General features: G+C 36.7%; 3 protein-coding genes across 3 annotated transcripts; 1 reads left to right on the forward strand and 2 right to left on the reverse strand.

Annotated features, from left to right (window-relative positions):
• Positions 1-16,673: 16,673 nt before the first annotated feature.
• LOC121374774 (histidine-rich glycoprotein-like) lies at positions 16,674-17,726 on the reverse strand. The gene has a single exon (XM_041501882.1). The coding sequence runs from the start codon at positions 17,724-17,726 to the stop codon at positions 16,674-16,676; it is 1,053 nt and encodes a 350-aa protein (XP_041357816.1).
• A 16,648-nt stretch (positions 17,727-34,374) lies between these two features.
• LOC121375272 (39S ribosomal protein L28, mitochondrial-like) lies at positions 34,375-121,681 on the forward strand. Its single transcript, XM_041502645.1, has 8 exons — positions 34,375-34,507; positions 35,064-35,223; positions 36,673-36,789; positions 37,124-37,265; positions 37,842-37,985; positions 119,155-119,287; positions 119,741-119,768; positions 121,016-121,681. Exons 1-8 carry the CDS (start codon positions 34,483-34,485, stop codon positions 121,095-121,097), a joined length of 831 nt encoding a protein of 276 aa, XP_041358579.1. The 5' UTR covers positions 34,375-34,482; the 3' UTR covers positions 121,098-121,681.
• LOC121375271 (flocculation protein FLO11-like) lies at positions 67,885-97,263 on the reverse strand. The gene is made up of 3 exons (XM_041502644.1): positions 96,234-97,263; positions 77,912-78,000; positions 67,885-70,462 (listed from the first exon to the last, which is right to left on the reverse strand). Exons 1-3 carry the CDS (start codon positions 96,271-96,273, stop codon positions 68,480-68,482), a joined length of 2,112 nt encoding a protein of 703 aa, XP_041358578.1. The 5' UTR covers positions 96,274-97,263; the 3' UTR covers positions 67,885-68,479.
• Positions 121,682-121,896: the final 215 nt, after the last annotated feature.

Here is a 121,896-nt window from a genome sequence, read left to right on the forward strand (position 1 = left end):
GTCGATGAATCTGGCACCACTGCAGTCGGAGTCGACGGTGTTGTGGTGTTAAGATGACACCTCGAACTGGACATCTAGCACGAATTCCTACCTCACGTAGGCGGTTCCGTACGGTCTGGTCGGATATCCTGCGCAAACCTGGTATTGCTGTGGCTGTGGAGGTGGCAGTAGTCAATCGTTCCCGAAGGTGGCGTACCCGGATGTAGCGGTCCTGCCCGGGGGTAGTGACCCGTGGTCGACCGGATCTAGGGAGGTCACGTGTTGATCCATGTTGCTGGTAACGGTCCCACAGTCTGGAGATGGTGCTTGGGGACACATGGAATGCCCTGGCAACGGCCGTTCTGGATTCGCCTGCGTCTAGTCGGCCGATGGCATTGTTTCTCTGCGGTTCACTGAGACGTGGCATGCCCTGGATTGTCAACTGTCGGCCGGATACAGAGGCCAGGCAAGCGAACACCCTGCACTTTTATACTGTCGGTGTTCATGTTGCACGTGCAGACAACGCACGTGCAGTGGTGACATGGTTTGCACGTGGCTGCGTTTTTGCGAATATTCACATTTTGGAACTTTATTGTACAGTAGCTGCGTTTTATCAAATGTAAACGTGGGAATGTGTTTGGGACATGCAATGACCTTATATTCACAAAGCATGAACCGGTAGGAAACATAAAATCGGAGTTATAACCCATTTGTACCCTTTTGCGTTTCTTTTTTTGAAGAGTATATAATCTAAGTAATGTCTAATAGTGAAACATATGCAGTAGTGTTTAAAACTAGCGTCTGTCACTTTAAAGAAATACAGCCTATTGAATGATCAGTTCAGAACACTTGAACTAATCAGGAACATAACATTGTTGTCGTCTCCAGATAAGATTTCAACTTTGACCGTAGTGAAATACTGACAGAATTTGTAGGGACTATACCCTTAAAAAGTAAATTTTGTATGACTAGATATAAAAATGTTACTATATCCAGTACGAATATATATCTTTAACCAGAAATATCACAAACTATTATTAGAGGACAATGTATTTTAACAAATATTTCATGTCTACAGATAAAAGTTAAAACGTGAAACTACTTGAACAATGACGTGTTCAAGGGGCCGAGTTGCTCGCGGACAATTTGACTGGTACCAGCGTCTTCTATCGCATCTGAACATGCTTCAGTTGTGTCTCATCGAAAAGTCTAGCCGGAGATCTCTGTCGTTCGAGAGCTTGGCGGACATTTTAACGATTATTATAGCGATCATAACCGTCCATATGTCCACCTAAATGTTCAACGGCAGAGAATTTGGTCTACGAAAAGTCGTGAAACCATTTTCTCAATTTAGGCACTAGATAGAGATTCACTATTTTGCCAAATACTCATAGGCGTTCGGGTTCGCATTTATGGGGGGGGGGACGTAGCTCAGTGGTACAGCGTTTGCTTGATGCGTGGTCGGTCTGGGGTCGATCCCCGTCGGTGGACCCATTGGGCTATTTCTTGTTCCAGCCGGTACTCCACAACTGGTGTAACAAAGGCTGTGGTATGTACTATCCTGTCTGTGGGATGATGCATATAAAAGATCCCTTGCTGCTAATCGAAAAGAGTAGCCCATGAAGTGGCAACAGCGGGTTTCCTCTCTTAGTATCTGTGTGGTCCTTAACCATATGTCTGACGCCATATAACCGTAAATAAAATGTGTTGAATGCGTCGTTAAATAAAACATTTCCTTCCTTATGTCGGGGTGGGGGGAGCAGGTTGGTTTATGCCCGAATTAAATGAAAATGCCCGAATCTGGATAACAACGAGTTTTCCTATTAGCATTACTGGCAAACAGCTGTATAGGGTCGCAAACGAATCACTGCGCATTTTTACGTTAATTACAACTAATTTTGCGGGTAGTTTAGCACATTTTTTCCGAATATCTCTATCGTTTTGGCCTTAATTTGAGGATTTCATCAATCACTGGGGGGGGGGGGGGGGCAGTTTCGCCCCCTGCCCCCCCCCCCCCCACACACACACACACACACACCCATCCCGTACGCTTATGCAAATACCCATTGGATTCTGCATTGTGAAAAGATACGATCTTGGTCACGGATAACGGTTTTGTCGTTCAGATTTAGTGAATTACACGAGATATTGCACTCTCGCTTACTACCTTCTACACACCTACATACATTAGCGGACAATCATTTCATGAAAAATGCGATAAATATGTAAATTAGTGTCAAAGTAATAGGTCATTGCAAAATGTCGTGTCGGGGATCTTTTGTGACACTAAAAGTCGTACACACTGGACACTAATTGTGTTTGTTTTGAATGCCAAGTTACCACATCAACAATCCACTGACATGGTAGTTTGGCCATACATTACGAACAAGGGTTTTGTCGTGGCTATGAGGGGTATGGGAGTCATTCAGTACAACCTGTTTTTATTTTATTATTATTCTACATTTGCATTTTGATTATGTGGTAACGATTGCTACACGTCCTTACGTACGAGTTCCATTGACCCTTGCTCCAATGTGTAGGTAAAGTCTTATAAAGGTGCTATTTATCACAGTTAAAGTGTCATATTTCGCTATTTCATATTTATTTGTAATAAATAACTACAAATTAAACGATCTCACATATAATATTTGCATAAAGAACTCGGGGATATAGAAACTGTAATGTACTTGTATGACGTGTAGACAGATTCGAGTTCAATACGATTAGATTCCTATGTGAATAAATCTTATGAAATTGGCAAATCCACAAAATGAAGCAAGTTGACTGGATAGGGTCGTCTGAGACAGACATAGGCGTACGGGCTCCCATTATTGTTGGGGAGAGGCTTTGGCCCAAATTAAACGAAAATGCCAGAATCTGCATAATAACGTTTATTCGTATTAGCATTAATTCCAGACAGCTATATAGGGTTGCAATTGAATCACTAAGCATTTTTACATGGATTAAAAAACAAAAATTGAGGATAGAATGATAGAAATACATGGTAAAAAGGTCTCAGGTTAGAACATTTTGCTCGAATATCTCTCATAATTTTTTCCCTAATTTAAGATTTTTTTCCAGCACTGTTTCGTACGCTTATGAAGACAGATGAGTTGTACGAAGACAGCAAACTTGTCAACAAAATCCTCCTGACATAACGTAACAGTGAACGCATCCATTTCCGTCAGTCGTCCACTAAACATTTGCAAATATTTGTCCTCTGCTAAACAATTAAATAATATAATTGTAATTTCTTATGGGTATGTAGTTCTATGTATAATGTTTATATTTTACAGCAAAAGTTAACAAATATTTTTGGCGGGAAGTCGCCGTAATGCAACTTTGATATTGCAGCTTTAAATGGGAACACGAGCCTTATAGTATGACTGATAAAAAAACTAAACAATCCCACACGTTTTGTTGAATAATTGAAATAGTGTGCCACACAGAACAATAAAAGTTTTAACAAAACCAGTCAAAATTTCACTTTGATATATGTTTCATGTTTAAAATGGTGCACGATACAACACGTAATGTTAAAAAATGCTATAGCTATGAAGCTACTAAAAGTCTACTGTGCATAATACTACGACGGTCGACTGGAGCACATTCGTTTTCTGACACAGTCTGTAGCCATTTTTATTATGATTAACTGAACTTCCTTACTTTTTCGAGAGCATTCGATATTGGACTTTCTGAGAAAGTCGATAGCGGTGATTCGTAGTAGATCTTAAATCAACCCTATGGACTATTCGACAATGGACTCTCTGAGAAAGTCGACAGCGGTTGTTCGTAGTAAAAGTTAAAACAACCCTATGGACTATTCGATATTGGACTCTCTGAGAAAGTCGACAGCGGTTGTTCGTAGTAAAAGTTAAAACAACCCTATTGACTATTCGATATAGGTCTCTCTGAGAAAGTCGACAGCGGCTGTTAGTGGTGAAACTTGAAACAGACAAATCCAGTGTCGTAGCGTGGATTGGTGGACCTGAGGGGTGTTCGAATATCAACCTAACGGACCCTTTTGTTTACATTTTCCCTGAACAGCCTAATATTGCATAGCAAAAAAAAATGTTTTAGCCTCTGCAGGAGAGGGGAGTTCGTTCGAACACCGAACCTTCCAGCCTTTGCCCTTGAAATCTCGATGTGTTCGGCGGGAAAACAACTCTCAAGGAAGTAACTACGTGTATTTTGTCCAAAAAAAAGAACAACAACAAAAAGCTCTGGGCTGTGGTAGAAGACCATGGTGCACCAGTCGACCATTGTTTTCAGTACGGACAGCAGATCTGCGTTGAATACCTTCTCAGCGGTACAGCATTGTGTGACATAACGCTTTGTACCATGGCGGTACAAATCAACATCTTTTTGGTGAAAATGTGAGTGCTTGCCATCACGTATATATATCCTTCAGATAGTGCAAAATGTTATAAATCCTCCTACAGATTCAATGAAGCAATCACGATTTTGCCAAAATACTTTTCGACTCTGCCATGTGCAGAGATACCTTTATAGTTACGGGAAATAATTTTGTGGTTCATTACGGGAAGAGGGTAGCAAATGAAAGTTATGTTACCATAACAGCCAGACAGCTGAGGTGTGTGTGTGTGTGTGTGTGTGTGTGTGTGGTGTGTGTGTGTATGTGCGTGTGTCTGTGTGTGTGTCTGTGTGTGCGTGTGTGTGTGTGCAGGACATCGTACTTGAACCTTTATGTTGTTTGACTATTAGCACGAAAATCAATTAAAATGAATACCAGCCTTCTTAAAGGGACATTCTTGAGTTTGTTGCATTGTAAGATGCTTCCGATATTTGTAAGATATTTGTACGATTAAACTTACATATTAAATATATTTTCTTGTTTAGAATATCAGTGTCTGTATATTCAATGTGTTTCTGGTCGTCTTAATATTTGTAAGAATCCCAAACTGGATTTTGTCTTGAAATAATTTCGTACGTACGAAAACATAATATTTTATGAAATAAAATGAAATTTATTAGAACTATCAGAAACACGTTTAATATGCAGCCACTAATATTTTATGCAGGAAAATGTATTTGATATGTAATTACAATCGTTAAAAAGTTTCTGTTAGTCGATAACATCTGAAAAATTTCCGCAAACTCAGGAATGTCCCTTTAAGCCATCTAAAGCCAGGTCTGGCAGGTGTTAGGTTCGCATCACAGCACTGGACCGGGGAGGTGTAAAACTACTCCACCGATTTGGCCCACCAACCACTAACAATTAGCCAATTCCAGGACTGCATGCTTGAACTAGTAAGTATAAGCACGGAGATAAATTGAAATCAATATGAATGATAAAGAGGAAAAAAATCGTAGTGGCTTAAAACATGAAAGAAGCTCTTTTTTAACATTCGTTAATAATACTGTTGATGTATGGAAATAGCCCAAAAAAATCTATCATGTTTTTCAGTATTAATATTGAAACAAGTTACCGTATCTGTATTTGGCACTTATGTTAATAGCGTTCTTAGTTACGGCTCGGAAGTGTGAGGATTTCACCCTGCTCAAGACATTAAACAGATTCTTTAACAATTTTGTAAAATAATTACTGGCACTACGGAAAGAAACTTGTAACGATTTTGTTTATAGTGAATTGGGACGATTTCCATTGTGTATTAAAAGAAAACTGAGGATCTTCAAATACTGGATAAAACTACATAATACAAATAATTGTATTTTAAAAGCTACACGTGAGGAAATGAATCGGTATGGAATGAATGAATGAATGAATGAATGAATGAATGTTTAATGACACCCCAGCACAAATATAAAGATCGGCTAATGGGTGTCATAAAAGGTAATCACATTAAGGATCAGTGTGGAGATAACTAGTTAATGAACGCGGAACAGGAATTTAATGCGATTGGCCTAACTTATATACGGAGCTTAACTCATATAGATAACAGTATCTACAATGTAATTAAAGAAAGGCTATGCGATGTGATCAAGCAGAAATGTTATAACAGAATAATGACAACGTCAAAGATAAATTGTTATCAATATTTGTTAAATGAATTTAGCTTTCAGACTTATCTTTAAAAATCTATGGCCTTTTGTCATTTAAAAGAAATAGCTAAACTTAGAATGTGCGCTCATAAGTTACATATATAATTTGTTAGATACAGAAACATTGAAAGATCTAAACAAAAAATATGCACATTTTGTAATAAAAATGACATAGAAGACGAGTATCATTTTATTCTCCAATATTCAAGATTCAAGAACTAAATTTATAAAACAGTATTATCAAAGACTTCCTGGTGCTTTCATGCTTAATCAGCTTCCAAGTACTGGTAAGATTAAAGAACTGAATAACCATGGGAAATGCTTAGTGTGAGCAAATACGATATACATTATACAATGTCAGAATACCTCTTGTTATACTAAAAATGGCATATATCTAATTAAGATATATCAGTAAAACTGTGATATGTCGTACTAATTATATATATTTTATTTTATTTTATAAAGTAAATCACTACCCACCTTTACTCTATACAGAATTTATTTGTTATATACTGTTCAGAATAAATAGTGAATATTTCATTTCAAATATGAATAATTATTGAATGAATCAAGGTAAAAAAAATCAAAATAAGTGCACGATGTATGGTAATGTTCCTAATAAACGCAACTTAAAAACGAAAGTTTTGTTTAAAGCTTGTTTTGTTTAATGACACCATTCGGTGTTTCTGCCAGAAAGACATTTTTGGGTATGGCGCTATGGAAATGAATGTAACCACAGTAAACAGGGGGTATGGGAGGCTTCCCCCAGAAAGAAAATGGGTTAGGTTTAGGGTTAGGATTGAGAAAATCATAGAGTAATAATAAGAGTCATTAATTTTGTCAAAAGGTTAACTTTAAAACAATAAAATCTGCAATCAATTTTGACATATAGTCTTAGGGAAAGAAAGAAAGAAATGTTTTATTTAACGACGCATTCAACACATTTTATTTACGGTTATATGGCGTCAGACATATGATTAAGGACCACACAGATTTTGAGAGGAAACTCGCTGTCGCCACTACATGGGCTACTCTTTCCGATTAGCCACAGGCAGGATAGCACAAACCATGGCCTTTGTTGAACCAGTCATGGATCACTGGTCGGTGCAAGTGGTTTACACCTACCCATTGAGCCTTGCGGAGCACTCACTCAGGGTTTGGAGTCGGTATCTGGATTAAAAATCCCATGCCTCGATTGGGATCCGAACCCAGTACCTACCAGACTGTAGACCGGTGGCCTAACCACGACGCCACCGAGGCCGGTATATAGTCTTAGGGAGACAACCCGCTACAGTTTTCCATTAGTAGCAAGGGGTATTTTATATGCACCATCCCATATATTTGCAACAATGTGACGTCTTCGACGTCAGGAACATCACAGGGCTGTCTACATGCTGCAAGCTGGCACCAGTCAGCAAGATGTGATCAGTGTACTTAATGTGTCACAGTCAGTCATTAGCCGATTGAGGGCCCGATATCAGCAAACGTTAAAAATGGATGACGGCTCGCGTTCAGTAAAACCAAGAGCCACGACTTCGGATCGCCTTAAAAGGACAGTTTAAAAAACATTAAAGTTTGTTTTGTTTAACGACATCATTAGAGCACATTGATTAATTAATTGTCGGCTACTGAACAGAACAGAACAGGATTTTATTCACTGAGAACACCATCATTGTTACATATTGGATGTCAAACATTTGGTAATTCTGACATATTTATATTAAATTAAATCATATGACTGTAATTTTTATGGCTATGTATATATGAACGTGTAGGGTGGAATTTACGAAGCCTGTGTATGTTTTACATATATTTATAATACTTAAAGACCTGCGTCTAAGAAAAACAGGCTTCGTAAATTCGATCCATAATGTTCGCATTTCAAAGCAAAAGTGAATAGATAACTATGGCGGGAAGTCGCCATTATGCAACGCTTATGTTACACCTTTAAGTGGGAAGTTGGAACATGAGATACAGAGGTGTAACCATACGGCGATACAGTATTGTTTTGTGTTTTTTGTTTATACATGTATTTATTTTCGTGCTTATATCCACTTACGGTTGAAGCACGCCTCAGCTATCTGGGATATCTGTCCATGACAGTGGGTTAGTCAGTGGTTAGTGAGAGAATGAAAGAATGAATGTTTAACGACACCCCAGCACAAAAATACACATCGGCTATTGGGTGTCACAAATGGTAAGTATATGAAAATATTATTAATATATATTTATGTAGAACCACAATGTAAGGATAGTGAGAGAGACGTCGTTTTAATACACGAGGTACGTACGTTTTCTGTTTCACATAAAATGAATATTAAGCTAGTATAAACATCAGGACGACCAGAAACAGTTTGTTTTATTTAACGACACTACTAGAGCACATTGATTAATTAATCAACGGCTATTGGATGTCAAACATTTGGTAATTATGACACGTAGTCGTCAGAGGAAACCCGCTACATTTTTTTCCTAATGCAACAAGGGATCTTTAATATGCACTTTTACACAGACAGGAAAGCACATACCACAGCCTTTTGACCAGTTGTGGTGCACTGATTGAAACGAGAGAAAAAAATCACAATCAGTTGAATAGATCCTGCGACGCAAGCACCTCAAGCGAGCACTCAACCGACTGAGCTAAATCGCGCCTCTCAAATTAATAAAGAGCGAGACATTGTATGTGATATGTAATTTGATGGGTAAAGACGTGGAATTGCCCAAATTAGTTTATCCTTTCTAATAGCCAGACTCCGTGTCATTAAGTATGGCGGTTTGTATCATATCGCTACCCAAGTGTTGAGACAAGTATCGTATCACTACCCATGTATCGCGACCTACCCGTATTTACCTACCTAAAAATATATCTGGTGATACATAAAAACGTCCTATTTTTGAAGGTGAATACGACTGATGTACAATAACAGAAAAATTTAATTTTGCATAAAACCAGTTTGTAATATTGTCAAATTATGGTAAAAAATTTACTTTGCTATTTTACTGTTTAAAATGGTTCACAATAAAAAAAAATCCTCAGTGTGACAAATTAACAGAGCATTGAGAAGCTACTCAAAATGTACTGTGCCTACTAAAATAATGATCAGTTGGCTCACCACCTCTTTTTGCCGTCGTTATCTGTTGACCGTAATGTTATCATAAATAGTACTGCCTTAAGGCTCATATGCGGCGCGTGCGAGCGGTCAAGCTAAACAAAATCGACATACATTAACTTCACTGAGAGCGTCTAGACTGGATGCTTGCGATGCGTGCTAGGCGCAATTAAATGTTCGTATATGGTGTACATGCCCAAAACGCAAGCCTCAGACGCATAACACGCAACAGTCGGACCGCACGAATGCGTCGCATCCAGACTATATGAGCCTTTACTTCTTCGGGGGTTATCTTTTCTGTAACATTTTGAGATGTCTTTTTCAAAGTAGCCCGGTGGTAAAGAGTTCTCCTGATGCGCGGTCGGGCTTGATTCGATCCCCGTCATTGGGCCCATTCGGCTATTTCTCGTCCAAGCCAGTGCATGACGACTGGTATATCAAATGCCGATAAATCTGCTGTCATGTCTGTGTGAAAGTGCATATAACAGATCCCTTGCTGATAATGAAAAAATGTAGCGGGGTTTTCTCTTTAAGATTATGTCAAAATGACCGAATGTTTGACATCCAATAGCTGATGATTCATAAATCAATGTGCTCTAGTGATGTTCTTAAACAAAACAAACTTTAACTTTAAAAAGAAACCCGGCCTCGGCGGGGTAGTTCTTAGTTCATCGACTTTAGGGCTGTAGGTGTTAGATTCGCACCCCAGTACCTACCCAGGCTGAGTTTCATGAGCTCATGTCATGTCATGTCATAGGTCTTTACGTGCACATTCAGAGCAAGCTGTTGTAGCGCACGCCTGTCCTGGGCACAAGAGCCGGCCTTGGCCGGCTCCTCCGTCCAGGACAGGAAAGGTGAGGGAGAGGGAGTGGAGGGAACGCCTGCACTGACAGGTACAAGGGAGCACTGTAGGGTCCGCTAGTGTTCACCTGTCCACTAGTGTAACAATGAACACTAGCGGTTGCAATGTTGACCGCTAGCGTAACAATATGAACACTAACGGCCGACAATGCAACCGTTAGTGTTCACAAAATTGACGTTAACACTAGCGGTTGCAATGTTGACCGCTAGTGTAACAACGTGAACATTAACGGTTAACTATGTACAATGTCGACCGTTAGTGTTCACATAACTGGTTTTGATGTTGGACATTATTTTGATTTAGTCAATTTATATCAATGAAATGCGAAAGAAACATCACATCGTATTCAATATCGTACTGCAACAAATAATAAAAAAATAAATTTCATTATCAAAACCTATTGTTGTACAAGAGAGAATTTAAAGGTGTTTTAGTCAATAGCCGATGATAAGATAAAAATCAATGTGCTCTAGTGGCGTCATTAAATAAAACAAACTTTACTTTTTCAAGGGTGTTTAGTAGTCCTCTACCAGCCTAACCGGAGGGGACTATAGGTTTTGTCTCCAACATCTGTCAGTCTGTCCGTCAGCCTTTTTCTAGACTTTTCTTTGCAATGCGTCAAAATATTGAGCTGGAAGTTTGTATATATCATGTGGAGTTACAGACACAGTTTGAGTTTTATGACAGAATTATGGTCCTTGAAGATAGAAGATATTAGAATATTGGAATATTTGTGAAAAGGACACCCCAGCGTACTGTTTTTCCAGAGGCTGTTATGTGTCAAACATATAAGGCAAATCCCCAAAAATTCTGTACGAAAGTAATAATATAGACACAGTGCAAGTATCTACTGGTTTTGAATCCAGTTATCTATCCAATACACGGACAAGAATATTCAATAATTAAATTAATTAATTGCTGTTCTAATCGTTGGCGTTGTTACACTAACGGTCGATGTAGTAAAATTAGTCGACTGTGTTGACTGTTACTTAACATTTTAAATTATTACACTAGCGGTCAACATTGCAACCGCTAGTGTTCATTGTTACACTAGTGGACAGGTGAACACTAGCGGACCCTACAGAGCACCAGCAGCCCGACCGTGGTCGGTAGTAGGCGGAGGCGGGGGGGGGGGGGGGGGGGGTGATGGTGCTATTGAATTTGGAATGGAGCAAAGTATTACGCCAAAGAAAAAAGGTGAGCAATTTGGGTTGAGGAAATTGGGCGCAATTTTGAACGGTCGGCCAAAAAGAAAGTTCCAGAGCTGATATAGGTTTTGACATTATCATGAGCTCACTTGGGAGGTTTTTAAGTACGTAACACCGATTCGCTCCACTAACCATGAACAATTAATGTTTCAAGGACGGCATTCCTGAACTAGTAAATATAAGCACGGAAATAAGTAAACTGAAATCAATATGAATGATAAAGCAAACCCATATCCGTACTGGCTTAGAACATAAAAGGAGCTTTAACATTTTTTTACATTCGTGAATAATACTGTTCATGTATGGAAATTGCAAAAAAAAAATTGTATTCTATCACGCTTTTCAAGTTGCAAATTAATGTTTAACTAAAGAAAATAGCATTAACCTCTAAAAACAATTACAGTTAAGTGGATCTTGGTACACAGATAGCACTGCAGGGAATGGACGGGGTAAACTGGCCTTTGAAAGTGTTGTGTACGTGACCATAACATCAGTAAGAATAACAGTCACTCCACGGATCACAATACAAGCACTTGTCGACATTACGGCCCGCTGTTGGTGTGACGTGTTGTATGTGTACTCTGTTATAACGGGGTGGGTGGGGGAGTGGGGAGGAAAGGAGGGAAGAGCTTAACTTTGATCAAAGAAGTGTTAAAGAGACTGTCCTGACTTTTGTAAAACGTTTCCAGACCGACAGAGTATTTTTAATTACTAAAATTTGATATCAAAAACTTTGTTTTGTTTAACGACACCACTAAAGCACATTAAAAATTACATATGAAATTCATTTTCTTGTTTAGAATATCAGTGTTTGTATACAAGGGGGTTTGTTTTACGACACCACTAGAGCACATTACAAATTACATATGAAAATAATTTTCTTGTTTAGAATATCAGTGTTTGTATATATATATATATATATATATATATATATGTATATGTGTGTGTGTGTGTGTGTGTGTGTGTGTGTGTGTGTGTTTGTCTGTGTGTTTTGTCTGTGTGTATATATATATATATATATATATATATATATATATATATATATATATATATATATATATATAATTTCGTATGTTAAAAACTAATATATATTCGGAAGTGAAATGGCATTTTAGCTTCTACAAACATTAGGACGGTCAGAAACACATTGGATATACAAACAATGATATTCTAACGAAGAAAATATGTTTAACGTGTAATTTTCGTTGTTAAAAAAGGCTTTTTTGGTCAGAAACATTTTTACAAATACGGCAAACTCGGAATAGTTACTTTAAAGAGTATTCAGAGAATTTATATATACATGTACGTTCAGTTTGATTTACACAATTCTGCCTCCTTATATACATTTCTCCTCTGGGTTGTTTCACGAAACCTACCATTAAAACCGATCAATACTTGGTGATCATCTATATATTTGCCAAGATGGTTGGAATAGTTGTATTCATTGGCCTTAAGACTAGTAGGTACTGAGTTCGCATCCCGGTACTCACTCACTCCTACCCAAAATGAGTTTTAACGGCTCAGCTGGGAAGACCACTACATCGAATTCTCTCTTGCTGACCATTAATCACTAATCCGCAGCCCTGGACAGCCAGCCCAGATAGCTGAAATGTGTGCCCAATGAAACGTGCTTGAACCTTAATTGAACGTAAGCACGAAAATCAAGTTGACATGAAAATTAATTGAGAAGAAACTTATTTGTGATTGATCAGCGATCTACCTTAAAAAGCCATATTTTAATAATGCTTTGGGTATAAAGATGTGTTACAATAGTGAAAGTTTGTTTTGTTTAACGACACCACTAGAGCACATTAATTTGTTACTCATCTGCTATTGGATGTCAAACAGTTGGTAATTTTGACATATAGTCTTAGAGAGGAAACCCGCTACATTTTTCTATTAGTAGCAAGGGATCTTTTATATGTACCACCCCACAGACATGATAGCACATACCACGGCCTTTGATATACCAGTCGTGGTGCACTGGCTGGAACGAGAAATAGCCTAATGGGCCCATCGACGGGGATCGATCCCAGACCGACAGCGCATCAAGCGAGCGCTTTACCACTGGGCTATGTCTCGCCCCGTGTTACAATAGAACACTGTTATTTTCTGGTTGAAAATTACTTAAATGTGGTTACTTTGTGGAAATTGGCAAGTAAACATACAATACTAGTATCTAAAACGTACTTAAACCTACAGGGGAAATGTGCTTAATCTATGATGATGATTATTGTGTAGAATTTCCGGGCGGATCACATATAAACACAAAATTTACAGCTCATATTACAGAGATAACTGTTGTGTTCTTGGAAAAATGTCACTTCTTATCTATAAAGAAGTAGCTAAAGAATGCATTATGTTAAGAAAAGGGCGGAATTAATAGCAAAATTCGAGTAAATTTATACTTTGGCGTAAACAAGTGCCTGTTTTCCTGACATATAAATTATGGTTAGCAGAAAGTAGGGGTGTAACGGTACAGTCGAAATAAAACTGTAAATATTGCGCTACAGATACAGCAAATCCATTTTGAAATACGTACCGCAACATAGTTGGTATTATTTAATATTTATGTCTTTTAAATAAAAGCAGAATGAATACATATTTAAATGAATTCTATTTATTAGTTAGAGTTAACATGTTAAACCATTACGTCTAGGTGTCCTCCCATTTTGCCTACAACCCACTTTGCCTACACTCAGTTTGCCTACACTCAGTTTGCCTACACTCAGTATGAAAAGATGGCATCCCAGTTAAAAGTGGAACATGCCATGTATGGTCCCTACGTATAAAAATAACATAATTAAACTAATTAAACTAATTAAATTAAACTATTAAAATGGGATCATTGGACTAATACTAATCACCATAAAGAGCATGAAATCACATGTGCGCAACTAAGCCCCAATTACAGAACAGAACAGAACTTTATTACGCTCGGGCCGTTTCACAACGGCATATGAGGAACATAATATATAAACTGTAGTGACGAGATGGGGTTTACACGAGACAATAGTTACATTACTTATGTTCATTGTAATCTTAATTGTTTATATAATATAATGTTTTTATATTGGTTTGAGACACAAAATAATAGGGATTGTCCCACTATTAACTGGGGATGTAACTTTTTCATACAGTAGGCAAACTGAATGTAGGCATACTGGGTTGTAGGCAAAATGGGTGTAGGCAAAGTGGGCTGTAGGCAGAATGGGAGGGAACCTAAGTCTATATAGCTCTCTTCAAGAACTAGTGCATGTCTTCTGCTTGAGGGTCAATGCCGCCCTCTGTGGTGTTACTATGTCTCCGATTGTAGAGCCTGTTGTAAATACTGTGTCCACGCATTATCCGTGTATAATAATCATTTATTTGATAAGGTTGTGGGGGTGCTTAATTACAAATAAGGGTGTATATTGCTTAAATTCCTTGAAAATGGACGGGTGTAAAAATCGAGATATGCAAATCTGTATCGCGGTTTGTATCAAGTTGATGAAACATTGCGTTGTACTTCTTTTTCTTTTTTAAAAACTTTTCTTCTTATGTTTTTTCTTTTAAAAAAAACCCAACAGTTTGTTGTTGCAGCACTGTCAGAAAGAATAAGATATGTGAAATACGATTTTGTGCCAGCTTCGATTTCATTTACAGTTTTGTTATTTTTGATTACTAGTATCTGCTTGTCATAATTTCTATTACGAAGTCAAAGAGGAAAACAGCAAAAATACCATCAAAAACGAAAATGTGTGTGTGTGTGTGTGTGTGTGTGTGTGTGTGTGTGTGTGTGTGTGTGTGTGTGTGTGTATATATGTATGTGTGTGTGTATGTATGTGTGTGTGTGTGTGTGTATGTATGTATATGTGTGTGTGTGTGTATGTGTGTATATATGTATATGTGTGTGTGTGTGTGTGTGTGTGTGTGTGTGTGTGTATATGTATATGTGTGTCTATATATTTCTCAATAAACATCCACGTATGTTAAATATTTTAAAAGAAACAGGCTTGTTGCCATTTATCTCGGGTTCTTCGCCTACAAGTTACGTCATCTGTAACGGGAGAAATGTTTGAATGGGGTTAATTTTTCGTAATAAACTAATAAATGTTATGTCTAAGTTTAATGTTTACAAAGCAAAAAAACAACACCTGCAAACAAATGACAAGCAAACAATTACTGAAAGGGATGATGCTCCTGTTTATTGGTTAGCAGAAAATTAATGAGGGGTTTTAATTATTTCTTTAACCATATAGCAGACTGTAAATATTCCAAACCCACAGCTTCCCTTGCTTATACAACATTTAAACTGTTTTGTTTTCATTTCGTTTGTAATTCGCGTGTAGTACTGTTAATTAAACGAACAGTTTTCGGTTTTTACTGATATGTTACGCGGCAATAACAGTAATCGACTTAACGTTGACGTAAAAAAACGAATTAGACTGGTTTCGAACGTTCGGCTCATCGTAAGTACCGCGTGCACTAAAACGGGTGAATCGGTGCGGCGGTCCGCAATTAGATATATATATATAAAAAGATCTCTACCTCGTTGAAAAGAAAGATCAGAAAATAGCTCCGAGCCGGCTGTGTCATGATCTCAATGTTACCCCCAGCCTGGTGTTCATATTTCAAAGATAGAACGCCAAACTCCACAACCGAATCTCTGCATCTCATTAAGTCCGGGACGACTCGGTACAAAATCATTGAACAGGGCAGGGATTATGACATTAAAACCATTTCGAGGGGCCACACTGTACAATGACCACAGTGAATGGAAAGCGTCAATAAGAGAACCACGAAAACCCCATTGCCGTACATAAACAACCGTTCAGACGGCCTCGTGTGAACTCGGGCATTTTCGACAGTTTCGGAGCCAGGCGGTGCAGAACATTTGGAATGTTGTCAAAAAGTGATTTTTTGATTTGTGATAATGCACGAAGGTTGCGGTTATTGCGGTTAGCTTGGTGTGTGCCAAGTTTTATTATGGCAATCCGAGTCGAATATATGGCTCCCCTGCCACTAGCCGCCATCTCAAACATCTTTAACTATTTAGTTTCACCAGCGGTGCATTTAGTACAGCAGGGGTGTTTTTTTTCTTTCTTTTTATCAGAATGTGATTTCTTCATCAACCTGTTTTAATTTGTACACAAACACCTGTTAGCACTGTACTGAATAAACATGGTTACCGATATTGGGGAATTAGAGAGGAATGCAAGGTTTGTTTTAAGACATCCCAGCACACTGGTTAATTAGTGGGTTATTTGGTACCATATATACGGTAATTGTGATCTATGTCCCACACGATTAGAGAAGAATTCAACCCCACTACAACTATACAGGTCACTGTTGCACAACAATGGTATTTCTCGACAGTCTGTTATTTTGTAAATTATTATAATAATAATATTACTATCATCATCATTATTATTATTATTATTATTATTATTATTATTAAAGGATAGCGATTCTCGCAAAGCATGCATTTTACATTGAAAACGTAGTGCCCTATATCGCATTGTTAAACTGACGCTTCACGCATATCATGCTGGGAGGACTGCTCGTCTTATACTGGGACAGAAGAAGGTGGTCCTCACTTATTATGAAGGACGAATGGTGACTATGTCCCATCATGATAGAAGAATAATGACTATGTCCCATCATGATAGAAGAATAATGACTATGTCCCATCATGATAGAAGAATAATGACTATGTTCCATCATGATAGAAGAATAATGACTATGTCTCATCATGATAGAAGAATAATGACTATGTCCCATCATGATAGAAGAATAATGACTATGTCCCATCATGATGGACGAACGGTGACTATGTTCCATCGTGATAGAAGAATAATGACTATGTCTCATCATGAAAGAAGAATAATGACTATGTCCCATCATGATGGAAGAATAATGACTATGTCCCATCATGATGGACGAACGGTGACTATGTTCCATCATGATGGACGAACGGTGACTATGTCCCATCATGATGGACGAACGGTGACTATGTTCCATCGTGATAGAAGAATAATGACTATGTCTCATCATGAAAGAAGAATAATGACTATGTCCCATCATGATGGAAGAATAATGACTATGTCCCATCATGATGGACGAACGGTGACTATGTTCCATCATGATGGACGAACGGTGACTATGTCCCATCATGATGGACGAACGGTGACTATGTTCCATCATGATGGACGAACGGTGACTATGTCCCATCATGATGGACGAATGGTGACTATGTTCCATCATGAAAGAAGAATAATGACTATGTCTCATCATGAAAGAAGAATAATGACTATGTCCCATCATGATGGACGAACGGTGACTATGTCCCATCATGATGGACGAACGGTGACTATGTTCCATCATGATAGAAGAATAATGACTATGTCTCATCATGAAAGAAGAATAATGACTATGTCCCATCATGATAGAAGAATAATGACTATGTCCCATCATGATGGACGAACGGTGACTATGTTCCATCGTGATAGAAGAATAATGGCTATGTCCCATCATGATGGACGAACGGTGACTATGTCCCATCGTGATAGAAGAATAATGACTATGTCTCATCGTGAAAGAAGAATAATGACTATGTCTCATCGTGATAGAAGAATAATGACTATGTCTCATCATGATAGAAGAATAATGACTATGTCTCATCGTGATAGAAGAATAATGGCTATGGCCCATCATGATAGAAGAATAATGACTATGTCTCATCGTGATAGAAGAATAATGGCTATGGCCCATCATGATGGTAGAATAGTGATCATGGCCCATCATGGTGGAAGAATGGTGACGATGGAAGAATGGTGATCTTCACCTATCATGATCGACGAATTGTGACTATGGCCTGTTACAACGGATGAATGGTGACACTCACCTAACTTGATGAAAGAATGGTGACGATGGCCCATCATGATGGAAGAATGGTGATCATGGCCCATCATGATAGAAGAATAGCGATCCTCACCTATCATGATAGAAGAATTGCGATCCTCACCTAGTAACCACGGTCTATCATGATAGAAGAATGGTAACCACGGTCTATTATGCTGGAAGAATGGTAACCACGGTCTATCATGCTGGAAGAATGGTAACCACGATCTGTCATGATGGAAAAATGGTAACCACGGTTTATTATGCTGGAAGAATGGTAACCACGGTCTATCATGATGGAAGAATGGTAACCACGGTCTATCATGATGGAAGAATGGTAACCACGGTCTATCATGATGGAATAATGGTAACCACGGTCTATCATGATGGAAGAATGGTAACATGGTCTATCATGATGGAATAATGGTAACCACGATCTATCATGATGGAAGAATTTTGACCATGGCTCATCATGATGGAAGAATGGTAACCACGGTCTATTATGATGAAATAATGGTAACCACGCTCTATTATGATGGAAGAATTGTGACCATGGCCCATCATGACGGAAGAATGGTAACCACGATCTATTATGATGAAAGAACGGTAACCACGGTCTATTATGATGGAAGAATGGTAACCACGGTCTATTATGATGGAAGAATGGTAACCACGGTCTATTATAATGGAAGAATGGTAACAACGGTCTATCATGATAGAAGAATGGTAACCACGGTCTATTATGATAGAAGAATGGTGACTATGGCCTATTATGCTGGAAGAATGGTGACAATGGCTTATTATGATGGACGAACGGTGATCCTCGCCTATCATGATGAAATAATGGTGACAATTGTCTATAAATAATGGACGAATGGTGATGGAAGAATGGTGATCATGGCCCATCATGATGGAAAAATGGTGATCCTCACCTAGTATGATGAAAGAATGGTGGTCCCCACCTATTATGATGGACGAATGGTGATTATGGCCTATTATGATGGAAGAATGGTGACTATGACCCATCATGGTGGACGAATGTTAACCATTGTCTGTTATGATGGAAGAATAGTGACTGGCCTATCATGATGGACGAATGGTGATCCTCACCCATCATGATGAAATAATGGTGACAATGGCCCATCATAATAGACGAATGGTGATCCTCACCCATCATGATGGAAGAATGGTGATCCTCACTAATTATGATGGAAGATGGTGGTCCCCCACCTAGTATGATGGACGAATGGTGACTATGACCCATCATGTTGGACTAATGGTGATCCTCGCCTATCATGATGAAATAATGGTGACATTGGCCTATCATGATGGAAGAATGGTTATTCCCAAGCTAATACAACCTAACGTTGTGTAGATCAGTTCTGTTTGATGACGATTTGTATTTGTCAGTCTTTAAAATCTGACAAATTGGCGCTATTTGAAAATCGATAAATGGAAAAGCTAAAAGCAAATCAATTTAGTTACATTTAGAAACCTGAATAGCAGAAATTAGTTTTAAAATAAAACACATTTCGCAACATTAAACATACTTTATACAAACGTATAAATATAGTGCGACCATTGCCGAATATTGATTGCACTTGTTGATCGATCGCTTTCTGTTGGTCAGACGTCAGAAAGGCAACTCTAGTTAAGAACTCGGGGTCACTCCGTCCTCGCACATTAATATTAAGATGCGAGCGAGGCGAGATAGTACCTGGCATGTGTAGATTGATCAACACCCGGGAAGCGGAGGAGCACGTGAGACAGCAGTCAGCACCTGACATCGCCGGTCAAGCACTAGGTCTCGCGTATTCAAGTACCGCGAGAGTCATTGGGGTGAACTACAACACGTACAACATAAACTTTACAGATATCTCTCTTATCGCTATATATCTTTCATTTGATAGTTTGTACGCATTGACATAGATGGGGAGTTTTCCTTCAGTTATATTTGTTTTGTTAATTCGGATTTTTTTTAGCTAAATTTGACATAAACTGATTCTTGCCTTTAGAAGAAAAATAATAATAATTCGTCAAAAAGATTAAGATCAGAAATATTATTTTGAAACCAGAAACACATTTTTATTGTTTTAATTAATGGCTTTACTTAGAAGAAGAATAATGATTTTAATATAGTTAATACATTATTGAAAATGACAGAGAGAAAAATTAATTATTGTTTTATTTATATTATAAACAAGTTAGCATTTCCTTTTGAGATATTAAACAAATGCATGACTTTTATGGAATTACTTTTGTGTAGGATAAATGTTTTAAAAATCATTCTGTATTAGGTTTGGGTTTTTTCCAAACAAAAGATTTCATTTTCTTTCAAAACACACCTTTTTGGAAGTCTGTCATTTAGTAACTTTTTGACCCGTGGTATGTGCTGTCCTGTCTGTGGGATGATGCATATAAAAGATACTTTACTACTAATAGGAAATTGTAGCGGGTTTCCATTCAAAGACTATATGTCAAAATTACCAACTGTTCCACATCCATTAGCCGATGATTAATAAATCAAAGTGCTCTAGTGGTGTCGTTAAGCAATTTTTATTTTTTTTAACTTTTCACCCTTTGATGAACGCTCACTCTCCCGTCGACCTTTTAACCGTGTTAAATATGATAATTATTGTGTGTTCTTGGCGCCCTTGCTCGGTGAATGTGTATTGATTATCAGAACAGCAACACACACGAATCAGTATTAACGTGTTTACCTCTCAACGATATCACTTGAACACATTGGTGAACTTGTGCTACGGAGTAACTGTTATTTCTCACAGTTTGGATAAAAATAGTTCTTTAGAAATGAAAATAACGATGTGTCATTCACACATTTTTTTTTTTCTTTACGTTTTTATTTTATTACCAATACCAGGAAATAGTGTGTTTGTGTATATATGTAGTTGCCCCCCTGCCCCCCCCCCCACCCCGAAAAAATCCCGAAACAAATTATAGAAACTTAAATAAAATTCTCTTCTCAACCGTTTAAGGAGTTTTAGACTATTAACTACTCAGTTGCCCCAAGCCCCCACCCCCCACCCCCCACCCAACAAAAAATTCTAGCTTCGGCCCTGTATAAATATATATATATATATATATATATATATATATATATATACACACACACACACACACACACACACACACACACACACATTAAACAAGTGCATCGCCGTAAACCGATACATTAAATATTTGATATATGATCTCACACTTATATTAAATCTTCTCTTTTTTTGTTGTTGTCAAAACAATTTCATTGCCGTAAATCAATACATTAAAATTGTTTTATATACAATGTACTTATATTAAATCTTTTTTGCCAAAACAAGTTTCCTGTTGCATGTATTTTTAATGCTTCCCATAACGTTAGAGCGAAGTTTATACACAGGCAGAGACATTTCTCGTGAAATACATCCATTTTTAATTCGGCCAGCAAGAAGCGCACTCGGTGCCCTCTCCCGGGTTACTCGGTGCGTCAGACGTTCTGTCACGTGACTCTACTGTCCCTAGGAATAGATCGTTGACTATACATTCTTCTCAGAAACACTACTCTGTACCAAAACAGAACCCTGTCATCCACGTTGTATTATAAAGCGGCTATTTGATTTTAATCTGAACAAATATAACCATGCTTGGTTTGTACCCAAACAGGATATTGGTAATGAAAGACTTGGCGAATAGACCTCTAGTTTTTGTTAGTTTTCACGGAGGACATTTAGTACACACTGGCTTTAGTTGGGCTCAAAGAAAGTATCGACGGCAGATACAAACAGTTACCTGTACACGGCGTTAAGTACTGTGCTTTTGGTGATTGTGTTTATAAAGAATCTTGGGTGGATATACAGGAAAGTTTTTATTTCCTAACAATAATGGCAATAATTAGGTCATGTTTGAAATAAAATAAAAGTGAAGTTTGTTTTATTTAACGACGCCACTAGAGCACATTGATTTTTTTTATCTTATCATCGGCTATTGGACGTCAAACATATGGTCATTCTGACACTGTTCTTTTTTAGAGGAAACCCGCTGTTGCCACATAGGCTACTCTTTTATCTTTTATTTGCGCTTCCCACAGGCAGGATAGCACAAACCATGGCCTTTGTTGAACCAGTTATGGATCACTGGTCGGTGCAAGTGGTTTACACCTACCCATTGAGCCTTGCGAAGTACTCACTCAGGGTTTGGAGTCGGTATCTGGATTAAAAATCCCATGCCTCGACTGGGATCCGAACCCAATACCTACCACCCTGTTGTTTGAAATCAAGACGCAAAACTGACTCAACACAGAAAACAAGTTCAAAGGGAGTATACTACCAAATTAAATCCCATAGACGACATACTTAGTAGTCTAACATGCGGCTACAACTGCCACTAGCAACTTTTTAAAGTTAAATTTGTTTTATGTAACGACACCACTGGAGCACGTTGGTTAATTAATCATTGACTATTGGATGTCTAACATTTGGTAATTCTGACTCGTAGTCATCAGAGGAAACCCGCTACATTTTTTCCTAATACAGCAAGGGATCTTTTATATGCAGACAGGGAAGCACATACCACAGCATTTGTCCAGTTGTGGTGCACTGGTTGGAACGAGAGAAAAAAAAACGAATCAGTTGAATGCATCCACCGAGGTGGTTCGATCCTGCGACGCAAGCACCTAAAGCGAGCAATCAATCGACTGAGGTAAATTTCCATAATAAAAATACGAAGACGCAGGCCCGTAGGAACAATATCTGGAGGGGGTCATATTTTTGCCTTTACTTATATAGAGTAGAACAAAAAAACGTACGTATACGCCCTCAAGTGGCATAGAGAGTCAGCCAAAACACCCCACCCATAACGCTATCTTTGACAACCGATTTATGAAGTTGTTTGATGCGAAGCCAAATGCAATCTGCACATTTGGTCTTCGCATTAGGCAGCTTTTATCTGCTTCCAACATTGATCTTTCAGACATTTTGGAAACACCTTCATATTTTGTTTTGCCACCTTGGTGCATAAAACCACCTAAAATTGTGTTGGATCTCGTGCATCTGAAGAAAGATCGCACGGATCCAATTATTTATAACCAATATTTTATGGAAATAAAAGAGAAATACTGTGACTACATCCCTATTTACACGGATGGGTCACGGGATGGGAATTATGTGGCTTGTGCCACAGTTTTTCCATCAGACAAAATAATCTCTATGAGATTGCCTGATTTGGCATCTATATTTAGTGCCGAAACTTGGGCAATTATTAAAGCCCTAGAGGAAATAAAAAACTCCAGCTCCTCTAAATTTATAATCTATACCGACTCACTTTCGTGTCTCCTGTCTTTACAATATATGAAGCTGGAACATCCCTTAATTGGGATGCTGATACGAAAGTGTGTCTTTTTATCTATTAACAATAAGAATATTGTGTTTTGTTGGGTACCCAGCCATGTTGGCATCAGAGGCAATGAAAGGGCAGATTGTGCTGCCAAGTCTGCTTTGACTTTGCCACGTGCCAATGCTGGTATTCCCTATAGTGATCTCAAACATCACGTAAATAATTATATCTTTTCTACTTGGCAGGATGATTGGAACGGTGCGGTCGCGAACAAGCTTCATTCTGTTAAGCCAGTCCTGAGAGAGTGGCAGTCCTCCTATAGGCGGTGCAGAAGGGATGAAATAGTCTTGTGTCGTGCTCGCATCGGACATACTTACATTACCCATTCATTTATTCTCAAGAAGGATCCTCCACCTAAGTGTGAGCATTGTCAGTGTACACTGACGGTGCACCATATTTTGGTGGAGTGTAATCATCTAATCCAGACTAGAAACGATATATTCGAAGCAAGGGATGTGGTGGAATCCTTTAGATTCCACCCTGAACTTGTACTAAAGTGTTTAAAAGAAACTGGATTTTATTCCAAATTTATATTTACTTTTGTGTAATATTTGATTTGTAACATGAATTTTACCTTTATAACAAATGTGATATGTATTATTTTGTACAGCTCTTTACACTGTCTTTGACTTAACATTTCAAATTTCATGTACCACCGCACAGCTCTATACACTGTTTTTAACCTAACCTTTTATTTTTACCATTGTATGACACCCAATAGCCGATGTATTATTTGTGCTGGGGTGTCGTTAAACACCCATTCAATTCAATTCAATAGAGAGTCAGCCTTCCCCCTCTCCCGACCCTCCCGCTTCCTACGGGCTTGAGAACAGTCCTTATCAGTTTTAAAGTGCCCTTTCTGTCTGACTGAAGAAAACTATGTTATTATGTCTTGATTTGTGTTTTTTTTACGTAACACCCCCCCCCCCCCCCACACACACACACACACACACTTCCACTCCAAGTTATTTTAAAGTAAGTACGGCTGATAACTCAAGAATTGGACCAGAGCATCATCAGAAATGAATTTATGGCTAACAGAGGATTTACCGATAATGACTATGCGCTGATAGACTTCCTAGAGAGCAGGTTATTGAAGTTTCTTTACCTGAGAGAACTGTTTTAAAGTATCGATGGCAATCTGACAGGAACAACGTTATTCACCCATTGGTTCCTTCGTGTGTCAAGTAGTTCGGTGTCAGTGCAGTTAAGAGTTAAGTAGGCTACGACAACAACCGTTATGTCACACCAGGACGTTTGGGGTGAGAATCCCCGTGGCGTATTATTCTATATATAAAAAACATAGCACACTTAAATTCAAAGAATTGTTTAAAGGAACAGACCCTAGTTTTTAAAAACTTAGATCAAGCATTACTTATATTTTATTCTTTATATTATCCATTTCCGTAGAACCGAAGTGTTTCTGGTCATCCTGCTGTTTGTAGTACCAAAAATTGCATTTTTCATATTTTTAAAAACGCACGTGCGTCAGAGAAGTAGCGGTTTATTGATTTTAATTCTAGTCTATTTTTAAGGATATTTTCTGTTTAAACGTCACACTCTTCTTTCACTCTGTTGTGAGTTACAGGTTTGTAAATTAACTAAACTTGGTGTCCATTGTGTACGTGTTAAAACTAGGATCTGCGCCTTTAATTGTAATAGCATAAGCACCCTCCGTAAAAATTTCAAAATTCATCTCTGAAATTACAAGTAAATTCAGTACACCATAAACAGACATCTTCAATATCATTTGATACTTTTAAAAATACTGACTTGTAAAAAAACCCATTTCTACTATATTTGATTGTCTTGTCACCATGTGTCTTCATTTTTAAAATGTGTATATAGCTATTTTGAATTATGTTTGTATATATTCTACGAAGAACTCCTGTGGTCATCGTGTCACTGTAAATACCTATTGTACAATAAAACCTCATATCCTGTCGTTTGATGGCCTGAGTGTACCGAAATAAAGTTTCAAAGTTTCAAATAAAGTATTCAAGAGGGCGGGTGCTCGCTAACAAGTTGGCTGGTACCATCGTCTTCTATTTTATTGCTTTAATCAAACGTAGGCGCAAAAACCAGTCACCTGAACACGCCTTTGGTATCAAAAGAAAAGTGTGCTTTGTTTAACCATGCCACCAGAGCACATTGATTAATTAATCATCGGCTATTGGATGTCAAACATTTGGTAATTCTAACACGTAGTCATCAGAGGAAACCCGTTACATTATTCCTAATGCAGCAAGGGATCTTTTATATTACGCACTTTGTCACAGACTGGAAATCACATACCATGGCCTTTGACTAGTTGCGGTGCACTGGTTGGAACGGTAATCAGTCGAATGGATTAACCAAGGTGATTCGATCCTGTGACACAAGCACCTCAAGCGAGCACTCAACCGACTGAGCTAAATCCCGCCCCTACCTCTGATATCAACACTGACAATGCGACTGTTTTGACGGTGATTCATGAGTGCATGTCTAAACGTCCACGCAGTTCCTTCTCACGAAAGTTGAAATTTGTCAAACCAGTCTTAGTAGTGGCAGTCCTCCTATAGTTGGAAGTATTTATCGTAATGGAGATTAGACTGATTGAAGGATGGATCGTCCTATATAGACGAAGCATCAAATAATGAATCACTACCTTGTTAAAACAATCTTTGGACTCTGCCATATGCAAAAATACCATTTTGAATAAATCAATGGTTTTGTCATTCAAAACTAAGCTGAAAATTACGATATCGATACGATCTTACCAAAACCTTTAGATGTTGTGATATAACTGGGGGTGGGAGAAGGGTGGGAGAGGGGTGGAAGAGGGGTGCGAGATGGGTGGGAGAGGGGTGACGGTGATGCAGTAAAAATATGTTTTAAGCATGGTAATATGTTGTTTTCTCCAGCTACACAACAAGGACACTTTAAACTAAAGAGGGTATTTTTTCGTATTTATCTCTGGTGGCAGCAGAAATAAGCGCACGAGACAGGGTGTGGCAGAGGGGCAACACACACACACACACACACACACACACACACACACGCAACGCAACACCCAAATTCGGGCAAAAATTATATAGATATTCAGGCAAAATTAGCTGACCTGAAACCTTTTCACCATGTATTTTCATCATTCTACCTTCAATATTAGTTTTGCAGAAATGCTAATATGAATAAATGTTATCCATATTAGGACTTTTCGTTTAATTCGTTAGATAATGGCCCTTGGTTTTAATTAGTATTTATAACATTTGATGTGTAAAAACTGTCAACATGTCTGTTCTATTACGTATGTCTTTGTACGAGACATATGGTGTTCTTCTGTTGCAATATTACATTTATCAAACTACAGACTTCAAACTAATTTCATTTTAATGTTGAAATTAACAATAAACTATTTCTAAAAGATGTTTTCAAACCATTTTAGTATTGAAAACCTTTATATCAATACAGCATCTTAGTGTTAAAATAATAATAATGATAATAATAATAATAATAATAATAAATAAATAACGCACAAAAAACATATATTTCTCATAAATAGCCTACTGACCAATTTTGATATGCACGTTTGATATGCACTTATATGTTATGACTCTTTGTATCCAGGTTTTATGTTTCTGTACTTTTAGTCAACGCACTTTCATTGCACTAAACCCGTCTTCTTATCACAGCGAAGATAAGCGGCTTTGGTGTATCTATCTAACACGGTTCGAGGACAAAATGTGCATAATGATGATTGTGTTAAAGCCGCACGCCCTAGTTCCATCCAGCGAAAATAAATTATAATTTGGATAATCTACAAACCTGTAACACACTTAGATCACGTGTTTATCAAATGGAGTGAAAAAGCAGGTTTTATATCGATAAATACCATGGGAATCCCCATGTCCCAATTGCTTGAAATAATTTTGAAAGTTAGTATTCTGATGTCACCGGTAGATGTCGCTCGAAGCACAATAATGCCTACATCACGACAAATTTCACAGAGTGCGCACAGACGTGGGGTGCGTTCCTTTCACCTCTCCTGCACATGTTCCAACTGTTCTGTCCTGGTTGTATCCCCTCTCCAGATATCGTAAGACTTAGAAAAATTATTGGTTTTAAGGGTTTGTAACGTTTTGTATTGATATACTTACTTGTCTGAACTTTATTGTTACTGAACATGTTCACGAACTGTGAAGAAAAATCTCACAAATGAACAACAAGCAAACGACAACAAATCGGATGTTGATTGCGCGAACCGTGCACGAGAAAACAAACCGAACCAAAATGATAACGGTCACGTGGTATACCAACGTCTGAGACATTGAAATGGGAATATCCCCTCTAAAAATAGATTAGACCTTGTCTGCTCAACGGTTTTTTCTCAGAGGCCCGTGGCGCATTTTATGAAATACAAAAAATGCATTTTGTGGTATTACAAACACCAGGATTACCAGAATTACCAAAAAACACTTCAGGTGAATGGAAATGTATATTCTAAATAATAAACGGTAAGTAAAGTGCAATTTTATTTGTGAAAAAATGGGTTTAATAGCGAAAAACAACGGCGTAATGGTTAACAACTAGGACATGTCCCTTTAATAGATTTCCAGAGTGGGAAACACAATATTATACAAAGCTGGCCAGGGCCCGTGCTTGTAAAACTTTAATCTAGACTCATATTTGTTATGTCACACACATACAATTATTTGTATGACGTTAAATTCTCAAGGGGCGGGATTTAGCTCAGTCGGTTGAGTGCTCGCTTGAGGTGCTTGCGTCGCAGGATCGAACCACCTCGGTGGATTCATTCAACTGATTGGGTGGGGTTTTTTTTGTTCCAACTAGTGCACCACAACTGGTCAAAGGCCGTGATATGTGCTTTCCGGTCTGTGGGAAAGTGCGTAATACAAAAGATCCCTTGCTACATTAGGAAAAATGTACCGGGTTTCCTCTGATGATTATGTATCAGAATTACCAAAGGTTGACATCCAATAGCTGATGATTAATTAATCAATGTGCTCTAATGGTGTCGTTAAACAAAACAAATTTAACTTTAAAAGGTTGCTAGTGGCAGTTGTAGCCGCATGTTAGACTACTAAGTATGTCGTCTATGGGATTTAATTTGGTAGTATACTCCATTTGAACTAGTGGAATCAGTTTTGCGTCTTGATTTCACACATTACCTAATTATTGTCATTATTGTTAGGAAATAAAAACTTTCCTGTAAATTCTCAAGACTCTATTAGAATGTTAAGTCTAGATTGTAAACTTTCCTGTAAATTCTCAAGACTATTAGAGTGTTAAGTCTAAATTGTAAACGTTTTATTGGGGCGAGACGTAGCCCAGTGGTAAAGCGCTCGTCTGACTCACGGTCTTGGCTTGATCTCCGTCGGTGGGCCGCCCATTGGGTTATTTCTCGTTCCAGACAGTTATTCCACTGTTATATTAAAGGCCGCGGTATGTGCTATCATGTCTGTGAGATGGTGCATATAAAGTATCCCTTACTACTAATGGGGAAAAAAATGTGGCGGGTTTCTTCACTAAGACTATATTTCATAATTAACAAATGTTTGACATCAAATTGTCGATGATTAGTAAAATAATGTGCACGAGTGGTGTCATTAAATAAAACAAACTTTAACTTTTAACTGAACGTTTTATAACCACGATGCCTGTCATAAGTACAAGGGGGCGAACTACTTACAAAGGTTCTTGGACCCCGGCCACCTCACTCACCCCGGTATCGACTGGTATATCAAAGGCCGTGGTATGTGCTATCATGTCTGTGGGATGGTACATATAAAATATCCCTTTCTGCATTAAAAATAATGTAGCGGGTTGTCTTTAATGACTGCGTGTCAGAATTACCAAATGTTTGACATCCAATAGCCGATCATTAATTAATCAATGTGTTCCAGTGGTGTCGTTAAACAAAACGAACTTTCTTTCTTTCGACGGTATTGATACATTCTTGGTTGCAAAATTGTCAGGCAAGACATTCACGTGTAATCTGACTACAAGAATGTCTAGCTGAAAGGTTATATTATAATACATATTTACTGAAACACAATGAAAACGCAAAAACTACTTTTTATTGCAAATAACGACAAACTATTAATGAATTGATGGATAATGTAATATGACATTAATGACTGGTATTCATGAGATACATTCACATGGAAACATGGCCAGTTATCATCAGTAATCGAGTTGCATTCTGCATTCGTAATCGAAAAGTTCAACCACCCCCCCCCCCCCCCCCCCCCTATTAAGGTCAGTATCTGGTGTGCCCATCATTGGCCCGTGAGCATGCGTGAAGACGACGGGGAAAGGATTGGCACAAGCATCTCAAATAAGCCACAGGAATTTTCCTCCACTCCTCCTGCAACGCCTGTGCAAGCTCAGCGACGTTATGCGGTGGTGGCTGGCGGTGACGTACACGACGTCCTAACTCATCCCACATGTGTTCAATTGGGTTCAAATCCGGTGAAACGGCGGGCCAGTTCATAACGGTGATACCGGCTTGTTGCAGGAATGCCTAGGTAATTCTTGCAGTATGTGGACGGGCATTGTCTTGTTGAAACAGAAGGGGACCTCCTGGTCTTCGGTGACGGCGCAAAAGTGGCTGGAGAACTGGTCTTAGAATAACGTCAACATAACGCTGGGCTGTAAGGGCATCGTGGACAATGATGAGATCACTCCTGAATTCACAGTTGATTGCCCCCCCCCCCCCCCCCATACCATCAGACAACCGCCGCCAAACCGATCACGTTCCCTCACACATCCGTCAGCGTACCGTTCATGGAGTCACCTGTACACACGTACTCTTCCATCGGGACTCATCTGAGAAAACAATGCTCCGGTAAAAGGCTGGTGGATGATTACCATTCTGGAGAGCAAACTGTAGTCTCGCAGCACGATGTCGCGGTGTCATGATGTTACCGTTGTACGGGCGTCTGCATCTGAGTCCAGCCGTTCTGGAGTCGACGGATGACCGTCATCGGATGGATAGGCCTTCCATGATGTTTTATCGTGTTGCTTGCTGTCATCGTCGCAGTTCTGAAACGGTCACGGAGGTGGTGTCGTCGAATCTGCCGATCTTGGCGTGGGGTCGTAACGGGATGTTGAACAGGTCGAGGTCGATCACGGACACTCTCGGTCTGTTGATGACGTTCAACAAGTCGTCCAATAGTTGATGGATGGACTCTGAAGGTCCTAGCAACTTGGCTTTGCGAAGTCCCCCCTTGAACCTTGCCCAACGCTCGCTCCCTTTGTTCTTCTCTGAGTCGTGGCATTCTTAATGTGACGAGGAATATGACACCGTTACGTGACTTTTATGTGTCCACATACTGGCATTTCACGTGCACTGCATGCAGCATGATTGAGCATGTAGTGAACGCATTTCACACCATTTTGTGTTTCAGCTATTGTATGTGTAACGAGAACAAAACCAGGATTAAAACCCAGACAAAAGTATCAATCAATGGCTTCCTCTCATAAATTATTATTTTAAGTCCAATAAATATATTTTTTATTAATCACAACAAAATATTGAAAAATATCTGTTTTGCGTTTTCATTGTGTGTCAGTATATATACATTACGTGTAAATCTCGAAATGGGAAAAGTCAAACACTTCATGGCTTTCAACCCAATTTGAACCGGAACGTCGGGCACACATAATATAGTGACGAAAGCAATGAGGTGTAGAAAGTCAAAGCTGGAAAATCTCTCGATCGGGGACACTCCCGACGTTACGTGACGGTCTCAAATATCAAGTAATTGGGGCTTTGAAATCATAATGAAGGCTTTCAAAATGAGTCATGTCAACACGTGATGTTATCATTGGCCAAAATGCATGAAACACATAAAGGTACACCGTATCTCTTTCTGTCTTGGTAACACTTAGCCAGAGAATGTACCCATTCCGGGCGTGCTTGAACATCGATAGCGCAGAGGTCAAGTCATTAGGTTCAAAACTGGCAGTTCGTAATCCAATACTGTTTTCGCTTTAAAGGTGAATTCTCAAAATTGCAAGTGTCGTGTTTTACTAGTTTTACATGTATTAGTCATAAATAATAAACTATTGTAATATTGTAGGTGTCGTGTTTCGCTAAATTTACATGTATATAATATGATTTAATAATGATCGATCCCACATATAACCTTTATATAATTAACCCAAGAATGTAAAAATTGTAGTGTGTGTGTATGTGTGTGTTGTGTGTAGGCCTGTGTGCGTGTGGTGTTTAGGTCTGTGTGTGTATGTGTGTGTGGTGTTTAGGCATGTGTGTGTGTGTGTGTGTGTGTGTGTGTGTGTGTCTGTGTGTGCGTGTGGAGAGAGAGAGAGAGAGAGAGAGAGAGAGAGAGAGAGAGAGAAGGTGTGGGGGGGGGGGGGTATTTGTTTGTTTGTTGTTGTTGTTGTTTAAAACCAGTTCCTGGTCAACATGGAGATGCACTTAAAATTAAAACTGTGACGTCACGTGTTAACCTGTCGGTCACCGTCATTAAATTTTGCAACAATATAAATTTATATATACATGTAGTAGTAAATAAAATTAGTTAAATGTTAATTTTGTTCGGGGTGGTCTATGAAATAAAGTTGCCATATAATCCAAGATACATTTCACAAGAAAAATTAATAAATGTTTGGTTATTATGCAACTTTGAAACTCCATCTGTAAAGTGAATGCACTCCTCGAAGGGAAGATAAAGGAGATGCAACGCCCATACACCGGTCACAACTATTATATCAAAAGTCCTGACAGTATACTTTAAATATCATAGATATTAAACATATATGAATGGGTGGGACGTTGCCCAGTGGTAAAGCGTTCGCTTGATGCGCTGTCGGTTTAGGATTGATCCCGTCGGTGGGTCATTTTTCGTTCTAGATAGTCAGTGCACCACAACTTGTATATCAAAGGTCGTGGTATGTGTTACCCTGTCTGTGGGATGGTGCATGTAAAGGATCCCTTGCTTCTAATAAAAGAAATGTAGCGGGTTTCCTTTCTGAGACTATATTTCAAAATTACCAAATGTCTGACATCCAATAGTCGATGATTAATAAATCAATGTGCTCTAATAATGGTAGCATTAAACAAAACAATGAATGAATATTATAACAACCGTTTTTAAATATCCCTTGTAGTGTATACAGATTTAGGAAAAACAAACTTGACTGTTTCTAAAAGTTGTATTCACTGACAATGGTGAATGAATGCATAGACTAGGGTGGGAATCGAACAGAATAGAATAGATTTTAACGACACACCAGCACGAAACATACATCAGTTATTGGGTGTCAAACTTTGATAAAGGCAAAACATTAGACTGGGGTGTGAGTCTGGGAATTGAGCATAAACAAAACGATGACTGTCCCATTGTATTTCTGTCAGAGACACGTGAACTCTAACTTGTTCGTACAGCGCTCGCCTGATGCACGATCGATCTAGTATTGGGCTATTTCTCCTTCCAGCCAGTGTTCCATAACTGGTGTAACAAAGCCCGTGGTACGTACTATCATGTCTGTGTGATGGTACATATAAAATATCCCTTGCTGCTAATCGAAAAGAGTAGCCCATGAAGTGGCGACAGCTGGTTTCCTCACTCAATATATGTGTGGTCCTCAACCATATGTCTGAAGCCATATAACCGTAAATAAACTGTGTTAAGTGCGTCGTTATCAACTCAAAAAAAATATTTCCTTCATTCCATCTAATTTGTTCAAAAAATATATTATTATGCCAGCTCTTTTTTTTAACAATGTCTTACACTGTGTACTGGTATTTTTCAAATGATGACGACCATCGTGCTTTTCTTTAGAACCTCTAATAACGGGCTCTGCCGTACATTAAGGAGCAGGATTAGCTCAATCGGCTGAGCGCTCGCCTGAGGTGCTTGCGTCGCAGGATCGAACCACCTCGGTGGATCCGTTCAACTGTTTGGGTTTTTCTCGTTCCAGCTAATGCACCACAACTGCTCAAAGGCCGTGGTATGCGCTTTCCAGTCTGTGAGAAAGTGCATATAAAAGAACCCTTGCTGCATTTGGAAAAATGTACTGGGTTTCCTCTGATAACTACGTGTCGGAATTACCAGATGTTTGACATCCAATAGCCGATGATTAATTAATTAATGTACTCTAATGGTGTCGTTAAACAAAAAACCCTGTTGTACTTCAAATTCAGACACAAACAGCTATTAACTTTTGAAACGTTTGTAAGCATTAAACGTTTTGAAACTTAATAGTGTTCAGTTTGTCTCTTTACTTCTCTGTCAACATGTTTTCTGTCTCTCCTCTTTTGTGTCTCTACCTCTGTTCTACTTCTTTGTTCCTGTTTTTCTTGAATCTGCAGTCAATTTTGTATCATAATTGATTACTTTGTTCATTTCATTTCGACTTAAATTCGTGCTTATATCCAATTAAGGTTCAAGCACGCTGTCATGGGCACACACCTCAGCGTACTGGGCTGTCTGTCCAGGACAGTGGGTTAGTTGTTAGTTAGTTAGTTAGTTAGTGGTTAGTTAGTTAGTGGTTAGTTAGTTAGTGGTTAGTGAGAGAGAAGAGGGTGTAGTGGCCTTACACCTACCCATTGAGCCCTTAAGAACTCGCTCTGGGTTTGAGCCGGTACCGGGCTAGGAACCCTGTACCTACCAGCCTGTTGTCCGATGGCTTAACCCCTGCGCCACCGAGGCCAGTTGATTACTTTATGTTCAATTATCCACAGCTGTTATTACTATACGTTTCTATCAGTTATTGCTATGCTACTATTGACCGTCATCTTGTTTACGTGAATGTATCTGGTCTAAATTTGAGAAAGGTTCTAATATAGGTTTAAGCCTGTTGACTAATCCTCACCGCGATGTAAAAGACGGAATAAATATAATTTAAAACAAATTCAGATATAAAGATGGATCTCCTTTTAACGTGGGAGGAACGCAAAACCAGAATAAAACGGAATGGCTGCCTCCGTTTGCAATGCATGAGTGATACAGATAAGTAATGTCAAATCCTATTGCTTCATGTTTTAAATAACAAGATAAAAATGGCTGCACGTATTTCCAAGTTTAGTAAGTATTTTCGGTACTATTTGCTATGATACTTTCAGCAAAACATTGTAGTGTTAAGATATACTTTCGGTTTGTGATATTTTACTTCAGTCACACTGACACATTTCAATGACAAATTTGAAGATTGTTTTAAAACGAAAGTGTGTACATTTATCAGTTTAGTCAATTGTTGCACACTCATATACTGCTATAGGTAGTATGTCAGTTATTTCCTGTTTGCCAATGGAAACTATTGGCGGACATCCATCCAACACCAACCCTTACATGTCCCAAAATTTTGTAACTAGTTCATCAACATAAAATGAATATTTGTTTAACAACACCTTAGAACATTTTAAATTCAGGCTACTTTAATTCCTAATTACATATTATGAGCAAAAAGGTTATGTTATGTTATTAGATGTAAATGAGGTACAAAACATAAAAGCTTTATTTAAAAAAACACAAAAAAAACCCAGCTACAAACAACTTAGCAAGTGCTCAAACACTGATAGCTAAAAAGGTAGTTTGTGTTCTTGAATCTTTACATACATGTTTTACTATTTCCTAATGTCAGGAGCTGCAGCTTACGCGTACCGGTTTACGAAGGATGTTGAGGCTTTGTTACCGAGTCACTACAAGAAACATTGCGAGGAGTTCATGACCCGTGACCCCACCCCCGTACACTGGAGACCTGAGCCTGGGAAGTTCAAACTTCATCTAAAAACTGGAGAAAAGTACTTACTTTTATTACTTGTTGTAGGGATTTAATTTTTATAATGCTGTATTCTTAGTTGTAAAAAACATAAAGATAGCGTCATACCTAGTGCTTCATGTCTTAACCTTTAATTAACAATCAAGAATTAACAGAATGTAAAACGTAGAAGTATTTTTAACAGACATGGACTTTTTTTGTGTGTCAGTGTCTCCTAGGGTCTCCATTAGTACTCGAGTAGGCCCTACTTGGGCGTGGGTCGATTCTAGCAAGTTCAATTTGTTCACAGGATTCAAATACCTGTCAAAGGAAGAGCACTCACATTTAATTTCATTTTTTTACATCATTTTGCCACATGCTTGCCACTGGTTACATTATAGGGCTATAAGACATGGAGGGAAAATAAAAGTGGAATGTGTGAAATGCAAAACAATGGCATGATTTGGCATCAGTGTTCAGCACTGGAATTAAGATACATAATGCTATTTTACGTTACTCATTAGTCTTATTATCATCTAGTCCGGGTCCAGTTTGACCCTCGAGTACTCTAGTCCAATATTGTGGACTTGTGAACGCCTAATGTCTCCATGATTCATAGGTTATCTCAGCACTTTATTCAAACACCAACATTCAATTGTGTTACAAATACCATACTTTGTAAAGGGTGAGTAGCTGTCTCCTCTTCCACCCCTAAAATGACCGAAAGTGTTCCCTTTTTTATTTATAGCTATTTTTTGTCTAACTGGAAAAGATCTATGTACATTACTGTTCCCTCATTTGATTGTTACTGTCATCCCACTTCATCTTAATTATTAATGGTACAAACTGCCTTGAAATAACAGGCCTCGGTGGTATAGTAGTTATGCCTTCAGACTTCTGGCTGGTAGGTACTGGGTTCATATCCCATCTGAGGCAATGGGGGATTTTTCATGCCAGTACTGGCTCCAACCCAGAGTGAGTGCACCGCTGGGTACAGTGGGTAGGTGTGTAAGGCTACATACACAGAGTTTCACCCACTTCACGGTTGCGATTATGGGTGTGTCTCCCAAGTGTATGACCCCACATGGGGGATGATTGCCTGGCATGCACTGCAGGTTCTGTGTACCCCGGGCTCAACTTACAGCAAGCGTGGAGCACGGACCTGTCAAGTAGTCCCATACTGAAATGGAAATACTGCAGCTTCACCATTCATCTCATCATCATCCATGTTTGTAATGTCAAAAAAAAAAAAAAAAAATGTCTTTGTCTCTGTGTTAAATGTTTGTGGCGGTTGGGGTTTTTGGGTTTTTTTTTTATAAACTGCCTTGAAATATGTAACCTTGCAAGTATTGTTAATATAATGAATTATTGTTTAGACAGTTACTGTTTATGAAATATAAGCAAGTAATATCTTCCATTTAGTGAACCCAATTTTTAGTTTAGTATATTCCAAGTTTATGTATTGACAAAGCGGTAACATGATTTATTGCAGAATTCCTGTGCAGAATGTTCCAATACCATTGAAGTTTCCAGCTGAATGCAATGAAGGGTTATGGGGTGGAGAAGGAATTGTGTTTGGTTATCGTAAGAAGAAACCAAGAAAACCAAGGTAACACATTTGTTTCTGACACTGTAATAAGCATTAATCTCTGAAAATTACTTAAGAGTATTTAACACTTGTAATTTATTTTATTTATTTTTATTTATTTAATTTTTTTCTAAACTGAAATACTTGTATAAAAAAATTGATGACTACAAATAATAGTTTCATTAAACAAGGTAGTCCTACTTTATTAAAGTTGGCACAAGTAATACTTCAAATTCTTGTCAGTAAATTCTGATATATTTATACTAGGCTCAGTCATTGCAGCCTTTGTGCAACATTGAAGATATCTCTTTATTATGACTGTTACAAATAACTGTTTTTGTATTCTTGTGTTTAGAACTGTGAAGGCCTGGATGCCCTACATCATGAACCGAGTGCTGTACAGCGAAATTTTGGACAAGTACATGGCTATCCGAGTCACACCTCGGACAATGGACCTTATTGATGAGGCATTTGGATTTGATCACTACATACTGAAGGTACATTGCCCTGAGCACACACATTTATATTTAAAATATGTTACAATTGCAAAAAGGTGAAAACTGTGGTTTCAACTAGATATAAAATGTTGATATTTTGCAATGTCAGATAAATGCTGTCATTTATATCTGTTCTGCCCTGTATTTGGTGGAAGGGGGGATGTAGCCCAGTGTTAAAGTACCATTTTAATATGTGGATGGTCTGGAATCGATCCACGTCGGTGGGCCTATTTGTGCCACGACAGGCCATGGTATGTGATATTCTGTCTGTTGGATGGTGCTTTACCACTGGATTCAATCCGGACACTGCCCCATCTCCCCACCCCCACCCCCCCCTCCACCCCACCCCACCCCAGCTTTGTGAGTGTGTTAATTTTATGTTGGGAGAATGTTTCCTCTCCCTTGACCAACTGTTAATCACTAAATGTCCATTGTTTAAAATATGCTAAACCAATTAAAAAACAAACAAGTCTATTCCTTTGTTTTCCTTTGTTTTGAAGTTGGTGACATTAGTGTGATACCTGATGTTCTGGAATTGATATGTAACACATGTAATACTGTGTTGTGTTTTTGAAGACTCACGAGGTTGACCTGAATTCTCACCTGGGTATGAAGCTGAAGCGGGAGATGCTGTTGGCGCTGGTGAGGAAGACAATGTACCCTGAGAACGCTGACAAACAGGAGCAGATCTATGAGAAGTACAAAGAGTACATCATTCCGGTGAGTACGTGGTTATCTTACAGGCTAACACTTTCAGCAGTGTATCAACAATAACATGGTGTTCATGGTCTAAACAAGGACAGATCTTTGAGCAGTACAAAGAGTACATCATTGCCTTGAGTACTCTTGTTTTATTACCCATATGGTTAAAAATATCTTGATGCATATCAAAGAGACATGTCCCAAGTGGGACATAACACGATGATGTCATCGATTGGCGCACTACAACCTTGCAGGAACGTCAACCAAACGAGTTGAGTGATATAAATTGAGATCGATTATGGGTAATAAATAGGGTATTGAACTTGCTACCATTTCGTATCGTGTTTATATCCCTTGTGAAATAATTTTCATTGTCACCCACTAAAGCTCTCGTGAAGCTCGTGACAATTGAAAATTATTTTACTTGTGACATAAACATGATACAAAATGGAAGCTCATTTAATATCCTTTAATTGTTATCCATATGGCCTCAAATATACGGGGTAATCTTCTTTTGGTAATTGCACAGTGTGCAGATTGCTTCTACAGCCTCTGATTGGCTGACTTAAAAATTTACATTTCTTTGTTTGTTTGTCTCGGCCGGAACTTCACTTTCATTCATATAATGTTTCCAGTCATGAGTCAGATTGTGCATACATTGTACAATCTATGAAGATTTTGAGGAAAATTTTGACTCATGTGTTCCATAAACATGAAATGGTATATTTTAATAAGCAGCAACTTTAATAGCATAGAAAAATAATTATGTTCTAATGCAACTACAGTCGTATTATTTTTTATTACCTTTTAGATAAATTTCATGCATTTTGATTGGTCAATAGCTAATCCATACCATAGGTACACCGTGTCATTTTCCGGGTCAATACAGAATTTGGGAACCAATACAAAATTTGCCAGGGTGTACGAAACTGTCACGTGACTTCCGCTTTGTAAGTTCGGCAGAATTGTTATCGTTTTGTTTTTTCACTCTCGCGTCTCAGCTCTTAAACTAGGAAATACGTATTGAATTCTGTTTGAAAGAGATTGCGATTTATGGTAAGTGTTTTTTTATTACTTTATTATTTTTAAATACATACTTTCTTGAACATGTTATAACCAAAAAATATAGAAAATCGTTGATTTTCGCATACTCATGCTACTGCATTGTAAATTTAATGGCGGGAACTATCACTGTGTAGGCGACCGAACTATAACAAAACTATTTCTTTGAAAAACGCATGACATGCATTCTTTGGAATGTTATACGGTTAAGTATAGTTTGATAAATATCTATGTGCCCAAGTGTAATCAGTTGTTTGGTAGTTTTCCGTGTAATAATTTTTATTTATAAATTGACAAGACCAGTGTCATTAAGGTGATAAGAGTTGCCCCCCTTTGTTTACAAATCATCTGCGTTTGACAGCTCGCTACAATGGCTAAACGATTCGGAAATCATACAGAATCCATATAAAGCTGCATTCCTTTAAAAAATAATATTTTTGTGTTTTATTTGAAATTTTATCTTATAAAAATATTTTAAACCTTAAAAATCTTGGTGTGATTTGTTCAAAATGTTTGAAAAAGATCTAAAAGGTAATAAATTCGTTACGCGGTTTTTGCCAGGGCTTTCGCCTCAGGAAATACAGAATGTGAAGAGGCTTACAATCCCGTACGCCCTGACAAAAACCGCGTAACTAATAGTATTGTAAACATTTGGCAGTAAAAAGAACGCTGTTACGTCATGTAATGCGTGTAAGGTTTTATGAAATAATGGCTCATGGCTTTGTTGTAGGCAGCAGAAGAATTTATATATTAAAAACCAGTTAAAAGTTATACGGGTAACAAAAAGAATAACCAACTCACTATGAGGAGTTACGAATTATCTGTCCCTCGTGAATGAATGGGGCTCGGGTTTACCACATTCATTCACTCGGAACAGATAATTTGTATTTCCTCATAGTTCGTAAGTTATTTTCTAAGTCTTACAGACTAACACTTTCAGCGGTGAATCATCAATAACAGGGTGTTTATGGTCTGTAAAAAAGTAGGAGGCTGGTTAACAAAAATAGAGAGTGAACACAGTGGGGTGTAAAATTATAAATATAAAAAGAAAGCAGTTGTGACTGTTGTAGCAGCCTCTAAAAATTGTTATCTGGCACTTACTAATGAACATTGTGAATGGGTTTTTTTTCTTATTTTCCCTGAAATATACTGAATGAAATTAATTAAGAGCTGATAAAGATTTTCTTTATATATTATAATGAAAAATAATTTCTGTTTGGTTTTACAAAGTATACAAAGCAGGTAATCAAACTTTTTAACATAATATATAACTAGCAAAAACTGACAAAAATATTTAGGCCTACTAGTCCTAATTAATTTTGAGGAGTATATGTATATACTTATTAAATACAGACCTGCATCCTTGACCAGCCAAACAACACATAGTTTGTTACTACATTTTATAAGAAATCGGTTAAAAGTACTTGTAGAATAAAATAAAAATATGCATAAAATTTCATAAAAGCCTGAGTCTTACTTTTCTTTTAACTACTTTCAGTACAGATTCAAAAACCATTACAGGCTGAGTTATATATTAAAACATACTGTTTTTGTTGTTGTCACCGTTGTATATTTGCAGTAACTTCTGTAAGTAGTACATTAAAGATTTTTTAAAGTGTTATTACATCACAGAATGTATCGATTTGGTACACTAAAGATTATTATAGGGATATCATGTGAGGAATATTATCAGTATACTTCTTTACAAAATGTATACATTTTGGTAATCATACATGATTTGTAAATGTGTATTTTATTATTAGTGAGTTCATATTATATTGCTATTTTCTCTGCATTCTCTGCCAGATACTATTCATCATAACATGATTAACATTTGTCATATTTATTTGAGTGTAGCCTATTTTAGTTCTAACAGATAAGTTGTGATTTATATTAGTGAGGAACAGGAGTTCTAGTCCTCATATAGGTACATTTTTGTCAGTGTAATACTGCCATCAGGGGTGCAGAAAGTACTCGCCCGCTCGCCAAATGCGTATCCAATCTGCGACACCACATCAGCCATGCCAGAATTCCAAACCATTCAAAAAACCTTTCAGAATTATGATGAAATAGACAACAATATATGTACTGCATGGACAAGAGAGACTTCAGTGTTTCCAACTGTGCAGGGCGGGACGTAGCCCAGTGGTAAAGCGCTCGCTTGATGTGCAGTCAGTCTAGGATCAATCCCCATCAGTGGACCCATTGGGCTATTTTTCGCTCCAGCCAGTGCACCACGACTGGTACATCAAAGGCTGTGGTATGTGCTATCCTGTCTATGGGATGGTGCATATAAAAGATCCCTTGCTGCTAATCGAAAAGAGTAGCCCATGAAATGGCGACAGTGGGTTTCCTCCGTCAATATCTGTGTGGTCCTTAACCATATGTCCTATGTCATATAACTGTAAATAAAATGTGTTGAGTGCGTCGTTAAATAAACCATTTCCTTCGAACTGTGCAAGCGCATCATTCTGAAAACAGAGCCGGTCAAAGGTCAATACTTTCTAGAAATGGCTTGTTTACGTTGAAAGTACATGTATGTTACCAGTGTATTTTGAATTTTACTAGATCGTTCTGTTAAATACATGTGTGATGTCACTTGAATTTTGTAAATCTATATGAATAAAATGTAAAAAAAAAACTTTGTCTTTACCAGAATACTTCAAAATGTATTGTTTCATCAATCAAGTCTGGGGCTTGATTTCGTTTGCCACATAATGTTGATCACTTAGCTAACCAAGTGTCCTTAATAATGTTTTTTGTCAAATATATATTTATCATTTGAAATGAAGACAGACTGAGAGTGTATATTTTAATATTGTTAAACAATAATATAGTATTCAGTAGGTTGACGTACTAGTAGAAATTCTTGCGGGCTAATAAATTTTAATTGGTTCTGGTCCAGCGGGCTAGAGAAATATTTTCCATTTCTGAACCTCTGGTCATAGTTGGTGACTTTTGGATATGTTAAAGGGATTATCCTAAGTTTGTAGCCATTTTTACATTTTTGGTTTTTGGCAAACAAAATGTTTTACATTAGAAAAATTACAATTTACATACTTTACTTTTTTTTGGCTTGGAATATTAATATCTCTATGTTGTAATGTATCAATGTTGATTTTTGTCTAACATAATTTGACATAATATGACATTTTTTTTTTTTTTTCAATGGTCAAACAGAATTTGAAATAATTGAAGCTATAAAGCAAAAAGCTTTATATTTAAAACATTTTAAGGTGATTATGGGTCGAATTTGCAAAGCCTGTTTATGTCTTACACGTGTGTAACTAGATACATGTACAATACTTAAACACATGTGTTTAAGAAAAACAGGCTACGTAAATTTGGTCCAGTGTTTTTAAAAAACAGGAAAAAGCCAGATTATATTTGTTTATTTTGTTGTGGGGAGCAAATGGAAGTCTTGCAAGGGCTGAAAACAGGATCGTCCCTTTAAACAAGATTTCCTGGAAATAGCCATTGTCTAAGATTGTATAAAATAATTGGTCTGATGTGATCTCTGTGATTCTTTTATTATATTTTAACATTATAGCTGATGCTTGAATTATAATTATTTATTCAATATGTTGGAATAGTACTATATAGTTTTATGTTGGTGTCACCAAATGCCTTCATTCAGTGCAAATAGCTATATCAGCCTGAGTTGGACGTCCAGTCTTGTCAAAAGTCTGTATAAGCCTGAGTTACTTATGAATCCAGACTACAGAAGCAACTCCAGGATTTGTTTAGAGAAGGGATGCAATGTCACAAAATTTTACCTACAATATTAACAAAATGCACTAACGTGTATTATATAAAGGCAATTTACTTTCCACCCCAGTCACCCCCAGGAAACATGTTTTACTAAGATATTTCATCTTCTCCATAAAAAAAAATCTATAAATTCATATGTTAAACACTGAAATGTTGGAGCACTCAGGGAAGGGAGGGGTGTGCACCTCCAGTGCCATGGGCGTCAATCGGTGGGGGACGGGGGGACACGTCCCCCTCACTTTTCAGCTTGGGGGGGACAGTATAGGAAATGTCCCCCCCCCCCCCCCCCACTTTTTTCAGACGAAACAAATATTTTCTAGTATATATAGCGTAACTGATCACCATTTGGCATTTCGTCTTGGAGTGCCAGCTCTTATGTTCCTACACTACACTGGTAGTAAATATACTAATTATTTTACTATCTATTTGTAGTAGTTTTTATTTTAAACCTTGAAAATAGTTGAAGATATCCCCAAATAAATCACAAATATTCATTGTGCCCACTATATAATAAAATATTAAAATAACTATTTACTGAAATACTTTATTTCCTGATATTTCCTGCCATGTGCAGAGCACCGCAGACCACAGGAAACTACAAGAGAATAGACTGAGCCAGCTTACTGTATACGAGTATGAATGAACACGTCGAGCTCAGATTAAACATCAAACACCACACTGTCTGACTTAGAACACTTCTCACACCAATCGTAATTGGCTTTAAATAAACGTCTTGTCATCAGTTGTCTCGCCAATAGGATACCGCCTTATTCACTTGCAATTGAGTGTTCTGTTGTTTCACGTTATGCTCCGGCGATTTTAAGCAACTCGAAGCCAATGTTAAACTTTTAATTAACAACAATAACAAAATTTTCGCAATCCAGATTTGCTAAAACATTAAAATAAAAACACGCCCATTTCAAATTTACCAAACCTCGAAAATAAAAAACCTCGAAATGTTTCCGGTTATACAGTATCTAAATATGCGTTATTGGTTAAGTAAAAATAACTATTAAAACTTAATGGTTCTTTCTTTTATACTGAAATTGACTAATTGGTTTCGAACTTCATATAAATAACAGGTATTGCTGATTTACTCTTAGCATAATGTCACTAAGTGTATATGCTATTTTGAATAATAATATATATGTTCTCTCTCTCTCTCTCTCTCTCTCTCTCTCTCTCTCTCTCTCTCTCTCTCTCTCTCTCTCTCTCTCTCTCTCTCTCTCTCCTTTCATCATCAATAGAAATATCAATCTCTTTCTCTCCTTTCATCATCAATAGAAATATCAATCTATAAACTTAGGTAGTGATGTGTAATTTGAAATAATTATACCCAAGTGTTGGGGCAGAAAGTTTATAAAAATGTAACACCAGAAATGTTCAGTACTGGCGTCTACTTTTTTATAATTTGAAAAACCCAATGAAAGACATTTGAAATTAATAATAAAATAAAACACGTAAAGGAAAGACGGAACGAAAGTTATATAAATAATGGTTACTAGCGATATTTGTTAATTTGTCAAGTAAATAATATTGTTTAATTTTTTTTAATTTTTTTTTATTCTGAAAAAAATGCATTTATTTTATTTTGAAACAAGGACATCGGATCAAACTACCAATAGCGCATGCGCGCTAGGTAGATGATGGTCACTAGTTTAGTTGTTATAGACCGGCCGTGGTTATATCGTCAGAAAAACAACTACTCCAGTCTCCAGGAATCTAATAACGAATATTTTGCATACAATGTATTCGTCAATTATCATTGTACCCATAGGCTTATATCCGGTTATTTTGACATGCTATTTGATACAACAATTCGAATTTGATGAATTACACGCAGGTTATTTGGCAAACTGCATCGTCCAGGACGAAACGCTAACGGAGATAGTATACCGTAGAAAAACTACCATGGACATTAAAAAGTTCTTCACTGCCATACCACACCATGCCCAGACTCTGTTGCGAGTAGGGACGACACCGGATTCAAATGTCGAAGTTGTTGGTGAAGATGTTAAAGAAAAAACAGAGAAAAGAGTCACTTCTCAGACACGGTTGCCCATCTTACCGCCAGTGCCGTACCAGCCACGGGACGTCAACTGCATGCCGGTGCAACGGCTCGCTAAACGAACGCTATGTTTTCAGCGCGCGTGGTTCGATAGCTTTCCATGGCTCCACTTTGACGCTAACATTAGCGGAGTACTCTGCTTTACTTGTGCTAAAGCAGCATGCATGGACTTGGCCGGCATGGCGCGGTGTTCAGAGGACACATTTGTTTCCAAGGGATTTTGCAACTGGAAGAAGGCAACTGAGAAATTCAAAATCCACGAAAAGACATCTGCACATATGATTTCTCATAGCAACCTGAAATTCCGGTCTTCCAACAACGACGTTGACACACAGTTAAGTACGCACCATCTTGAAGAACAAACGAAGGCACGCAACGCTCTGCTGAAGATTGTGACGACCGTCCAGTATCTAGCGCAGCAGGGACTGGCAATACGCGGCAAAGAGTCGAGCGACGGTAACTTCATGAAGTTGTTAGAGCTGCGGAGCAACGATGACGTCGTGTTACAGAGGTGGTTGACACGCACAACTTCATACACAAGCATTGCCGTGCAAAACGAACTGTTAAAAATCATGGCACACATGGTGCTGCAAAATATTTGCAAGAACGTGGGCCTTTTTGCAGTCATTTTCGACGGAACCCAAGACATCCAAGGCGTTGAACAGGAGGCAATATGTGTGCGATATATAGACGACGCTTACGACGTTCACGAGGACTTTATCGGTCTGTACAGCGTATCTGAGATGACTGGTGCCAGCCTCAGCAATATGCTGCAAGATGCGTTGCTCAGACTCAACCTCCCAATCACGCATCTGAGAGCGCAAACGTATGACGGAGCCAGCAATATGTCGGGCAAATACCAAGGCTGCCAAGCACTGATCAAGAAAGTACAACCACTGGCAAACTACACGCATTGCGGTGCACACATTACGCACCTCATCTGTGCGAAGGCCATCGAGAGTGCACCGTTCCTTCGCGATGCTCTTAACGTGGTGCAGGAACTGGGCGGCTTCTACAACTCATCAGGCAAATTTTAAAATGTGTACCTCGATCTGCAAGTTATGGATGATAGCCCTTCCCCTTCACGCCTGAAGCCGCTTTGTCCAACACGCTGGCTGTCACGTGGGATTGCCGTTAGAGCCGTCCTTAGCAACTACACACACGTGCTGGAGGCACTGAATGAGGCATCATCTACATTTGGCAGCAGCACAGCAGCGAGGGCTAACGGCATTCACAGCCTCCTGTCTACCGCGAAATGTGTACTTGGTCTGGTTGCATCTCTCCCAGTGATCGAATGCCTCGAAAAATTCAACACCGTGCTACAAGGGGCAGAGACAACTGTTGATGGGATGCTAGCTGCTGCATCTGTTGCTAGCAAGAACCTTCTGTTATATCGGCGCGACATAAACATGGAGTTCCACGCGATTTTTGAGACGGCAACTGACAAAATTCGAGAACTGAACATTGAGCCAATCTCCTTGCCGCGCACTCGGAAAATTCCACGACGATACAATGACGGCGAAAAATCCCACACGCACACCAGCTCAGAGGAGTTCTTCCGTGTGCAGTATGTGGCGGCTGTTGACAGTGCTGTTGCTAACATTGATGCCTTCTTCACCTCTACGGACTTGACCTCATACAAGCAGTTGTCCGACATGCTCACCACCGGTGTCGTAGACGAAGACGTCGTTTCTCGCTACCCCGAACTGTCTGAATCACTGCAGCAGCAGCTGACATTCTTCTGCCGACAGTACGAGCACTCCAGCGTGGACAATGTGCGCATCACATTTCGCAGTATGGTACCAGAAGTTAGAAAGTTGTTTCCGCAAGTGTCAACCCTACTACGTCTCCTTCTGGTATCGCCTGCAAGTTCGTGCTCTGCCGAGCGTTCATTCAGCGCACTTCGCAGGGTGAAAACGTGGCTCCGGAGCACTATGACCCAGCAGCGTCTCAACCACGTGATGGTCTGTCATGTGCACAGAAATCGTCTTGCCGAGTGCACTGCACGAGATATCGCAATTGAATTTGTCGATGGATCGAGCGATACACGGCGTAGTGTTTTGGGGAAATTTTAGACCATTAAAGACTTGTTGGAATACCATCCGTGGCACCATTGTTTTTATTCATGTTCATTATTTGTACTTGAATTAAGAAATTTGACCAATAAAGTTATATTGTATCTATATTCCATTTGTTCAGTTTAGTCAAAATAATTAAGGCGAAAAATATTTTGTCAGAAAGCAGCTCGGCTAGCCAGCAGAAAACACCTCAGAACAGCCCTAGAAGGGGTAAATTTTCCAAAATTTTCGTGGGGAGGGCCTCCAGACCCCCCACCACGGTCTTGGCGCTCGCGGTGTGACACCTCGACCCCTCCCCCTGCAAAAAAATAAAAATATAAGTATATGTATCAGTCCCCCCCCACTTTTAAAACCGGATCGACGCCTATGACCTCCACCACCATCCCTTTGGATCTGTGCTTGGACATATTATATAATTATATCAAACTGACTTGGTTGTCAGCTGCACATTGTCAAATATCTGTATCGGCCCAAATGACTTACCAACCCAGGCTTGTTAAATCTGGTTTACTCTTTTCTAAATTCATTAGTAAATTATTTTTTAATAATACTGTTATAGTGTTACACAATGGCTAGCTTGTTTTACAAAGCATGATAAACAAACGTAGAGCTGGGCAGTATACTGTATATACCGTTCAGTATTGGTATCATATTAATACTGATTTACCATACCAAACAAATTTTAAAATACTAAAATTTTGCTATTGAAAAATGTTATCTGCCATTTAGTAAAGCACTAACAATATATCTGACAAATGCAAAATACCTGAAAAGAAGAGAGAGATGAGGGCCTTGTGTATGGAATTTTAATTTTATTTACATGAAATTAGTGGGTGAAACTTAACTCGGGCATACATTTAAAGCCGTGTATACTGATAATACTGCTCAATATCGGTATTGTATCAATACCAAATACTGTACCAATACCAAGGTAAATTACCCCAAAAATACCAATACCGATAACAAACCTGAAATTTCAATACCACCCAGCTCTAAACTTTTTAATGCAATTTTTCATATTGCATTTTTAATAGACACAAAACATCACATCAGAGTGAGTTGTCCAGAATTTCTTGTGGAAACCCCTTTACAAAAATGTGTTGGGCCCAGAATTTCTTGTTCCTTCTTCTCATCTTCTAAAGCATAAAATGTTTGTTTTTTCAAGGGTTTCATAGCAAATAATATTTGCAACTCTAATAATTATGCTACTAATGTTAATTAATTCTTGGGTGTTTAATAATATACTCTTTAAAAAAAAGGGGGGGAACCTGAAATATTAATGTTAATATCAACTATTAGACCGAACATACGTTTTGACCACAGACATCCTAGTAAAGAATGTTCAGGTCTGTTTATCAACACACCAAAACACATTCCATAGTTTGCACGTGCATCACGCAGTTGCCCCGTACTCGTGCGTGGGGTGTCATTCTCAAGGAAGGTTAATTAATTACTGTGGAACATTATTTCAATCAATCTTTTTCATTCTTTTGATCATACAGTTGTTATTTGTTTTGTTTTGAGTAATTTTTGTTGTTTGAATTTGCGATTTACTGATAAAAAACGTCAACTTTCAAATTTCACTTCTGACCCCAATTGTTCTTCAAGATGTTTGGTGGTCATAAAATCTTCTGTAATACTGAACTACCGGTTGTAATGTTTGCCCAATTAATTCACTATTATCATATAACCATACCCCACTGCTAATATACCTTACAATTTTGGCAATTGTAAATTCTTCTAAGAGTTCCCCTACTTTTTTTGAAGAGTATATTACCAATGCTTAGTCAGTGTTTCTGCCAGAAAGAAATTTTGGGGTATGGCACTATGAAATCAAAATTTTAGGGTTCTATTTCGGTAACGTAGATGTTTCAGCCGATAATTGGGAACCAAAAATTCAAAAAATCAAAACTATTTTAAACATTTGGAATAATCGTAAATTAACCTTACATGGTAAAGTAGTAGCAGTAAATTCACTTGCATTTGGTACCTATCTAACGTTTTGCAATTACCGGAAAAATACGCTAAACAAATCGATAAAATTATCTTTGACTTTATTTGGAATTACAAAAAACATTTTATATCAAAAGAGCAACTTCAACTACCTAAGGAGTTAGGCGGGTTGGGTGTCGTAAATATTCGGCTAAAAATTAAAGCACAAAGAATTAAATTTGTAAGTAGATTTTTAAGCCTAGAGGGCGATGGCCACTGGAAATCTTTAGCAGATAACTTTTTAGGCCAATACAAAAACTTAAATATTGAAAGACATGTTCTAAAATGTAAAATTATAAATAAAAAAGCTAATTTCATCTCAATGCCGAATATCTACAGGGAAATACTCTTAACATGGAAGGACCTTGACACTACTAGAGACACTAACAGCTACCAACAGATAATTTATGAACCGTTACACGAAAACCCTTTTATATCCAACAAAACATACACAAGTATACGTAGAGAAAGACTAAATTTAGTCAAAGACATTTGGGACGTGGGGACGAACGACTTTTTGGACTTCGCTGGTTGCTCAACCAGCGCGGTATTTTATCGCCAATTAAAAGACCTAAAGGACAACTTTTCACGGACATTACTATGGACACTACAAAATGAAGACCCCTTTGATGGTGACTTAGACGCCATCTTTCGTATCAACGTAGGTGACACGAAAAAAGACGTGACAGACGCGAAAACTAAAGACATATACGCAGTCTTGTTATTAAGAACTTACAAAGATGCATTATTTAAGACCAGGTGGAATATAGCCTTTAATGAAACCATAAACTGGCAAAATATTTGGAAAACATTAAATTCAGGTTTCATTGAAAATCCCGACTATGATTTAATTTATAAAATGATTAGAAACGTAATTGCAGTCAGAAAACATCTATATGACTGGAAGATTGCAACCACTCCGGAGTGCCTTGTGTGCAACAGAGTGGACTCAGTCCTCCATGCCTTTTTTCACTGCAACAAAACAAAACTATTTATAAAGCAAATTGAACCAATCTTCAAAAAACTTCTCGGTAATAAATTTTGTTTAAACCCGTACGCCATGATTTTTGGCATAAAACATAAGCCTGGAGATTATGCATCGCAGTTAGGAATTTTTCTTTGGAGTAAAGCGATACGGGTAATATGGACAACTAGAAAATTATTAGAGGGCGATAAGCCATGTAATGAAATGGCACTTTTCAAACATTTAGTTTATTCAAGGGTTGAAATAGAATTTTTTGCCGCCTTAGTGCGGCCCAACAAAAAAGAATAATTCTTAAGACACTGGTGTTTCAAGGGGGTCATTGCCTTGTGCAATGATGCCTTTGACATTACATATAAACTATGATAAAAAATGGCAATTTGCACGAAATGTAGAAAAATAGACCTGGACCCCCCCGGCTTGAAGCTTTGGGGGTCAAGTCCGCAAACCAGGTTTATATATTGTAAATACACATCACTTAAGCCATATACACTAATCACAATAAAGAAAACAAAAATACAAAGATGCACTAATTAAAATGTATATTATTTTGAAACAAGCACTGACACTTATATGTATATCTTTATTGGCCACATTCAAGGAGAACCTGGTTCATAGTAAATAGGGAGGTTTTTGAAATAAATGGGGCACCCGGCATGTTCGGGACCTGCCTGAAATGGGGGAAAAAAAAAAAAAAAAAAAAAAAAACTATGAAATTGAATGCAACCACCGTCAGCAGGGACTATGGGGGGCCTCCCACAGAAAAAAAATGGGTTAGATTTAGGGTTAGGGTTAAGAAAATCATACAGTAATGATAAGAGTGATTAATTTTGTTAAAAGGTTAACTTAAAAAAATAAAATCTGCAAAACAATATGGTGCCATACCCATTTTACCCTCTGGCAGAAACCCTGTTAGTGAAAAAAAAAGTTATTGGTCTTTACAAAAAGCTATTAATTAAATGAAAGAGTCAAAAGTTGTTTTCTTCTCAGCATAGTGAAATTATTTTCTGCATAAAACTAATAATTTTCCCTTGAGAGTGAATTGTTAATTTATAATTACAAAACTGTAATTCTTGCCTCAAAGTGTTAACTATTTATCTCTGTACATGTTCTGCGAGGGCGACTGGAGGGGTTTGGATGGACCCCACACCTGGCTCAAGCTAAAACTATTTTTTTGTTACAGTGCAATATATTAGGCTATTGATATCATAGGTTTCCAGGGGAAATGTTCACATTCAGACTGCTCTACATCCCTGTACTAGCACGTTCTTGTCAATCACTTATGAATTACCAATGTTTGTAAGAGGTGAGAATCTCCTGCCCCATTAAGACTTGGATGTGTTTAAAACAGCCCCTGTGTGTGCATGAGTGTGTTTCCTGTATGACAGCATGTGTGACAGCATGTGTGACCATATTGCATTATCCACTGTGACACTAACTTCCATTCACAACCAGTCAACTGCTGCTACGATATGAAGACATAATGTCAGCCCAGTGGGGTGGATCTAACAGTTTATCACACTGGGTGTGTAATCCTTCCTGTTTGGTATTTCACAGGGTGGGATTAGTTTAGTGGTAGAGTACTTACATTGTGTGTGATGGACTGTAGGATCAATCCCTCAGAACAGCACATACCATGGGTTTTGGTGTACTAGTTGTGGACTCGGTTTTATTTATCCCATTGCAACTTGTGTATAACTGGTACAGCAAAATCTATGGTATGTGCTGTCCTGTTTCTTATGAGTACTCTACCACTGAGTTACATAAGTTATGTAACTCAGTGGTAGAGTACTCAGTTGAGATGTGATAAGTTGTAGGCTCAGTCCCTCTTAGTGAACTTTTATCCTATCCCAACCAGTGCCCGACATCTAATCCTTCAAAACCTATGGTATGTGCTGTCCTGTTTCTTATGTAACTCAGTGGTAGAGTACTCAGTTGAGATGTGATAAGTTGTAGGCTCAGTCTTTCTTAGTGAACTGTTTATCCTATCCCAACCAGTGCCCGACAACTAATTCCTCAAAACCTGTGGTATGTGCTGTCTTGTCTGTTGTGTAACTCAATAGTGGAGTACTCAACTGAGGTGTAATAAGTTGTAGGATCAATCCTTCTAAGTGAACTGTTTATCCCATCCCAACAAGTGTCCCACAACTAATACATCAAAACCATATAGTATGTGCTGTCCTGTCTTTGGAATGTAGCCATTATAGATGGGGTGGATCTCTACCAATGGACTTATTGCATTTTCTCCATCCATGAATGATATATCATTGGCCATGGTATATGCTCTCCTGTCGTTGGATTTATCCCTCCCAATCAGAGCCCCACAACTGGTACATCAGTGGCCTTGGTATGAGCTGTCCCACCTGGCCCTAATGGATTTCTCCCATCCTAACCAATGTTTAAAAACAGGTATATCAGTAGCCATGGTATGTGCTATCCTGTCTGTGGACACAATGGATTTCTCCCATTTTAACCAATGTTTCATAACAGGTATATATCAGTAGCCATGGTATGTGCTATCCCGTCTGTGGACAATGGATTTCTCCCATCTTAACCAATGTTTCATAACAGGTATATCAGTAGCCATGGTATGTGCTATCCCATCTGTGGATACAATGGATTTCTCCCATTTTAACCAATATTTCATAACAGGAATATCAGTAACCATAGTATGTGCTGTCCCGTCTGTGGCATCAATGAATTTCTCCTATCCTAACCAATATTTCATAACAGGAATATCAGTAGCCATGACATGTGCTATCCCATCTGTGAACCCAATGGATTTCTCCCATCCCAACCAATGTTTCATAACAGGAATATCAGTTGCCATGGTATGAGTTGTCCCGTGTGTGGACCCAATGGATTTCTCCCATCCTAACCAATGTTACATAACAGGAATATCAGTAGCCATGGTATCAGCTGTCCCGTGTGTGGACCCAATGGATTTATCCCATCCCAACCAATGTTTCATAACAGGAATATCAGTAGCCATGACATGTGCTATCCACTCACTATTTAGATCAAGTCTCACAGTAACTTGCATGTTAGCCATAGTTTAAAAGGTGTTGGGATGTCATTAAACTGACATTCCTTTCCTTTATTATTTAGAATCAACACACGTTTTAATAAATACCAGTCTGGTGGAATGTATTGCATGAACAAAAATCAGTACAGCTTTTAATCGTCATGGATTGTTCAGTAATTGAAACAAATCAGTGAATTTCAGTTTGACTGCCTATATGTTGATTTATGTTGCCATTGTCTTAGGTTTGATCATGCTGGTTAATTAAATAAACTTGGATCTGATTGGTCAGCTGTTGGTGATGTAGTAACTCCAACACATCTGTTGGGCAGAGTGATTTGTCATTAACTTCTGTAGATTATGTGTATTTGTCACCTCCATCTTCCAGGGATCTTACATCACACCTGGACGTTTGTGTATCTTTCACACATACTGTTACCAAATTAACCATGTTACCACAATATTATGTACCTCATTAAAATTCTTAATAACTGGGTTCTCTTTTTCTTTCTGTATTTTTTCCCACGGACAGAATATCTACACATGAACTGGGAGTATTGTGATTAAATATTCACACTGAATTGCCTGCAGGCTATACAAATTTTAGTTATGTTAATTTATGCCGCTCACATTGAGTTGCCTGAAAGAGATATGTTATTACGACTCCTCTGTGCATTCTGCGGTGGAGAGCGATTAGCCCTGATGAGAGTCCTTGACTTGCATTACCTGTTTGCACCTGAGATTGTCTTGCCAGTATCAGGTGCTATCTCTTGTTACCAGGCTCAGTATCTAGTGTAGGTAAATGTGTGAAGTGCTCTCCAGCATAAAGAACTAGGTCCAGCTTCCCTTTGATCGTCTTGGGCAGAAGTTATGCTGTGGAAAGAGAGCTAATATAGCCTTTTGTGGAGGCTGTGCTTCTCACAGCTTCTACGAGCTCTTGACTTGGAGCGTGTTGACTGGGGGTTTTGTGGGCACACAAAACACGCTTGGATACAATTGGACAATTTGTCCATGTAACCACAGTATGGCCGACCACCAGGAACCTTGTATTTCTTTGAGTCCTTCCATTATTTGGGGAAAACTCTGTTTGAATACAGTTTCCACTTGCCCGCTCATTAAGGGATTTATCCCACAAATGAGTATGTCGGTTAACAGTTGTGTGGTTTTTTGATGTAGTGTGATCCAGCTTATGGTCATTTCTTTGTTAAATACTTCTTTTCAGAGTTGATTTTCAAACTATTAGTATAGAGCTTCAATCATCCCTCGAGCCAAATTGAGACAAGCTTGTTTTGTGAGCCATTTCAAATCTTGAAGTCATAGTTTTATCTCCACTCTCATCTAATACACTGGCAAATGTTTCTATACTCGCTTAATACTTGTCAAATGTTGTCTCTATACTTGCCTGATACTGATCAGTGTCTGTTTACTCAACTGATAGTGGTCAATATCTGTATACTCACCCGATACTGGTCAGTGTCTTTATACTCACCTGATACTGGTCAGTGTCTCTATACTCACCTGATACTGGTCAGTGTCTCTATACTCACCTGATACTGGTCAGTGTCTATACTCACCTGATATTGATCAGAGTCTATACTTACCTAATACTGATCAGTGTCTGTACAGTCAACTGATACTGGTCAGTGTCTGTATACTCACCTGATACTGGTCAGTGTTTCTATACTCACCTGATACTGGTCAGTGTCTCTATACTCACCTGATACTGGTCAGTGTCTCTATACTCGCCTGATACTGGTCAGTGTCTCAGTTTCTGTATACTCACCTGACACTGGTCAATGTCTCAGTGTCTGTATACTCACCTGACACTGGTCATTATCTGTATACTCACCTGATACTGGTCAGTGTCTCAGTTTCTGTATACTTACCTGATACTGGTCAGTGTCTCAGTGTCTGTATACTCACCTGACACTGGTCATTATCTGTATACTCACCTGATACTGGTCAATGTCTATACTCACCTGATACAGGCGAGTGTTTCTATACTCACCTGATACTGGTCAGTGTCTCTATACTCACCTGATACTGGTCAGTGTCTCAGTTTCTGTATACTTACCTGATACTGATCAGTGTCTCAGTGTCTGTATACTCACCTGACACTGGTCATTATCTGTATACTCACCTGATACTGGTCAATGTCTATACTCACCTGATACAGGCGAGTGTTTCTATACTCACCTGATACTGGTGAGTGTCTATACTCACCTGATACTGGTGAGTGTATTTGTACTCACCTGATACTGGTGAGTGTCTCTATACTCACCTGATACTGGTCAATGTCTCTATACTAACCTGATACTGGTCAATGTCTCTATACTCACCTGATACTGGTCAATGTCTATACTCACCTGATACAGGCGAGTGTTTCTATACTCACCTGATACTGGTGAGTGTCTATACTCACCTGATACTGGTGAGTGTATCTATACTCACCTGATACTGGTGAGTGTCTGTATACTCACCTGATACTGGTCAGTGTCTCTCTACTCACCTGATACTGGTCAGTGTCTCTCTACTCACCTGATACTGGTCAGTGTATACTCACCGTATACTGGTCAGTGTCTCTATACTCACCTGATACTGGTTAGTGTCTCTATACTTACCTGATACTGGTCAGTGTCTCTATACTCACCGTATACTGGTCAGTGTCTCTATGCTCACCTGATACTGGTTAGTGTCTCTATACTTACCTGATACTGGTCAGTGTCTCTATACTCACCTGATACTGGTTAGTGTCTCTATACTTACCTGATACTGGTCAGTGTCTCTATACTTACCCGATACTGGTCAGTGTCTCTATACTCACCTGATACTGGTCAGTGTCTCTATACTCACCTGATACTGGTCAATGTCTCTATACTCACCTGGTATTGGTCAGTGTCTCTCTACTCACCTGGTATTGGTCAGTGTCTGTATACTCACCTGATACTGGTCAGTGTCTCTATACTCACCTGATACTGGTCAGTGTCTCTATACTCATCTGATACTGGCCAGTGTCTCTACTCACCTGGTATTGGTCAGTGTCTGTATACTCACCTGGTATTGGTCAGTGTCTGTATACTCACCTGGTATTGGTCAGTGTCTGTATACTCACCTAATACTGGTCAGTGTCTGTATACTCACCTAATACTGGTCAGTGTCTCTGTACTCACCTGATACTGGTCAGTGTCTCTCTACTCACCTGATACTGGTCAGTGTCTCTGTACTCGCCTGATACTGGTCAGTGTCTCTGTACTCACCTGATACTGGTCAGTGTCTGTATACTCACCTGGTATTGGTCAGTGTCTGTATACTCACTTAATACTGGTCAGTGTCTCTGTACTCACCTAATACTGGTCAGTGTCTCTCTACTCACCTGATACTGGTCAGTGTCTCTGTACTCACCTGATACTGGTCAATGTCTCTGTACTCACCTGATACTGGTCAATGTCTCTGTACTCACCTGATACTGGTCAATGTCTCTGTACTCACCTGATACTGGTCAATGTCTCTGTACTCACCTGATACTTGTCAATGTCTCTGTACTCACCTGATACTGGTCAATGTCTATGCTCACATAATACTGGTGAATACTGGGACATTTTTTCATATTCACCTTAATTTGATCAGTGGTTCAAACTGGTGTGTGTCTGTGGTTCAAAGGAGTATAGGATAAAACCAGTTTTTACATTGCAATATTAAGCTATTCATGTATATGTCCAGAGGATAGGTACACAAAAGGGTCTGCTAGGTTCATATTTGCCCTCCCCCCCCCCATCCCCCACCCCCAGGTTCTAATTTGAATTAGAAGAGAAAGCATCCTGACATCCTATAACTTAGTTTCTTAGACAGAACTATTTTCTTTTGTTTACATCAATATCAAACCATGAGGATTAGCACAGTAACACTATTGTCTTTACTTGAGTGACACACAGGACATTTCACTATGTCCTGGATCCAGTAAGCTGTATCTGTGGTGGAGGGTATACCTGGGAGTTTGTGATCCCTCTCCCCCCCCCCCCCCTCCACACACACACACACACACACAGTCGACTGGCTAACCCTGACACCACTGTGCAAACAGTGCAGTGTCCTCTCTAAGCTGGTATTTTATTGCTGTGATTGTGGGTCCGTGCCTGGAATTAGTGTCACCCATCTCCCTCCTGGGAATATACTCAACACATGCGTGTGCTGGGCTGGGTTCTAATTGGCTGTCCTTTCACATCCCTCTGGAAGATTTGAAAAGTGATGTCAAGCTGATTTTGTGACATTAATGTGATAAACAAATAAACATAATCTCTTTAATACAGTGTTGTTCTAAAGTCTGGTGACCATGCTGTTACACGAAAGTGAAAGGTCCTAGTACATTCCTTAAAAATTATTATTAACAATATTCTAAAATTATTGTGGTTAATATATTAACTTTTAATGCAAAATTGTTTTTCTAATTACTATTTATTAATTAATATTTGAAAGTTTGAAATTATAAATCAATTTTATCACATATTTATTGATTCATTTAATGTAATAATGATTAGTTATAAATTTTTAATGTAACAGTATATTCACATTTAATAAGAATTTATAATACATTTTACCATTAAATTTGTAGTCACAAAGCATTAACTGAACAGCTTTGCAGTTGATCTTTCTTATAATATAACAATTTAATAAGTGAAAATTTGGCGTCCTTGCATGTACATTGAATGTAGAAACATGACTTATTGTTCAAATAGACCAGTAGACTAATATTATATTATTATGGGTGTCCATGAGCAAGACTTATTATAAACTCCTTTAGACTTTGAAGTTTTATTTCTACAAGACCTTTAATATTGCATATGAACTATATTTTGGTTTACTCAGAGAACTGTTTTATCGATGCTGACTACAATATTATTACAGCCATATAATAAATATGTATATATTTGAATTTGTAGATTGGTATAACTTTTATTTATGTAGCAATTATTTGACTTTAATGTTCTTTGTGTTGGCAAATTTCAACGGCTGTACAATAACTTATGTTTATTAATTCATGATTTATTGATGGTTCTCCTGGCTGTTGACACTGCGATGATGACAAATGTTTAGAAGGGTTGTCTTTAGATAAAGACATGGTATTTGTAATATCCTCAATCACCAAGGATGAACAAAGGCCATGATTGGTGTCTGCGGTGGCTGGACAGGACAGCTGTGAGAATCCCCTTGTGTTGTTACGCCACTTGTTAGCAGGATATACAGCTAATACACCGTACTTGGATGTACCCAAACACTGTCTTTACAGGGTTTTACATTCATCGGGGGGTGGGGGGGTGGGGGGGGTAGTTGTTCCTTTACCAAATTTCTTTTTTAAATATTGTGTTACGTTTTAAAGTTCCTTTTTGTCTAGCTGGAGCAGACTGTTTATTATTTATTGTCTGCTGATTTTTTGTTTTCTCTTTTATTTGACCACTACTCCACCCCCAGCACTACCTTCTAACCAATAACCAAGGGGCGGGACGTAGACCAGTGGTAAAGCACTCGCCTGATGTGCGGTTGTTCTAGGATCGATCCCCATCGGTGGGCCCATTGGGCTATTTCTCGCTCCAGCCAGTGCACCATGACTGGTAATCAAAGGCTGTTGTATGTGTTATCCTGTCTGTGGGATGGTGCATATAAAAGATCGCTTGCTGCTAATCGAAAAGAGTAGCCCATGAAGTGGTCACAGCAGGTTTTCTCTCTCATTATCTGTGTGGTCCTTAACCATATGTCCAATGCCATATATCGGTCAATAAAATGTGTTGAGTGCATCATTAAATAAAACATTTCCTTCCTTCCTACATTCTAACCAATTACTAGTATTTTAGACAAAGTATAGCTCTGGTTTTTAAATATATACCAAGTTCCAACTAAAACTTCACTGAGTTGGGTTAATCTTTTATTTTAATGTACATGTCTGCAAAACATCAACACACATGATTATCATTGCACTTTGTTATTTCATTCTTCTGAGAAAATTTTACGTTTTTAAATGAAAGTTGCAATTTTAAGATAGATTTTAAAACAAATTGTATATACTTTATATGATTTTTTAAAGCTTCTGTTACATATTTAATAACACTCAGTAGATATAACTGCCCACGGTTTCTGCCAGAAAGAATTTTTGGAGTATGGCACTATAGAATTGAATAGTTACAATGTGTGTGCTCAATTCAACCGCAGTCCCTCAGAAAGAACATAGGTTAGTTTTAGGGTTAGGGTTAAGAAAATCATACAGTAATGATATAATAATAAGAGTCATTAATTCTGTCAAAAGGTTAACTTAAAAAATAAAAATTTGCAAAAACATTTGGGTATGGCGCCATATCTGTTTTACCCTTTGGCAGAAAGTTTGCTGCCTACTTTACTAAAATGTCTTTCTACTTTCAAAGAAATTAATTAATCTAAGAAGGGTACATAAAAAAAAACCAATTATTCCCTACACTATGTATCTGTTTCACATATTACCAATAACACTGCAGGTATTTCAAACACTTCATCCATATTTTTCTAACTTGAACTGTAAAGTTGTTTTAGTTTCAATTTCTACTGTTTCCACTGCTGTAATTGTATGTGGTATCCCTCATAAAGGCAGGCAGTGACCTTTGCCAGGCCATTTTGTAAGGTTAATTTTCCAATTTCAAGCACTGACCTTCATTTTCTGGTTCAGTCAACCTTTTTCAGTTGATGAAATATTGTGTTGGTCTGTTAATTAATGTGGATTCACTTTATGTTGGCTTTTAAAACACAAAATTGTGTAGCAATGAAAATCAAAATGTTAACTGTAAATATGGCATTAAGCCAGTACTGATGAATTTACACTGATACTGTGTTAATTTTATTTTATTTAATGACACCACTAGAGCACATTGATTAATTAATTACCAATTATTGAATGTCAAACATTTGATAATTCTGACTCATGGTCATCAGAGGAATCCTACTACATTTTTCCTAATGCAGCAAAGGATGTTTTATATGCACTTTCCCACAGACAGGAAAGCACATACCACGGCCTTTGACCAATTGTGGTGCACTGGTTGGAATGAGACTGATGTTGTGATGATTAGAATGTAAAGGAAATCAATATTTGTGTAGCAACACCCAAGTACATTTTAAACTATGACTGTTAAAGTCTAATGTGGTAATTGGGTCATTTTATCTGGAGAGTATGAGAAGAAAAACTTGTTGCGGTCACATAAAATATTTGTTTTAGTTTGCAATAGAAATTCTTTTATATGGGAAATATTTGAGATAGAAAAAACACAAAAGATCGGGACCCCATTCCACGAAGTGATCTTAGCACTAAGATTGCATCGTCGAACGTGACCCAGGTCTCTGAAAATTGCAAGAACGATTGTATTGTTTGCACATTGCTCTTACAAATCTCATTTGTTGTAACCAATTTTTCATTTGCACATTACATTTAGGACATCAACAGGTTATAACAGGTTATGCAAAAATGTAATAGGTTACCTGAATTTCTTTCTGCAAAACCCACAAATGGGTGGTACACATTTTCACTTCTCAGAGGCTTCTAGATCCAATCAGATGAATTGATCCAGTGGCCTATTGTGGTAGGTCAGGGTATTATCAAAGGCAGTTTTTTGCCACTGAATAAAAATTGTTACTGTTGGATACCACTCTCCGCCTGATACCGGCCCTGGTCGGACTGCTGGTGCTCCCTTGCACCAGCCAGTGCAGGCGGTCCCACCTCCAACCCACCCCACCCTTTTCCTGTCCTGGACGGAGGAGCTGGCTAAGGCTGGCACCTGTGCCCAGGACAGGCGTGCACTACAACAGCTTGTTCTGAATGTGCACGTTAAACACTCTGACTTGACCTGACCTGACCTGATGAGAGAATAATTTTATTTGTTGCAAAAGATATTGGTTTAAGATTGCCATAGGCAGGCTCAAAATTGCCATCAGTGAACATTTTACTTATGGAAAAAAATATTTTATAATTGCAGCAGATAGCAAATTCTTACATTCACCTAGCTTTTTCAGGTTGTCAGGTTTTATTACCTGTCTTGTGTTGAGAATAGGTTTCCACCACACTGGGCATCAGACCGGAATCCATGCACAAGTAGAACTTAGATAATGTCCTGTAGTTACAGCTATGTCAGGAGGTAATGTCATTGTGTTAGGTGTAGGTGCTTTCTTTATGGAACCTCTTTATTACCACAATTAGGAATTGGGCTCACAAAATAACAAACAGTTAGGTATGTTTGGTTTCCAGGCCATAAAATAATTTAGTGGCTTGCATAACCTGGCCTCGTTCTTAGAGGAATGTACTTCAGAGCTTGATGTTTTGTCCATAGGACATTGGTGTAATAAAACAGAATGGGTGAGAAATGGGTAATCGGAGAATGTCAAACTAAATTTGTATATGAAAGATGCAATGCTTGACAGTACTTAGGGAACAGTTTGTTCAGTATCGCGTCACAATTTGCTACATATATTTCAGAGATCACTACACAATTCTTAAATGTTAAATAGTAGATGCTACTCAATTTTCAACTGTCGCTACCCAATAATGAAAATGTTTGAAACAAAAGGTTCCCTGTACATGGCATAAAAACCACCAACTATCTGACCAGGCTAACTCTGGGTCAGCAGAAAATGTAGACAAATTAATTATCAATCATACTTCAAAAAATTAAATTCACCAATTGTTTTTGAAATTCGAATTTGTAACTTTTGGCAAGTGCCAGAGCTAGCCCTGTATCAGGTGGGGTGAGATGATTCATGCTGCTAAAAAAAAGAAGGAAAAAAGGAATATTTATTAAACCACACATCGGCACATTTTTAAACTAAGTCTATTTGGCTTCTTAACATAATATGGTTATTTGGACACATACTGCTACAAAGCTTATTTCTACCATAACAAGTGACATGGAATCTTTTATATTCCTATTTTTATATAGACAGGACAGTACATACCAGCTTTTGCATCAGTTGTGTGACAAAGGTGCAGGATCTAGCTCAGTTGGTAGAACGTTTGGCTGAAATGCTTGAGGATCAAATCTCCTCGGTGGACCCAGTATCTGATTAGCTTCTTTGCCGACCCAACCATTGCGCTGTGGCTGGTGTATCAAAGGCTGTGGTATGTGCTGTTCTGTCTGTGTGAAAGTACATATAAAACATTCTTTGCTAATAATGGGAAAATGTGGGTGTCTCTGAAGACTATTTCATTTCATCTTATTTCCGTGCTTATATCCAATTAAGGTTCAAACACGCTGTCCTGGGCACACACCTCAGCTATCTGGGCTGTCTGTCCAGGATAGTGGGTTAATTGTTAGTTAGTTAGTGGTAAGTGAGAGAGAAGAGGGTTTAATGGTTTCACACATACCCACTGAGCTCTTAAAGGAAGGGACAATTAAGGCATTTGGCCTGGTATGCATATTCAACGATATATAATGCACATTATTGCTTAATATCAACAAGTATAATCGTATAGTTAATTAATAAAATGGCTAATTGTGACGGCTATTATATATATCGGGCGCAGCCATTTTGTACTATTTCCGTGAGTACGCCCTCTGGCGAGCTGGTGGTTACGTAATACTTAACGCGTAACGTTAGGAATGAGCCTTAGAACTAGAGAAACACAATCTACCTGGTTTTTGCGGGATGATAAATAGTTATACATTGCAATGTTCTGTAATAATACACATCCCAGTAAGCCAGCAATAAGTATATCCAGCACTATATATATATTATTTTTCAATACAAAATAAAATACCATTGTCAAAGTGGCTACACAACAAGTTGAAATAATTAACAATGTTTTGTCCATGCATTAACCTACGTACTGAAATGCTACACGGAGTGTTTTCTTAGTTAATTGGTCAATGCTGTTAGTTGCTTCTACCTGTGATTCCTGATTGGCAGGTGTGTATTTGATTGGTAACCAGACGAGACAAGTAATTGAGGCTGTCTAAACACAAAAATACATACCGGTATTGTGGAATATTACCTGTCGCCCCTAAAATGGTAATGGACATGGTTTATTACTGTAAATAGTTCTGTAAAACTATTGATTAAGTAGACTTTTCCATCTAAAACCACAGAACCGACCAATTACGTAGTTCCAAAGAAAAGAAAATTATCACTTGGGTATCGTGGGTTGTCGTTTTTGCTCCAACGTAGCATATCAATAGGCCTAATAGTGTACATTTTTCCTTTGGATTATTTAACAGAGAAAACTACTATAACCCCATTTTGTTCCGTTAATGCAACTTGAAATATATGTAGTTAAATAGTTTATTATATTATTACGTCATTTATGCTGTTTTACAAGCCAGGTTGATCAAAGAGAAGCGCCTTGTCGAAAATTACTGCTTTTGTTTACACACTACATACAGGAGATGGTCAGGAGCTGACGTCACTTCGCCCCAAGCTATCCCACCGGACGTCACAAAAATGAAACAAAATGGCTGCCCCCAGTTAGCAGGAATAATCGTGGTTTTTTATTAACTAAAAAATTACGACTTTTTCATTTTCAAAAGTGTCAGTATGTGTTGGTGGTTTGGGTATGCATCTTTCCAACACATAAGGCTCTTGTTTGAGTTGACCCTACCTTTAAGAACTCGCTCTGGATTGGAGCCAATACCGGGCTGCGAACTCTGTACCTACCAGCCTGTTGTCTGATGGCTTATCCACTGCACCACCAAGGCCGGTTAAAGACTATGTATCAGAATTACCATATGTTTGCTATCCAGTGATTAATAAATGAATGTGTTCTAATGATGTTGTTAAACAAAGCAATCATTAACACACTTTAACACTGCTTGGGACAGGAATCCATTGAGAGTGATCAACCCTGTGACCCATCACACCTCACATGAGTTCTGTATAACTGAGCTAAAACCTCACCTGTTTACTGGTGAATGCAGATGGGTGGGTATAGAAACTGATGTCCTGTAATATAGTTTACTACTTTGAAATTCAACAATAACTACCTTTTTTAAAATAAAAAAAATGTAAATGCTTTTTATCAATAATTTAGTTTGTCCTGATATTAAAAAAAGGAAGTGTTTCAAAAATGTTCTATTTTTATGCAGTGTGTAAGAACAAAAATTTATCAACACACAAATAAACAGCTGTTTTTGCCCACAGTAAGAATGTAGACTACTGCATTTACACTATCAAAAGATATTGTCAACTGCCAAATTGCGATTCACAAATCCTGTCTACAATTTCTAAACACAAAACCATGTGTAACTGGTGATACTGGTGGTTACATATACATCTATCAATGAAGTGAGGTCTTTCACCAGGTGCTTATGCAACAAGATGGAAGAGCAGACAAATATTCAGAATATCTTTTTCATCTTTTCTTCACTTGTGTGCATAATCTCTTACCAGTGTAGGGTATTCAGTGGCTACACATATTCAGAGTGTGAGAACTGGGGCGCTTTTAGTTTCAGTAAACAATTGGAATATGATCAAGATTACTAAAGTAGTATTTAAAGGGACATACTCTAGTTTTTAAACACTAAGGCATATTTTGTACCATTAGAGCCGTTTTTTATAACTAAAATCATACTTTACTGAGATTTTATTGTTTAGATTATCCATTTCCGTATATTCGAAGTGTTTTGGGTTATCCTGGTGTTTTTAATATCACAAAATGCATTTCTCATATTTTTAAAAACGCACATGCGTCTGATGAGTAATAGTTAAGGAGTCAAGTTTTAGTCTATTTTTAGAGGGTATTTCACTATTTCAAAGTCACAGACTCATGTTTCACTCAATTGTAACTGTATCCAAATGTGTTACAGGTTTGTACATTAACTAAACTTAGTGTGCATTTTCACGGGCTGAAACTAGGGTCAGTCCCTTTAAAGGAAAGATAAAAATGGTACATCACATGAAGAAAACAGAAGTTGATGCTCAAATATATTAAACATATTCCCATTGAGGATAAAATTACATGAGGATAAAATGCCACATGTTTCCACATACCAGTGTCTCTTTTTTTTTCATTAAATATTCATTAGTAATTCAAGGGGTCAGCTTAAAAGGGGGTATATATATATATATATTTTTTTTAAATAACCATCATTGTTTTTTGGACAGTACCGGTAGTTCTGCATGTACATGGTTAACTGTGCCCATAGTTATACTCAGATATGTTGCTTTTATCATATCTAATACAGTGATTAGTTACATCAAGAGGCTGTGACCATGTATTATAAATAAAAAATTAATTAAAACATAAGTACAAAAAAACATTAAAGGTGTCAAAGTTACAATAATGAATTTTTGCTTTGAAACGTAAAGTTTATACCTTCAGTTATATGCCTATGAAAAATTGTGGCATCACTGTTTTATGTGTACACATTCAACATAATTCTTTGCAGATAACTGATAGAGAAACAAAGATGGTGACCATGCTATATTTAACCACAAATTATTTGGAAAACCCCTAATTGTCCAGTACAAAACTTTTAAAAATTATTATTCTTGAGTAAATTATGGAAAGATGTTGGATCTGTTAATTTGTAGTTATTATGTAAAAATAAAAAATATTGTAGTTTCAACTTTGACAGGACCTTTAAGGAGGAATTGTGTTAAGAAAAAGGTGAATATAAAACTCCTACTAAACTACATTGGAAAAGCATGTTTTTGAAGTGATTATTGTTTAAAAACACCACTAGAGCATATTGGTTAATTAATAACTTACTGTTGATGTAAAACATTTGATAATTCCTACATGTAGTGTTCAAAAGAATCAGGGGATGTCTTGCATGCACTTCCACACAGACGAAAGAGCACACACTATGTATGGCTGTTGGTATGCCAGTCATGATGCATTGGTTGGAATGGAGGAAAAAAACAATGGGTCCCCCATTGAGGTTTGATGTTATGAACCAAGCACCTCAAGTGACCATATTGGAAAATACCTGAGGTTACCAACACTATGTATTTATTTTTTAACAAGTATTGAAGATGACCAAATTTGAAGAAAGCTAATGTGTATCTTCAAAGCATGTTGACTTGATTTACTTTATATTTGCTTTATTTTGCATCTCTGATAATCATTTGTACAATAACAAGGACTTGTGTTTGTTAATTAGATATGTAATTAGTTGGTAGGATGATGCTGCAGATGTATGTGGAATGATATTTGCATCTGGGGTTTCACATTGTCACTGTTTGTACAGCTGCCAGTGGTCAAGCTGAAATATTTCAGATTCTGTGTGCTCAGTAACTGTTTGCTGCAATTGATGGAAAAGTTGAGTTTCTGGTGCTCTACTAAGAATAGATGTAGATAATAAAATGTTTTTGTGATTCTTTATTTTTAGATTTTATGTTTTGGGGGAAACTATGTCATCAAAAGAATTTGCAGTATATATGTTAAGAGCACTTACTTTAAATCATAAAATTGGCACTTAGATAAAATGGTTATAATAACACCCAACATTTGAAGAAAAACTTACAGAAAATTACTGTAGTAATTTTATGTGCAGGATTTGCACATGATGTATTTATTAATATTTACTTTGAACAAATAATATTACTCACAGCATTAATAGGTATTACTTTTCAAAAAAAAAAATTAAAAAGAGAAAAAAATTGGATTTGTCGGTAATTGTGTTTAGTATTTCAATTTGTTTAATTTGATAGTATTAATAATAGGTGTTTGTAACATTGTATATTTTCAGTAAATTGCAGATTCAGTGTGGAAAAGAAAAAGAAAATTCAATATCTCAACAAAATGCTGCTACCTCGTGGGACACTTATTTTCATAAGCAGCATGAGATCTTTTATATGCATTCCCCCCCCCCCAGACAGGACAGCACATACCATCACCGGTGCTATCCCAGCTAGAATGGGAACAAGCCCATTTGGCAGGTGGGATAAAGCAACAAACACTGACTCTCTGTAATTGTTGATTTTATTTGTTATGTGGGTTACAGACAAGGCAATGTGGTTGATCCCTCAGTGAAATGTAAACCATTTTGTTGAAAGTGACCGTGTGTTTGTCATTATTTCTCTCAGCCCAATTTTATCAGATCCATCTGCAGGGCCGGTAAGCTTACCTCACTATGACCAGCACCCACTAGCTGGCTGCTTGTAAACAATTACTTGAGATGCTCTTAGATTGGCTTTTATCATGCCAGGTTCTCTATGCTCTGTGTTACTGGGCAGGACCCGGTGATACAGCATGCCTACTGTCACCGTCATGTGATAAGACATCAAGCCTGAACACAGTAACTGGCCATTTGCCCCTGTCTTTGTGTGCTAACCAAATCACTTCAGATTTGTGCTAAGTCAGGTAGTTTAGATTTGTAGATTCCCACAACTAGAATTCAATGCCGGTTTTTCAATTTGTACAAAAACATTCAATTTAATTTTTAAAGATGGGGAAGCATTTATTTTTCTTCTTCAATATCAAATTTTCAGATCTAGACATTGAGCAAGAACAAGAATTGTATCATTACCCAGATGGAGATTAAATGATATTCAACTGATATTGAAATGAATATTCAATATGAAATATGAAATGCATTACAACAAAATTCAGATTTGCCTATGACTACTGACTAAGTGACTGTTATAGCAAAGTTTGATACAAGAATGGAAACCCCTATAACAAAGTGCCTCGTTTTAACAAGGTTTGATTTTATTCGATAAATGATTACTGCACCAATAGCCCTTGCTGGGCTCAATGTATTGGCTCGCATTTCAGTCCCGGATTCCACCCAATGTGAGAATTAAAGACTTGCATTACTACCTATCTCCTGGAGAGACAACCTAGATAGCTGAAGTGTTTGACCAGGACAGCGTGCTTGAACCATAGTTGATATAAGCATCAAAATCAATGTAAAATGAATAACCATCAGTAGACATTATAGTTGTATCAAGTACTTTTTCACAATAAAAGGTTAAAAAGAAAAACTAAACAAGTGGAATAATTACTATTTTTCATTTATTTCATCATACATGCACATGTCACATGACTAGACAATGAAAAATAGACTCAGTAGCACTGCTTGGTTAGACAAAATAATTTAAGCATCATATCATCTCATTTACATATTATATACACTTTCTACACAGCCTGCCATCATGGGCATACTGGCATCTGTCTTTTACTGGGTTGTGTCTGCGTGGTGCATGTTATGTTCTTGTAACATAAAACACATTTTATCATACATCAAAAAATTCATACATAGTATATACAACCTGAGAGAAGATCACAGGTTAAAGTTCATAATCGTTAATCTTGCAAAAAGATTAATAATACTGAATATGAAAGTTGCTCATCACAAATGAAAGATTGTTGTATGGTGTAATGAAGGTAAATGTTGTGGAAAGTAATAAAAAAAGAAGAAATAGTTTCACAACCTAACTGACTGAATCCTAAATCACTAACAATTTACACTACAAAAGAAAGACTTGTTATAGAAGTTAGGCTTGTCACAAAAACACATATCACATTTTGACTTTTCACAACACTGCCGGATCCATTTATGGATACAAGTATTAGTGGATATGTCCGAATGTTCACAAGTTGGCCAGGGTTTTGATCTTGTCTGTGTGATCCTTCTTGAAGTGATGACTGAACTTCTTGAACTTTCGGACAATGGCTTTCTTATCCAGGATGCGGGGCTCTCCTATCAGCTGACCGTTGTTGTTGAGTTCAAACAACTTCCTCCTCATGGCGGGAGCGCTGTGCATGGATCCAGCGTTGGAGTGAAACGGCCGAGGAGTGGACGTCCTGACACTGGGACTGCGACTGGTGGAGGTCTTCCTGCGGCAGGTCTTGGACCGAGCGATGGGGCTGTGAGGGATCTTGAAGATCGGGTCGGAGGCTTTCACAGTGGCTGGTGTTGGAAGTGGACCCCTGTAGTCACAGTAGTCATTACTGGAGGTCGAGGGAATGCTGCTGCTGACTGTGGTGTAGCCACATCGAGAACTCACGCTGCTGGCATGGGGAGAGTTGTATGGGGCAAAGATTCCACTGCTGTCCACACTCTTAGGACTGTCCGTGAGAATGGAATCAATGAGGCAGGAATCTGCTTCCGTTGTCAGTCGAGAACATTCTGTCACGTTAGGTGCAACCATCATCGAAGTAAGTGTAGAACAGCCACCAAAGTTTGTAGCATAATTGCTGCCCTCACTGGTACTGGACTTGCCTGGAAGTTCAGTACGCTCGTGGAGAGGAGATGAGCTGTCGGAAGATGGATGTCCATTAACGTTTGGCATCGAACATGAAGAGTCAGCAGCAAACAGGTTGATTCTGGTGCTGGTGCGTGGAAGAGTCTGAGACTTGAATCCAAGTTCTGTATCGTCACACATATTTCTAGCACAGTTGTCTTTCTTGACACAAGAAGCTGGCTCAATGATGGAAACAAGTCCAGTGAGATGCAGGGCTGATGACTGGTTCTGCTGCCGATGATGACGTCTGGTGGAACATCTGGACACATTCAAATTCGACTTTCTGTTCTTTGAACGCTGACTGCGGTGTCGGCTACGGAGATACGACTGCTCGAGATTGCCAGGCTCTGAGTTCTCATCGATGGACCAGGTATACACACTGTCACCCGAAGTGCTGCTGCTGGGAAGGTTCGATGTTGGTTCATAGATGAGCGTAGAAGACATGAGTGGATGACTGCTCGTTCTAGAAGCTCTGGATGAAGATGTCTTGTTCTTACTTTTTGAGGGATAATAAGTGCTGTTTCCAGATGATGAGGAGGTGGCTCTACTCGATGCTGAACTGCTTGGTGCTCTCCTGACAATGATACGCTGCATGCATGCTGGTTTTGATTCGGCTCCTTCCACCATTCTCTGAGAAATATTCTCACCAGGAAACACTTTAGGACGACAGCTGCTAAGGTTCTTGGATTTATTGAGCAACTCATTGATCTTCCTCTGACGATCGATGGTAAAGTCTGAATAGTACTTAACACGTGACATGAGTTCCTTCTCCAGATCAAGATCAGGCACAACTTGGTTGTCGGAGAATAAATCCTCAGGTGTTGAAGGAGGGTAGGAGTCTGAGGAAGCACTGGACGGCACACAGTTCTCAGAGGTTGTCGAGTCCAACTGGTTTGGAAGCACCTTGATGTTAGCCTCCTGAAGCACTTGCAACATATTATTACTGTTGTCATAGTTGCGGTTTCGGACTCCATTGCCGGGACTGTTGAGAGAGTTGTGCGCCTCCACCTGGTCTGCTGGGGCTGAAGTAGTGTCATCAAACACGTTGCGGGTTTCCTCGGGGCTCGGAGACAGGTCAGAGTCTGTGAGGCCGCTAGTGCTGGCGAGCAGCTGCTCAATGAGGAAGTCGGCATAGCTGTAGTGCAGGTTGCAGGTACTGCGATCGGATGATGTCGTCGTAGGGCCATCTGCAGCTGTTGCCATGGTCACGTGATGTGCAGTAAAGGCGAATTCATTTTCCAGACCGCAGTGCTGCAGCAGATTTAAGAACTTGTTTTTGATGCTCACTATCTCTGTCTTGAGGGCCTGTTCCTGCTGTTTGATATTAACCTGTAAGACACAAAACACCTAAAAAATTTATAATTGAGTTGATGAGGTATAACTGTTCATTGTAGCATCTACAGGGACATAATCCACTTTTGAAAATAAAATTTGAAATGATTTATAAAAAGTTAAAAGCTGATGATTTTGTTGTTTTTTTTCATTTCAGAACAAATTAGTCTACTTTTGTTGAAATGATTTTAGGAAAAAAAAAACCTGAAATTAAGTGTTTAAAAATCTGGTCATATTCCTGCAGTGAAATAACAATTTAATTTTTTTTAACTAAATTGTAATTGACTGAGGGGTATAGGGGTTGTTTTTAAGTTGGCACTTTTTGTTGTTGTTGGGGGGGTTTTGGGGGGGGGGGAGGGGTTGTTACAGGGACTAATATAGGGGTGTTTATAATGTGACAAGATTAAAATGTAATTTCATAAAATAAAAATATACACATTGATTTTAAATAATGGTGTAAATAAATGCATTACTCTATAACCATGTAGGGTACATGCTGTGTTAATACACTGTACACAATTGTTTATTAAGTATAGACGTCCACAAAAGTAAATTAAGGTAATGAGTTATTAATTAAATTTTAGTTCAGAAAATTCCTTCTTTTTATAAAAAAGTTTGGATCATTACTAATACTTTTTAGCTGTTTAAATTAGTGTCTGGGTTTGTGGTGTGGGTTTTTTTTATTATTGAAACGTTTGTAAATAACTGTAAAAATGCAGGTATTAAAAATTAAAGATACAGATTATAATAGCTAAATGTAATTTACAATGACCCAGCAAGTGAACTAAAATAAAATTGTGAAATGTAGGGAGAGGCTGTTGTCTGATCCCAAAACTGCATAGATGTGACAGTAAATAAATACCGGTTGAACCAAATAAAGTGTTTTCAACTAAACTAATTATATTTAAAATACTTTTTAGTCACTCATAATAAACCTTTTCCTTCCTTCAACAGCAAACAATTTATAATTATATTATTATAACAATTTAACCAAATATTGCAAAACCTATAATAGGTCTAATGTAATTTATACACAATTTAGAGAATCAATATTTACCCACAAAATTATACTTAATGTGTGTAAATACATAAACACTATCCTCCATTATCTAAAATTAAAAACAGTACATAAACAAGCCCAGTGAAAGTGACTCACCCTGGTGCACCTACACTTCTGCAGTTTACAGATAGCCATCTGGGTACTATGATAGCAATGGACACAGGCATGTGTTTACTTTTACACTAAGATGACTGTGTTGGGTGGCTGTATGTGTGCCAGATTGTGTTGTGACAGTCCCAGACTGTACGTCTGAGAAGGACAATGATCGGAAGCTGTCAGTGGCTTATTCTAACCAGCCCCATTCACACCCTGCTTTGTTTCCTACTCAGTCTTTTGTTGCATAATTAGCAGCTTTCTGTTTAAATTTTTGGCCTGATTGTCGCACATTATATGGCAGCCCCAGACATGATTAGGTTATAAATATTGGTGGTCTACTTAGCGATAAATTAAACAAAATTAACAAGTCTGTTTTTTTATTATTGACCTGAAAAAATTAACAGTTTTAACATTATTTACAAACTGTTATGATTTATTAAATTTATTAACAGTAAATTGTGTTCACAAATTACCAATAATGGCTAGAAATCGCAAATCACAGTTTGTAAATAATAGATTTATATTTCTCTTTTAAAATAAATAAATATCTGGACTTGATCAATATTTGCCTACTGTTGTTAAAACATGAATTATAAATGTCTGGAACATTTCTTTAAATAGTTTTTTAAATCAAAATTAATATTTTAGTATGTTAAATATTTACCAATAGCAGTCTATATTAAATTATATGTCTACATTTTATCATTGACATTTTTACAAAAGATGGCAGGTAGTATATATATATATAAAAAAATTATATATATATATTTTATTGTCCCCAGCTCATTTTGATGATGCCAGGGTTGGGGTGCCCTGATTCATCGCCTTACAGAATATGAATTAGCTTATACATGCTAAATACTAGGAGTACATACACATTGTGGTAGTATGCTGATTATAGTAATAGTATAAATTATAAATGGCTAGATGATAGAAATATATTTAAATAGGCTGGTTGATGTAATGGGGACATAAAATAAATACAAGTTTAGAAAGGACTTAAAAAAAAGCTAGTATAATATTAATAACAATACACAAATAACTGATAACCCAAACAGACAATGAGTGAGTGAATGAATGAATGATTGAATATGCCATAGTGTAACTTGCATTTATAAAGTTTTATACTATTTAAACACACTTTGTGGATGTTAATGTTTTGATTTCCAAATAAAGGTAGTGTGGGTAGGTTTTTTAATAACAAACCTAATAGCTAGTTGTATATATTGTTTTACAAATGAATTAGTGCATCAAAAATATTTATTGTTTAAATTTTTACAAACTTATGTATGTATTTTTAGTTCATTTAATTGTATTAATCATTAAAAACGTGTGTCCACAATAACTTCAGGTTTCTTTTTCATTATTTTAAATCAAAGCATTTTGTTTCTGAACAAGTTTCAAAATGAGAATTCCAGATTCCAGTCTACAAAGGTCAGTTAGAAAATGTAGGGTACCTCGTATGTAATGATACCCCTCCTCTAGCTGGAGAGAAAGTGCTGAATTTGACCTCAAGTCTTATCTAATGTTAATGGGGGGTTGTTAATTACATTTATAGCTGTTGTTGCCATGGTGACTTGACCATTCTGTACAAGGGTAATGGTGTAACCTATAATGAAGTGAATGGGCGTTCGACCTGGGCCATTCATGGCATGAGATAGTCACAGGTGCCCCCCATATAAGTTGGTGGACAGGGCGAAATAATGGACCAAAACACAAAGGAGGAACACAAAACACATCTTTGTCTGGTCAACAAAAGAATAAAAAAACCAGGGATGTTCAATCAACAAGAAGTATCTTTGCAAGCAGTAGCTTTTCCTTTGGGCATTTTGGTCTTTAGCGTATTAAGTTAATGTTCAATTTATTGGGAGAATAGATGGTACTTAATGGGAAATAAGAGCAATTTTCAGGGTTTTCTATTTTTGGGTTAAAATTTTAAACTCTAATTTTAAATTATTCCAAATAAAGCATTTATAATTAGCAAATACAGTAGTACAAGTATAGATACATATTTACATAATGGAAGATGTAATAAATCAAGATATTATTCAGTTCAAATGTGATTGCAATTATCAAAACCTGTAAACATAACATCTAAATTTAAATATATTTGGCTGTTACATATTAATCAACTCTTTTTATATATATAATATTCCATTAGATGGATGTAATGCACATTTAAAAATAAAGGATCGAAAATATAAAAAGTTAAAATAATCAGTTTCAAGCTAAAAGATTATGATGTACTACACTTAAATAAAGGTATTTTTTTTACATTACAAATCAGTTGGCAATTATTATTTTTTTAAATTGTTTTATGTGATCAAATTAAAGAAAAGTAACCCTACAGCATGTTGGGTGGGTATACACAGTTTCAACTAGTAGAGAAAAATAAAATATTTAAACTGATACCATTGATATTAAAGCAAATAATTATAATGTATCTACTGTCTGCTTATGTAGTACGAGATATCTATAATATATCTAGGGCCATAGCAGTCTGCTAAGTTTGATGGTGGTTACTTTAAAGGTTAAGACACACACTAACCTACAAAGTAACCCTAACCCTAACTACATGTAAATGTAACTAACCCTACCCCATCTAACCAAAATAGGGGAGTAACGGTCAGATATTTTAACCAGATGGTTGTTGTTGTTTTCTATTACTTACCGGTTTGCACGTCTTAATGCAGATAACCATTTTTTTCTAAGAGATGACAATATCCACAGATAAAACTCCACGAAAGAACACCGACACACTGGTACACATCGACACCCATGGTCATATTTTAACAATTTTTTCGCAGACGGCAAGCCACGAGATTAAAACCAGTCAATAAATGGGTACCTTGTAATTCCGACCCACTGTCTACTTTTCAGACGGTACTCCTGCCGAAAGGAAGCTAAGTTAGCACACGTCAAACTGTGCTGGGCTAGACGGTACTGATGAACCAGACATGTACGTCTTGGTATGTAAAAACATCCATACACTGCAAGATTGGTGTAACAAGATGAGAATCAGTCTCCAGTTGGCAGAGTTGTGTTCACCATGCCATCACTGTGTACTATGATGGCCAGAGCAGTAGCCTCACTGCACATGCAAGTTGAGGGGGCCCTTTTGGGGATGATGGCAAGTGATTGACACGTGCACCAGACCGTGTCGGATCAGTTACATGTGCAGACCATGTGCCAATAACCATATATTCTGGTGTTGCAGTTGCATCACCTACAGGCCTTGGGTCAAGTTTCTGGTTTTTCAATCAAACAGAAATAGCCGCTGGGTTGTATATAATAAAACGTGCTGCTTGATTTTAATGTGGGAATGTGTTGGTTAAAAGTAAACACCTTTAGTCTAAGAATCATCTGATAGATGATGTATGATGTTGTTTTATTTTACACATTAACTTACAAAGACAACAAAATATGATAAACGTGTCTGAACCTCTTTGGATATAGGCACGTTAATAAAGTACCTATACCAATTTGAGAAATTAAGCCTAATGCTGCCATGAGGTTATGTTGAGAAATCAGTTTGTCTTATTTTTTAAATTATATACTATAAGCACTTATGAATAATCATTAAAAAAAAATAGCCCATCCCATATTCTCTGGCTGCTATTGTTATTGCTATTATCTGCCAGTAAATGTGTGGAAATAAAACATTATTGTGTGATGTTGATAAAAGTGCCCAAGTAGGGCCTCTAATTAAGTGCCTGCCTGTTACATAACCTGGTGGAGTGGCCAGTTGTCTAATTGGCTGAGCTGTGACAATCAACTGTGGAGAGGGCCAGCTTATTGTTTGTATCAGTGTCTCTGCATGTCAGCCTGTCATGTGGGAGATTAACTGCAGGGGGGACTAGGGGAAGGGAGGGCAGCCAGCTCCTGGGAACCCAGCTGATTGTTTTAACTTATCATTTCCATGTTAGTCTAGCTTCATTACTGTGTCATGTTAAGTGAGGGAACACAGTCACTCAAACAGTCACCATTTCAATACAGTTGTAGTTTGACATGTTTGACAAGTATAATAATAAAAAATTATAATAATAATAATTAAAAAAAAATAATAATAAAAAAATTATTTTTTAATATTACAAAATTTGCTACATGGCTGGATGAGCAAAACATTTAACTAAATATCTATTAAATATAAAAAATTGAGGAAACCCAGTTTTGGGGTTTTTTTTACAAAATATTAATTATTACATGAAATTATTTAGCCAAATTAAATAAAATTTGTCAGTTTTAAAAATGTTCAGTTGGTAAGATTGGCAAGTGTCAGAGTTATCTCTGGTTGCTCATTAGTATTTCAGGACATATGTTTACATCATACTAACAGATACTAACAAACCACAGAATTTGACTTTTATTTTCAGAACTGAGGTGTTTATGCATGTGTATGTCAACAGCCTGTTTGCCAAACTTCATTTTATTACTGGTATTGTTTATTCAAAAAATTTAAAAAATAAATAAAAGTTTGGCTGTTTGAATAAGCTTTGTACTAACCAGTCAGCATTATTGTTTTATTTTTAGAAGAAAAGAAATCGAAAATTTGGTGGGGGGGGGGGGGGGGGGGGATACTAATTAATAAAACTTTATTTGTGATAGATGTGTGTGGTGGTATACAAAGACAACTCAGTTTTTGAACTAAATGAAACCAGAATGGTATTTGTAATAAACATCTTGTACCCATGTTCAAAGTACATTCTGGTCCGTGTAGTAATTGTTTTTGTGTTTGATGCCCCGTGGAATGTGAAGATGTGTCTGTCAGTGGGTGCACGTATGTATTATACATTATCACTGGCAGGTGAAAGCTTCACAGCTAATTAATATTTCACATGTCATCTGTCACCATGGCTACTCACTGCAAACTCAGTCTGTTGAATCAATTTGTGTTCAGGTTTTGTACAGTGTAACATACTGGTGTTAAAATGTCAAAATACATTACTGGTATTGTAACTTGCTGTTCATCTGATACCATAAAATCAGGGGCATTTGGTACATTGTTAATGTATATATTGATATCACCAAAATAAGTATATTCCAAATAATAAACTATACTTAAATGAAACTGAATTTTATATAGATTTGTGTGGTATTTAGCAATCATATTGTAGCAAATATTTAGTTCAGTTATCAGTTACTGGTATTGTAACTTGCTGTTCATCTGATACCATAAAATCAGGGGCATTTGGTACATTGTTAATGTATATATTGATATCACCAAAATAAGTATATTCCAAATAATAAACTATACTTAAATGAAACTGAATTTTATATAGATTTGTATGGTTTTTAGCAAACATATTGTAGCAAATATTTAGTTCAGTTATCTGATTCTAGTATCATTATTATCAAATAAATGGTTCACCAAAACTAGTAAAGTCTCTGGTGTAACAGTATCAATTGTATTAAATATTAAGTTTTAGAATATCGGTGATATTAAATATATGGTTTAAGAATATCAGTGATAATAAACATTTTTTTTATAACTGATATTACATATATGATTAACAATATCTGGTATTACATGTTTGGTTTAACATTGTAACCAATATTAAATATCTGGTTCAGTAAAATTATTATTTGGATTACTGATTAGGCTTGGTTTGACAGAGTATTGTTGTTTTTAAAATTATTTTGAACATGTTAATACTGAAATTTGTGAGCAATTTGTTGGTAATAATGTTGAAGATGGCATGAAGAGTTGTCTCCCATTTTGTCATCCATTGTAGGGTTTGTTTATTGTATTATATATTTTGTGTTTCTAAATATATTAAATATATTCAACACTTTTACAGCAAAATTATATTTAATCACATATCTTAATATTTGTTGTCGTTGTGCTAATCCCAATGTTATATATTTAGACTGATTTAACTAACACGAAAAAGGCTGTAATATTAGCTCTTTGTGCACAAAAATCCTATTCAGCTTGAGCTTCCATTGTCAAACACCAAACACAATGTAAACTTATTCTTCTGCACAGTCATGCAGTGTGATAGTAATACATGTAGTAACAATATTTTTAAACATTATTTGATGAAAAGGTTGAAAATAAGGATGGCATCTGAAGCTAATTTATTAAGGTTCACAGTTCTCTAAAATTAATTGTATAATTGTTAAAACATTTTATTGCTTAGAATATTCACTGTTATTCAATTGACAGATGAGTACTTCCGTAAAACTATAAAACACTGGATAATTTAAACAAAATTGTCTTAGCCAAAAATAATACTAAATGATGTACCCAAAAGTATAATTAACGGTATAGTTTAGAAAATAGTACTTACCATATCTGATTGAAGCACCATATACATTTCATCTGTAGACATGTGGTCGTGTATACTTGCATCTGTTTCCATAGTACACTCAAGCCAGTCTGGAAATAACACAAGCACACACATAAGACATAATACTTCAACATATCAACAGAAAACATTTCAAGTTTAAAATACATTTTTCATGATATTTTAACTAATTAATTTTAAACAGTTACCTGTAACCATCTGAGCCATATTTATTTGTGTGCCACAGAGATGAAATGCTTGTCCTCTCTCAGCCACAGAATGAAGACTGGTGTTAAATAACATCGTACTCGGTTTTGATATCGCAGCCAGAAATTCCACAAACACCAGTTCTTACACGTTTGTCAGTCTAATATCATTTAATGTGTTATATTTCACGGCTGTTGTTCAAACATGAATCCATTTACTTGTGGTTTTCCTGTCAGAGTTAATGAAAATTGTGTGAATCTGCAGTGTAACGATCGCCCAAGTGATGGTCGTGTGAAAGAGCAGGTGCATCTGAGTCCTGTAGAGAAGGGTGACTGAAACACCCTGGGTGTTAATGGCTACACAAGCAAGAATACCACAAATCCTACAATTGTTTTCCCAATACTTTAGCTTTTCTTTCAGTGTTAAGCTTCCTTTGTTGAGCACTTATGGAGAACAAAAGTGTTAAGCAAACAGGGTCTCAAAAATTGATTGTTCTTAATCTGTGTGTTTGTATAGAGGCATCAATGTTTTTGCTCCCACTGGTACAATGAGACAGTTCTGCAGGTGAGATTTTCCAGTTGATGTTACCTACCTGAGGCTAACTTTCAGATCTCTATCTAAATGGTCGCCCAGCCTCAACTAGTGGCCATTACAGGACCAAATGGGCATCAGTTGAATATAACACTAAAGATTTAATTTCCATCACCTTATGACATCAGGTTTGAAAATCACTGATATTGGAGATATTTTTCATTCACTGGCTATGCCTGCAGGCGTTGGATCAATAGATGACCACCTTAGAGGACTTTCAAGACCTTCTGGGGGTTAATCCACATTGGGGGATGAGTGGAAGAGGAGATAAAATTAAACAATTTACCTTTATTTACCTGTCTTATCATTTCTAGAATGGCTCAAAGAGTTAACAAATTAAATGTGTATATATCTTCACCTTCGGTGACTAAAGGAATTGGGTAAAAGCTTTAGTAGTGATTGGTACCAGTAAGTTTTGTCTACATCAATGCATTGTTCACTCTGGGAGGTCATACATTTAAACCAGGTTTTACCTTTGATTCTGTGGCTGGTAACACATTAGAAAGAACAGGATTTGTTCACAATTTTATGGTCATAGTGAACTTTCCATCCACCCTGGCTGTTACACCATGCCTAACCGGGAGGAAGAAACACTTTTATTTTGAGATAAGATAACATTCCAAACTTTGAGCAATAACCATCTGGCTCAGCAAATAACTAACAGTCAAATATACCACTTGACTGCCATCGTGAACATATAAAAGTATGGTGAATACAAATAAAACTTTGAACTTGTGAAAATACGCTGAATACAAATAAAATCGAATACATGGTTTTTAACAATATTTTGTGTTAGTTAGTGGTGGGATTGGTCGGCTAGCTAAAGCCAGTATTAGGACATCTACTTACATACTACACCAATATGTTTATCAGAATAATATAACACTACTGACAGACAAAATCAATGATGGAGAGTCACAGGCATGAGTTAGACCAACAGTGTTTAATGGTAGTTTTAGGTATAGGGTTAGGGTTAGTCTTTAGAGCCTTTGATATAGAGGGGTACAGGTCAAACTCTTTCCAATCCATGCAGCTATATTACATTATAATCAGTTTAGATATGTTAGAATTTGGTTATTTTAACATTTTTATTATGGTGTAGATGAAGATAGTATATTAGTTTATAAGAATGATAACAAAATGAAAATAGCATTCAATATCCATATGAAAAAAAACAATATTAGTTATTATATATTAGGTGGTACTAAACAATAGATAAAGACAAGCTTACCCATGACTGTTCTGTAAACCTCTGATAATAAAGACAGCTGTAACCTTCCTGATCTCTCTATCATACTCTGTACCAATTCCTCTAGTTACCTCCACACCAACTAGCACTAAACTGAGGAGGACATGAGGGTTTGTCCTCATTTAAGTATGAGACTTAGTGTCATTGAGAGCTGAGAGAAACTTGTCAGAATGCTAATCCAGCCTTAGTAACCAGTAATCACTAGGGTGGTGTTGGGGGGGATCTGCAGCCAGGGATGTTTGTGGTGGAGGGAGGTGTGAAGCAGGCAATCATTAGGGCATTGAAGCAGACTAACACTCTGTCAGCGAGCTATTGTTGACACTGAGCTAATCAAGTGCTGGTTAATGGGTGGGATTTACACACCAAGAACACTGTTAAACACTCACTGAGTGGTGATTAATGATTTGAGTTAATGCTCTAACTTAATTAGAAAGATAATTATTTCAGTTCATGATTTATTTTACAGATAAAATATAGAATGCTGAAAGTTACAACATTGATAAGAAAATATGTTTATTAATGATTTTTAAAAATAAAATGCTAAAGATTTCACTATTGGTAAGAAAATTATGCAATTTATTGATGATGTTTAAACAAAATATAAAAATAAAAAGATTAAAAAAAATTAGTTTTAACTTCTGCTTTGTTATAATGGATGGGAACACTTCCTGATATTAAGTTTGTGTAAATAAGTTTAAATCTTCAGGATGAGCCAGTAAATGTCTATCTATCAACCAAACATGTTTTGACCAAGTATTATCTCAGATCATTTTACTAAAATCAGACTGTGCCGATGTAGGTTTATTACTGATTGATACTGTTTAAATTTTTTATCCTAATTTCTCAATTTTGTTGTATGATAAGTCATATGACTTTGGTTTAACACAAACATATTAACAATACAGCTTAGCTATGTGTTATTTCAACAATATTGAGTTTAACCATGATAATGTAATTCAAAGTTTGTAGAGTGTATATATCTTGTTAAAGCTGTACTGTCTTTAATCATATTAATCATCAAGTTTTTGTAGCATTTAACAGTACATGCCACTTTAGTGTTGTAAGATGTTTAAACAGTGTTAAGATTTTGACAGGACATGTAGCTTTGTAAGATACACTTCCTGATAGATTTATGGTAATCTCATTACATCATACTGGAGCTAGCAGGCTGGAATACAAACTTAATGGCATCCTTCTTAAAGAATTGTCCTTTTTTATCCATATCATCCTTGAAAAAAGTTTGTTTTGTTTAACAACACCACTAGAGCACATTGATTTATTAATCATCGGCTATTGGATGTCAAACATATGGTCATTTTGACAGTCATAGAGATGAAACCCACTATATTTTTCCATTAGTAGCAAGGGATTTTTTATCTGCACCATCCCACAGACAGAATAGCACATACCACGGCCTTTGATATACCAGTTGTGGTGCACTGGCTAGAGCAAGAAATAGCCCAATAGGCCCACTGACAGGGATCGATCTTAGACCGACCACCCACCCTTGAAAAAAACCCCATTCTAAACAGAGCTGTCAGAGGGAAGGTCAGATCAATACTGTTTCTTCAATGACATATTAAATTATTATCTTAAATTGTTAAATTATACAGTGAAACCTCTAGATCTGTAATATCAAAGTCAAATTCAAAATCTGAATTTGGAAATAATCTAGACAAAAAAAATGTATGTAAAGTTTAAAACCTAAAATGATTTTCATGCTTACCTTCTAGCCACCGACTCCACTGGTTCATATTATCACCTAACATTATTTTAATCATAAAATGGTTTTACGCAATCGGTGTGGATTCCTTATACTCTTTGGTCACACATTACACAAAACCAACACCGTCCAATCAAGTTATTCAAAAACCTATCACATTTTGTATGATTGGCTGCTTGTTTTTACATCCACAGTAAGTGTATTACTGTAAGCCAATCATGTTTTACGTAGGTGTACACCTAAGAGGTCTCGTCTGCCGGTTTACCTGCAGCACACCTGTGTTGTAGATTGTGTATTGAGTTCTAAAGGTAGCCAGCAGACAGGCAACAAAAGGTTCTGTTTTTCAAAGACAGAGCTCTGAACATGAAAGAGTGCATATCAGATAACAAGGTGAATCAAAGAAGAAGACAGCACATCAAACCAGTCTGATGATAGACTTTGTAGAGTTTTATCAGTACCAGTACTTTGGAAAAAGATAATTTAAAAAAAAGTAGAACTTTGATAGTCCATAACATACTTTTGTACTGGCAGAGAATTTTATTTATTATCATTTGAATGATGCTTTTGAAATTGGTTAAATGGTACACATTAGGTAGTAAAAAACAAACTTGAATGATTTTATTTTTTTAAAATTATAATATAGTTGATTAAAATAAAAAAAATAATAAATAATAATAATAATAATAATAATAAAGCTGCAACATTTGCCTGTAGTCTTACTGGTTACTTATAGCTTTATTCACTGCATTTTGGTGGTTTTTGTAAAGTTGAAACTGTACCATTATATTTTGCTTTATACTGAAAGTAATCTAAAATATTAATGTCAGTAATGTGATATACCACTACCAGTTCATACAAGATGTCATTCATTGCTGGTTGTAGTTTTCTATCTGTTGCTATTAGTGACATTCTGATCATTCAAGTGATGAAACATTCATTAGTTGGATTCTAACAATATGATGATAATCGATTTTCAAATTCATTATCAAAGAATTCAAATTCTTTTTCAAGTTGATATCTATTGTAACTGATTGTGTAATCTAAAGTTCATCAGTTGTTGCAGCAAACTGATTATAACCCACTGATGGATGACGCAATTCCAACCGATTCCCGTCACTAATTGCCATAGATAATAGAGGTGTATGTAAAAACTGGACATTGGCCCATCACAGAGCTATTTAAAAATTGATATTGGCCCAGCACAAAACCATGTAAAAATTATTGTTAAGAGGAGATTATCACTCAGTTAAGTTCAAAAGGAATTTCCAGTTATTTTTATTATGTGGTACATTGTATAACAAGTAGTCTATTTTTTAGGGTCCCATAAACTTGGATATAGACATTGAAGCATATAATTAAAGGGTTTTGGGCGCGACATGTAACACATGCCTGGTCTTTGATGTGACTTATATAGTAGGTATATTAGTCTACTGGTCTGCAGGTTACCACACAGGTGTATTAACTGTGCAGTTACACGCGTGCTGATTGGCAAATATTTGTGTTGCGCTGTCTATCGGGTAAATACTCCAATTAAAAACCGATTGTAAGGAGAACAATAAGTGTTGAGCGCTGTAATAAACCACCAATAACAGACTGAGTGGATCAGTGGGTATCTGCTGTTAAAAAGATTAACACTAATACTTTACAATCTTTTTCTCACTCTTATATTGATGGTTGCAGTTTCTCGTCATTATAGATTTTCTTAAAGGTTTTTGAACTGAGCTGAAACTGTTTTAATTGCCTCTATACCACAAGGGTTTCAGGTACTGACGTGTAACCTGTATGTTCATTTTACTGCAATTATCATAAGCTAAATAAAGTGGAAATATATTTATAATTTTTTATTCCATGTCTGGTAGTTGGATTAGTAGACACACTAAAGCCTATATTAGAATATCTCCCCACATATAGTAATGACATATTTTACAGAACAAAAAATTGTAAATATATTTCTATTGGGCTATATGGGCCATTTGCCAGTCAACTTTATTTATGAAATAAATTTTGTTTAAATCAATTACTTTGTTTTTAGTATTATAAGTATTACTAGAATAAAGAAAAAACATCCATGTATAATAAAGATGTTCTCAAATATGACATGACATGTGTACTATGTGTTGAAGATGTAATATTTAACCCATGCAGTACTGAGTCTGAGCCTGTTACCATGTGGTTTGAGTTTGATGGCATGTGGCCACAGCTTCATCTCATTGGGTTGCCTAATTAACATTAACTAATTCAATTTGGAGCCAATACTGTGTAAATAGTTTCCACCACTAATTAGTTATGGTTAGTTACTTTTGTCATCTTTTTATTTAATTCTGTGTGGGTAATTTTTGGCATGCTTCCATCAGAGAACTGTTCAAGCATGCCTGTCGTGGGCACAACCTCTGACTTCACCAGAGTTCTGTCCATGACAGGAAAGTACTTAATTCTCCATCTTAGCACATTTTATACTTGAGAGGAAACATTTTGCTTTAACTGTATACTATGACATCCACCAATATTTGTTTTTGACAAATACATACATATTTGTATACATACACATTTAACTGCATTAAACTGTAGGGACCGGCCTCGGTGGCGTCATGGTTAGGCCATCAGTCTACAGGCTGGTAGGTACTGGGTTCGGATCCCAGTCGAGGCATGGGATTTTTAATCCACATACCGACTCCAAACCCTGAGTGAGTGCTCCGCAAGGCTCAATGGGTAGGTGTAATCCACTTGCACCGACCAGTGATCCATAACTGGTTCAACAAAAAATCCCTTGCTGCTAATCGAAAAGATTAGCCCATGTAGTGGTGACAGCGGGTTTCCTCTCAAAATCTGTGTGGTCCTTAACCATATGTCTGACACCATATAACCGTAAATAAAATGTGTTGAGTGTCGTTAAATAAAACATTTCTTTCTTTGGTACTGGTATGGTACTGTAATTTATTGTAAAAGTAACACTCATTAGTTAGTTGCCATATGGCTTTATTGCTTCACAACAAGAAGAAATAAAAATATTTAGTGTGCTGTCTGTCATGAACAATCACTCAAAAGGTATTCTCAGTTCGAGGTTTGAATTTTACAAGAACAGACTGTTGTGTTCCTGCTAATTATCGGAAATAGCCGGTTTTGTTAAAACTCCTGTTGAAGTCTCCATTAAATAGTTGAATAAAGGAAGACCGTGGACGATAAGAATGGAGCCAGTCTGACCGCACGACACAAACAGGTGTTTCCTCATTTAATGGCAGACAGCCACACGTTTAACACCATGTCACAGAGAAGTGTCTCCGTCAGGCTTCACTTGGTGTGATTCAAGTCATCTCACAGACATAAACCGAATATTGGTGTGGTTCTTTTACATTGGGCTTCACTTGGTGGGCTTCGAGTCATCTCACAGACAAACCTTATATTGGTGTAGATCTTTAAAGAATGTGGGGCTTTGCTTGGTGTGATTCAGATCATCTCAGACATAAACCTTACATTGGTGTGGCTCTTTACGACATGATGATCCACTGCTGGTGCATTTATAATAGCTTGTAACAGGATTGTTTCAGTCTGAACATGATGGTACATCCATACTTGGCAGTTATTTTAACACTTTAAAATTTTGAGTAGTAATATTTCTAGTCAATTGAAAATTGGTTAGCAACTAATGTTTAATGTTTTAAAATTGTGCAATGATCTCTGAAACTTGTGTAGCAAATCGCAACACGATACTGAACAAAATGTTTCTTGCACTAAAACAATTAATCTAATAAAATTATGTTGTGGATTTTTATGTTAAACTTGACTTGTTTTTTGTGATACATCTTTTAAATTTGCTTCTGAGGTCTTTATTAATAATGTTTAGATTTCTGATAATACCAATTCTTTACAACAATAATACATATAGGGCCATCATATTATATAAAATGTTGAACTCATTTTTAAAAAGTTCAAATTGAAAAAAGCTGGACAGTTGAATACTTTATTTAATATAAAAGTAATTTTTCAACATTTTAGATCAATTTTAGGCTACTTGGAAATCGCATAAAAAACTGAAATACCTCACCCCTAGATGCACAACACATCTAAGCACAATTTTATTTTTACTACTGGTTTGTGGCAAGGAAATGGTTGGGTGTCATGCTTATGTTCCTTTGGTGCTGTATGCTAGATGGTTTCCCTGGAAAACATCTGTTTTCTATAGAGCCCATTAGAAAATCACCACATGTTTTGAGTGGAAACATTGTAAATAAATGTTCAATTGCCCATTGCTGTAAATGACCCCAGTAATGGATAGGAAATGTAGTTTAAAGAGGATGTCGGGATGTAACTCACATTTTAGTGCCATCATATAGTCCAGCTTGTAAATCTGTGTGACCAGCTGTAAGAAGTGGTTTATGAAGCTTCTGTTGAGCAGATTGTATTCTGCACTAGAAGACACTGTACCCGGTGACCGTGTCATCGTTATTGTGCAATATTGTGTAATATTATAAGTAGCAAATTTGGTTTCAGATTTTAAAATAATTTCAACATTTAATTCTAGTAAATCTTTGTGCCAACCATGTATTTCAGTTAAATTTTTAATATTGCGACCAATATGCGACCATTTTGTTCATCTGGCGACTAAAACATTGCGACCATTTTGTTCATTTGGCAATTAAAACAGTTGATACTATCTATATAAGTAGAAAATAGAAGTAGGTGTCATCTAGCTCCTAGATGGAAAACATTAACATAGAGAGGCTGAATATTGAAGGCTACAGAGAAACAGTTTGAATTTGTTACTAAATGGACAGGGACTTTAATAATTCCAAGAGGCTGACCTGTCTAATGTACTTGTTCACTTGAGTGAATGCAAATTGAAGGGAGGATTTATGGGGTGGGATTTGCACCATGCCTCAGTGAAGCTGCACAGTGAAGCAATCTGGGGGTTACTTTCTTTGAATCCACACATTAGATGTTCCCACCGAATAGGGCTCTAGGCTTGTCATTAGGCCATCCAAAATGGGTGCTTTTTCAACCTTGCTTTTTGTTCAGTCTGTTTGCAGTCTTGACCTTTTGTGTATTCTTAGAGTAATATGAACTCAAGTCAAAAATATTTACTTTAGAGCAAATCAAGCATGCTGTGATTATACAAGAATGTCGGATGATTTTGGTCCGCTAGTTTTTGACCGTTATCTTTTCATGTTCCGATTGTAGAGCTGAGATTGAATTGGACGTGAGAAATATTTTACCTTATTCCAGATTAACTATACCTGGTTTAGCTTTCACAGGCCAAACTAAACTGACAGCACTTAGCTAGAAAATCTGGTATTACAACCTTTAAGCTTCCTTTTCAAATTTATGTTTCTTCTTGAAGATGGTAAGCAGTATTTATAAAACATGTAAAACATTTTGCTGTCAAATGTGAATAACTGTTTATATATATTTATGTATGTATGCTCAAGAATAATTTAGTAATTCTAAAAGTATACTAGAGATAATAAGCAATAAATATACTCTTTAATTTGGGATAAGGGGTGAGATCTAGCTCAGTTGGTAGAACACTCGCTTGAGGTGTTTGCATTATAGGATCGAACCACCTCAAAGAACTTATTCTCTGATTAGTTTTTTCAAATCCCAACCAGTGCCCTACAAGTGGTATAATGAAGACTGGTATATGTCGTCCTGTCTGTTGCCAATGAAAAAAAGTTGCAAGACTTTGTTTTAAAACATTACGAAATGTTTGACATTCAATAGCTAATGATTAATAAATCAATATGCTCTAGTGGTGTCACTAAACAAAACAAACTTTAACTTTAGCTTATCAGTAGCAGACTTTGTCGTGGGATCAAAAGGGTAGATAATTCACACTTAGTTTTCGAGCAGGTGGAGATAGCCGTGTCAGAAAATGGTGTCTGTCTTGTTTCCAGCTCCCTGTTATCAAGGTATGTCCCCGTGACTTATAGGTCCCCGGGGTGCCAGACATACACACAGAGAGGTGCGGGCTCTTGCCTGGTGGTCAGTTACTGTCCGGGCTGGACACTGCAGGGTCTGGGTCGTGTCCAGTCAGTCCCATGTGGTGGTCATTTGGAGCCATTTGACAAAGTTGAAGTAAAAAAAATTATGGGACAAGTGTGTCACTGATGTGCAGGAACAAAGGTGATGGCGGTATGTGATTTGTCACAGTTGCTAAGTAGAGCCATGAATTGATGTGGAATGTGGTTTTCTGGGTCTGTGTCTGGTTTGATTTTACAAACATCAAAGCCTTAATCATAGCCATACTGACACTAAGTGTTTTCCTATACTTTCTACTTTCTACTTTCTACAATTTAGTAGGAACTAGATTTAAGACTAACAATTAAGATTATTATTAACAGATCAGTATTAATAAAATTTGCGAAACAAACCTACTTTCATACCACTAATTACTTCATACTAAAATATGGAATGGTATGAGTTTTTCCATCTGTTATCCAAATGTGCATTCAGGTTTATATTAAAACTGTTTTATGAAATTCTGCTTTATATTGAAACATACACTTTATTTACAATCTTAGTATATTTTAATTAAATACAGATGTACTGTACCATATGTCAGTATAATTATGTGCTTCAGGTCATACTAAAATTTAATGATTTTTGTAATTCTACTTAGAATTGATACCTTGGTAAATATTTGAAACATGTACTCTATCTATAATTTTAGTATATTTAATTAAATACAGTATGTACCATATGTGTATATATGTTATTATGAAAAGCATCATATTAACTCTTCACTGTCTACAATATTCTACTGTTCACTGTGTTGTCCAGTGTGATTATCTTGCCCGAGTGATCATGGCTGACAACACCTCTTATCACAACATTCAGTAAGCCCTGCCTAATGAAGGAGGTTGATCATTTTTCATATTCCGGTGAAAGGCTGATGACACACAGGTGATTGAGCTTTGAGGTCTTGATGACAAGGAGTTGGTGTGATAGTCACCGTCTGACAGGTCCCAGTCCCTGGCAGACACCAGATACAACCACCACTGTTTGTGGTCCTTATTAGAGAAACTCTTTAGGGTAGTGTATAGCACTTCTAAGGATGATGATTGTGTGAGTTTGTGGGAGTATCAGACTACGGTACCTAGTAACAGAAATGCTAGTCATTTTAGTTTGTAAATAACATGTGATAAATCTTTTAATTATAATTTAATCAATTTCAATTTTTTTAAGCATGCATTGAGATGAACATACATAAATTGGTGTAACTATAAATCACGTTTCATTGATGTTAAACTTAAAATTTGTTTTAGAAATGGTGCTATATAAGATAACATTTTTAATGTTGAACTTAATAAAAAAAATTGATGTCATTGTCACACATTGGAAAAGTAATACATATATCTTGCCTTTTTGCTATGTAAAGGTAAAACTGTAGGCTATACTTTGAAGTGTCATTGTCAAACATTCTTTTTATCAGGGTTCAATAAATCCACTAGCCCTTGGTCTGTGCTAGTGGAAATTATCAGCTGTATTACCATAATACATAGGGCACTAGCCAAAGCTTACGTGAGGGTTAGTGTGACTTTCTCAAACATTTGTTGAACACTGTTTTTATTCACAATAATTGTGTCATGCTTACACTGCCTAATACATGCAGTTATCTATGAAATGATCAGTTCTGTCTAGCCATCTCTATAATGATAAAGCCCCTCACCAAGTGTGCCACAATGTATTTATTAAATATTATCTAATTCCTGTAACTGCTGATTAGAGAATAGCATTAGAATTGATAGGCTGATATATCCCTAATATTCTTATCTTAACCGTGTTCAGCCACACCATGAGAACTGTGATGCAGGGCAGATAGGGTCTCGGAGGGGGTCTGCCCCATCTCATTGGGTGATGGTCACACTCCCCACAGATTGTCCGAAGACAATCTTCTGTCGGGCTGCTGGTGCTAAGTGGAGACTTGGTGAAGCAAGTGTGTCCACTGGGCAAGATGGCTGAATGATGGGTTATAGCACCAGGGGTCATGTCACAGGGGCCATGCTAATTTTCATGTTGGAATGCGAAAGTCCATAAAGTTGTCAAAACTTGATGCAAGAGCGGCCATTATAGTTTCACACAATTACGAGATCAGTGTGAATTTAACATGTGGAACTGATGGTGTGTGTTAAACACTGAATGTTATGTGCAAATGTCAAGTATTTATCAAGTGGAACACTTTGTGGGGTTGTTACTGTTCCTCCATTGCTAATTTCAATTTCACTATTTTGCTGTTAATATTCTTAGAATACAATACACATCTTTTGGCTTTAGTTTTTCTTCTGTTTGTATTTTTATGAAACCTTTTCTTTAAATGTAACTCTTGGTTTAATCAATATAATCTAAATGCATGTATTGCAAAATAATTACAAATTTAAATAATTTTTGTAAACAGATAAACATTTCTGCTTTAACAGTATCTTGTATATTGTATAAGGCTATTAAATAATTTTGTATACACTGGCAAACATCTGTGCTTTTAAACCTTAAAACCTGCTTTTTCCACACACACACACAAAAAAGGTTATTTCTTAACAGTGTCAAATAGAAATAATTGCAGATCTTTTCGACTGCACCAATTAGAGTTAAATTTGCAAAGAATACAAGCATTTGCTAGCTATAGTTTGTCAAAACCGTAGGCCCGTAATGATGATTGTGTGAGGTTGTTTTTGCCCATTGTCTGAGCACAAGTCTGGATTTAAAAGTGATGCAAACCGTGTTTATCCCAGCATGTCCCCGCATCATCCACAGGTGATGCGGCTCGGTCTGGCCACCAGCCACACTCAAATTATACACCTTAGCAGCTCTCCTTGTTTGGAGGAGACAAATTGGCAAAGTGGAGAAATGAGATTTTTACACCCGATCTGCTAATGCTCTGTAATTTTCTGTTTATGTAACTTTTCCTTAATTTGATCTTATTTTGGACTTGTGATTTTGTAAAAGATTTGTATTAATTATTTTAGAAATTTGTTTGATCTTGCTTTTAAAAATAGTTGAAGTGGTTCGGTAGTAAAAGCTACATAAAGTGGACTTGGCTTCCTGTATCATTATGGTAATTTGTGACTCTGTGGTCATATAATATTGAATGTAGTAATAGGGTCATCATTTTGAGTTCTATCATGATATTTATTTAGCTCCATTATGGACAAATCACTTGTTGGTTGTGAACCTTGCAAAGTGAACAACTGTACAGAAATAAGATTTTATATGAGGTAATAGTTTTAATGATCATCTTCAAACAGAATGCTAATGTCATCTTTGAAAAGAAATTCAGATAAAAATGTCTATCTTATTTTTGGCATTGTGATCGAATGTATCATTTTGAAACATGTTTTATCATGTTATAATTTACATAACTAACTGAATTAATTTAGTTTTTTCAAGATAACATGGCTTAAAATAGTTTTAAAAAAATGTATTTAAAATACATATAAATACAAATAAACTTTTAATGAACTTCAGAAAAGAAACCATTGAACAGAACTGCAGTATTACACTTAGTTTTTGTTTTTAAAAAACATATGTAGTCTTTGATAATAATCATGGATAATATTGACAGAAAATTTTTTCTGTTTTCATTTGTGGTAATAGAGAAAAAAAGTTTTTGTTTGCCCATTTTAATTTTTATTTTTGATAAAATTACAAATAAATACCCACCAATAATGGGTATATCAATACCCGTGGTGTTCTGCCCATCCTAATTGTCTGTTAGCCGCTGATATCTAACGTGTTCTGGTATTCTGCTTACCCTGCTAGCCCTGCTTACAGCTTGGGTGCTGCCATAACTGTTCACTAGGAGGGCAGCATCCACTTGGTGTAATCGGTCCACCTAATGAAATTACCCACCACTGTGGCAGTGAATAGCACTGGCCAATTAACAAACTATGAGATGATAACTGTGTATAACTGGCTTGGATTGTGTCCTCTTTGATGTTTTATGGTGTGTTAATCCATCATTTATCAGCAAATCCCTCTCTTTTTTGTGAGAGATCACCGGGGCCTGTACCAGTCGCTTCACATAAAAGACCCCCAGGATTTATTTTCAATGCTGCAAGCCGGAGATGCTAGGCTTGTGGAGAAACATTCAATAAGTGCAGCCTGGCTTGATCATTTAATGAAGCTTGACCATTGTCCAGACACTTTAATTTGACCAGTTAGCCAACAAGCTGGCCTTGCTGGGTCTTCTCTCAATGTACTAGTTTGATCTATTGTAGGAATCCAATATCTCTGACTTCAGACAGCAAATTATTATTTTTCACCAAACCCACCCCTCTGTAGCAATTAACTAAATTGGTGTGAAGTTTTGAGGCATGGGGGTTTTATGTTTGTTAAAATCTGCATGGGTGGAGAAAAGCTCATTGATGGTAGGGATAAATAAGTTATATAAAGTTGGATAATGTTTGCTACCAGGGTCCTACAGAACCAGATTTATGCAATTGAGGAAGAAAATCAGATTTTTATTTAACTAAGTACTGTTAACTATGGGATTTTTTGTTATTTGTTTTTGTTTTTACTGATAAAAAAAAAAAAAATACTTAAAATATCTATTTACTAACACTGGTAAACTGTTATGAGTTTCAGTATATTAGTGTCTAAAAAAGTTAATGTGCTAGGTCAGCTATTTTAAAAAGTACATTCACCCCTACAGGTTCATATTAGATCTGTATATTAATTAAAAATAATGTTTTAAATTATACATTAAAAAAATATTGTCAACCTCATTTTATATGGACATGTAGGGTTGGGTTCCTGGAAACTAATTTTTTTTCTTTTCTTTTTTTTCTGATAGTTTGAAGTATGATCTCGTGCAATTTACAAGTAACACTTTTCCATGCTTTGTTTTAATAACTGCTTTTTTTAGAAATGAGTTGATTTGATCTTCTTTTTTTTCTTCTTTTTTGTTGTTGTTATTATTGCATTTTTGTGTTATTGCCCGCAATCCAACATTCATCTATTGTAAAACAGTGATGATGGGAATTATTTTTTCAATTTTTTGAGTTGGGTTTTATTGTTTTAAGACTTATTACATACAGGGCTGCCTAACTCTTGCATGTTTTCCCATCATTACTGATGTGAATTTGCTACTTCATTTTTAGAAAAGCAGTGCAAATCAGTAGAATCATATATAACCATCCTTCAAAGCACTTCTCCAGGCTTCTTACATAACATCTCCATGGGTTGTTATAGCATACCGGACATGTCTTGGTCACTTATCTGCCTGGCTGTTGAAGCAGGCTAATAATTTCATGGTTGTTTTGGCAGTGATTTGGTATACTAATCAGGCCTGATAGCTAGCCCATAGAGCTGTCCAGTGGACGCAGCATCCACGAGTCCTACACTCAGAGTGACGGGGCACCTGTCCGATTCCTCACGGACACCAGTCTGTCAGTCAGCTTGTCCTGCCAGTGATCCACGCAGTGGCGGTGGGTGTAATACAAGACACTCGCAGTGGCAGTGGGTGTAATACAAAACCCTCGCATTCACAGTTAGGTATACACTTTGATTTATAGTGGAGGAGGCACTCAGTAACCTAGAGAATACTTGAAACAAATTTAACTTCCCCCCCCCCCCCCCATTGACACACATTACTTGGTACTCTTCCCTATTAGTATAAAATATTTTCAGTGTGCTTTAGTGGTGTCATTAAAAAAATATATATATTAACTTTATAATTATCAAGATTGGCAAATCCAATGTTTCTTGCCATTTTGGTGTTTTTAGTAGTGCAAAAAAAGGAATATTCCAGGGTGAGCATGCTTGAGGTAAAAATTAGTTTGCTTTGAATAATCTAGAGAACAAGTTACTCTGGAGCATCCATTTATATTTTACTTTTCATTTTTAAATTTATTTTCAAGTGTGTTGTTGTGGGCACATCCCTTGGATGTCTGTCCAGGACAGGAGTTAATTGTTAGTGTTAAGTGAGAGAGAAGAAGTCAGTGGTATTGGCCTTACACCTCCTCGATGAGTCAGGGAGCTGGTACAGGGATTCAAACCTACAAGCCCTAATGCTGGTTGTATTAAAAATGAGGTCAGATATCTTATGAGGCCATATATTATGAATTTACATATAGCTGGGTGCATGATGAATAATAACACATATAAACAAAATAACAGATTTCTGTTTTTAAAATACCATTATGTAGTCAGTATTTATAGACTGAATAAACAGACATATTCAGCATTTTCATTAGTGCAAACTTCTTTTTATTTAAAACAGAAAAGGTAAATTCCTCTGTGACCAGGTCAGTCACAGTGACATTAAAAGTACAGTCGAATGTTTGCGTTGACACGGATCTATGAATATACCATACAATCTCTTATCTAGATTTATGTTAGGATGTTGACCCACAAACAGAATGCTGAATTGTATGTAAGGTAAGCCTGCATTCGACAGCCAGGTGTGAATTTCAAAGGTAATGTGTTTCAGTTGTAATCAGGTATGAAATCTGTCCTCATCACATCGGCTGCAGGATGACCAGTGTAATGGCCATGCTCCCTTGAAAACCCAGCACCCAGCACCCATTACTGTCAACATAAACAACCGGCAACATTGGCCATCATTGCCACGAAAGTGTCATGAGCATGGGTACAGTCAGATTTACAACACTGGTTACAAACTGGCCAGTTACTGGCCATCAGAGTGGGTTAAAACTTGTAAATAACTTGTTTGTGTGTTTGTGGTGTGTTCCACCAGGAAGTGGAGCAGCATCAGCTCATGTGAGATTGGTTATCCGTGGACAAGGGCGGCAGTTTTAAAAGCCTGACACGGAAACAAGCACATGGCAGTTAAGGTGAACACCTGGCCTGGTGGAGAAAATCAATATCGTGGCACAATGTAGCTAAAGATAAACCTCTCATTAAATTCGGAGACCATGCAGGATGGAATAAAGGAGAGACTGATAATATGAACTGTTAGAAATAATGGAGAAAAAAGAATTATATTTTAAACAGTTAATATAATTTAGATCTTTTTAATCATATTACTATTTTATGATAACAGAATGCTATAAAAACAAGTTGTCATATTTAAAGCTGTTTATACAATTTGGATTTTTAAAAATAATATTAATATATATTATGATAGCTGAATAGATCTATACTTACCTTTTAACTGGCATCACTTTATTTGTTTATTACTAATTGAGAACAGAAACTAAAGGCCTATTTTTCTATAACCAAAACTGGTGCAAGTACACTTGCTACTGATATTCTTGATTATTAAGATTAAACCTTTTTTCCTTCGCTTTACAGTAGCAGGTATCTAATAACATCAGGTTTCTTCCCTAGTTCCCTTTCTTGTAAGCCAAGTTTAATAATGTACTGAGCCACATATTACTGGGTTCATTATTCTAATTTATGGTAATTGATTTTCAGCCCATAGTTAATTGTGTATTGGAATGCTATTCACCGAGGAGACACACCGGTAAAACACTCTCAAGACATCCAAATTAGACAAGATATTAGAACCAAAATTGCATTTTTCAGAAAAACCCTGTGTGGTCATTGTTTGTTGTGGGATTTATGGGTGTTCAATGTCAGAGCCACAATTGTGACCACCAGACAAGTGAAATAACTCCACAATCCATAGAGCATCCCTTTTGGTTTACTTTAAGCAAGGGATTAGGGCTAAAAGGCAGAAAGTGAAACCATTTCTATGACTGTGGGGTTTGTGTTAAATTGCAATTGTAGGTGTCAAGTGTTGTTGAAGGGACAATCTGAGATTGCCATTGACCACAGCTGACACAAGTGATTAGGTGAGGTCGGGAGAACATGGACGTTACTTTGACCACCGGCTACAGCTGTCCAGTCTGCCACTGACACGGGGATAATGGTGGGGGGATGGCTGGGTGGATCTTCTCTGTGGGAGTTACATAAAACTACTAGGTGACAGTCTCCAGGCAGCTCTCTCGCTAACAAAGCATTGGGTACTGATTGCTCATTGATACACCTGTCAACAAGTCTAACTACTTTCTAAAGTCGCCCTACACACACTTTTAAAAACAAGGCCTTTTTTTTTTTGGCACTACACCTGTCCAATGTTGGTCTAAAAATATTTGTTAGTGTTTTTGATCATTCTTTGGTGTAGCTGGACAAAAATAAATTGTGATGATTTACAGATTATAATTGTTAAATGAACATTCTTATTTTAATCATGTTGAATTTAGCAAAATTGTACTTTGCCATTACATTGAACAAAATTAATGGTATTATATTCTGTTAAAATATATAGTGGTGAATGTACGGTATACTTAGTCTAATGTTTGTTCATTGATTTTTAATAATTATTGTTATTATTTTAACTGTTTGGAATGGGGAACTTTGGCTGGTTTACAGACTCTAGAATAAACTGATTGAAAAAAAAATATATATATATACTAGTATATAATTTATTTAAATAATATCAATTTGTTAAACTCTGTGTGGTATGTTATGTACAGGATACAGTCCTTAAAGTTGGGATCCAGTGACAAGAATTGAATGGATATAGTACATACAAAATGTAAATATGTTTTTCTAAAATAGCCCTGTATCTGATATATCGAGATAAAAAAAAGACTTACTGCAAGTTTCTGGGATTCCGTCGATCGCTCCAAGAATCATCTTTGAAAGTTATTTTTCCAGTGATAAGGTGCAAAGGTAACAAGCGTTGTCCAACAGCTGGTGGGGAATATGCTGGTAGACATGGGTAACACTCTGTTATATACCAACTCACGGAGGGATTGTTTTCACAACAATATGTTTTGTTGGCAACCCTAGGAAGTCCAGGCAAGACTTGATCAGCCGAGTAAGGGTCTCAGTGTATATTGAAAACAACACACAGAACACCCATGAACTGGCCAGCTTGCAGGTCACAGGTGATGATCACGCTTATGATTGAAAGACAAAAAACCAGCACAATTAAGGATCTGGGAATCAAGCCACTGGTGTGGACCCACAGTCTGCTGGAAGTGTTTTCACAGCGATCTACCTCCACAATGAGTTGCCAGAGTGAGACTCTCTCCCCCAGTGTTGTTCAATCAGAGAAACAGTTCAACTGTAAATAAGCTAGTCAAGCCAGCCACCCGCCCGCCTGAAGCCGTAACTGTCAGATCTCGCTGAGCCAGCCTCCTTTGTTCAAACAGGGAGGGAGCTGTGTCTCTTCGGCATTCCCATTGGTCGAGAGGGACATCACAGGAAGAAGAGGTCCCGAGGTATGATGTGGATTGAGTAAGATGGTGTTTTCTTATCAATGAACACTGAGAGTTGTAGAGGAGTGTGTGCGTCTGATGGTTAACCAAATACCGGATATCTAATTTGATTCTGCTCTGTAAATAAAGTTGTTCACTTTTACACTGAAAGATTTGGCCAATCTTTAGGTTTTTGGGGGATTTTTTTTTTTTGTCAAATGTATTTTGTTATTTTTTTTGAGAGGGAGTAAAAATGAGAATAAAAAGTGTGGCTTGCCTGAAGCAATAGCTGTCAATATTACTTGTGCTTGCATTATTTAACAAAGGTTTATATCTCATTGGAAAAACATATTGATGTTGCACTTCATTTAGATAAGCTTGTTGGATAAAGTTGATGATAGTCTGCAATTCATTGATGATCATTTATTTCAGTTTAACACTATTAACATAATATATAAATCAATAATTGCTCTTATATTGCAGTATAACACAGTATATAAATGAGTAATTACTTATATATTACATATAAATCAATAATTACTTTTATATTACATATAAATCAATAATTACTCTTATACAGATATATTCTCTTCACTATTGTTTTTTGTTTGGTTTTTTTCTTTTCATTTGGTTTGGTCAACAAGTTATGATGTTATTCAATATTTCAGATGTGTATTACAAGTAAAATTATTTTAAACATAGAAATTTATGTCACACCATTATTGCTATCACAAGATTTTAAAATATATATATATATATATAATAAAAATTTATTGCGAATAATAAATAAAGTGTGTATTTTATTTAAAAAGTTAATTGTAAATTATAAAATGTTTGTTGTGTATGTAAAATGACAGTATATATTTGAATGCTTTAAGAAGAGACAGTTGTCTGATTGTTGAATCAACACGGACAGGAAATCTGTTTTAGAACATTGGGGCCATTAGCTGTTGGTCACTTTGTGTGTTACATTCACCAGGAGAGGTGGACAATGGTTGTTTCTACAATTAGAGTTCACTGACCACAGACAGACTCAAGTACTGATCTATTGCAGCAGACAACCAGTCTACAACTGTCAAGTGATCATCACTTTGACAGAAATATAAGTCATATATGTTTCAAGTTATACAGTGGTTAAGCCCCCGTCTTAAGATTGGCAGGTGCTGGGTTCACATCCCAATACAGGCTTCAACTCTGAGTCAGTTTTAAAGTTAAAGTTTTTTTTTTTTAATGACACCACTAGAGTACATTGATTTTATTAAACATAGGCTATTGGATGTCAAATGTATGGAAATTCTGACACATAGTCTTAGGGAAAATCCACTACATTTTCCCATTGGATACTATGGATAATTTATATGCACTTTCCCACAGGATATGTTAGCACACAGCATTTGATTATCTCTTGTGGGGCACTGGTAGGGATTAGGAACTACAGAATGGATCCAGTAAGTGTTTTCAGTCCATGGACCTAAGTACCTTAGCAAACACTCTACCAACTGAGCAACTACACTGACTTTTCTCTCACTAAACACTAACAATAACCATCAACCCTTGTCCTGGACAGCCAGCCATCATATTTGAGGATGTGTCCAGGGCAGCATGCTTTAACCTTAAATTGATAAAAGCATGAAAATAAATGGGAAAGAAAACCAGTAACATGTAATAGATTGTGATTATTTGCTTCTGGGTTGGGTTTTTTATCATGATTACAATTTTTTATTTTTTTTTAATGAGTAAACGTTTTGCATAAAGGTAATTTGTTTGATGTAGTGGTGAGGCAAGGAGTTGCTGCATCTCAGTGTTGCTTTGGTGAGATGACAAATGTTTTAAATTTTCAAACTGTTAATTAACATATCACTTAAAATTTCATGTATAAATTATCAATTTTGCCAACTTATTAACTGGCACAGTACTTCTTATTGAAATAATGAAGGTCATTCATTCAGTTACATTATATAAGAAAGAAAGAAGAAAGAAGTGTTTTATTTAACGACGCACTCAACACATTTTATTTACGGTTATATGGCGTCAAACATATGGTTAATGACCACACATAATTTTTTTAGAGGAAACCCGCTGTCGCCACATAGGCTACTCTTTTACGACAGGCAGAAAGGGATCTTTTATTTGCGCTTCCCACAGGCAGGATAGCACAAACCATGGCCTTTGTTGAACCAGTTATGGATCACTGGTCGGTGCAAGTGGTTTACACCTACCCATTGAGCCTTGCGGAGCACTCACTCAGGGTTTGGAGTCGGTATCTGGATTAAAAATTCCATGCCTCGACTGGGATCCGAACCCAGTACCTACCAGCCTGTAGACCGATGGCCTGCCACGACGCCACTGAGGCCGGTCATTATATAAGAGTCATGCTGCTCATAAATTGCTGAATCGTCAGTCCTGTTGGTATTGCATGGTGTGGTATATGGATATGCCATCATCTTACACAATCCATTTTGTCTTTATCACTGGTCTAAGATATAACTGGTTTTCATATGAAAGTATAGTAATAAACAAAATCTACACAAACCTTATTGTGATTTTTCTGTGAACATTAGCTGACTAGTCATTATGTTAAAATCAAAATTAATATACATTATATAGGAAGCATTATGAAACATTTTCTGTTTTAATTTTTATTAGCTAAATTGTGAATGTAGTAATCAAAATCTGTTGAATTTATGTCAAATTACAGTACAGTATATATTTGAATGCTTTAAGAAGAGACAGTTGTCTGATTATTGAATCAACACGGACAGGAAATCTGTTTTAGAACATTGGGGCCATTAGCTGTTGGTCACTTTGTGTGTTACATTCACCAGGAGAGGTGGACAATGGTTGTTTCTACAATTAGAGTTCACTGACCACAGACAGACTCAAGTACTGATCTATTGCAGCAGACAACCGGTCTACAACTGTGAAGTGATCATCACTTTGACAGAAATATAAGTGCAAGTAATCAGTGTTGTAGGTGTAAATAATTTTATTTTGAAATACCTTGGTGGATTGGTATTGCTGGAGTTTCATCCAGAGGGATTAAAGCACTGTAATATTCAGAATAAAACAGTAATCTTTTATGGAATCTTTTAATAAACACAGATCAAATTAATTTTGGCATTAATTTTGTGTGTGTGTGTGTGTGTGTGTATGTTTTGTATGTTTTGTGTGTGTGTGTGTGTGTGTGTCTGTCTGTGTGTGTTTGTGTGTGTTTGTGTGTGTGTGGTGTGTGTTTTGTGTGTGTGTGCATGCATGCTTGTATCTTTTTAATGTGTTTTTCTTTTGGGGGTCTCCCCTTTTTCTTTTCTTTTTTTTTGGGGGGGTATTTAGCAAGAAATCATTCAGTTAATTAGTATAACCATTGCCGTTTCAGTTTATTAACTCTTTTCATCCCTGTATGCACCTTTCTTAGTCAATAATGTAAAGCTAGTGGTTATGCCCACAGTGGGCATACTTTTCTTTTTCTTCTTCAATATCTTATTCCCAGATCACTGTGACCCCCCATATCCTGGTTGCCAAGTCCCTATTTAATAGTCTTTTAAATTATTTTCTTTTAAATGCTAATGTGTGTATTTTTCAGGTTTATTTATCACTGGGAATGTTTTGCATTCCCACAATTTACTACATATATGGTGAAAACTGAATTAAGAAAACAAGCAAAATTGTTTTTGATTAGTTTGAATGGTGGTGTCTGTGTGACTGACTGTGGGGCCGAGTTCTTGCCGTTAATCACAGAATACTCGCAGCAGTAGCAGTGCTATGGGAAGTGAGGATTTGGTCATTACAGAACTCCTCCACGCTTTATAGGAAGTGAGGATTTCAATCTAGAATACTTCCTCAGGTTGGGCTTATTGGGTTACACTGGTCAAGCCATAGTTGTCACATTGTCCATGCTATTTAGCTGGTTGGAATTTAACTTGAGTTGAATTGAGGTTCAAGAATTCATTTAGGTGGAAAAGATTCCAAAACAAGTTTAGAACATTTTGAAAATGTACGGATGCAGGTGCAGAGACACTTGATTTGATTCTCGAGTCTGAATAATTAGTAACATTATTAAAATTCAAAACTATTGATTACCCAGAAAACTGGTTTAAACAATATTTATTTAAAGTTTTGGGGATTGGCAAAAAGGCAGAAGCCTGTATTAAGGTATCTCTCTATGTTTTACAAACAAAGATATTTTATTAGTCTTTATTTAGAAAATATTAATTTACTGAAAATAAGAAATTTGGTTAAAGAAATTAATACCAATTAAGTGGACTTTTATTATCAAAACATTTTCCCTATATCATGTCATAACTGTGTATAAATATCATCTGGACTTTTAATGATATAATTTTATAGTTTTAAAAGAAATGTGCTCGGTGATTAGTGTTGTTTTCCAGGTGTATGCACTTTAGGTGGCCAATTCTTTATATTGGTATTCTAACATATTGGCTTGTAAAATATTTTTTTAATAAAGTGAGATTCTTCAACCAACTGATTGTAACTAAAACAAATGTAATGCAGGTTTGTATCAGATCAGTGTGGTTTTCTTTGCAATATTAGTATTACAAAGAATAAATTATCAAACTCCATCTTACAAATTCTAATAGTTACATCATCATTTTACAGTTATCATTGTACAAAAAAATATTTGGTGGTGTCTTCTAAGATTATATTTGTTTTTATGATAAGTTGCTAACCTGTACAACCCTATCTGAAATACAAACACACAAGCAACACAATCATACTGGATTGGCTTGGGGTCTACATTCTACTGCATGATCATTGAACACTCAGTTTGTGTAGACTTTGCTGTTATGTAGTTAGTTTTGTAAATAGTTCTGAAGTCTGCACTTCAAAGGTTACAGCTTATCAACTGGGATACAGTTCAATATAAACTTGAAATCACTGGTAACTTGTGTATGTTTTAATAAGATCACAGTATATATATATTTCTCTCTCTCTCTCTCTGTCTCTCTGTCTCTCTCTCTCTCTCTCTCTCTCTCTCTCTCTCTCTCTCTCTCTCTCTCTCTCTCTCTCTCTCTCTCTCTCTCTCTCTCTCTTTTTACCATTATTACCAATATACCAAAGTTTTTGAAACACACCAGTTCAGTCCACTTTGTTGAAATAACTGTAATTTGCAACATCTGTATCAGCATAGACAAAAAGCTGGTCATATGAAAAAGGCTGACACTGTTCCATAATTGTACGTATGGACAGGTATGGTGTTGAAATTTTGGTCATATCAATGGCAGGTTTACAAATCCCTTAGATCCCCATTTAGTCAGGAAATCTACCCGACTTAGAAAAATGTGTTAATTTTAACCAAATAGCTAAAGACAATTAGAGCCAACAAATTTAATGATATTATATTGTGAACCTATACCTGTGTATGTTTTCACACATACCTGAAGTAAAGATAAGGGTACATAAATAGTGTAAAAATCTGAATATTTTAACTACAACATCGGTTGATAATTAACTTGAGACGTCACTGTTAGTACTAGTATATATATTTTGAATGGGGGAAAAAGTAGGGTTGGACAATTCCTCCTTATTAAAATACTGATTTAATCTGTAATAAATTTTAAAGTAATTCAGTATTATTGGAATTAGAAGAATTATAATATTACTGATATTAGGTTTTCATTTCTGATTGCCATTGTAAGTTCTGAATATTAAATAATAATTTCAACTGAGAGTATAACAGAAGTTTATTAGAAATCTTACTTTGAAAGAAATACTCATGTTGTTTGTGCCAGTTTTGATGGACATGCCGTGGCACATCTTACCTGTGAAACACCATTCTAGCTGTCAGTATACTCAACAGTTAGTCATGAGGCAACAGGGCACACTAGGGCCTGGGAACATTTCTGACTTTCTGGCAGATTCTCTTTGAAAATGCTAATTACCAAGTTGATCAGCTAATTTGGGACTGGTCCCGGCTGTCTAGGCCGGTACTGTTACCTAAGACATTGGTGAAAGTACAAACTTTCACTGCGGCTTTACCTGGCGGATTATCTTCCCACAGATTGAGATTCTTTTGTGCAATGTGAGAAAGATCCTCACTATGTATAAGAATCCCCTATCCTCTGATTCCTTGTATTTTAGGTGGTGATCTAACGCCATCATTATCTCAATGTTTTTGTCAAACGGTTTCTTTGAGGGAAGGTTTTTTGTATTATTTGTGTCATAATCCTCTGTTGGGGTGTCACCTAACAATAGCTGTTCTTAGAGGTTGCTGTAGGTTAGATGTGATTGCAGGTTTCTTGTGAGAAAAGACACAGTATTAAATATGTGTTGATGATGTTGTTATTGCAGGGTTGTGTGGTGTAGAAAGTATTATTAGTAAAGTATCCTGCTGAATTTGTTTTATTACCATCAGTTTTATTTATCAGTCATTTTGCATGTTTACCTGGACCAGGATTTTTTTTCTTTTTTAATTAAAGTAATTTCCAGTAGTTTAAAAATATTTATTGCCAAAATGTTGGTATGTGGGGTTTTTTGGTTACCGTAATTATATATAAGAAAACATTTTAATTTTTTTATACAGATTTCTGTTGGGGGGTCTGTTACTGTGACAACCAAGAAATATAAAAGTCAGGAACATAAAGAATGTTATATTTTTGGTATTGTTGACTCTTCAACAACTATGTAATACAAAATGTGGCCATTTTTATACTCTTTTGTGATTCTAATCCCAAGTAAAATTAGGCAATACTGTTGTCAACACCATGTTCTTTCACTGTCATCCTGACATCATTTATCCAGTATTAATGAATTTGTTTATTGTTATTATTATTATTGAAATATATCTTTGGTATTAATAAATACAAATGTTTTAAACCTTAAATACATCAGAGTGTGGAATATATTCCAAATTTTAATAAAACTGAAAGTGTGTATTTATTAAAGTTGGTAATTCAGCTTAATATCTGGTAAAATCATTTACATCATCTATTTTTAAATATTAGCTTGTTCAGATTTGTCTTAATGCAACAAAGTGTGGTGCTTATTAGCAACCAAAGTGTTAATTTGTTAAATGTGTTAATTAAATTTGATATCGGTTGCAATGAATAGTGTTAGAAATGCTTCCACCATTAGACTTGACTTGACATCAGCATGGACTAATGAATCTTGGAGACGAATCGTCTGGAAAGGTTCGCTTAATTTTCAATCTGTGTGAACATTAGCTAAGTTGTGTTTTAACTACAAGTATCTCAGAATGTGCTTTTAGCAGATTAGGTGAAAGAGTTAACACTTGATGTGTTTTGTGAAATGACCACTCACACAGGTGTGTTTTTTCACAGGTGTCTCAGGTGTAATTAAGCAGTGTGATCTGCAGGAGACAGAATGTCTGTAACTCTTTGGCTGACAGATTTACTTAAATCACTTGAAAGAGACTAATTTTTAATGCTTTGATCAGTTTGGGTTTTGTCTAAAAATTGTGGACCTTGATATTCTTTTTTCTTTTGAGAGAAAAAATCTGCAAATATTTATTCTACAAACTACTTCAAGAACTTATCATAGAATGTTCTATTTTCATTTACTTGGTACTATATACTAATTAATTTCTTAAACAAATAGTTTGATACGATTAATTCACATTAAAAGATTATTATATCATTAGCAGTTTTATTTGTGGACGTTTTAGTGGAGTTCCAACTTTCATGGCTTTTTTGGTGTGATGGTGCCATCATGATGGCAATGGTGCATACAAAATACCTTGTTTGTCTTATTGCTTTTTGAAGACTTGTCAGCAAGTGGAATAAAAGTAGTGTACATCTGGGGGGTTTTAAAACAAAGATGTTTGCTGTTTTTATTAAACTAAAGTGTGGTCTATAATTAGCAGCTAAGTGATAATTTATTAAAGGTGTAAATATTGGGTACAATGAAGTGGGTAAGAAAAGCTTCCATCATTAGATTTGACTTGACATCAGTATGGACTAATGAAGCACGGAGACGAATCGTCTGCAGAGGTTCACCAAATTCTCAATCTGTGTGAACATTAGCTAAGTTGTGTTTTAACCACCAATATCTCAGAATAGGTTTTAGCAGATTAGGTGAAAGAGTTAACATGTCATGAGTTTTGTCTTAATAAGAGAGTTAACACAGGTGTGTTTTTTCACAGGTGTCTCAGGTGTAATTAAGCAGTGTGCTTTGCAGGAGACAGAATGTCTGTAACTCTTTGTCTCACAGATTTACCTAAATCACTTGAAAGAGACTAATTTTTAGTGTTTTGGTCGATTTGGGTTTTGTCTAAAAATTAAGGAGTTTGATATTCCTTTTTATTAGAGAAAAAAAATCTGCAAATTTTTATTTTACAAACTACTTCAAGAACTTATCATAGCATGTTGTATTTTCATTTACTTAGTACTATATACAAATTAATTTTTTAAACAAATAGTTTGATATGATTAATTCACATGAAAAGATTATTATTTCTCTCATCCTCATGTATATGGAACAGATCTATCCCATGAAAAAAAGCCATGTAAGAAATTTCTATCTTACATGGGATATCATGCGCTTGCGTTTAACATGACGCCGTTGATAATATATGAAGTCATATTAATGTGAGGTGGTGACGTGAGGTTATTCAACACAGTTTTAAATTAATATTTTGTTATTAAAACCTTCATTTTAAAAGCTATCTTGTTAATTTGTAGTATTAAATTTTATTTAACACATGAAACAAACACAGCAAATACGATAGTGTAGTTTATTTATGACAAAATGGTCAAATAAAAAAGTTACTTGTTCAGCCATCTTTATCTGTTCATATACAATAATGGTTTATTTACTGAATGAATGAGAGAAAAAGACTCCATCATATGCGGTCATGTGGGATAGAAAAAGTACACCGTCGGTGGTGAAAATTTTGACCATGGGACTCAGCAAGCCTTGTCCCTTGTCGAAATTTTCACCACCGAGGGTGTACTTTCTCTATCCCACATGATTGCACATGATGGAGTCTTATAATCATTAGCAGTTTTATTTGTGGATTTTTTAATGGAGTTTCATCTTTCATGGCTTGTTTTTGTGTGATGGTGGCATCATGATGGCAATGGTGCATACAAAATACCTTGTTTGTCTTATTGCTTTTTGAAGACTTGTAAGCATGTGGGACAAAGGTAGTGTACATCTATTTTTTTTTTAAAACAAAGATGTTTGCTATTTTTATTCAACTAAAGTGTGCTGTCTATTAGCAGCTAAGTGATAATTTATTAAAGGTGTAAATATCGGGTACAATGAAGAGTGTAAGAAAAGCTTCCACCATTAGACTTGACTTGACATCAGTATAGACTAATGAAGCACGGAGACTGATCGTCTGGAAAGGTTCTCCAAATTCTCAATCTGTGTGAACCTTAGCTAAGTCGTGTTTTAACCACCAACATCTTGGAATAGGTTTTAGCAGATTAGGTGAAAGAGTTAACACATCCTGAGTTTTGTCTTAATGAGAGAGTTAACACAGGTGTGTTTTTTCACAGGTGTCTCAGGTGAAATTAAGCAGTGTGATCTGCAGGAGACAGAATGTCTGCAACTCTTCGGCTGACAGATTTACCTAAATTACTTGAAACAGATGCATTCTTAGTACTTTGATTGATTTGGATTTTGTTTGAAAATTGTGGGATTTAATATACAATTCTGGTTGATTCATTTAATTTTGTTCTACTATGGAATAGAAAAACAATTTGCATATATTTATTTGCAAACTATATTAAAAACTTAATTATCTTCTTCATAGGATGTTTTATTTTTATTTATTTGGTACTATACTGATGGTAAGAAACAAGAACACATGATATATGAGACCAAATTTAATTCACTAATAGAGTTCTTATAACTGTTTGAAAGACAGAGTTGTTATGACTGCTTGAAATACAGAGTTCTTATGACTGATTAAAATACAGAGTTGTTATGACTGTTTGAAATACAGAGATGTTATGTGGGATTGACTGACTGCCAGTAACATAGTTAAATATTGGGTATGGGGTTTTGGTTGCAGTCCCGGAGTTGGTCACTGGCGAAGTCAGAGGCTAAATCCGGGGTGGGCGTGCCTGAACCCTTGTGGATAGGGGCACGTAAAAAGAGTTCCCATTCCCATTCAGTATTTGCTGTTACTATTTATGTGTTCCCATTTTTCTTTCCGTTATTATAAATATGAATTAAAAATTTTTAAATAAATAATTTGGTATGATAGTTTTATATGTAAAGATTAAATATCAGTTTTATTGGAAAACTGATGGATTTGCATCTTTCATGGTTGTTATTTTGTTTTAGGTGTTTGTTTGGGGGGTTGTGGGGGGGGGGGGGTTTGCTTTGTTCTTTTGGAGTGGGTTTTTTTATGGGGCGAGACGTAGCCCAGTGGTAAAGTGCTCGCTTGATGTGCTGTCGGTTTGGGATCAGTCTCCGTCGGTGGGACCACTGGGCTATTTCTCACTCTAGCCAGTGCATATAAAAGATCCCTTGCTGCATTAGGAAAAATGTGGCAGGTTTCCTCTGATGATTACGTGTCAGAATTACCAAATGTTTGACGACCAATAGCCGATTGTTAATTAATCATTGTGCTCCAGTGGTGTCGTTAAACAAAACATACTTCTTCTTTTGGGTTTTTTTGGGGGAGTTGGGGGCATGTTTGTTTTATAATGATAGTGGTATCATGTGCATACAGTGTACATTGTTGTCTCATGGTTTTTTGAAGACACACAAGTTTGAAGTGGCACAGAAATTAAGTCTTTGTATGTATGTATGTACGGTATGTATGTACATCTAATTATTTAGTTTTCATAAAGGCTTTTGTAATTTTTTAAAACTAAAACTAAAGTGTGCTGTGATAATTTATTAAAGGTGGTACAATGAAGAGTGTGAGAAAAGCTTCCACCATTAGACTTGATCTGACATCAGCATGAACTAATGAATCTTGGAGACGAATCGTCTGGAAAGGTTTACTAAATTCTTAATCTGTGTGAACATTAGCTAAGTTGTGTTTTAACCACCAATATCTCAGAATATGTTTTAGCAGATTTGGTGAAAGAGTTAACATGTCAAGAGTATTGTCTTAATGAGAGAGTTAACACAGGTGTGTTTTTTCACAGGTGTCTCAGGTGTAATTAAGCAGTGTGATCTGCAGGAGACAGAATGTCTGTAACTCTTTGTCTGATAGATTTACCTAAATCACTTGAAACTTTTCACCATGGAAACAGTGTCGTCATGTTATTGTCTGTATACTTTTTTTTATTATTCAGAACATTTCACTGTGGAAATGGTGTTTTCATGTCTGTGTCTTTATATTATCCCCTCAACACTTTCTATTGCAGAAATAACGTGTTGATGTTTGTGTTATTAATATTATTATATTTTCTTCTCAAAACTTTCTGCTACACAAATGTTATTTTTTGTGTTCGTGCCATTCTGCTTTTGTACTTAAAACCTTTTACTATCAAAACTTCAAACTTTCCTCATTTTTCTGTCATGTTGATGGAAGTTAAAAGGCAAGATGGCTAATATTTTATGTTTGTTTTGTTTAATGACACCACTAGAGCACATTGATTTACTAAACATTGGCTATTGGATGTCAAACATTTGGTTTCCTCTGAAGACCACCAATCAAAATTATGATGGCTAAGATAGTCAAGATGTGAGTCCAGGACAGCATGCTTGAACCTTAACTGGATATGAGCCTGAAACTTAAATTAAAAAAAAATAATAATCTAAGGGCTTAGTGTAATTGGTTGCACTTCCCCCACCTGTGTTTTTAATCGCTTTTAGAGACCAGGTGTTAAAGACAACAGGATCAGTAATTAGCAATCATCTAATTAGTGGAATAAAGCTAAGCTCTGGTGTTGTGAGAGGGACAGATTGGACCAGCAGTCCAGCAGTCTGAGCTCCTGTTAGGTGTAATCAGTGTTGTTAATAGCCTGGAATCAGAGACATACAGACTTTTACCAGCCTTGGTGGTGCAGTGGTTAAAAGCCATCAGGTTTATTAAAGGCTGGTAGATACTGAGTTCATCTCCCGGTACCAGCTCCCATTCAGAGCAAGTCATTGGCTAGGTGTAAGGCCACTACACCGACTTCTCTCTGACAAACAACTATAACTTCCTGTTCTGGACAGATAGCTCTGATAGTTGAGGTTTGTGTCCAAGACAGTGTGCTTGAACCTTATTTGCAAAAAAAACACCCAGAGCTTTATAAACCTCCTACCGGCCTCGGTGGTGTGCTGGTTAAGCCATCGGATATAAGGCTGGTAAGTACAGGGTTTGCAGCCCAGTACTGGCTCCCACCCAGAGCAAGTTTTAACGACTCAACGGGTAGGTGTAAGACCACTACACCCTATTCTCTCTCACTGACAAGTTGCATGGCATTAGACCTACAGTAACCTGTACAGCTTTCACAATCCAGAAATTGGCCTCAGCCAAAAAAAAAAGCTACATGTTTGTATGTTAATATTGTTATTCACATAACAAAATGAGCTTAATACTACACTGTAAAATCAGTTTCCATGTGTCTGGAGTCTGTGTGTCTGTCAGGGTGTCATTGTTGTCACCATGTGTGGTTGCAGGTCAGTAATCTGGCTTTCTGTAAGCTTAATGATTAACAGGATTACTTCTAAGTACACATTTCCAAACAGCTTACCGGATTAGGCTCACTTGAGTTTTAAGATTTAGTTTTCACATCTTTGTTTAAGTACAAAGTAAGTATAAAAGTGTTTAATTATATTTTTCTATTGTTAGTTTTTAAATTCTGTTTATTATCTCTTATTTTTATAGAAGCAAGTATGGAAAATAAATTTGTATGAAACATTAAATTTTAAAATGCCATTTCAGATGTTTTGCAATTGCATTTTATCGTAACTTAAGTGTCAAAGACTATGGTGTGTGCTGTTCTAGCTGTCTGTGAAAAAGTACATATAGATAAGCCTTTCTTTGTAAGCAAATAAAAATCATCTGTAGTGTATATTATCTCACATTTTAGCCCATGACATATAAAAGTTGTATATTATGTAGAACATGACAATGGTATTTTTTAGTAGTAGAACTGTTGAGGTACTGCAATTGTTTAATTTTATTTGAGAAGTTTCATTATAACTTTTACTTTTGTACCATATAAATTACTTCGTCAAGTATACTTGCCTATATACTTGCACACATTTGCTACAGACACTATTACAGGGATGTGAGAGGTACGCGGAAACGCATAAATGCTCTTTTTTATTTCGTTTAAAAAAACAAAAACATAATGTTTAATACTGTTGATCACACAAGGTTCATTTGCATGTTTTCACGGTTTCAAGTTTATGAGGTGTGCCTTATATTATAAGTTATAACCAGTTTAGATTTGTTAGCAATGAATGCAATTTTTGGCAGTTCTAGGGTTTGCAAACAACAATTTTCCTTCAGGGAGCCTTGAGTAGCCCCTGGACCCCAGCCGCAGTAAGCTTTTTTGTTCCAGCCCCTCTCACATCCCTGCTATTACTACTAAAACCATTAAACTGCATGTTTCAAAGCCAGTACAATAGCAATTGAAGCATAGTGTTATTTTTATCCCACGACAGAAGGGCTGGGTGATTGGAGGGATGTTGGCAGAGACATTGCATAAACCTGTACTTACACACAGGAATGTGAGAGAAATAGTTTTTTAATCATTCAGTGACACATCCCCAAACTTCTTTCTACACAACCCCCCAGCCATCTGTCGCACTGTGCCTCGCAAAACCAGTCATTTGTTGGCTGCTACTAACACAGGTTAAACTGGGCTGCCACCTACCATTTAGTTTAAATTATAGCCCCTTTTAGCTGTTGATGGGGACACCCACCCTTTAATGGGTTGGGCAATGACACACATTTGGTAACAGTTGGATAATGTTTCATGTAGCACACAGCTGGATTCAATTGGTTGATTACGGTGGTGCGCCACTTTGATTGGTTCATGATGATTAGGGGATGGCGTTTTTTTAAGTCTAATGGACTAAGCGGATTAGTGTGACAGAAGGCAGGATTTTAAGTTAACCGATTCTTAAAAATCTTTGTTTTCTATAAAACTTACGTTTTAAAAATCAGAGGAACCAGGTATATCTAATAGCCGAAATGAAATGAAAATTTCATATGTTCCAAAGAACAATGGGCAGCTTTTATTCACAAAGATCTTTTTTGTAGATTATAAAATATTTTATCATAGCATTGTGTTAGGTGTTTGGCAAGCTATATTTATAAAGAAAATAATTTTAGAATTTTATTAAATAAGAAGTTTGTTTTGTTTAACGACACCACTTGAGCACATTGATTTATTAATCATCGGCTATTGGATGTCAATTTATTAAATAAGACAATGGTAATTGGAAATGTCAGTGTATTCCCCAAAAAACTAAAACTGTGTTGTGTGTTGTTCACACATGTATAAATCATAGGCATATGAGCTGGTGGGGTGGGATAACTAGGCCAGTTAGTATTTTTGATGACAAAGATTGTTTTTTTTTAAAAAGGCAGATCCTTCTAATATATTGTATTCTTGGTGTGGTGGGGGTTTTCTGAAGGTGGATTAAGTGTTATGCATGTGATTGTTTTTTCTAACTTTTGTGTTATTTTATGCTAAATACTGTACTTATGCAGAAATCGGAACACATTAAAAACAATTCCTTCTGACACCCTAATAAAATGTTATCCCATATGTCTATGGTACAAATTATGTGTTATAAAACAAGAAATGTTTTGAATTTTATTACACATTAATTTACAAAATTCTTTCACACTTCATCATTCTCCCAATCCCAAGTTTTCCCCAAGTCAGGATGAAATTGTTTTCACCTGAACCATCATCCATCCACCCACTCTCTTCTGTAACTGTTGTACCTGGCTTTGCATTCTATTCACTCTGTAACCAGTAAATTAGCACAAAGTTATTGTATGTAATAGGAACAATATGAGCCGTATTTGACGGCCATAACCAAGTGTTCCGCCTCATATATCAAACACTGCCGGGTCCCAAGACATTACCCCTGGACTGAGCCAATGAAGATTTTAAGAGGATGACAAACACACCCAGCACTTGAGCCATTAAAACCTCCAAGATCTGAGCTATGGGAGAGAAAGCCAACTGTGATGTTGTCCTGGTGTAGGTAAAGGTTATTTCACTGTGGAGGACCCTTTAGGTAAAGGTTATTTCACTGTGGAGGACCCTTGACAGTCTTTGATGTGCCTCTCCAGCTCCAATTAGACCGGATTAACTTTAAGTGTTTTGGTTGCGTGTCCAGGGACAATGCCAGTTCATAGCAGCTAGCTAAATAAGTGACTTCTTAACTTAGTCGTGGATCTCACAGGCCCTTGATTATCTCCCTTAAGATGATCCTATCATCACAGTAATTATGTGATGGGATAATCAGGTTTATGTATATAAAATAAGAGTTTTATGTTATGGTATCGTGCGATATTTACTGAAATTACACATTTCAGCATTCTGTAATAATAAATCTTAGAAAAGTTCCTCATTTCTAATGATACTTATGGACACCATTGTACTTTAAAAAATTACATATTTTAATATTAGGATTTTGTAATAATAAATCTTAGAAAATTTGTAAATTTTCGGTTTTTAATGATTGTACTTTTATCAAAATTATACATTTAATATTAGCATTTTGTAATAATAAATCTTTTAAAATGTTAAGGTTTTTTAATGATACATGTGGCCACTATTGTAATTTTTGTTGTTGTCTTTTCTCTCCCTTGTACCGGGCTCCACATCCATCTATAACTTTTCTTTGTTTATCCCCACGGTTGTTTCACTGTATCTTTTGTTTCTTCTTTTTTCCCCTTCTCTCTTATATAGGTTGTAATGTAGCTTATTAGTAGAGTGCTAAACTGGGATATAATTGGTGGACTAAGTGGTTGTATATCCATTCCTCTACCCCCCACACTCCCATCCCCATTTTTTTTTTTTCATGATTGGTATACATGTTAATTGCTGTTGTGTGTATGTCCTGTTTGTGGAAAAGTGTATGTATGTAATCCCTATTCAGGAATATCTATGTGGCTGCAGTGAGTTTCCTCTCTCACTACAGTGTGAAAATAATCTTATTACATATTAAAAAGCCCTACTTGAAAATGTACTTATGTGTGACAAAACATACTGCTTTCCCTTTCGTTTATTTACAGTTTACAATATATACTTATAAATGTCAAATTGCTTCTTACACATAAAAATCGAATACTTATGCTTCAAAAGGTTTTGACTACTTGACCATTCATTATAAAATCAGTTCTTCATTTAAATACTGTAACCTGCTGTCAAACATTTAAAATTAAAAATAGATCTTTAAATGATTTGTGTATCTAAGTTTTAACATTTGTTTTTTATAACGACTATATTTAATAGTTATTTTTAAGATCTTAAATTTGGTATTATTTGATCCTCCTCATCAAGCAGCAATTAATATCTTAAATATAATTGACACCAATGACGGTCTGAGCTCAAATAGACATTCCTTTGGAAAACTCATCTAGTCTGTCACTGTTTAATGGTTCATGCAGTCAGACGAATGTCCAATAATAGTTTCACTTATCATTTCTGCACCTCGCATTTCCTACTGAATATTCATTCACAGCTGCCATTCAGACAGGTGACAAAGATCAAAGCAAGACCAATCAACTGTGACCACAAACAGGGCACTGATTGGAAAATTGATGAGCAATAAATATGGTCTGAGACCATTCATGAGTGAAAGTGCATAGGAGAGTTTGGTCTCAGGGGGAAAACTGAGTGTAACTTTATGACGTTATGGTGTTTTATGGGCTGCAGTGAATGCTTGGTTTGTTGTTGGTCAATTTCATGCTGTAACCCGCAGACGATGGAGATGGTGGGGAGGGTGTGTATGTGTCTGGCGGAGGGTGTTATCCACAACCAGTAGACAGTGACCTGCGCGACTGCTTCATTTGAACTGATTTAGGCCTCCACAGGATCCCAATGATTCCACATCCATCACAGAGAGGACATCCCTGTGTGTTACTTGTGTTGCAATGAGGTGAAACATGTTTTAATACCTCTAGCTGTGACTCTAGCATATTGATCTGCTGTATGGCCATATGTTATACTCTTTAAGGCTATATTGTCCATCTGTCCATCCATCCATCCATTCCTCCATCCCTCCATCCATCTCTTTCACTCCATTTACCCATTTCTTTATCTACCCATACATCCATCCTTTTCCCTCCATCTCTCCATCCCTCCATCTAAGCACCCGTCCCTTTTTCCACCCATCCATAACTCCGTCCTTCTATCCATCCATCCATCCATCCATTTATCCATCAATCCACCCCCTTAATTTATTCATGCAGCCATCTTTCCCTCATCCATCCATCCCATCCATCCATCCATCCATCCATCCATCCATCCATCCATCCATCCATTCCATCCATTCCATCTGTCTATTAATCTAACCTTTCCCCCATTATTCATAGACTGTTAGCTATAAGCTGAATAGAGGTTCCTGTTTTTTCCAACACTAAAGTGTGGCTTCACTTAAGTCTTTTTTTAACTGAGATACTATTATGATATGCTTATTGGTTGTGTTCAGCAGGTGCCCTGCGTTACAATTAGCATGTACTTTACAACTAAACGTCAATGGCTTCTGTATGCTGTCCAGTCAGTAAACATGTGTTTGGTTCTTTTAAAATCATCACTGAAGCAGCACATTTTAAAATGCCTTGTTTAATTACCACTTTGGATTTGTGTGTTCTACCCAGCCAACATTTTAAATGAGATTACCACATTATGATAACATTATTTTAACTTTAATCAAGTGTAATTTGAAGGGCATTGTGAAGTTCATGGTAATAATCTCATAACCCTAATACCTGGCCCTTCCCTTTGAAGTGTAATTACAGGTAATCTGGCACATGGTAAGTGCACTGATCAGGCAAACCGTGGACCACTTTGAAGGGAATCTCTGAGATAAGCACACTTGTGTGTATTACCTACTGCTTGTGTTAGTTATCTGAACATCGATACCCACTTAGCTCCGTGGTTACTTACCATTATGTCTGCGAATAGAGCATCAGATGACCAAACTGTCAAGTTTTTGTCATGTAGATTGAAACACACATATATCTGTATTATTCTTTATTCTAGGTTTACCTCACATTAAATAATTAGTCTGGAGATTACAGTGTAGTTAACAGTTTGTGTTAGATGTTTTTGTAATATGTTTTTACATGTTAGAGATGATGCTAACAGACACATTACAGTATTATTGTTTATGTCATGTTTATCACACATCTTAAATATATAATTAATTTGGAGATTACAGTGTAGTTAACAGTTTGTGTTAGATGTTTTCCTGATATGTTTTTACATGTTAGAGATGATGCTAACAGACACATTCCTGTAATTATTGTTTATTCCATGTTTACCACACATATTAAATAATTAGTCTGGAGATTACAGTGTAATTTACAGTTTGTGTTAGATGTTTTAGTGATATGTTTATATACGTTAGATACGATATAATAGACATGGTCATTAGAGTCAGACTACCCCCCCCCCCCCCCCACACACACACACACACATCCAGAGTCAGGCCACCGATCTTATCGGAGGTCGGACTCGGGATGGGCGTGTTCGAAACCTTAGTATTATATGGGCACGTTAAACTAGTTATCATCATCATCATTAGAGTCAGAACTGGTTTATACTTTCCAATAAAAAGAAAATGTATATAGTTTTATTTTTAAATATAACATATAAGCAGATGGAAAAATATTATGAATATACTGTGGAACCTGTCTAAACCAGACCCTGAAAAAACCGGAATCCTGTTGAAACTGTCCCAAGTTTCATGATTCCAAATTTTCAAAATACTGAAACGAGACCCTCTAAACATTGGATCCTGTCTTAATCAAAGAAATATTAGGTTTAGACAGGTTTCACTGTATATAAAATAGTGTTTTGGAAACCTAGTTAAATGACTGTCATGGACAGAACACTGGCGAAGTCAGAGGGTGTGCTCATGACAGGCATACTTGAACAGTTCTCTGATGGAAGCATGCCAAACATTAACCACACACACACACACCTAGTTAGAATAAAATATATGTAAAGAGACCATACTGTTGAAGTATGTCATGCCAGTATGATTTGCAAATTTTGCTTGATTCTTTAACTGTTTGCTTATATTTATTTCTAAATGCTGTGGAATTCCAGTCAAGGTAGACTTATACTAAAAAATTTAAACAAGTAAAGTTTTTAAAAACCTGGAAAAAAAAAAAAAAAAACATTATAAAAGAAAACAAAGTGACTTACCTCTGTATAGTATTAAAGCCATCTGAAGAGATCAATGCACACTTTCTGTAGATATGTGATATTCAACTGTACGTCTTTTTCCTCAGCAAGGCACACCACAGGTACAACTCTAAAGCTCTGATCAAAATCAACTGTCTCTTTAGACCTACATGTAGGTTTTATTCTGAATTTAAAATGTGTTTTACTAACTGTGAAAACATAAACTAATTTGCATATTTTAGAGCTCTCTCAGTGTTGTTGTTGAACCGTTCAACAGACCAAGTTTGGTGAAAGTGTATGATGGATGATGTGATATCTACAGACACTGCCTGCTGGTATGGCCGTTTCTACACTGGTACTCTAATGTGTGTTAGTGTAATGAATTATTGACTGGTGTGTGATCACTCTATTGTTGGAGTATGATGAGATTATGTTCTCGTGATGTAACCACTCACTGCAGGGGTTGTGCTGCACTCAATTAACAGTCACCAGCTAATTGCTGCAACTCATTGCCAGCCACACGCCACACTTGTGTTTTCATAATTCAGCACTTGTGTGTTCCTAATTCCACATTGTACAGGTAGAGATGTTAGGATATGGGTTTTTCTCTTTAACATCCTTGGCTCTAATTGTGCTGTTTGGATGTACAGAGTGGATTTTGGAAACTGTGAACTATGACACAAATATGTTATAAATTTTAATATTTTGTTGTGTACTTTTTTTGAAGGGCCAAAGCTACGATATTCCTTGGTTTACTTGGGAATTTTTGTAATGGGAAAAACAAATATTTGATTGCCATTATTAAATTATTTTTCCTGTTCCAACCAATGGTCTATAGCTGCCATATTAAAGGTTTTAGCATTGAATCGTCTGTAAGAAGTGCATAGAAAGACCAATCTGCTATATTACTTATTTTTAGCATGGACTATATGGCAGTATTGCTGTACAGTTGTAACATAGGAAAATACCTTCACCCATTCATCCACACCAGTACACTTATATCCATTATACACCAATACACATATATTCCATCAATACACATGTACCCAAAACCAAACACATACATTGATAGCAGTATACCCACATCAACACCTACACCCACACACCCATACCAGTATACTTATATCCATACATACATCAATACACCTTCATCTGCCAAGACACCTACATTCCTTCCACCAATACACATTCACCCACATCCAGACAGATACATACATTGCAGTATACTCAATTCACACCTACACATTTACAATCACTCCTCACTCCTACCCTCACTATTCCACTGGAGCCTAGGGTTTTTGTTTGTGTTTGTTTGTTTTTTTCACCTTTAAGCACCTTTAAATTGCTGGTGGGGTTGTGTGTGTGTATGTGCGTGTGTGAGAGAGAGAGAGAGAGAGAGAGAGAGAGAGAGAGAGAGAGAGAGAGAGAGACACAGACAGAGAGACAGACAGAGAGACAGATAGAGACAGAGAGAGACAGAAAGAGAGAGAGGGGGAGGGGGTGGGGGAGAGGGAGAGAGAGAGGGTGGGGGAGAGGGAGAGAGAGATAGAGATTTGTTAGAATTTGTCATAACATTTGATTGCAACTCTAAACTGTTGAATCATTTTGAACATCTCAGCATTTCCTAGTTTGACTGATCTATAATAGTGTGTGCTGTCTCCTGTCCATCCAGTGTTCTGCAACAGGTATGTGATGGTGCGCACATGGCTTGTGTGTTTAACGATAAGAGTCATTTCACTGATCACCTCATGTTGGTCCAGGGTGTCAGGTCATAAAGTCAGGTGTCAGCCCACCTTGTGCTCCAACACTGATCTCTCTGTTAATAGACCTCTCAGACAATTCTGGCCAATTCTCTCATACACGCTAAATATTCCTCACCAGGCTGTAAAGATGGCAGCACGGCAGACATTATACCTCAGCAGGGGGTGGCTTTTATTGGGTGACCAGACCAGCAGACACCACAAGTGATGCTCTGTGGGAACTACATCTGTATCGGCTTGTTTGTTCAGCCCTATGTTCAATTATAAAATGACAATTAAAGTTAGATTTATTCCTTTTTGAACACAATTTGTTTCAATAGTAGTGTCTTTCGCTTTAAATGTCTTGGAACTTTACAGAAGGGGAAATAATTTAGTTTTGAACTCTCCACCTGCCAAGTTTTTACAGATATTCTGCTATAATTCTGTTCTGTCTAGATGGTCTTCCTATGAAAAACTGGTATATTCACACTCTCAGCAAAGCCTTTCCAAGATCTAAGACAAATGTTTTGTAATGAGGTGACTTTTAAATGCAAGTTAATATAATAAAATTATACAGTTGTTTGTAAAACACAAAAACCTGTAAGTTTTCATTATAAGTTTTGTATTGCAGGTCCTTGTATTTTAATTACATTTTAATTCAGCTCATTTATAACAACAAATCGTACTTGGGGTTTTTGTTCAATTTTGTGATAGTATAACCTACTACATGTATATACTGCTATATATTTCAAAACCAAAACAACTTACAACTTTATAAGAAGAAAAAAGAGTTCATATCTTAAAATTCAACACTGAGCTATTCTTCCACTCTGGGTACGGCCAACTTTCTATTAACATGATTTATCAAAATCTATACAGTGCATATATACAGTATCTTTTCCACAGGGTGCTGGGGAAAAAGTCGATTGATTAGCATTTTTGTTGTATGTCAGTTTTTCTTGTAGCATCATCATAATGCAAATAGTTCTCTAGCGACTTGAAAGTACACATCAACTATGTCACATTTTGTATTGTAATCCACTTACGAAAATGCAGATATGAAAAGCACATTTCCATGTGTGGAAATCGCATTGATGAAAGCAGGCCTCAGAGCTGGTACTGGGATACAAACCCAGTACCTACCAGCCTTAACCATTGATGTGTGGTTCATTTCCATGACCAGTTATTGTTTTTGAGGACAAGCCTCTAAAGTACAGTAGAATTTTTTTTTATTATTGGTTTTGGTATGAAAGTCTATTTGTAGAAATTGATAACATTAAGTACAAAAAAATTGAATGTTGTGTGTTTGTGTTGCAGGAGGAGGAGGCGGAGTGGATAGGTCTTCCTCTCGGAGAGGCTGTGGCAAGGGCGAAGGCTGAACACGCCGCCAGGAATCCCATCCGTCCTCTCAAGGAGATCTTCACCCAGCAGCTGATTGACGATCTCAAAGGTAACAAGGGCAGAACAGCACAGTGGGAAAACCCTTGCTTGATGCACAGTCAGTCTAGGAATGATCCCTGTTGGTGGGCCTGTTGGGCTATTTCTCACTCCAGCCAGTGCACCACGACTGGTATATCAAAGGCCGTGGTGTGTGCTATCCTGTCTGTGGGATAGTGCATGTAAAAGATCCCTTGCTACTAATGGAAAAATGTAGCGAGTTTCATGCTTATATCCAATTGAGGTTCAAGCATGATGTCCTGGGCACACACACACCTCAGCTATCTCAGCTGTCTGTCCAGGACAGTGGGTTAGTTGTTAATTGTTAGTGGTTTAGGACACTCCTTTTCCACACACTGAATAAATGAGGAGGTACATAATCTTCGTTGCTGGTTTGTCATAGAAATTATAAATATATACATGTTTCAAATATTTGTATACTGATTTTATTTAATATTTATTTCAGAAGGAAAATATGAAGACAAATATGAGGAGTAAGTTGAGATTTTTATTTTAATATTTTATGTACCGGTATACCGAGATTCACAGTTATTAGGGTATACTAATCAGTTTGCTGAATTTTGTTCAACATAAATTAATGCTTTTGTTCTTGAAGCATGGCTTTGCATTAAAAGTGATACAAAGGGGAGCTAGGTACATACATAATGAACTTTCTTGATGAAATGAAAAAACTGCCAGTTCAGTCAATTCTCTAGTAGACAGGTATAAACCAGTTTAATCTTGGTCTCAATAACTGTGGATTTAGTTTGTTCCAGATTAGACGGACTGTATGCAGATTTTGGACAGGCTTTTCGAATTAAGACAAATGTCTGTTTACATGACATGTCCTATAACGATAACGTCTCATAATGTCTGTTTACATGACATGTCATATAACGATAATGCCTCATAATGTCTGTTTACATGGCATGTCCTATAACGATAACGTCTCATAATGTCTGTTTACATGGCATGTCCTATAACGATAACGTCTCATAATGTCTGTTTACATGGCATGTCCTATAACGATAACGTCTCATAATGTCTGTTTACATGGCATGTCATATAACGTCTCATAATGTCTGTTTACATGGCATGTCCTATAACGATAACGTCTCATAATGTCTGTTTACATGGCATGTCCTATAACGATAATGTCTCATAATGTCTGTTTACATGACATGTCATATAACGTCTCATAATGTCTGTTTACATGGCATATCCTATAGCGATAACGTCTCATAATGTCTGTTTACATGGCATGTCCTATAACGATAACGTCTCATAATGTCTGTTTACATGACATGTCATATAACGTCTCATAATGTCTGTTTACATGGCATGTCCTATAACGATAACGTCTCATAATGTCTGTTTACATGGCATGTCCTATAACGATAACGTCTCATAATGTCTGTTTACATGACATGTCCTATAACGATAATGTCTCATAATGTCTGTTTACATGGCATGTCCTGTAACGATAACGTCTCATAATGTCTGTTTACATGGCATGTCCTGTAACGATAACGTCTCATAATGTCTGTTTACATGGCATGTCCTGTAACGATAACGTCTCATAATGTCTGTTTACATGACATGTCCTGTAACGATAACGTCTCATAATGTCTGTTTACATGGCATGTCCTATAACGATAACGTCTCATAATGTCTGTTTACATGACATGTCCTATAATTATGAACATCTTATTCACACATATTTTGATTGTTTGTTTTATAGGGAATCTTGGCTTCAGAAACTGAATCCCTTTACCACAAAACCTAATGAAGAAAAGAAACCTGAAGAAGAAAAGAAATCTTGACAAGCTGGTGTAGCTGTTCAGATCCTAGGTGTGAATCTATAAACAAGATACAACATTATAGAGAGAGATAATAAAAAACAAAGATAATAAAAAACAACAACACCTGCATACTGATTCTTGGAAAACTGGTACTAATATTTCAGTGACAAGTTTCATTATTACCTTTTAGTTCTGTGTAACCTCAAACTGAAGTTAATTTGAAACTTATTATTCTAAAGTTGTTGGGCTTTTTTTGTTCAAAATGGGAGGAAAAGTCATGTAGAATGTGTTTGAAAGAGTAATAAAAACAGTGATTGTAAGCATGAAAAGCAGGTCTTTTAATCACAAATACACTTTGTATGGTCATTGTTACACAGTTAATGTGCTGAAATTAAACATTTGTATCAGGAATGGTATAGACACTGCATGGACAAGAACAGACAACACTTTCTGAACCATGTCTTGTTGAGACACATTAGTTACCAATATTTTTTTTGATTTTCTAGGGTATCTGTCTGGGATTTTTGATGATGTTAGTAAAATATGCTGCAATCATAATACCATGTGTGAAAATAGTAAAGAGGAATAAACGATTTGCATTCATACCAAGATTTGTGTTTTTCTTCAGGTGTATTTGTTTTATATTTTTAATTGTATTGACCTGTTTGTGGTAAATATAGTGACAACATTTTGTTGCATTCAGTATGCAGGGCCGTAGCTTGGATTTTTTTGTGGGGGGGGGGGGGGGGAACTGAGTAATTAATACTCAATACTTAATACGGATTAGCTATGGCCCTGGTATGATGGTATTATGGTGAAA

This window comes from Gigantopelta aegis, chromosome 6 (genome assembly GCF_016097555.1).
Source record: "Gigantopelta aegis isolate Gae_Host chromosome 6, Gae_host_genome, whole genome shotgun sequence".
Lineage (NCBI taxonomy): Eukaryota > Metazoa > Mollusca > Gastropoda > Neomphalida > Peltospiridae > Gigantopelta > Gigantopelta aegis.

What these genes read in the sequence shown, in the direction of transcription:
- LOC121375271 (XM_041502644.1), bottom strand. Translation starts at nt 96,273, where the DNA reads ATGATTCTTGGAGCGATCGACGGAATCCCAGAAACTTGCA. An exon ending in CGGAATCCCAGAAACTTGCA is followed by an intron (nt 78,001 to 96,233) that starts GTAAGTCTTTTT and finishes TGTTATTTCCAG; the next exon opens with ACTGGCTTGAGTGTACTATG. An exon ending in TGGTGCTTCAATCAGATATG is followed by an intron (nt 70,463 to 77,911) that starts GTAAGTACTATT and finishes TGTGTCTTACAG; the next exon opens with GTTAATATCAAACAGCAGGA.
- LOC121374774 (XM_041501882.1), bottom strand. Translation starts at nt 17,726, where the DNA reads ATGGGACATAGTCACCGTTCGTCCATCATGATGGGACATAGCCATTAT.
- LOC121375272 (XM_041502645.1), top strand. Translation starts at nt 34,483, where the DNA reads ATGGCTGCACGTATTTCCAAGTTTA. An exon ending in TGCACGTATTTCCAAGTTTA is followed by an intron (nt 34,508 to 35,063) that starts GTAAGTATTTTC and finishes TCCTAATGTCAG; the next exon opens with GAGCTGCAGCTTACGCGTAC. An exon ending in TTGATCACTACATACTGAAG is followed by an intron (nt 37,266 to 37,841) that starts GTACATTGCCCT and finishes GTGTTTTTGAAG; the next exon opens with ACTCACGAGGTTGACCTGAA.